Here is a 144,179-nt window from a genome sequence, read left to right as displayed (position 1 = left end):
ATCACTTCCATGACTTCAAAAAGGATCTACTGACGAAACCGAAGATCTACTATTAAAGTGACTACGTACAACTTGTAAGCTTTAGTGGTAAGGGTTTTGCATAGTGTGACGTTCGACATGTCTCACACAGACAGAATCAGTTATTAAAATTTCAATCGCCCCATCGTCAATATAAGAGATACTTTATTATTTGAATTTCTTACTAGTCATCTAAACATTCAAATTCTATTTCCCAAAACCATCCAGTTGCAGCTGATTCGTGGTCCTGCCTTAGGCAGTTGGAACTAACCCATAGCGACATTCAAGAGTCTTCCTTGCGGAGATAACATACTACCTTGAGTGTACAACGTCCCTAAACATTAGACACTTGGGCTTCGTCCTTGGTCGATCTCTAAAGACTACATTCCCTAGAACTGCGACACTACGACTACGCTCTCGAGAGTATCGGAGTCAATAAAACGCCCCTTAGTAAGTGCAACCTAAATGCTGCATTATCAGAGAGCCTGCGACACTGAGATACTTCGCTTCCCAGTAGCAGCGTGAAAATCGTTTTTTTATGTTTTATAACGATGATAAATTTAAAATTTAAAATATTTTATTCAACACCACGTCATATAAACGCAAAAAATATTAGTTTTTTTTTATCTTTAACTTTAAATTATATTTTCAAGATTAATAAAAATAACTATGTGTTTAATTTAAAAAAAAAAGATTTTGCGATGGAATTATGTTTTTTTAATTAAAATAATATCTGATTTTCAGGGTTCACAGCATTATTTTCATTTACAATTCAATAAACTTAGACAAATATATTACACGTTAAAGTAAGAGATAATAAAAATAATAGTGATATATGTATGTATTTATATAATAATAAAAAAGTAACATATAAAATTTATGATTAAAACATATTTTTTTATAATGAACTTATACTATTATTCATGTTTTAATGCGATTTTTCATTGTTGTAATATATTGCGATAAACATCATTTTAAAAACAGTTATTTTTTATTATAAAGTAAGCCAATAAAAAGCATTGCGTTTTATTTGAAACAAGTATTAAATAATAAAATTATGCCAATTTTTATTTATGTATGTTTTTTACTTAGCATCGAAAACAATATTGATAAATATATAAAACATCTTTAATAATAATATATTTAATATATACGCGATTATTATAATATTGCTTAGAATTAATAACAATATATTGTAATTAATTCCAGGCACACGTCTTACCAGTGTTAATGACACGAAAATGTGGGAGTAGAATACAAAATATATGTACATATTTGCCGCACGTATTCTATCATAAAAATGGTATCCGATGCGCAAAGATAGAATGCCTATATTATTAAGTGAATAATGAATACCATCATAGGATAGTTGAGAGAATAAAATCATAACTTCAATACATGCTATAGCGATTAATCACTATACTGAATTAAACATTATACTAAAATTTCAGTAGAATTATTTACAATTCTACTGAAATTTTAATAAAGAGATGCCATCGCATTTTATGATCTTTTTCGCATACATTAAAGAATGCGAATACATAAAGTAGACAACAGCTTGTCTGAAGTGAAGGGACAAGGTTGGCCCGAACGAGGCTTATTAAGCTTCTCGCAGACGTTCTGAATTTCCTTTCTATTCTATTTTATCTAGCTTAAGTAACGAGAAGTAATAACTTTTAAGGCGGGTTCCTGTTAGAGTGACATCTATATGACATTCGTAAGTCCTTCACAGTTTCCATTGAAATTATCATTACACTTAAGTGAACGTATTACATAGTGATATACTTATATAATTTGATTTATGTACCCGTACATTAATTCAGTGTTATAGTAGACACATATATTTATATAATTGTAGTAGCAAAAAAGGGTACTTTTGATGATGTAAAATATTAAAAATTGTACAATAAAATTCTAATTAAGTAATAATTATTTTTACCACCCACTTATATAGGCAAAATCTTTTAACCATATCGAATGTTAAAAGTTACACAATAAATCATAAATAAATAACGAAGTAAAAACAAAACTGTCTCAATTTTATTTGCCTTCTTTATTTTTTTAAACTATAGTACGTATTTATAGTAACTTAAATTATTTTAAATTTAAATTAAGAAAAATATTGACATGACAAATCAATGCGTCAAGATGGTAAAAAAAGTATACATTGTATTTTTACAATACACACAAAAAAATATAAAATAATAATTCATAGTAAGAAAGAGAAAAAAAATCATAAAATATTAAAAATATATGATACTGTACCAGCTCCTTGTAGCTGACCTTAAATATATTAATGTACAATCCCAGCCTATTAGGGAGCCGGATGGCAACAGCCATTGGTGATTCGGAGAGTGCGGACGTTCTTGCTCTAACGGAAATCAAAAGAGGACACAAGAACAGTCCAAAGTGTTTCCATCGAAGTTCATAACTTTCAGCTTCGACTGAGCTGCGCTCTTAGTGTAAATTAATTTTCAAATCGCTCTAGAATCATTTATAATTTGTTCTTGGCAACTTTGGTACTTTTATTGTTTATTTGTACTATATTTGTCAATTTGTACAGGATTAAAATATTTTTGTTATAATATTTATTTTCTTATTTAAAGTTAATTTTAATTTAATTATTATATTAATAATAATTATTTATTATATATGGTTCAAAAGAAAGATGAAAGCAAATTACTAAATTAAAAACGTGTCACTAACACATTGATTAGATATAAGCATTCTTCAAAATAATATATTACACTCTCGTCATATGCCGAGTATATATGATCAATTTCTGAAAATTTCGGAATGCTTAGATCACTCTAGTTTCATAGAAGCAATTATATTTATACTGCACACTTACGCCTACTCGAATATATGAACAGCGCTATAAATATCATTTTACTAACCGAGTGAAGGTGCGCATACAAGGATACGTTCTATTTTATTTTTTAAGAAAAGCCAGGAAACTATTTGCACTAAACCGTCATCCGGTTTAAAAGAGCGCAATAAAGTACGGTGGCAAGACACACAGGCTCCAGACTTTTTTATGCGTCCAAAAGTGATAAAGCTAAAATATGATCTTATTACTTTTGCACGCAAACTGTTGTTGCTATTTCTATTTTTTATTCGTGAATTTCGACGAGAATTAATGAAACGTGAAAATGAAAACGTCGAGGAGAAAAAAAAACTTTAGCCGCGAGCTGAAAGCTCAAAAATCCCATTGTAAAATATGTAACGAACGAGCCAAACGAACGGAACATTTTTTTAATACCAACTAATTGAAAAGAGCTTTGGAAATGGTCGCTCTTTGCTATGGAGCATCACTGCACGAATTACTCGAACGATTCCATTGTACACAACCTTAGTGATCGAAATATATTTACATCTTGTTTTTGTCAGCTAATATAAAATATTCAATAGTAAAATAACAGCAAGTTAAATATAGAATTTTTTTCCTATCAAAGTAATAAATAATATTAAGTTCTCCAAGTATATTTATTATTATTGAAAGTTTCATATTTATGTATTTATTTGAAATCTGTTCATCATCACCTAAGGGTCTATCCAATGCGTCACAATAATATAAGTAAATAAAAAAAAATAAACATACATAGTACATTTATGTATTTTCATATTTTATCTATTATTTATCTATTATTGTGTGTATATATCAATAATAGAAGTAGAATATACAAGGCGTTTTAAAAATAAATGTAATTTTTCAACACTTTTCATTAGCACTTATAGGTTGTGTTCAAAATAACCGAATCAACTCTGAACAAGAAGAACCAGCTGCAGAATTCATTGCTTAATGAGTTTTATTTAAATAAATAGCGTTATATACAGTAATATAAGATGTCATGAATTAAAAGCAAGATGTATTGATGTTCATAGTGAGAGAGGAAGTAGAAGCTTATCTTTTTTTGCTGAAGAACTCATTCAAAATAAGAAGCAAAAAAATATTTTATTTATTAAAACAGTTTTGAGACTAAAATGGTTATCAAACAACTCTGCGTGCGTCGGTTGTCTACAAAGAGAGTATCGCAAAATTTCTATGATGTTGCAAACAAAAAACAGGATCAATAAATTCAATAATATTCATGGTGTCTTAAATTAAAAAGTGAACAAAGGGGTGTTTTATAGATATATTACGTCAATACTTTTTTGTACATTTTATAAGAAAGGTGATTTGTTTGCATTATTTAGCAATTAGATTTAAGGAGCATGCTGAAGCGTACTAAACTCTAAATGATTATAAAAATCCCACCGATCTCGTATGCTCCTTAATTGATAAGTGTATCGCAAGACAAAACATCTAAGATGTTTTATTACATTCTGTTTTGTTATTTTCTATATCCTGATGAAGTCTCTAGTCCTCTTGAAATAGAACACCCAAACTAGTTACGACTTATGTGCAATAAAGCACAGTGTTATCAATTTCATTAATTAAATTAAGTGTTATTTTTTAATAGGACATGCCAGATTTTTATGCTAAATGATAGTTTTAGTTTTTTAAACAGCAAATTTAAGTTTTCTACAATTCTTATCCTCAACTAAAAGTAAGTAAGATCCAAAATAATAAATAACTTTAATAACATATTTTATATACAGAAGAAACATTAATGGGTATTGTATTTAGATACTTGTGTAGCCCATTCGAAACAGATTGACGACGATCTTAAAAGTATGACTAAAAAAATACAATAGTTTTGAGGAAAATCTCAAGCTTATCTATTTTTAGAATTAAGACATGTACAAATTTGTCAAAAGCTTTTTTTAAGTCAGTATAATATGTACATACAAAATGTTGTACAGAAATATCATAATATGATAGCGGGTACGCCTTAAAAACACTTAAACCAGCTCCTCGAATCTATTGCCGAAAACATATGATATATGTATGTATTGTTAAAGAGAATTTAAGAAATTGCTATACTAAAGTACACGCTACTTGCGAATACGGTAAATATTACTAAAACACTCCAAACAAGAAGGTGTACGTGAAAAAATCAGCTTCGTTTAAAAACCTTTTCGATTTAATTTTGCCATCCTGTGTTTCTGCGATACGATAGTTGTTTGCTAACATTTACTTCAGCCCTCTCACGTCCGACGCCCAACTTAAACGAAGCGATGATAAGCACGTACAATCATAACCATAGTAAACAGATAAACATGACAAATATTTCATTTGATAATAAATATAAAATAAATGCTTAGAAGACTTCTGGAGAATTACTATTTTTTTGCGCTATGTAAAACGATCGATTTAGGAAATAAACGCGTGATAATACATTTACATTATAAATTATATACACACATATATGATATCATACATTAAACGAATTAAGACGTATAATTTTTCATTAGTTATTGTTCATTTTAATAATGAAAACAGGTCCACAGTCTTCTATTTTATGTTAATTCTAATAACAAAAGTTATACATTACAGACAGTCTTAAAAATGCGCTGACTTTGACGTAATATGTTTTGACGCGCGCTAGTTTAATAATAACTGTTTAAAAACTCAAATATATGTAAATATACAGACGTGGCCAAAATAATAAGGCATTTTAAGAAACATGTTTCTGTCCTGGTTTAAAGCTTCATAATTGTAATAAACATAATTATTATTCATAATTTTTCATGTAAATAATAATAATAAAGGACCATCTACTAAAAGAAAATTTATGTTTAAAACCTGTGATAAAACTGGATAGACCAGTCACATATTTAAAACAACTTTGAGGTTATTGAAATGAGCATTTCAAACTTATAAAAAGTAAATAAAAGTAAATTATTGGAGATTATGGGACTACCTGTCTGTCAGCATATCTGCTAACCACTAGAGTCTCCAATTACTCGAACCATCAACTACTCGAGTATCGAATATTAAAATTTTAAAATACTCGAGTACTCGAGTACTTTCGAGTATTTACCAAATGTACCAAAATAGCTATTATTCAAATTCGTGCACATATAAATAAATAAATAAAATACTTAGTATGTTAATTTTTACAATTATTTTAACTTCACGAACATACTTTTTAAAAAAAATAATGCAAAAAGTGTCTCGAATTTAATATTACTGCTAACCTTTGGTTTTATTATTCCCGTTATGGAAAAAACCCTTTCCGTTGCTGTTTATGTTGGTCTTATTGTCATTAACGCGTTGGATAAGGCTTCTAATTTATATCTGTTCGCTTTTTATAGATATCAAATTTTTTGAACTCTCTTTTTATGTTCTCTTCTTTCATTCCCTTCTTTGCTTTTCTCTTATTTCCTTCGACTATTGACAAAATAGCATTTTGTAATTCTTCTTGAATAGATTTTTTTCTTAACAATGTACAATATTCTACTCCTTCTGATTAATGCGAAGAATTTAAATCTATATCCTTCGAAGATGTATTTGGGTGAATCTCTTTCACTCTAGAGCTAAACGGTTCGCAAAGAACTGACTTTACTTTAAACGCCTTTAAAACACACAATTGTTTTGATTTATATTTTAAGCTGAGGGATCAGTATAAACAATTTACAACACTTTACGCTACAACTGCATAGTCATAAAACCTAAAAAAAATTTTTGTTGATATTTCATATTGTTCATTGCCATGAATTAGATAAGTCGGGACTGTCGAACAGAAAACACAAAAGAAATTTCTCCGTCGTACCCACTAACATAGCCGACGACCGGAACTATGCAACTATGGAACTATGAAAAAATTATACCTGATAGTAACCGCTCTAACTCGGGACTTCGGGCATAAACGCCAAATAAAAGCAAGACGTTAACCTTTACCGGACCGAGTTAAAGTTATTTTTGTTTCTGAAATATTTCAAAATTTTTTAATTTCGAGTATTAATCGAGTAATTTTCAAAATACTCGATTATCAAGTACTTGAAAAATAGACAAAAATACTCGAGTATCGAGTACTCGATTACTCGAATTGGAGACTCTACTAACCACTCATAAGCACTAGAAAAACTACCCTTTTTGCATGCGGATGCAATAGACAATGCGTCTACTGGCATAAAAACCGTTAATGTACTCAACCCTTTACGTTAACAATTTCAAAATGTTATCTTGTCGTCTTAATTTAAAACACGTGAACATATTTTGTTGGTTGAATATGCAAGCGATGCAATTCCCCCACCAACATCCGCATCTGTAAATCGTCAGAGACGTCTCGAATTAAGAGTATAAAATATATGACATTTTGTCACATAGGCAGACGATCCAGTGATTCGAGACGACACGATCAAGCGACACGAGACGAGAGACATTTACTCGTTTCGAGACAAAGCAATCAAGCGATTTGAGATAGCAGACAACCAAACGACCTTAGTAGATATTTTGACACGAGAGACATCAGCGAATCGAACATAGAATATTACTTCTCCAACAGTATTTCTCTATATTAGTAAACAATATGTTACTCTACTAAGCACGCTGGTTACTCTGCTACAAAGTTTTAAAAACATTTTTATTTATTTAAAGCATTTGTATTGTTTTTTTATATGATTATATTATATTAAGTTGTTTCATATATAAAAAATAAAAAATTGTAGCAAGTGTTATCAATTTTTTGAGCTATCAAAAAGCTTATCTATGTCTTAAATATAAGAATAAATAAAAACATCGATATACATACATATGTATAATATATAGCAATATTAAAACGTTTCAGCTATAAAGCGACTTAAAAAAACACGAGTTTAAAATTAAAATATGCTATAATTTAATACATGTGCATTTTTACACGTGAGTCTCATCTGAAATTCAATTGCTGCTTAAAAATACTTTGCTATGGTAACTTTACTATTAAATTGTAATGTCTATCATGTACATGTAGATATACAAATTGAATTATTTGAATTGCAGTGTGTTTTTGCTTGAAAGGAAAAATGAATAATGATAAGCTAATCTATACAGTTTCCATTTGTGAACAAATATTTATATAAAGAAAAGAAACAAGCCCAAACGCTTAAGATTAATCGATAGCCACTTATCATCGCTAATGAAGGTGACATGCACACCAAAAGTATTACGTTGCAAGGAAAATAATTGCGGTTTATAAATTTTACCTTCAATTTTTAATGAAAATGTCATTTCATCGTGTTCTTATTTCATTTTAACGTGCATTTTTTGTCCATATTTAGTATTTTTTTGTTGTTGTTGTTTTTTTATTAATTATGTTTCTAGTTAGGATATTGAATTAAAGATGAAAGAAAAGCAAATAAAATCATTTTGTATGAGTTAAAATATAGTTGTAAAGCAACAGAAACTGCTAATAAACTAAACAATGATTTCGGTAATGGTACTATTAAGAACGGTGTGGTGCAATATTAGTTCTAAAAAAACTCATGTTAGAGAAGAGATTCGTGAAGATGAATAAAGTTGTGGTTGTCCTTATTCAGTTGAGAATGATCAACAACATTATTTGAATCAGAACTACACACAACAATCAGGAAACTTTCACTCAATTAGGCATTAGTAATCCAATAGTTATTATACCGTACCATTTAAAGTAGTCAGGAAAATCAGAAATGCTCTATAAATGGGTTCCGCACTAACCGTATGAAATGCAAAAATTCTCCAATACAAAGTTTTTTTGTGCTTGTGTTCCGTTTACGCCAAAACATAATCTCAGCTTTCTTAATTTGAACAAAATTTTATTACTTAAAAATTATAATTATATATTTATACTGGTGACTAATATCCGAAAGACCTGTGTACAAATCTCATATGAAACCTAGTGGAGTTTTTTATTTCTATTTTGTCTGAAAGATAGTATAAATATAATTACGATCGATTGTCACAGATTATTTTTTCATTGATTTCCTAAATCTTACGGATAAATATTGTGATGAATATTTACAATAAAATTTAGCTTGGTCGTGCATAATGACATCTACTAATTATAATCTGTAATATTGGTTTATAATGATTTAAATAGATGTCAATAATTACAGACAGATTACAGTGTGATGTCTCCCTACTACCTATTGTAATGCATTAAGCTAACGTCTATTATGTTACAACGGGCGAGTTATAATGAATAAATTATAGGGAGCAATTTATTTGGTTGACCATGCGCCCTATAGTGGCACACTGGCAATACTTGACCTAGAGGAGGCAAAAGCAAACACATTTGGGGACCACGACGGGGAGTACAAAGACCGGTGGCGCCTCGTCCGCCGATCTCATTCACAACATTCAATAACTATGTTACTATGATACATTAATAAAAAAAATACTACAGCGGCCCAATATGTCTCGAATTGCTACCTGTCACCATCCATCCGCCAAAAAAAATAATAATAATATTGGACCTCTCTGAGGTGCGATTTTACACCCTGCTTCGGAATACAAAACTATCCTTGGTATTTCTGGCGTCTAACTGTTATAAGTGGTTACTTTTATACTTGGATGACTCACGTTTTTTTGTAAGGCAGTTCTCAGAAGCACTTTGGCGTGCATATGTGGTCGGTCGCCAGAGATCCTTTTCGTCGCACATTCACTTCCGTTGCACATACACTTCCGTCGCACATTCACTTCCGTGGCACATACACTTTCGTCGCACAATCCTCACTTTTCGTTGCACATACACTTTCGTCGCACAATCCTCACTTTTCGTCGCACATACACTTTCGTCGCACAATTCTCACTTTTCGTCGCACATACTCTTTCGTAGCACAATCCTCACTTTTCGTCGCACATTCCTCAACACAATTGCGGAATGTGCGACGAAAAATTGAACCTTTACGACAACATAAAGCGAACTGTACAATAGTTAAACAAAACTAGAGCCCTTAAACTTTTCACTAAAGCAAAATAACAAAAGAAAATTATGGTGATAATTTGAATTTTTAAAAACAATTGAAATAAATACACTAAAAAAGTTAAATCATGGCAATACCGTCACAACAAAGAGTTATTATTACAAAATCGACTAAAATTTACCAAGCAGCTATGAAATTTACCGTGGCACATAAAGGGTTAAACCGTGTAAGCAATATTTGTATGAGCAATCGCCTTGTGAGCGATTGATTTGTGACCAATATTCGTGTGAGCAATACTACGCATGAGCAATCTTCCTGTGACCAATGTTTGAGTGACCAGCTTCCATGTGAGCAATAGTCCATTCATCTAAAAAAGGTATATAAATAGAATTTATTTTATTTTAAGACTAGTGACATCTCTTGGAATTTATAATAACTAAAGAGAAAAGAAAATCATCATTTTAATATTAAAAAAATAAAAGAAAATTTATTATAATCTTTAATGAACAATAATATCACCATAGATATTTTCAATACTTTTGCAATTACATATATATTTTTTATTTACTATATTTATTATTATTAAATATTGCAGAAATTATACGTCATTCATGAAATAATTTCCAATAATAAAATTATATTATCAAATAAATTTTACAATATGTATTAAATTTTATTACCAATTATTTTGATGTGAAAAAAATTCCTACAATTACCATAGCAACATTACTTCACAACTTGTATACAGAGCAGACGATAACAGAAAACGGTATAGCCACTCAATAACATTGATTATATATATTCTTATTAATACATACGTTACTCTTTTAGATACTTTAATTATACACTACTCAATTAACAAGAAAATCAACTATGTATGATGAGTCAATTGACGTATTAGATGCGACCGAGGTGAAAAGTCCTTTGAATTCCGATGACGATGTTGAAATCAATAACAGGCCAATGGCCAGCACTCAAAGACGACCATCAGCCAGACGTACGAAACCGATGGATTTGTATGATTTGAGTGATTCAGATACACCGGAGCCTGAACGGTTTATAAATGACTTAAAACAGCAAAGAAACGTGAGCAATAATCAACATATTTCAATCTAACATATACAATATATCTTCATGAAGTCTCCAGATCGGTCGCACGTCACAAGAATGACTGAAAGAAGGCATCCGGTATCGCATCAAACGTCGAGGGAATCTAGAGAAAAGATTGAAACGTTAAAGAGTTCCAAGAATGTGACTGATTCTTCTGAAAATTCTGGTAATAAATAATAAAATCTTATATAACTAACATATTTTTGGTATTAACACAATTGATGGATTATAGAATCTGATTCAAATGATATTGACGACGTCACTGGAGGAAGGAACAAGGCTAAGTCTAGAGGAGGCGGTGTCGTTATACCGGTTGAGGGCTCGTACGATCCTCAACAATTTGCCGACCTGCAAGTCAATCCGGAGATGACTGATTTGTTTCAATATATCTTAAGGTTTTTATCTTTATATGTCATATAATATAATAAATGAAGTTGGATCATATGAAAACCTTGAATACTTCACAATTTGTGCATTCAATTGCTTCACAATACTAAAGACTTTCATTCGTCGATGAACTTCAATAAGTTTCACCTATTTTATTGTAAGTTGCGATTGCTGTGGCTTCATTCTTTATTTTGCATTCCAGTGTACTACAAAATATGACAATATAATTTGAGGTTATGTCATGCATTCCCTTCGTACAAATATTATTAGCATTTTCTAGTAAATTATGATCTTACTATTGTTGAAATACCTCAACTTACCATCAATCAGAAGAAAACACATAAATTATTAAGCTATGGTTTTGGAATTAACCAAAAATTATTTGAAAAAGATAAAAATACTTTACCTAAAACAGCATTTTCACCCACAAACTGAAATTAGACTCTGCCAAGATAAGTTTACTGTAATAAAAGTATTATTTATCCCTGAATGGATTTAATAAACAAATATCACTAAGCAATTTTCAAAACAATTTGCTGGAATGGTATTTGCAAATGAATGGTTATCTCTTATGTTTCTTGATAATATTAAATATATTTTAATTTATGAACAGATATGCACCTCAAAGGATAGACATTGATTATAAACTAAAACCTTTCTTACCGGATTATATACCAGCCGTTGGAGATATAGATGCATTTATAAAAGTTGTGACTCCAGAAAGTAACTTGAAAGGTGAAAAACTCAGACAGAAGTCAATAGAAAAGATTGCAGAGCTAGGTACATATTTATATATACATTGATAAATATAAAACTAGTTCAGGTTAATTTATAACACTGTATTACAACCAAAACACTTTTTTTGTACTAAAAATGAATAATTCAGTTTGAGCGTTATACAAATTCTTTTCAAATCCAATACAATTTTAGTGCAATAATTCATCCCATAAGTGACTTAAGCTAATTTGATCTTTACTAACGCGTATTTTTACTCAACCGTATGTTTTTTTAAGGTTTGATTGTTCTTGACGAACCTTCGCCGAATCAAAGCGATCCGGCTTTATTACATTTGCAACTAAGAGCTGCTTCAAAATCAAATTCTGCAAAACAAACTATGGTAATGATATAGATAATACATGAAACAGTGCATATATAATCATTAATCTGTCAATAGGTTGTGAAGACAATAGAAAATGCTGAGAAGAACGTCAAAGCAATCGAACGTTGGATCAAAGACATAAGCGATCTGCATCAATCTAAACCGTTGCCTAATGTGCACTATACCAAGTATATATAATATATATTTAATAATAAACATATGTCATCCTTAGAAGCAACTTTTGGACATATATTCAATTGATGTTAATCCATATATAAAATAGAAAAGAATCAAAACAATGAAACTTTATAAAGTAATAGTTGATCGGTTAAACGAACACTTGACTCTGATTAGTTGTTTTTATTTTTCTCAGTTTTAATTCAAGAAATCTTTTCTTAGAACAAGCCTGCATTTCAAATAAAGTACAGTTGTAAAATGATTTTATAAATATAAAATAAATAAAATATATTTTTTTTAAAACTTCATAGTAAATGAAAATGTCTGATATTGCTTCTAGACAACACATATTATTATAGTTGCTGACAAAAATACCTAATTATGATTTTCAGGCCCATGCCAGATATTGATTCTCTTATGCAAGAGTGGCCGGAGAAGATGGAAATAAAGTTGAATGAGATTGGCTTTCCACCGGCTACTTTGGATTGCTCTTTGAGTCAATATGTTGATATCATATGCAACCTTTTTGATATACCCGTGCAACCTGGAGCTGATCTCAACGATAGAATGCAAGCTTTACATGTGTTGTTTACTTTGTACTCGGCTATTAAAAACTCTCAAATCTATGTCGATAACCAAAAAGATGTTAAGTAGAAATGTTTTGTTAAAACATAATTTATTAAATATGACTTAATAAATAAATATATAATATTTTAATTTGGTTCTATAAAATATACTTTTTTAGAAGCATAATGATATAATAATTAACCAGACTTATGATATTAGTGGTGAATTTAATAATGGGTTTAATCTAAACTAAATTTACTTACCAATTATTTAATTACGTTTATAAAATAATGGGTGCTAGTAGACACGTTCAAGCCATTTTATATTTGAGCACTTTTATCGAATTGCAAGATACTGTTTACAAAGCACGGTATCCGGGGGGCGCAGACCACCGGCGACGCGCTATCTAGAGTTGTGGTGTGCAAGGCGCTCTGGTGTCGTCATTCTTTGGAGGAAAAAATAACGCAGACTCTTAGCTGGCTTTTCATAGCTGCTATAAATGCTGCAGGCAGTAGTGCTTATGGAGGCGCTTTTCCAAACGAATTTTAAACAGGGGCATACTGACCAAAGACAAAAGCTTGGTGAATGCAGCCCGCAGTTGTGCTGGTCTACCTTCCACAAAGGTCCCAGCGTCGAGTCCAAAGGCTTAGGCCCTCGTTCTCTAGTGCATGGTCGAGAATATTCAGCACCCTGAGCTATAAAAAAAAGTTGTTATGGAAATTTTTGTTTATATATATTGATATTTTTGGAAATGTTTGTTCAAGGAGAACAATCAAGGACAAGGGAGGGGAACATTTTTGAGGAAGACGTCCGTATACCTTAACTTATATAAACTTTCAACACCATGGTAAATATAATCAAATAGCGCCCCCATTCGGAGTACTTGGTGCCTTTTTTGGGGCTAGATCTACGCGGGAACGACTCAAACTCTACTGCTTGGGGTGTGGCTCAAGACCGTTGATATCCCCGGCGCTTAGCGGAGGGTGTGGGTATCTCGGAATTAAAATCTCCCCGATTTGTTTTCAATAAGCTGCGGTTTTTATCTTTCTTGAAAAGCAATTTTAATCCATAGATACAACAATATTATTTTTCTGTTTTAATAAGATAAATTATTATTTTTGAACGCCACATACATATACGTATATAAGTTTTAATTTTTAGCAGCTATCCATAATCGTCGAGATGCAGTAAATTTATTCTGGTATAAGAACCTTTTTACGGATAATCAACGCTTAAACCAGATTTATTGTGAACGATTAAAATAATTTAATAATATTTTGACTAAATATATCAGACCATTATGCAAACACAACATACAACACCAAAAAGGGGCCAGTAACTTATGAATTATATTTTTGTCGGATTTATACAACACCAGACGCAATGCACATGTCAAACAGATTATAATGAGATATTATCAGATAAATATTGTGATTCCAGATTCGCCTGAAATTATCAAGGAAGAGAAGATTCGTCGATCTTTTCACACATCTCTAAACGAATTCAAGAGGAAGCGCTGAAATAAAATATGCACTTTCACTGGAACTATAATATTACCAGCAATTTCCAAGTATCGCTTGGACATACACAAAAGCTTAGCCTTGAACTCTCATCCATGGAAGCTTACGACACATTGACACAGACGACACCTTTAAAGTCCAGAAAAAAGGACTTGCCAAGAGTTTAAGCGGATCTTCGAAAACCACTCAAAAATATATATTTTTATATGCTTACACCTATTACATACATTTATTTCACAAAATCGTGCAACCGTATCATTGTTACTCAAAATATTTTTTAAGCTTTTGTAATTATACGAAGCTTTGGACATTGAATTTTAGCGTCTCTTAAGCTTTGTGTTCAAAATGTGAAAGTTTTAAATTAGCTATCTTATTTATTACTTTTACATATGTATGTTTTAAAGAAACATATGTATATAAAAATCCAGAGCTATATACATAACATTGAAACATGTTTTTGTATCAGGATACTTAGATTATGGAAAGTTATTTCTAAATGAAGGATACGAAATAATAATTGGGGTAGTAAAGTGTGTAAAAATAATAAAATACCTTATTTTTAAATTGATTTAAAATTAAAATAATATTATACTGAGGGAATTTATAAAATAGACAATATTATAAAACTTTGGACTAATTTATACTAATTTTACCTACTCTACGTACTGTTACGTATTTTACGTTGACTTTTTAACAAATGTATACTAGTAATAATAATTATGTTAATTCTAGATCTCACGACCTACCGGTTAGTAAACAATGATAGTTACCATTACTTTTTACAGCGTATCATATTTTGTTATTTTTTATTTTATTGCTAATGCGTCACACGTTATTAATTTTATTTGCCTTTCAATTTGTACATTAAATTTACGCAACATTACTGGGTGATACAAATTATCTTGTAAATTTAATGTGCTATAATGATAATTTTGATAATATAAAAAAATACACGAACGATTTAACTTAGCATGTTTATATTATATTATGTATCACGGAAAAATAATATTATGTACTAAGTATTGCAATCATTGAAATTTTAACACTATCAGTTTACGACGTATGTTTTACATTATTGACCTTTAGCATGTTTGAGTTAAGATGAAACGATTTTGGCGTTTGTCAATCATTTCTAAAGAATTTTTGGATGTCGCCTGTAGACAAACAAAAAATATCAAAAGAGTAAATACGGACGATGAATGGATAACCAGAAATTAGCACCGCGTCACAAAAACTCTAAACACAAAAGAAAGAAAAAAGAAAAACAAAGCCCTCGGAGTAATTATCGGAAGGAAAAACCGACATTTCCATTCTGTCGACTTCTTTTCAGTGGGATTTTCACTATAATAAGAAAAATAACAAATTCACATCACGTCCGACAGTAATGGCGTTTTGAACTCGACATATTTGCATAAAAAAAGTGTTTATTTGGTACTACTTTTTTGCTTTAGAAAAAATTAGCATCAACGAGAGAAAAAAATTCTTGAAGACCAAGTTTAAAATAATAATATTATTTACAAGATAATTTTTGTACACCGTGTACTTACATTGTACAAAAAAGGGTTTCGCAACGTGGCCGAGTGCATCAGTTTATGATTTATATCGAAAAATATTGAGGCGCATGTAGTACGATGTTTAAAAAGTATATTTATTAGTAAACAATATTTTTATTTAATCTCAATATATTATACCTCCTACACATACATACGTATATGAAATGATTAATTTAATTACATATTTAATATCGTGTTTTCTGTAGCTTTTTCACTGAACAAATAAATATTTAATGGTATTTAATTTGCTTTTAAACTCTCGTGTTTTTTTAAAAACGTAACAAATTAACACGTATTGAGAAATTTAGAAAGCAAGCGAACATTTACATTGGTTTCAGTTTCGGCAAAAACAGGTCAAAAGCAAGCAAGAGGATAACTAGATGAAGCAATGGAAGAATTTGTAATTCCATACAAACTCGTCAAACTTGTCAAATTAAAAATGAAGAAAGTGGAATTTTGGATATGTATACAAAAATAACTCTCGGATGATTTTAATACTTTTAACTCTCACACGTGTTTATGGAGTTATAACAAGTATTACAAATTGACTAGGATATTTTAGTGCATCCATCATATATTTCGGACCTTGCTCTTTTATAATAAAATGTATTTATGATTTTGCAGATATTTATTAATAATTTAAACTCCAGTCGAAACCACTTATAGCATTTTTCGCTAATAAGTCAGCAGCGAAAAATATAGTAGAAGATCTTCGATTAAAACCTTTGCAAAGTACTATGTTTTGACTTCGAATCAGCTGAAACTTTTAATTTCAGCAAACAATAAATAAAGACACTTTCAAAATAATGTATATATAGCGTCCTATCATGAACGTAAATAAATTATTAATATAATACAATACTATACAAAACGTAAAATTACTTTTTAACCACTCTATTCGCGTGAACTCCAATAAACGTTCGCCTTGATTTTAGAGTTCAGTTGTGTTACAGCCGTCGACCGTGTAGTTTTGCTCGATCGTTGTGTATTGTAAAATTTGTGGTTTAAAATAATGATAGTTACATAATTTTTATTTTAAACATTAGACAAAAAGTCATTGGTTTTCCCAAAAAAACACAAATTGAGTTCGCTATAATTTTTCATTCATATTTTAAAGCGTGAGTATTTACCTAGTGTGATGTAGTGTCTACCTATCTATTGTATCTATAAAAATATAAAATATCGTTTGTTATACTAACTTCTTATGAGGGGAAAAATCGATTGCGTTAAATTGAAATTCCATACACGTTCAATTGACTTGTTCGAGAAATAAATCCTTGATAGAAAATTAAATGTCAAGTTGAATAGCGCAGATCAATTGACAATGATTGCTTATTAAATGATTTTAGCAAACAGTAGTTTAAGGTCAATTTGTACATTTTTATGCAGTTTCATTTTACTAGGCAAATTATTGTTACTAAAGAAAAATATTTAATTAATTGCGGAGTGCAATTTCCAAGAATAATATATCATAATTATTTTTATAAACAGTTCATATTATAATATGTATTACATACAAAATTTTGAATAACTTTAAAATTTTAGTAAAAATTTATTTATTTTTAATGCGTATTTAAAAAATTAAAAATTGTTTTGAAAATATTATTTAAGTCCTTATGACAATCGCTTTGGTAAATTTAAAGTGGTTGAAAAACTTACCAATTAGATTTTTTGTATAAAATTAAGATTATTATAATAATTTTTGATAAGTATATTTCATAAAGCATTTATTTATCGTAATGGTTTATAATTCAATGTCATTATTTTTTCCTGTGGTTAATTAATTTAAAAAAACCTATATTTCCTTTTAGGATTCATAAAGGTCGAACTGATTAATTTACTACAGATCATCAATGTATATGTTAGATGGTTTCCTATATATTACATTTAAAAATTAGGGTTTTAATAATCATGCTTTATAGTCAATCTAGAAAACAAGATAAAAATAATATAAAAAAACACCCAGATCCGCGTTTTGATTACATTGAATGTGTATTATTAGTTAAATTATATTTTCACGTGCGTTTCAATAAAATCATATCCGACTACGTTTTTATCGGTAGAATTATATTTCTAATAGCGAAAGTATATTTATACTGACAGGCGCTAGTGAAATTATATGCTGCTCTAAACTATCGTTAAATCTCTATTTTACAGTCCATTTGTTCAAACCGAAATCTAACGAATTAAGCAAACTCAACTTGGCGTAATAAAAGTTTTATACCTACATATGTATATTGAAAAATAATAACTTAATCAAATAATTATATTTTTCAATGGTAATAAATATTGAAATATTTTTATAATTCATACTAATTTTATAAATTTACAGTTGATTTTTCAACGATTTCAATAGTAATAAATAAATATGTATGGACGGGAAGGTAAAGCCATAGTCATTATTATTCATAATCCCCAAGGGCAGCGTCTGACACGAATCTATCCCCTCAGCCCAGTCATGGTCCTTGGAATGGTCTTCTAAATCTTGATTATCACCTAAGTAATATCTTAAGCAATAGGTTGACCTCAATTCTATCTAAATGCACTGCCCACTTCAGCTTTCGATCTTTGGCAAATGTCGATAGAGGAACATCTTCATGCGTATTTTTTACGTAATTTTCCCTCTTGAGATTTTACTATTCTTAACCTACGTCAATATTATTGCTAGTGAGCATTTTTAAAGTGCTAGGCTTAAGAAATATATAATAAATTCTTATATGTTTCTAAAGGAAATATTACATCTTTTATCTTAATTCCTTTCATCTTTGACAAATCTCGATAAAGGAACATGTTGAGACACTTTGTTGTGATACAACAAAACTTTTTGGTTTCAAATACAACTAGACTATCATGACTTTCCGACTTAAATAACATGACTTATTTCAGCCCTTTATGAAGGATTTTTAATGCGAACTTTTGCGACGTCCATCTTCACTGAATCAAGATTGTCTTCCCATTTGACATGAAACTCAATTTCGTCTCGAATCGAGTTACTATTTTTTTAAAACGAATTCATCTTCAGTAATTGACTTTCTGTTCTTAGCGAGTATAAGTATATAATGCCACTTATTAGAGTGCACAAAAGAGTGATTTTCAAGTAATTCCATAACCCAACTTAATAAGCGTACCCAATGAACTTTTGGTAATCAATCTCTCCTTTGATTCAGCATTTTCAATTACTCTTTTCTGCCGAATGTTATTAAAGCTTGGCATACTTTATTCTATCGCAATAGAGAACTTTCACACGCAGAAAACATGTGAACCAAAATTTCCAATAAATTTCACTAAACTTAAGAAGCACCCATGCACCTAATATTCGTCGAAGCTGATTCTGGTGAGTTATACCTCACATATAAAGATACCCTACAAGTTTTAAATTAGATATTAATTTTTATGATTCCCAGTGTTTTTGATGACATAGTAGCAATATGAACTATTGTTTTTGTTGTCCTAAATAAGGGTAGTTCCCTAATACTATTTATGTTTCGTAATGCTTTACTTTCGCCGATTTAATTTCGCTGATTGTTCTCAATGCATATTTATGTTGTATATTCATACATATATAAATCATTTTTTTTATAGAAAGGATTAAGTATCCTCGGAACCACTCTCTCAGATACTATTATTATATTATATTTATCATCACATCTACATACGTCAGCATGACGTCTCTAAAATGTTCCATATCCTTGACTTGATTTTTTCTTTACTCCTTCCAGTGCAATATTGATCAAAATAAGAATAATTATGATGATTGACTTCGACTCTTATGGAATTTTTTCATCTTTACATGTCCAATAGCTTTCATTGTTAACAATTATGGTATTCAGGCAATTCATGATTTTATCTTACACATTTGCGCACGCGTGGGAAATCCTGTTTTAAAACAAGGCAATCTGTACAAGGTTCTGCAAAATTGAAACCGTAACTTATGCAAATCTGCGTTACAGTCATGGTAAATGAAATTCGAACCACATTAGCATTTTTCCTTATCATTTTGGCGGTTTATTTGCAACAGCCTACTGCTCGTTGTTGTCAGTACTTGTGTTTTCCATTAGTCAGTCCACGGCCAAAGAAGACACGAGGTCGTTATCAGTGAACATCCATTGTCAACGTCGATTGCGACCTTCGTTGGGTGTGATGACATGACATCCTTTGGAAGTTAAATCTAAAATAAAAATATGTGTAAGATAGACAGTGACACAAAGACTACCATGGTTTATAAAAACATTTGCGGTGAGATAGTTTATTCGACGAAAGACAACGCTCAAATATGTTAAAAAATATTTTGAAGCACGACTCATAATATAATATAAACCAAGGATTTTCCTTCCATGAAAAGATATGTCTAAGGTTGTCAGTGTCAATTGCGTAGATATCTAAGAAACGTTTATCTTGTTCTACATCATATAATTAATAACCTTTGTGTGTATTCAGTGTTAAGCAGAAGTAAATATGTTTTGAATTTAAAAAAAAATGAAGGTTAGGCTTATTTTTATATAAGAAAAAATTTTAATTTTAATTTAGATAATATTTTTAAATCAACCTATTTTGAGACCTTTTATGTTAACCAAATCACAACGCACCTTAGTGAATCTAGTTAGTCTAGTTAGTCTACATTCTATGCACCCAACGAAATTCTCGACATTTTGCCACACAGAAAGAATTAATTAGATCAGTCCGCTTTATCTTGTATTCGATCGAATCATCCCTTTATCTGTTTTATAAATTATGAACTTCAATGTATTTGTTGAGAAATCGAGTTGTGATCGTTTAAGTCTTTATCGGCATATAATGCACAGGTTTCCAATATTTTTATTTCTTCAATATCTTTGATGTAATCAACACAGTTTTATACACTATTGAATGAGATATTTATGGAACCTAGTTGGCTTCACCTTGCAGATTTACTACCATGACCAGAACGAAAAATCTGGTTCTGATTGTATCTCGTCAGTTGTTTTGTGGTTCTGTGCTCTTCAGCAGGTCAGATCAGAGAAAAGCCAAATATTGTTTGATTTTTGGGTCGATTGGGTAGCGAGTTCTAACTGTGAATCCTGACTTATAATGAGCCTTATATCTCAAAATTTTAGATTTTGTCCAATCGACTTCAAATGAGTGTCCTCCTGATTTTACAACATAACGGTTGTATAACAAGGCGTCTTTGATACTATTATGTGTGGTGCTCGGTAGGGACGTCATTGGGGGGGGGGAGGGACAGGTAGGATCGTTTGCCCCCCCCCCTACTCCTTGAATTTGGCCAGTAAAGTACATGTCATTTAATGAAATACTATAAATTTTAATGAAATCTAAATAATAATAAATGACCATTGACTGGCGAACTTTTGCTCCCCCCCCCCCTTTAAAAAATGCTGAAATGACGTACCTGGAGCTCGGGTGTTCTTTTATATGTAATATGTATCTATTTTTGTATGTTTAACAGCCAGTTTCTCTTCTTAGAATGTAACACTTCTTGTTTTTGACCGAATATCTAAATTGTTTAGATCTGAAATAATAAATAAAGATACATTTTAGACAGAAATATTAAATATTTTATTTTATTTTTCATTTAAATGTAACTTCATTTTGTATTTTTCGATTATTTTTATTAAAAATATGTACATTCTTAAATTTAGCATTTATATTTTTTTAATAATAATTGCCTTATTAAATATTCCAAAAATTACTTTGTTATAAATCTTTGGTGTATGTAATAATATGGTGTCTGTTTTTTATAAAATACAACGGTAATAAATTTTAAAGTAGTTTAAAAATATGTATATATTAATCTAGTTATTCTTTTTAATTAAATTATGTATTAGCAATAAAATATATCATATCTTACAATGTGAATGATAATAAAAACTTAGGTATTTCTCGTTGATATTTACTAAACTCTATTTTTCACAAGTCAGTGGACAAACAACAACGCAGTATTTACGTAATCGCTAAGTACATTAATTAGAATATTTTTTTAAAAAACATAATAAATTTAGAAACAAATAAAATAATAAAAAAAACACGTAGTTAATCTACTAGAGAATAACAAACCAATTCCGCCTTGTGTACTTACACACACCGGTCCCTCCCACGGGGCAGAAAGTTAAGAGCATGTGATGATCACGCGTTGAACAAAGCTATTGCTGGCTTAAAAATAAATAGACTAGTGTAACATTAATTACTTATTTTATTTTCAGATAATTAAACTTCAACACATATAAAATACATATGTAAAATACCAGACGAAACAGAGCTTTAAAATGTATAAAAAGGCATTTATATTTCTTGTTATATATTTACAAACGATCAACTGTCAGATAGTCTTATTTCCTGATAACCGTGAAATATATCTTAATTCTGGGTTAGTATAATAAAATAATTTAATTTAATTTAAAAACATAAATTACCAACAATTTTATATTTTAGCGTCAATCCAAATATTAAACACTCACCAAATTCTGAAAGTTTTCATCCAAATTCATTATTAGATCTTTACAAAAATTATAACAGAATAGGCCGTGCTATTAATTCTTTCTCCGTTAATATCAACAAAGCAATATTAAACAGATTCGATGAAACGCCTACAGAAAATATAATAATATCTCCATTGAGTATTGTCGGTAAGTTTTCAATGATTTTAAATAATATTTTTTTTATTATATTTTTAATAATTATTACAGGTGCACTGTCACTTCTACTTCTGGGAAGCTCGGGTCAAACTTACACTGAATTAGCCAATGCTTTGCAGTTCTTTAACGGTCTTAAAAATAATTTATATTTAATTTACATTTAATATATTTATATAATTGTTATATATTTTTTTAGATTACTCAAACAGTCAAAATGTACACAGAGACTTTGGAATGTTATTGGAAAAATTGATAAAAAAAGACGAATCTAATGATAACTCTCGTAACATATCATATGCTAGTGCTGTTTTCTTGCAAAATGACTATCCGATTAATCAGCAATATGAAGACGTCGTTCGAAATGTCTATAAAAGTGAGATAAAACATGTTGACTACAAATACCGAGCCTCTAGAGCGCAATGGATTATTAATAAGTGTGTTTTTTATTTTATAACATAGTAAATAAAATTCTTACTAATTATATGTATATTTATTACAGATGGGTATCAGATAAGACGTACGGAAAGATACAAAATATATTGACAGCATTACCATCTTCTGATACACGTCTCATAATTGGAAGTGCTTTATATTTTAGAGCAGAATGGGAAAAGTATTTCTTAGATGGGCTAACTAAAAGGTATTAATATTATGTATTATTATAATAGATTCGAGAAACTCGTGTGTTTATATAACTCAAATTAAAAATAGTGACACTTCATAATGATTTGATTTAATTTGCTTAAAGGAGCCAGAGACAATAATTCGCATATATACACGTGCATTCGCAATTAAATTGTGACAATATTCTTATTAATAAATCTACATTTATACATATTTATAATTTTTAAAATAGGTCTACATTTACACCTGATAAACGCAATCCAGAAAACACGTTGAATGTGGATATGATGGCCAATGAAGGATACTTTCCTTTCCTTAGATCTATAGAACATGGTATGTCTTATAAAATAGTGTTTCTGATCTTTTAAAATATTTTATTAATTTAGACCTTTGTTTTAAGGATGCGTATTAGTCGGATTACCATACAAAGGCAACAAAACCATGTTATACGCCATAAAACCAATAGACTCAACGAAGAAGTCCTTAAAAGAACTAATGAATCAAATGAACGAAGAAACTCTTGAATATCTAATCAGAAATGCAAGAAAACAATCCACTATCGTCTTGTTCCCGAAAATGAAACTCTCTTCAGTTTATAACTTAAAAACTATATTAGAGGACTTGGGGGTAACGTCGGTGTTTTCTAAATTTGATGCGAATTTAGGTCAAATTTCTAATCAAGTAGCAACAGCACCACCGCCAACTGCTGATGGTGATAGACTTATATTTACACGGATAGGGTCAGATGTATCGGATGATAATTGCAGAGAAGTTTTTGATTTACGGAGTGTCTCGCAAATTAATTGTACAGCTACAGAAACCGTCAACGGAAGGAAAATTCTAGTTATATATAAAAGGATCGGCGATAAAGTTGGAAGAAGGATTGTTAAACGATACGTCAATAATAAAGATCGAACCAAGAGGCAGACCGCCGTTCAATCTGATAATCCAGGATTGTATGTCGACGAGGTGATTCATAAAGTAGACATAAGTTTTACAGGTAATTAGATTTTGATAAATATTTTTAGACTAAAACTTTGATATATTGAGCTTATGTAATTTTTAGAAACTGGAACTGAAGCCGCAGCAGCAACAATGGTTCTCATCAGTCGAGATGGAAGAAGACCAGTATTCGTTGCAGACGAACCATTTTTCTTTTTAATCAGAGATGAAGATTCTGGTATTCCTCTATTCTCCGGCTCTATCTATAAACCATTACCGAACTATACATAAACACTATTTATTTATATTAAATATAATAAAGTACCTCGTTTATCTAATTATATGTAAATTAAAGTCATAGGTGTTTAAGAAGTAGTTATAAAATAAAATAATATATTTTTTCATATTTATAAATTTTATTTTACATTTTAGGAATGTTTTCAATGCAATATGTGATATTTTTTATTAAATTATATTCATTTTAGCATTACAACATAAATCATATTTCACAGTTTACTATATGTTACATTTATAAACTATATATAATATAAAATAAAATATTGATTACATTCTTATCTATTATCCTGTGAAGTATTAATTCTTTTAGCGAGTTGTTGCCTCCATTCTTCTTCGGAAACGCTTTGTGCCCATTCAGGATACGCAGACGGAGGAAGAGTGAAGTTAGCCATTGCCGACATAACCTTATAAAAATATTTTAAAAGAATAATAACATAATATTGATACAAAACACGTTCCTATTGTCCCCATACTCTCTTAGTGCATTTTATACCTCATGTGCTCTTTGTTGATTCATCTCAATATTAACATCTCCTCTTGGCGTTGCCCAAACTTCTCTCGTAACTTCCCGTTCGACAGATTCAATATATGGAATATTACTTGCAGACTCTTCAGTCTCAATCCTAGGTTCGGGCAGATCTGCCGATGATTCTCCTTCCATCGGTTCAGGTTCAGCATTCTCGAGCTGAAATTCATTTTATTTATTTTTGAATCTTCCATTGTAACCTGACAGGTGTAAGCCCAATGCGTTAGAGTGTGGTAAATCTATATCTAATCTAATCCAACTGGGTAAGTCAATCAGACATAATGAATACCTACAAGTAAGTATTAACTACTAAACTGAAAGTCTGAGAATCGGTAACATCTACATTATTAATTATAAATTATTATGTGAAATATAATTTATAATCAACTAATGTCACTGCAGCTGAGGCTGGTTTTTAATAACATCCCATTTTTTTTATAAATAAAAATTGTGTGCCGCTGCCGGGGCTCGAACCTGCAACCTCAGTTACAAGTCTGAGATGTAACGAACTGCATTACTGTCCTTAAATGAAATAAATTTTATTGAATACTATTACAGAATTCTAGCAGAAATGAAAATGCTCAATCACTCAATCCAAGTTATATGAAAACGGCAATCGAGATAGAAAGAAAACAAATAAGTTTGATATGAAAACGTTTATTTTTCAAAATTTATATATGAGTTGTTTTTGGCTACTATTGGTAAAAAATAAATTCATCAAGTGGTGAATTTATTTTTTACCATGTTACCGTCAGACAAATGCTCTCTCGATAGATGTTTAACCTTTGCGAAACTAAACAAGGTACATTTGTATCTAAAATTCTTGTTATTTCATGCATTTGTTAAATATTAATAATGCCTATCTGATACTGGTTGTAGTCTATAAAGATATCCCAATGAATGGAACGCGAAAAAAATTAAGATATGTTAATAAATAATAATGATATCGAAGATTGAGATAAAAAATAATTTTGAATTTATTTCGTATATTTTTACGTCTGGGTATTTATATTTTATAATTAATTTTAGTTTGTAACTTTATTCGAATATTAAATATAAAAAAATTGTTATTATTTTGTGTGGGAACTTATCGAACACTCGCTAATTAATCGGCACATACTGGATGATGTACAAGACTGCGCCATTTGCTTCTGCTGCTTCCTTTGAGAGTATGGTTGGGGAATGCTATTTATAGTTAAATTCGATGGCAATAAAATGCATTTTAAACATGCTGAAAATGAAAATCCAAATTAATTTCATTATTGTATAAGCTTTTAGTTCATTAATACTCATTTGAATTTGGAGTTACTTTGTATCCCCAAATTCAAATGGCGATGTAAGTCAAAACATTGTTTCGACTTACATCGCCTGCTGTGGAACGAGATACAATACAATTTTATGGGATTACTGTATTGCGAAAGGAAAGTATGATCAATGACATAAATAGAAATGAGTCACTGAGAGCAACGAAGCAGCTAGAAAACGTGTTCTGCCCGGATATAATTGAGTCAACTAAAAAATATCAGGCTTAATGTTAGAAGCACTCAAATCATTTCGGAAGTTTTTGTTCATTTAGGAATGCTGCAGAAGATAATAAAGAACACCTCGGGCATTTTTGTTCAAGGGCAAAGAAAGACAAAAGGAGGACAATCTTCCTCAAAGAAGGACGTCTGGTCACCTTACAACAGTTATTACAGGTGATCCTTATAACTTATTAATATTGTATAAGATAACGTTGTTATACCTCTTCGTCCTCGCTGTCAGACATGAGATTAGAATTCCACATAGCCAAGTCATCCTCTACTGGACCTTGGGGCAAAGGCTCGTATCCTTCATAAAAATCTATTTCTTCATCGCTATCGTCCATGGTTGGTAAAGTGGGCTCGGGCGGAGGCCCTGGAGGTAGATCTCGCGTTCCTTCAGGTGGTTCAGGCGCTTCGTTACTTCGACACACCATTTTGGCTCAGCGAGAAACGTCACTTTGACGTCTATCAAGCAAATATAACCTACAAAGAATATAATTTGGAGCTGCAATACTAATTCAATAATAGACTTATTAAAAAATATTACTTATAATTAAAATAATCCTTATCACTAATTAAATTTTTAATTGCTGATAGCAATTATTATATATACAAAATAATATAAATAAAAATGAGGGGTAACATCGAACACGGGGTAGCATAAAACAAATTTTTATTTACAAAAAATATAGAATATTATGTTTTTCGTTTTTATTAAACCTTTTTTATTATTTTTACATTTTAAGGCACTCTACAAAAAATCATCCTCCTATAAAATTGATAAACAAAATAAAATAACAACAAAAATCTGTCTGTTTTATTTTTTTAGGCACAAAGAATATTTATGATAGTGGAATGCTTTTTTGGTGACGGGGATGGTGACGGCTGGCAGTTAGACAAAGATTGAGCCGCTGCAGTAATGTTTTTAAGCATGTAAACAACTCATATCGTTCATATGAATTGTTGACATGTTTATTTACAGAAGTACCTGGCCGGACGCTTGTCGCCCGTCCGAATCGCTTGAAGATTGCCAGTGGAGAGAATAACCGTCACGCCAGTGCTACTCAATTGCCGCCAAGTTTTAGCCATAACAAATCTAGTCCCACACTTTATTTATGTAGGTATTTATTTTTTGGCTGCACTGCAAAACTTGGCTGCACTCTGGTATCACTCAGGGCCAGCCCGAAGGGCAGGCAGTACGGGCGATCGCATGGGGTGCTAGATCTGGTAGGGCACCGTGATACAAAAGAAAGATTCAATATTCACTTAAAATTATCAACCAATATTGTTAAATAATATAATTTGATATTATCTAGCCTAAGAGATTTGCTGTAAAGCAATAAAAACATGCATATATTATTTATATTTGGTACAAATTCAAGAAGGTAGAGCCGCGAAGTCGGGCTGTTGAAAGATTAACAGTATGGAGAGAAGCTCATAGATTAAGTTCACTACTAAGCAATTAAACTTCATGTATACCAATCATTAATTGGCTACGTACGCTGTTCCATATTTCTTAACTTTATATAAATCGAGCATCATCAACCGTTCGCCGGTTAAGTTAGGTTCACTATCCCATTTTTTAAACTTCATACAAACCGAAGATTCACAGGTTAGAATCGTATTTTTCTTCCAACTTCCTTCCTGGAGTCTTCCAGCTCTGATGAAGGTGGAGACACTCTCTTCTTGGAAGAAGTTGTAGAGCTCCCGATTGTTTCGTATACGCCACTCGTTACTCTCGTATATAGCGTCATATATCCTGCGGAACACTTTCCTCTCGAATATGTCAAGCAGCCTTTCGTCAGCCCTGGTAAGTGTCCAGCTCTCTGAATCGTATGTCAGAACTGGTCTGATAAGCGTTTTGTAGAGCAATATTTTTGTACGATGAGATAGTATCCGCGATTTGATTTGTTTTATTAGGCTGAAATAGCATATATTTTCTGACACTTTTCGTCTCTTGATTTCCTTGCTGACATTGTTGTAGCTATTAACAGGTTTCCGAGGTATATTAAGTCACCGACACACTCAAAAGTGTACTCGTTCATTTTTAGATTTTCAGGATACTGGCTCTTCAAACTAGGCATAACCGACATGTATTTTGTTTTTGTTTCAATGATCTTCGACGCCCATTTTCCAGGCTGATGATTCAATGGAGTTAAAGGCTTCTATTAGTGCTCACTTGGCACTTGACATTTCTCATTGTGAGTTTCACGTTTCCAAGAAGATTAGTTTTTTGGTACACCTTACTGTACTTTATAGACTATTTCAGGGCTTACCCTAGGTTATTTGGCGCCCCAGGCAAAAACTAAATTTGCTCAATCCCCCCCCCTCCCCTAATAATACTTCAATAACTCATTACAGGAGCGCAAAAATATATTTTAAATTAAAGTAATTTAATATTATATTTGACACCATACTCTTTTTTGCGATTATGAGTATTTAAGAATTTGTAGTTTATTTTTCGTCGCAATTTTTTACGCGTGAAATAATCTAAAGAGTACACAGTAGTGTATACAAAAAAAATAATATCAGGTTATATTCTTTAATAATATTGTTTGATAATTTTAAGTGAATATTGCGCCTTTAATTGGTATCACCGCGCCCCACAAGATCTAGCGCCCTAGGCGACCGCCTATACTGCCTGCCCCTCAGGCCGGCCCTAGATTATTTCACACGTAAAAAATCGCGACGAAAAAAACTACAAATTCTTAGATATCCACAATAGCAAAAAGAGTATCGTGTCAAATATAAAATTAAATTACTTTAATTTGAATTATATTTTTAAGCTAATGTAATGAGTTGTTAAAATATTATTTGGCGGGATGGGTGCAAATTTAGTTTTTGCTTGGGGCGCAAAATAACCTAGGGCCGGCCCTGGTAATACTAACGTGACGTCGGCGGAGGGCAAACGTTCTTTTGGTAGACCTCGACGGAGAAACAGCTGCTGGTGTTGCTTCGTTTACCATTCACAAGTATATAAATAAAAAGTAAATAACATGTAAACTATATACTCTCAATAAATACTACTGCAGCGGCTCAATCTGTACAAAGTTGTCACCCGTCACCACCCGTTCACCAAAATAGCCTAAAAATAATAAATAAACTACAATTTATATAATTTTCTATTTATTTTAATTTAAATTTAAATTAGAAACAACGCTACATTGTAGTCTTAAAGATAGGAGAATAATCGCAGTATATCTTAATTAAAATTTATTAGTAATGACTCATAATTAACTTTATTAACCGAGATGTAATCGACTACCGCTAATGGGTAATGGCAAATTAACTACCGCTAAATGTTCAATAACGTTTCGTCGGACAATAGTACGCTTTGAAAAATATTTTTCGGGACATTACTTGCAACGACAAGCAGATACAAATGTAATTTTTTTGTGTGAAATCAACAAGAATTAACCAGCTTAGTTTGTCCGGGTGCAGAGAGTGCATATGATTATAACATTGTATTTATTGATGATATTATTTATTTAGGTATTATGAAAAAAATACCTCGATACGTTTCATGTTTTTAAGTAACTGCACGACTTTTGCTATGATCGAAGCTCCACATATCCGTGGGCCGTATCAAAACGTGCTGCGGGCCGGGGGTTGCTCACATGTGCTGTAAAGGGAAGGTAAATAAGGTAAACTTTTAAAATAATATATACACACCATTTAATGGGTGTTTATATAATAATGCGAATAAGAATTAATTATACGAAGAATGTGTTTTTGATGAAATATTCCGTTGCGGGTCGGGCGAGGGATCGGCCGGCAGATGGCGGGAAGCCGTTTTTTTTATATGGCAGCACCCGTCGATTGTGTGTGGCCGGTGTTGCGGCATGTGGCGTTGACACTTGACAGGCGCCCATGAAGACGAAGCCGGTGGGCTCGGGGGCGCCGCACGCCACCGCCCAGGCGCCGGCGTCGGCGTCAGCGGTCAGGAGGAGGCCACATCCGCTGGCGCCTTCGCCCTCGTCGTCTGCCTCCGCCTCGGCCGCCGCCGCCGCATCCTCGGCCTCCGACCATCAGCCGCCCCCGGAGAAGGTAATCGTTCACTCGGCGACCTATCCCCCCGAATTGAAAAATAACCCGTGTCAAAACAAACGGTCGCGTGTGAAAACAAACAATCAACCAGTGCTCGCAAACCGGTTCGCATACGTTTCGACATTCGCTAATTGTCACACGGTTGGATTCGAAGTGCGTGCTTTTTATCGTCCGATTGCGTCGATACGGCTAAACACGCGCACTGTCAATGTTGACGTTTTGGCCCAAATTTATTTGAATTTTTATTGATATGGTCGAATTTTTTGGTCTTAAAGCCAATATTCATGTGTTGAATCTGAATACTATGACGAATTAAGTTGGATAAAAAAATCGGTAATAAATCAAACTAGGAGAAAGGGCTAAAATGCTTTTTTTCTATTTAATGATACATTTCTCCGTAAATCAGTGCTACTCAAATGGTGGACTGCAAACTTCCAATAGTTTTTATCATTTAGATTACCAAATCAAGTCAAATGAGAAATATTAAGTAGTACACATAATATATAAATATATCCCATGTCGCTGCCTCCACTTTCTGATTTGCTTTTATGAAAATATATTTGTATATATAAATAATAAGTTGCACGTGAAGATAAACTGTCTTAGCTGTTCATTGAGAGTTACAAATATTTTCTTGGCAACTTTGTTACTTTTTTTGAACCAAAGTGAAACAGATTTCCTGGTTTTTGCACTTAACTCAATAACTTATCTTTGTGAGACTGGTTTCATCAAATCAACCATTTTTATCAGTTTAAAATATGTTTGTATTCTATTTTTTGGCGTATTTAAAATTACTTATTTATACGGTTATCAGGTTTTGAAAATATCAAAGGATGCCAACTCGAAAATTTTTATTCGAAGAAGATAAAGCGCTGTGGAAGCTAAAAAAAATAAAGTCATTATGGAGATTTTTGTTCGAGGAGGATAAAGGACAAATTGCTATGGGAGCTAAAAAAAGTCATTTTGGAAATTTTCCTTCGAAGACCATCTTGGAATTTTTTCGAAGAGGATAAAGTAGGACAGATTCTGAGAGCTAAAAAAAGGGTCATGTCGGAAAACTTTGTTTGAAGGCCATTTCAGAAAGTTTTGTTCAAGAAGGACAAATGAAAATTTTTTTGAGGAGTATGTCTGGTCACCTTATTATTTGTCAATTCAAAAATAAGTAAAAAATTGCTTGTGCCATTTTCTCGAAACGAGCGGAAAGAGATATAATCAAATTTTTAGAACACCTTCCACACACAATCTTTTTACATTTTGTACACCCTTTAAAAAAATATTAGTTGTTATGTTCCACTTGCCAATTTTAAAACTATGCGTTTATTTAAAGTTGTCCATGATCGGGTTTCAACTTTTCCCAAATAAGGAAAACCATTTAAAATATATTTTAAATCGACTGCCAACCAACATTTTATAGTAAATTTATACGGCTTATTCAACATATATTGGGTGAATTGGCATTTAGATTTCGTTGGGAATAATTGTTCATCAATAGAAATTGTGTGGCTTATAACTAGAGTTTTTTTTAAAAACCTATTCCACACGCACAGATATGTCTGACAGACACCAGGACAGATTTGTTCGAGCTTCGCCACATACAAACTGTCTGAACTCGGAAATCAGTCTTAATACTTATTAAAAAAAACGGTTGTCTGATGTCTTTTTTGAAACAGCAAAAACTTACTGTAATATGTGGTGATTTTATCTGTTTGGAAGAATTTCTTTAAGAATGGACAAATAAAAAGCGCACACGTGCAAACGTGGTGCTCGGATCTGCCTGTCCGTGTTCAATCTATTCGTTTTAAGCATGGACAGACAAATCTGTGTCTTTTCTCACCACACACCACTGGATTTGTCCGCCAGGCACCCGGGACGGGCAGATCCGTCGGATGTGCCCGTGCGTGTATGGCACCAGCTAATGACATTCTTTCTTCATTGCTTCACACAAATTGTCACACTATGATTATGTTGTTTCATACGTAACAATTTCACTAATGAGACAAATTCAATAGAGATATTAACCAAATCCGTCAGTTTGACGAGTGTCGGTAGAGATAGGTATATAGTGACCAGATTTTCAAAAATAAGAAGTTTCCGAAAATAAAAATAGTTAATATATTTGCATTGTTCAATTATAAAAAACCTAGAAAAAATACTGCTTATTTCAAAACAGACGGTATTTTTTATGCAGATATTTAGTATGCAGACAGATTTGCAAAGCAAATTGGAAACCCGTCAATTTGCTGGATGCCGTAAATCTAGTGTTAAGGAACAATGTAATTACATAATCTTAAATAATAGAAAAATAGGTGTATTATTTAGGATGAATATGTTGAGTATAAGTATTTCATTTTTGTAGTGTATATGTGTGTGTGCGTATATGTATTTGTATGTATTTTTAAACTTTTAATATATTTTATGCTTTTCGCCATAGTGACGCATAAGGTTAACCTGTCAGGTCATGATGGTCTTAATTTTAATAAATAAATAAATAATAAAAAATAATAATCTTCAACCACTTGACCGCGGATACCTATAGAAGCCACGAAGAAAATTATTGTCAGTATGCATTGGGCACCCAAAGGGGACATGAACCCTTGAGTCTTTGCAACAATTTTTGTTGAGTCTTCATAGAAACGTGAGGTCTGGCATTGTCATAGTGGAACACAATATTCTTTCTATTGGCCATCTCTAGCGACTTCCTGTCAATTGCTTCTTTCAGTTTGATCAATTGTGAGCAACACTTGGTGGAATCAAATGTTTATCTTTTGGGTGCAATCTAGCTTTTATGATGATCTAATTTTTTTTACTAGTATTGTACATATTTTCACTGGCAATACATATTTTAGAAGCCAGTCTGTTTTTCTTATTTAATGTATGAGCCACATCACCAGCAGCTAGCAAGTATCCACGTATTGTCTTTGAACAAATTTACCAAATACTATGCGACCATATTAAAATAAAATTTATTTCAGAATTCAAGTAAATGCAATGAAATTTGCATTTACCTAAATTCTGAAACTTTGAAATGCACTCATTATAGATCAATTGTAAACAACACATTTAATGCGGAGAATGCGGCTCTCATGTCCATTTAGTACTGTAAACATGTTATTGTCGTATTCGGTATCCAGAAAGTTCACCGATCAGTAAATTTGTCAAATGAAAAATTCACCTACCCGCAATTCGTAGAATGGAAAGTTCACTCATTCTACAATTGATCGCCGATGATTTATTTATTAAAAACCATGAAACGTCAGTTAACATATTTAATTTCTTTGCCATTTTATGTGTCAAATACATATAATTTTTTTTTAATATTTCCGTCACTATTGAGATTTAATATGGAGCGATAAAATAAGGTTCTAGGATGTTCATTTGCCGCTGTTTCTTTGCTGGGTGACTAATTATTTTTATTGTCGCCTTAAATTTTTTTTTGTTATTCCTAATTCTGTGAACTATTCTTGTTTTCTTTATTGTTTGAGCAAAGTTAAATTATCTAATTGCTTAGAAAATAAATTTCGTATGTATTTGACAGATAAAATGACGAACAAAGAAATTAAGTACGATTACTGACGTTTCATGGTTTTTAATTAATAAATCATCGGCTATCAATTGTAGAATCTGTAAACTTTCCGTTCGACAAATTACGGGTTGGAAAATTTTTCCATTTCCACAAATTTACTGGTCGGTGTACTTTCCTAGAACCACCGTATTGAATGTGTTAAGTAACTGTATTCTCTATCTTATTCATGTGGAGTTAGATAATATAAATGTAATCTTTGTAATTCAACTCTGTGAATAAATAGCGTTAATTTATTTTGTTGTCTGTGATATGATTTCTTATCTGAAACACGTAATGGACATTTTAACATTGTATGTACACAATGTCAAGATTAATTTATTTACAATAGACGTTTGCATCCTAATTTATGAATATGTGTATTTTTCAGGATATTTCCCATTCCAAGTATGCGGGGATAAGTCCGGAGTCGGTGCAATGCATGAGTGAGCAAATATCCATAGAAAACATTACCGAAGAGGCTTGTGCTGCGCTTGCCGAAGACTTGAGTTATAAATTGAGACAATTAATTCACGTAAGTTTTAGAATTTAAATTATAAATGTTCATGAACTTAAAATAACAAATTCAATGTAATATTTGTGTTGCAGAATGTAGCTTTGCACGCGAGGCATAAAAAGTCGCCACGCGTGGAAGTCGAAGATGTAAATATAGTACTTAAGTTAATGGATACAGAACCAATATTAGGCCCTTCACCTCCGCAATGGGTACCGATAGGTGAAACGGAAAATCTTTGCACAACCGTTGTAAGTATTTTGGATTATTGCTTTCCGGTTGTGAGTATTGCTATGTAAAATGCGGAATCTGATGAATTAAATTAATGAACATTGGTGTAGTTTTGTAGTTGCATTAATTAGCTGAATTGGTTCACAATCTTGTACAATTGAACTGAAAGTTTTTTATATTTACCATCTCAAAGAGAAAAGAGCTTTCGCGCATGGAGAAAGAAGGATAATATATTGTAGTTATCCTTTATGATTTACAAGTTGTGTTACTACTATTTACCAAAATTTAATGTTTTCAATTTTATAAGTTGGTTGTTAAGGATTAAGAAAAATACTACTTATATTCTCAAAATGAGAATACAATTATAAAGTGTAAAATTAGAACAAATGAAATTTTGTTAAATATTATAATACCTAATAATAATAAACCACTCATAAAAAAAATATTATTTCATTTGCAACCATCTTCGTGTTTTATACATGGATCTGAGTGCTTTTAATGTAAATATTGGCAAATTTTATGATTACAAAATGTAAGACAAATTTAATTGATTTTATGAGTCAGAATTTTCGTTGTGCTTTAGACGAAGCAATTTAAAGTTCTTTAGCCGTTAAGTGTGATGTTTTATGTATGTATCTGATATGTATCTAATCTTCTGATGGTTTACATTAATGTCTTATAGGATCCTGTCGTTGATCTCGTCGAATTAGCAACTCAATCTCAAACCTTAGTAACGCTACCGCCGCCTAGCTTATCAGTTTCCTGGGTGACCGACAATAAAAGCACATCGGGAAACAATACTCTAAGTTCCAATTTACAAAATTATTACCATAAAATAGCAAGAGGTAAAGTAGTATTCATTATCTATTCGATTTGTACAACTATTTGACTAATTTCGTTATATTTACAGCTCTCTTAAGTGGCAACCAGAAGTTGGTCAGGGTGGCGTTACGAGATTTGAGTACAAATACTCACATAGGGCCGATAATACCTAATTTAATAAATTTAACACTGTTAGTTTTGAGCGAGTCGTCATTAACGCCGATGTCGCATGAAATACTGCATAAACAAGCTTTAAATATATTGGATTCCTTGTTAATAAATCCGTGTTGTTACGACACTGACGTCTACTCTCAGGTGAGTCATAATGAGTTTTGTGTTTTTTTTTTTAAATTGCATAAATGTTAACGTTACTCGTTATTTGCAGTTGAACAGGTTGTTTCCAATACTAGTTTCAAACGTGTTGACTGAAAGTATCTTATCAGATCAAATTCTTAGGATAATACTGCTGCTTGTAACTATCTGGTCACAATATGCATTCTTAGGTATGGTTATGCGTTGAAGTTAATTAAATGGTAATCGATAAGTTATTATATGTAATTTATATTTTAGGAAGAAGTGCAGTATTAGATTATTTATCTAAAGGTGTTGAAGAACGGTTAACAGGACCATTAGTCGAGTGCCTCACTGCTTTAGGAAGAAAAGCTCTAGTAGACGGATTAACGTTTCATATGCCTCTGATTGAGGGGATGTCTAATAGGCTTAATGATAAAATCTATCGTCCTGGGTTATATGAAGCTATTTTGGTAAATATCTGCGTTGTATATATTAAGAGGTAGATAAGTTCATGGAACGTTAATGTCCACACGGACTAAATTTAGTAGTAGAATGTTAAGTGTTATGTCTATATAATGGGTTCCGGACATTTAGTCGAATAACATTTTTAATTGGTGAATTTATTTCTAATTTAAAAAAGGGATAAATCAAATAAAAATATCATTGCAGATAGTTACTTCATTATTAAAGAAAATATAAAAAAAATGTATTGGGCATTTTACTTGTATATTATTCTCCAAGTCTTTTATGTACATTCACAGCTCAAGGTGAATTTTTTTTTTTTAAATTATAAACGACTAAGACTTATTTTAATTTAACTGTAATGTTAAATTTAATTATTAATATTTATTCATACAAAAAAAGGGTAAATTATATCTCATGGTGAACGACCAATTTAAGAGCATATTATGATTACGCGTTAAACAATGTTATTGCATACTGATTTGAAAATAAATAGACTAGCAATGTGACACCCAGTCTTCTTTAACCGTTCATTTACTAATTTCAAGAAGTTGAATGGTTATAAATTTTTTTCTTTATTCCTTCCAGGGTGATATTGAATAAAATTCGCGACAGGGTATTTTCTTGTTGGATTAATTTTGTGATTTAAAATTTGAATACTCGCTCTTAGCTAAGTCGTAGACACATATCTAAAATATTTTAGTATATAACAAATAATTTTTGATTATCCTTATGTATACTAGTCAGAAATCAACTAAAACATTAAGGACAATATGACTATATTCCTAAGATTCTTGTATCAGTTGTAGATATGTTGTCTCCAAATACCAGAATATTATTTAGTAACACAACTAGAAAAACACACGAATTATCTACCTAACCTCATATAAAGTATTGTATATAACTCAAATTTATGAATTTAATTTTTTGCTTATAATTTTAGAATGCGTCATATGTATTTTTAAAAGTGTCAAATAAAAAGTACGATCCACAAAATGCGTTCATAGACGAGCACCTTTATGAAATATTAGGCGATGCTGTCATACCTAGGAGGATACAGTCTTCAATGTCAGGTATGATTTAAATTTGTTCTATACTTTGTAGTGATTCAAACAGTTGTGTTTTTATTAACGTAACTCATTCATATGACCAGCCATCTCTATAAGTACTGTGTCATTTTTCTGACTAAGAAATTCCCTTTATATAATTTCTATTTTAAATTACAGATGAATCGAGTAATCAAAGTTCTAGTGCTGAAAAATCACCATATGCAAATTTGAAGTCATCCAGATGGTGGCCCAGAACGAAGGTGCTCAAGTACTTCCCTAAGTGCAAGGACAACATGCATTACTACGACACCGGGTTTGATTATTCAAACCCAACGTTAGGGTATGGCCTTCTGCAGCCGCCCGTTCGGTTCAACGTGTCTGGCTTTCGACAGATGCAAGTGCACAAAAAGAAAAAGTATGTCGACGATTCGGCGTACAGGAACGTTTTCCAAAATGGCAATAGATATAGTTTAGACAAAAAACTCAGTGTGATAGTGGCAAACGGTGCGTTGTTACGATTTAAATATAAACTGCCTAACGAAAGGAGAGTATTTCCAAATTACAGTTTTTACACACTCTAACACACTTTGTATACGGTCGGGATGCTTCTGTGAAGAGAATTGATAAAAATGGTGATATCGTTAGTGCAAAGTAAAAGTGATAATCATTTATTAAAATTGTGCGTTAAATTATTTATTTTAGTTTAATACCGTAGCCGTAATGACACTTATTATTTATACGATACTTTGTTATTTTGTATGATATGAAAATAATATTTTTTTTAACAATTGCCTGTTCACGAATACTCTCGTGTGTTTGTTTTTATTTTTAATACTTTTGTATATACAATGTTAAGAGAGGTCTGTTTTTTATATGAATTATCTAATAAGTCCGATTAGGTAGATTTTAATCGTTATCGAAAAAAAGCTGATGTTTTTATGTACATATACGAGATTTGACTATTGAATACATTTCACTGTTAAAACAGTGATACAAGTCTATTTTTGATAGTACTTTGCCTTGGCACCCTCCGTCAATTAAAAAACCGTTTTCCCCTGTTCTTTAAATTTCATGCTCTTTTGCAGGTATTGAGATCCATTGGAAAATGAATCTACCTCAGCATTCTTTCTGCTGATTACCCTTTTCTAATACGTATAAGATTCATTTAATAATAAAATATTTAACGCTTTTTGGTTTATCTCCTAAACTAACAATCTTAACTATCCTATTCCGTTTTGTCTTTTCATAAGTTACATACATTAGTTATTTTTCGTATTAAAAATAATACTCATACAATTAACCTTTTTCAATAACTTTTTATATTATAATATATTTTTTTTGTATATAATGTACATTTATTAAATAAGTTTTTCACATTGTTAAAAATGCAAATTATATATTTTATAAAGCTATTTTTTCCTAATAGATAATATTGCTCTCACTGCCAACATATAAGATTTCATAGTATTAATCAATGTCTTGGATTGATAAAAACACAGCTTTATAATACATACGATTAAATGAAATACAAACACCTTGTCGGACTCATAAATAAATAATGGATGTAATAGTCGATTTTTTATATAAATAATATCTATGAAATATTATTTTAGTAAATTCATTAAATTTATTTCCTAAATAAATGTGCTTTTTCAAGCGTGTTCACCAGATAATAACTTATTTAATATTTAACAATTAAATAGCGATGAATTTTTTTATTATGAAATATTTATATGGAAACAGGTTATGTGAAAAAATCAGTATTGGTCTCTACATTAATTCAAAAATGCCTATACATTTTATTTTTACTGTGAAACTATAACAAAGGTAGCATTGTTAATTATTCTGATTGTGCCTATCAAACGATTCGTGTGATAAATCCATCAATGTCGTCTGATTATAGTAAAATTATTAATTTATTATTATTATTTACAACTAAAAATTTAATCAGATATAAAAATAGTTAAGACGTCATTGATGTGAATTTTGATTAATCCCACTTAACACTTTTTGTATGTTCCTAACTCCACTATAATTTCAATATTAAGCAGCTAAGTTTCAAATGATGTGATAAACTAAATGAACCTCTAGTTTATTGATTAAGCGTTTTATATAAAGGTGTTAAGTGGGATGCTCACTATAAATTTGACTTATTAACGTATATATATCACTGACCGAATGTCACCCTTTTTACTTTTATGAAGTAAAAACTAACATCGATTATATCAAATTATTTTTTTGAAAATAATAAAATGAACTGTTTATAAAGAATGCTATATTTTATTTTAATTACATGTATAGATAATTCTGAAATATGTTAAAAAGATATCTTTTTATGTGTTTTCATATGTCGTATCATATTAGACTTCTCAATGAAGCCTTTCTCGCATATTTTACAAGAGAATGGCTTTAAACTATTATGTATCATTTTATGTTTCTTCAAAGCACTAGAAGTCATGAATGAATTTGGACAAATATCGCATTTATAGGGTCGCTCTCCGGTGTGCTGTCTACTATGGTTCTTCAAATGATATTTGCTCTTATATCCTTTTCCGCATTCATTACAAATATGTGGCTTTACATCTGAATGCCATTTAGAATGCACGTCCAACTCTTTATGACTTCTAAACATTTTGCCGCATTCAGAACATTCAAATTCTTTTATACTATTCACCCGCAACATATGCTCTCTGAGACTTTCTTTATTTTTAAATAACTTATTGCAATGATTGCAAGGTATACTATCAGAATTTCCGTGTATTCGAGATAGATGATTCTGAAAACAAATTACATAATTAGCATCTTGGTACAATGATAAAATCAAATTAATACATACTGTCAATCCTGTTCTGAATTTAAATGTACTGCCACACATCTGACAAACGTATTGCTTGTTGTCAGAATGACACCTCATGTGTAATATCAGCGAACGATTGTAAGTAAAGCTGAAACATATTATTAAATGTGTTTCAGAAATCAAGTTAATCCTATTTGTTATTATTTACCATTTTCCACATAGCTTGCATTTATACGGCTTGATACCCATGTGTGTGAGTTTGTGCGTTGTCAAGTTTTTGTAGTTTAGAAATTGTTTCAAACATATTTTGCATAAACCGGGTGGTTTGTGCAGATGTTGTCCTCGTATGTGAAATTCTAAAGAATTGATACTGAAGAAAGAACGGTTGCAGTCTTGACATTTTATGCGAATTTGCCTCTGATGATTATATCTATGAGGAATAAGGGAAAACGTTTATCAAACATTATTATTATTAATAAAAAATATTTTAAATTTGACAAGATTGAAGGGACTTGATGCTGCAATAAGTTATAAGATGCGAGATTTAAGAAGAAACATGTAAAAGTCATTGAAGTATAATTTTTTCAATTTATGTATTCAGATGCTATTTTTCTGACTTAGTCTACAAGAGATTGTAGGGATATCAAGCATACACATAGAAATGTAGTATATTTATCAAGAAACATATGGTTTTCAGTCGTAAAGCAGTGTAAATTCTAATAGATTCATTACTATTTCCACATATGAATGTCTAGTTTGTTATCCGTTTAGTCTAACATTATACTTGCGGCAATCAATATGAGTCAATGAAATAAATTGATCAATTCAAAAGATGATAGCAGCTGCAGTATGTTCATTTTAATCAACTGACAACATAATGGACGAGGAAGAAGCTACCAGTTATCCAATTGAGATCTTATGTTCTCAATCTAAGCAGATTGTTGAAGCATCAACTGATTTTTAACCCTTGGCATTTATACATGCTATCACAAAGATTGACAGTATGCACTGGATGCCTAAAAGTACCATGTATCTTTGAGCCTCGTAATATGGTTATTTTGTATAAATCAAGACTAAAAATCACTATTTTATTGAACTATAATATTTAAGGAATTGATGGCATAAATAGGTGTGCACCAGATATTAGAAAAGTGTGAAATGGTGTGCAAAAATACCAGCCATAGTCAAAGGGTTGAGGTCTATTATGCTGCTAAGGAATTTACATCTGCTAAAATTGTGCAATGAAACATTGAACACATTCATACAAATATGATTACCATTGGTCTTGAGAATATATTTGAAGGGCAATATGTTTGTTCCCATAATTTCATTAATTCTTTGCTATTTGCATTTCGCTTCAATTGCAATTATCTGTAATAATAAGAAAAACAAATAACGGGAATTGATTTGTGAAATGAATGTTTTTCTCATGATTAATTTTAAGTTTTAAAGTTACAGGAGGTGCATCCAAAACACGATAAATAGTATGTTTATATACCTATGACAATAAAAATCCGCCCAATCTACTGCTATATAGTCGCACAGTTGACAAGAAAAAGTTTCTTGCGATTTGTGACTAATAAAGTGATCCTTGAGAAGCTCTTTCCGCTTAAACTTTTCTTTGCAAAGACCACAATGTAATTTTTTTTTGAAATTTTCATTTTTCTTACAATTTATTTTGTGTCTCTTTAATGTCGATAAGTACACTGAAAAAAATATATAATAATTAATATAATAGGCACAAAGATGAGGCACTAATGTTGCTATTAAAAGAAATGTGAATATCTTTTCTTTTTTACTGTTTCTATAACAAAATGATGTATGTATGTTGAATAAGAGTAGTGCAATTGTATTATTATCTAAAAGTCAATTTTGGTTCAGAGATTAAATATATTTAAAAGGGATCAAACTATGATGCTCCTAGCTGTGTGGACTATATGTAAATTGTAGAAATTTTTAATCCTTAGATTTCATCACATTAGTGACTGCAGCAGTAATCATCATAGCTTGTTACAAAAGGGTGTGATTTAATAAGAAATTATTTTAAGAGATATTGCATTTATGTAAGGTAAATCTTCAGAAAATGATTCGATGCAGAGTTCTGACCAATGCATGCTTGCACCCGTGGGCTGTATTATAATACACCATCTGTACCAATTCTGCGAGTACTAGTTATATCTCCAGTTCTAGTAGCACCATCTCTTGGTTGTGGTATGCATTTTGTAGGTCAAGGTTCTGACATTCATCACCAATTTTTTTTTTACATTAGCTTTTCAACCAGAATACCGAGCTTAAGACAGTTTGTCATTGTTGCATGATAATGCACTAGCACACAAAGCGAAGATTGTACGCAAATTCTTGGCAAATAATTCTCCGCATTTACCTTATTTGGCTATTATGACTTCTGACTGTCCCCAAAAATTAAGTTGGCGTTGAAGGTTTTGACATCATTAATGACGTCCAAAAGGGTTTGATAGAGGCCTTAAAGGCATTTCTAGAAAATTTCTACAAAAGATGTTTCAAAATTTTCTATGATCATGTTCAGCGCTGTACTGACTCAGAATGGATGTAATTTGAATAAATTAATATAATATTGCAGAATAACAAACGTCTTCTATTTATTTTTTGATTAGTCCTCACGTATTTGAGACAGACGGTATAAATGTTAGTCGCAATTGTGATTCTTATTCCTGTTTGTCGCAGCTATGAAGCCCTATAACTTAAGCCACCTAGCAACACAAAGGTGTTTTCGGCGATAGCTATGAAGAGCTGGTCTAATTTAAAACATATCACTACTCCTGCTTTTTATTTCTGGGGATATTGTAATCAAAAAGCATATATATCTAAGCAGTAATAACATGCTAATAACTGTTTCCATAAGAGCTATTATTAAAGCATTATCATGAACCTGAACTTTCTGATAAGATATATAAAACTAACTATTAAAAAAAAAATACAATTTTAAATTAAAATTGAAAAAAATGGAGATATTCATATATATATATTAGCAATACATGTGCCTTATTCTGTATATAATCAACACACAAAACTAGAATATTTTTGCTACAATTTTGATATACATGTTAGATTGTCATATAGTGTAAATAATGCAACATAATCAACTTACGAAAAGTTTTCATACATAATTGACAACTATATTTATGATTTTTATTTTTAACTTCTGCATTTTGGTCCTTAAGGCATTCACTTTTATCAATTGAACCTTCTTGACTATCTGAATTAGAATGTAAGTCAGCATTATTGTACAAGTCTGATAATTCATTCTTGACACTCTCTTTTATATCGGTCAATTTAGATTGTCTCTATTAACATAATAAAAAAAATTAAATCAAATAAAATTTTCACTGTAATATAAAACAAATAACTTACCCTCTCATTTGATAACAAAGACACAAAAACATTGTATGAAGTCTCACACTGCAATCTAAACTTATAAAACGACAACAAAGTTTTTGAGCAAACGTTGCAAAGCTTTTGAGGTAGTGAATCGTTTTTAGTTATCTGAAACGTTATTAGAATATAAATCTTATAAGATAAAAAAAGTTTAATCACAGTCATTATATTACGTTTATCTTAGTAAATTCAATATATAACTCAGCAAACGAGTGTGAAAATATATCTTCCATTCCATCAGCGTGAGACGACATGCAAGCTCGGCATATATCAGTGTTAATTTTATTATCCTGAATATTTAAAACTTCTATTTCTTCGCTCATTATAATATCTAATGATATAAACAACCAAGGTATATTTTGTAGGTTAACAATTAAAAGACGAGAGCTAATAGAAATATCAAAATATGTCAGTAATGATATAGTTTATCATTATATAAATTGTTTATAAACATTTTATATTTAAATAAACAAATTTCCCAGCATTTTACTCAAATAGTTTGACAGTTAATAATGGTAGTTTGACGTTTCATGTTTTGGCCATAACACCCATTCCTTTGCTGTTTTATTTAACGTAATTTCCCCTTTTGGAAAATAATTATAAAATTAATTTATTAATATAAAGTACATAACATGTAAAGTCTATATTTATAAAATGTGTTTTTAAATAGTTGCTTGTAGATACAGTAATAAAATCACTTAATAAATTATACACTTTGTATTAAATTATAATTTATTATTTATAAAAGCGTCAAAGTCGCGGTGTCTTATTAAAAGCAATGAAATCGCTGCTTCCATGATTTTCCTTTTTAAATCGAATTGATCAATATACAATACAATCAAATCTAAATTAAATAGAGTAAAGTAAACACGAACAAACAATTTTGATAACAATAAAAAAAATATATTTAAAACTAAAAATATAATAAAAATTTTAAGCCAGCTCTAGCTGTGGTGACATCTATTGGTTATAAATTATATTATAAATATTAAATAGATGTCATCGATTTCCAGAATTTTAGTCTGGTAGTTATTCATTATATGTAATTGATTTATTTTTGGTACATATTTACCCCATTGTAACGCATTACTCTTACGCATATAAGGTATTAATTATGGATACTGGGCTATAGACCTGAGTTATATAGCCATAGCTTACTGTTTTCCCATTACGAATTGATAATAGAACATTCTCTCATGGAAAGAATATAATAACATGCCTATTTTTTGCAGAGTTAGCATTTATGAAAATTCGAGTTAATGCAATGTATGCTGATTTTTGTTTTCAGGCGCGTCTTCTTGTTCTCCTCACAAGAGTAATTTCTAAGTAGCCAGAATGCGATTACCATTACCATTCCCCCATATTCTTATACCACTCACATATCTTATCCGTTTTCTTGAATTAATTATTGATGTTAAAGACCATCATTAGTTTCCCGCCAGCTTACTCGAGTGTGGCTGTCAGAAGCCAACGGAATAACACCGAGCGTGCGTTCGATTTGTCTCAAGCATATTAACCATACCAGTAGTTTTTTTGAGCACGTCCCAAATATATCAGAACAAGCTGCAAGAAGATATTCATGTCAAGACTATCCACAGTTGGATAAAATTAAGTTCTAAAGTACTTCTCGTAAATTCAATATAAAGACAAGCAAGGCGTATTTTTGTAGGCGCTGAAAAAACGGACTAGCCCCTTTAGTAGAAGAAAAAATTGGATCAGCCAGGCGCAACAAATTGGTTGTGATGGAAGTTTTACCAAAGCATCAACTGCGAATGCTCCTAATGTTTCACAAGATATCTTGTCACTATTCAGGGAATACAATTAAACTGACTTATGTAATAAAACTTATACCTCATACACATATAATAAAAAACGTGCAATGAGTAATGTCGGTTTTATTATATTTTTAAACAAAGCAAAACAAAATTATATATAACATGAAGGTTACGAAAAAAATATACTGTGGTTTAATTAAGATGCGTGGTTGTTTTTCCAGCAGCGAAGAAAATAATGTGATGTTCCGCGTTGTGACGTGTTCATTTACTGTAACGCGGTTTGAAAGCGTGCTAATTTTAGGAATCGCTTCTTATAGTTATTATTACTTTGTTTATTTATTTGTTTGCGTTTTTCTCAAGGTCCATTGATATTGAGCTGTAAACATATGGTGTATAAGCCCTGGCACTTTGGTTGATGATAAACCGTTGGTCAGCTATCAGATAAATCATCAGTGGCTGGTTGTGACAAAAAAGAGGTCGGTGCCAGTGATCCAAGCTTTTAAAACTAGCAATAGAAAATTATACTTGATTTGTAGATTATTATTATAATAAATATTGTCATGAGTTTTTGTCATACGTATTCCATAATAACTTACTTTTGAAATAAATAAAATACACCATTTTGCATGCAATGAGGCGCATTTTTGACATTTTGTACCGTATGCTTTATATATTATAAACCGACAGTAAAATTAGTTAAACTACTGGTGTTGCTGATCGTTTCTTTTGCAGGTGTAATACCGCAAAATGAAAAAGTAATGTTGAATTTGAAGTACCTCATTATTATTTTGTGGCTCTGAGTTATTTGATAGGACAGCTATCAACTATTGGATATGTGTTGTCCTTGTAGTGATAGATATTCCTGTCATGGTTTCTGTATGGGTAAATATCTGAATTTTATTGCGTGAATCGGAATCCCGAATATAATAAATGTCCTGGACGGGTTTATATTTATATTTGAAGGACTTTTTTGCATTACCATTAATTCTAGTTAAATATCACTTATATGATATTTGTTATATGACACATTATTGGTATAAAATAAAATACAATGTATTTGGCAATATATTTATTTGTTTATCAATCATTGATAAATGAGCATTGATGATAAAAAAACATACTTTGTAACACAAGACATAAAATGAATATTTCTATACTTCACGACATGCAACACTGAAAATTTAATTTTGATAAGTATGTATTAGATATTTTTTTATATATCTATATATAATATAATAACATATATTTATTGTTGTAGTACATATTTCAACATATATAAACATCTATTTATTTTTGCACGCAATATGGAAGTAACAAAACTTATTTAATGATATGTTTTCCTTTCTTTAGCTACCATTCGTTAAAACCCATACTTTTCATTCATATAAAACGTACGATCTTATCGTTCATACTATAAAATATATTTTTATTTTTACATTGATAAAATCCAAACAATTCCGCCATTATTATTTATATATAGCAAATAAAAAATATTTTTTGCCTATAACATAGAAGATGCGTAAAAACTTCGTTCTTTCATACAATATCGTTCCAACCCTGAGTCGTTTATAATTTTTAGATATGTACTTATCTTTAAGAATAATCGCTTTCTTTTTTAGTCGTTAACTATATAATGTATCGAGTTAATTAATCACGAATCTTCATATGAATATTCAGTGCAAGTTTCATTTTTTTACAATATATCCATATTTAATAATATAAAATCTAGCTTACACGTAGTCATAAGTTTCTTTTGGAACGAAGTCGCGAAAATTCAGTAGTATTAGTAATAGTAGTAATATGCCTTTAAAAAATATGTATGTATTTATATACACGCCAGAAATTAAATTCACTCGTACGCTAGCAAAAAATAGGAACAAAGAAACGAAAAGGATAAATTGTATGCCATTTCAGAAAAATTCTGACAGGACGCCATTTGATATTCTGCCCGCGTACTCAAGATAAAGAACAACACTTTTGCGAATTTAATACCTTTCCCTGATGATAATGTTCTTATTCAGCGTCTGTGCTAAATATGGATTGACACAATTTCAATGATCCTATCAATATTTAGTACATATTTATTTTAGTTATATTAATATATCTATTCAGTGAAAGCACCAATAATTTATTTGCACAAAAAATATTCTGATATTTATTATATTAATAGCAATGTTTAGAATATGTAAATAAAAGTATCTTATTTTTATTATAGTTTAAAACATTACTGTGGGCTTATTTAATGAATGGATAATCATATGGGTATTCGAAATATTATTTTTTCAGATATGAGTAGTAGCCAATTATTTTCTAAAACTGTTGAATTTTCAATAAAAATGGCATCATAACGAAATTACTGAAATAATTGCTCAATAATTTTAAATCATGATTTATTAGTTTCAAAGATTTATTCATTTTCATGGAAGTGCCTTTAAGAGCCAAGACCAAAATAGCATAATCGTTCGAATGTCATGTTTTTTGTTAATGTTATTTTATATTATAACGGTATAGTACAGTACGATTTTATCATATTTTCTTACAGTTTCAATCCATAGAAAACGACCAGAACTGCATTGAAACAACTTTTAGATTTTGCACCATGATAATGCACTGGCTTGAGTTTTTTACGACTATATATAAGATAAAGATAAAATCGCCCAGTTAGCTAAATATTTTACCAAATAATGCATTTCACAGATGTTTTGCGAATTATAAAAAACTATAAAATACATAAGTCCCTATCAGATATAATCCATAAGTATATTAATTCTGATATAGAAATTAATGTTTTTTTCCTAAAGATGAAAATTGTCGTTATTTTTTTTATCATACCTGTTCTGAATTTTATTATGTCAATTAAAATGTTTTTGTTTTGCTTTATATATTTACATAAGACTAAGAATAATACAAAGAAAAGCACATACACGTCGAGCCGAGTAAAGCGAATCGTCACAAGTTCTAACAGAGATAGCGCAGATGCACTTTATATTTTGGTTATGTAAATGATTTTGTAATTGTGAATTCCAAAAATTAAAAACGTGATTCTCGCAATTTATTATTTTGGTATAATGAATAATAATTAGACTAATTTAAAACATCAATCCTTTCAGCGAATAGATAAATATAAGAATATGTATTTTAAATATATATATATGTTTATTAAATATATATGTAATAATTACACATTGGCCAGTCAATTATATTAGATATAATAATATACATATAACAACGTTAATTATGCGTTAAACAGTCATCATACGTACGTTATGATATTATGATATGTTATGTCATAAGATTAATTTTAAATTTATATCTGTACAAAATATACCCTTGATATAATATTTTTTTTTTAACTTTTTAATTATTTAGATTTACACATAGTTAACACATATATACGTACGTTTATATAAGTGTCATATATCGACGTAAATAATAACATACAACATTCATTAGTAATTGAGAACGTAACGCGCTAGCTAGTGGATAGTTTACTAAGACGTATTTTGAAAAGCTATCATTCGCTCGTTATCAGTTCGTAGAGGATGTAGAATAATATGATACACTTGTAGTCGAATCCGATCGATGTGGAAGAAGACGAAGACATGTCGTTGTAGATTACTTCCGGCGTTGTGGTTTCCTGTTCCTCGGCTACCACATCCACTGCGAAAGAGAATAAGGCAAATTTAATACGACGTCGGTAAAAGGGGAAATTTGGGAGTGCGAATAAATTTTATGGCTTGATAGACAAGTTGATTAAAATAAAACAGAAGGATATTTTAAAAGTAAAATAGAAAATAGATTGTATTTATATCGAAATCTATGTCGAAAAAATGATAAATTACAACTGATCTGTAAATTAAAAAAAATAATAGTGCATTATCTAGGTATTATATTATTACATTTAAACATAACTTATTTCCTTATTGAAAGTAAGAATTATTTTTGTGCAATTTGAACCATCTGTGATCTGTAAAGGCTCAACTTTTTTATAACAGCATATGGTATGTAACCTGGACAAGATATTAAATTGTATAATACTTTACAATCCATAAAACATTTTAAAAGTATTTTATTTTCGGATTTAGTTATGATCTATTTTTAATGTATGTGTCATATATATATGTCTGTTAAAATTATAGATGACTTATTTATTTATAACATGAGTTATTTATTTTTTAAACTCATAACATTGTTTTCCCTTTTTAAAACGTCGTTGTTTTAAATTGAAGTCAGTAGGCCATTTATTTCAGCACCAAATTAAATCATTAATGAATTTCGCATTTACACTATTAATAAATAATTAACGCATAAAAATGTTTTATTTAATAATAACTCTATGTTTGTGTTGTATATTATTTTATGACTACGTTTGTGCCTAAATTTCGAATTGACGTTAATTATTGTATTCAGAGATAATAGTCACATCACTTTTATCATTAAATGATAATATATATTAGAACCAATTATAGCAGAAAGGCTATTAGTTTAAGTAATACCCGAAAGAAGTCTCATTTGTAATGAATACATTATTCATAAATTTGTTAATCTTTCACTTAGTCTTGTAAAGATTTATGTATTCCATTATAGATTACACATTTACTATATCTATATAATTTAAGTGAGAAATGTGATAATTTACATTAATATACTTAGCATTTATATTCATTATAAGAAAGATATTTTATAGGTTTTCGTTAATCTTAATTTAATTTGATAAATACTGCATTAATATTTAAATAGTACATAGTTGCTAATTCAATTTAATTGCTAAAGGATTATTTTATACTCATTCTACATTTAATAACATGTCATTTAAAAGACAACACCATTTATATATACTCAATAAGTTTTGTAATCAAAATTTTATCTTATATTTAATTCGAGTTTTTCGATATTTTTGCCAGAAAAAAAGTCTAACGCTTTGTCAAAACATATTGATCTCTATAAGTTGGAGCATATTTATAATTCTCGGTTCAGACGTTTACAAATATTATAACGGATTTGATCACACAAATGATATTACAAACATAAAGGAACTTATACACATATAGAATAAACTTGTGAAGGTATTATGGAGCGTTTTCGTGTTACACATTACACGGAAGATTTCACATCCGAAATATTTTCCAGGAACGATTCGATAGTTCTGCGCTGAATTCCTACATCAATAAATTCAATTTCCTATAGAAAACAGCCAGAGTGAAAATCTCTCTCTGACTACAAATCCTTTATGCGTATTATATCTTTGTACACATGTGTATATATTTTTTCGAATATAAATTATGAATTTTTACGTAAGCGGTAGTCGCGAGATCCAAACAAAACCCAAATCGGTTAAAGGGATTTCGTCGAGCTACGTCATAAATCATGGATTTTTCTCGTTTGCTTTAATGTCGGGAGTGAAAGGATATTCAAGATTAACGTATTTTGTTGTGTTATCCAGAGTACATGATAAAAGCTATCGATGGGAGATGGCACTACTTGCCGTTTTTTAATTTGTCTGCTAGAAGGTACCGTAAAGAAAGCAATAAATAATTAAAATAAACGGAAATGTTTCTTTACCGACACTTGGCAAAGTAAAGACGTGAAAGCAATGTAGCTCGCAATTTCTTGTGTAGTGAAAACTGCACAAAAGTGTTAATATGTATAATATAAGCAATTGCTAAGAAAAGTCAAGAAATATAGATCATTTGCAAAAAATGCAATATATATATGAATTAATAAATATTATTAAAAAAAATTAATGGCGTACTTAAAAAGAACATGTAAGACATTTTTTACGAGAATAACATAAATATATAATAATACATTTACTTACCAATAGCAGTATGATTTTTCATATCTGCATAGTATCCATTTGGACTTCGATAGGCAGGAATCGTGGCTAGGCATGTGAGAGCTAGTTTACCACCAGGGGCTAGACATAGTGCAGAAACTGCTACACTTAATCTAGTAGTTGAAGACGAAAGCATCTCCATGCTTCCCGGAATCCTATGATGATTTGATATCGTAGGTATGGTAAGGCTCTCGTCTACCTGTAATTAGAAAATGTATTTTAAAATACGTATCAATTTTTTTATCAATTTATCATGTAAAAATATATTATTTTTTATAATGTGAAAATAGTGCAATATAAAAAAATATGCAATTAATATTTATAATAATTTTTTTCGAAGGTACCTTTATAGGCTTTACGATGAAAAGAAAGATGACATAAAACTTGCTTCTTCAAATGGTGCGTCACTGTACCTGTCCGTGGCATCACGGACAGGTAATTTAATTACTACTAAGAGTAATCAAGCTTATATTTGTATAGCCTTTAATATATATTTTTTAGGAAGAAGTGCTGCGATAAAAATGTAAACAACACTAATTTAGCTCTTTAGCTTCTGTAGCGATTCATAAATATTAGTCAAATATATAAAGTCCCGTAAAGTACGCCCGCATTCTTACGATATTTCCAACGTACGTGGTGGGGATACGGCGTACTCGCACGACGGTGCTTATAATCTGGCACAAAACCGAACTAGGCCTCGAAGCTCAGACTACTACTTTGCTCAAAAGACTGCTTCGACCACGGACGTGTATTACCTCCAGGACAAGCGTTTGAGAACAAGTACCAAAAACGTCAAAAAACTACCAACGCTACCAAATATCTACTATCGAAGCGACTACATACAACGTGTACGTTTCAAACCTTATTAAATATTTTATTGTATGATTGCAGATAAGCTAAGATAACCCAATGGTATATCTGAACGACCTGGATTAGAATTCCATATAGATCCTAGTGTTTTTAAATTATTAATTTTTCAATAAAGGTGATCGGAGTTAGTGTTTATCATATACTTATAATTACGATCATCATATATTCAATTTTCCAAGATTTTCCTTATATAAAGGATAAATATTGTGGTAGTTATTTAAAATATAATCAAGTTCATTCGTACATTGTGACCTATGTAGTAAATGTAATAATAGTTATATATTGAAATAGATATCACTGATTTACAGCTTTTGATTTCAGACTGGTGTCTCACTACTTGGTAGTTGTTGATTGTGTTGATCCAGTTGTAAGGTCATTTTGCAACCGGAGATTTACTATAAATAAATAAAGGTGTAAGTTTTTTTGATACAGTTAATTTCATATTTTTTGACGCGTAGTTATATAAAATAAAATAAACTAATATTTTTAACTAAACGTTATATATAATTGAAAAAAAATGAATTAGCTGTATATCTTGCTGTAGTGTTAAATTACATATCAACTCTTATAAAAATATTTATTTTGTTATTTATACAAAATAATAAAAGCCACACTAATAGATTTAATAAAAGTTTCACATAATTTTCACAATATTTTTTATGAAAAACATTAGTTACTAATGTTATTTTCTGATCATAAATTCAGGGAAGTTTTCAAATAATATATTATATTTATAAACAATTTCCACAAATTCTAACTTATGTCGAAAAGTTTTAATTGAACGGAAATCGTAACAAACTTGATTAATATAATACTTAATATATTTAACTTATATGTTACAAAATAATGTATACTTGTGAGCGATAAATTTATAATAATGAATCTTTTTATAAAATATAGAAAATAGCGTTTTTTAAGTAAATTTATAGTTTGTAAAACTAAAGAGAAAATATATGTGATATATATTTTGATAATTTATTTTCAATATATTTTCTGTACAGCATAGTGATTCTTAAATAGCCATTTAAATATAGCGCCTGTTCTATTTTTTGGCACCCAACGCGTGCGAAATTTTCGATCACAAAAAATAAGCTGGCGATAAATTTCAGCTATAGTCTTTTCTATCGAATATTAAATTCACTCGTTAATATTTAGGATAAAAGGCGTTCAAAATATAGTAATAAAACATATTCTAGCGTTTTTACTTCGAAAAAGCATATTTCACTTACTTTCAAGATAAAAACTACAAATGATACCAGAGATAATATTCTACTGATTAATGTTATATGAAATCTATTCAATTTCCATTTTTGCAATTTTATTTGATTGCATTTTTACTCGTTTATAAATTTCTGATATTTCAAAGTACTGCTAAATTGCTTTTCGACATGAGAGTATGAGGATTTCTTAGTATTTTATCACTATATAGCTCGTTCTCAAGATAAAAGGGGTGACTTATCGACGATTCGCATTTATGAATTTTAGGGTTAGGAACTAATTCGAGCCATGGTCGGGTAGTCACAGTTATTTTTAATAGAAGACTAACCCTGCAGATAGCCAGAGTCTGCGGCTTTACTCTTGGTTGGTCTTCAAAGACTGCAGACATAGAGCTGCATACAGTGAGAATGGGTTATCTTAGAAGCTAGATTACACACCAAGAACCAGCACTATTACGTCTTCTAGACGATGGACGACGCCAGAGCGCACCTTGGTAACAACAGCCTCGGATGCCAGAGAGGTTGCGCCCTCGGATACTGTGATGTTATTATTAAAAAAATATTAATACTCATTTGTTTAACTTTGTTTTTTACTTTAGACTAAAGTATATGCCTTATCAATATAAGAAAGATGTAGCGATTATGTTAAAACCCCCCCAGAAAAAAAGTTAAAGCAAATTTTACTTGCTTCTTAACGCCATAAGCCACATTTTAAGAACAAGCAGATAATTTCGTGATATAAGTTTGCCTTTTGGGGAAAAATACTCAACCACAAGTTTTTGAAATACATTTAAAAATAGTGTAACACATTAAACACGAATTCACAAGGAATAAGCTTCCAACTAAACCATATATAATAGATTGTTGTTAAGCAAATAGACAGAGTTAAGCAATAAGTAACATTTACATCCATAATAAAAATATCAACTTAAGTACTCGAAGTGTGCTGAGATCAATATACTGTCAGCAATTTACATGCGCTATTTTGCTGATGATATGGTTATCATCTTAAATATAAATTTAGCTATAAACCACAATACGCTATTGAAAAATCAGCACGTCGACTAAGATGTTTGTAGTTAAATTTAAAGGTTATTTATGGTCTTATATTTTCATACAAAATAGCAGATATTTGTGAGGAAAGTGATGACCGATACAGATGCTTAATTCAACATTTAAATATTCAGGCTAATTGTCTCTTATCTAATGCAACCAAGCAACTATCCGTCGTTCATTCATAATGTATGTAGTATATAGTAGTGTGATAAAAAAATTATAGATAGAGATGTGTCGGTGTATGAAAGAAAAAAACATTACAATGTGCATTTAAACGTGAGCAAATAGTTTAAAAACAGAGTGTGCCATAAAAATGTGCTATATTTTGAATAGATTCAGCGAGAGTCCAAATTTATATATTGCACTTGGATACCTTATGTTTTGAGTATTTTGCTAAATCGTACCCCCTTTCCGAATGGGTCGTGTGTGATGATGTTTTGGTATTATAGTAGTCGTAGTCTCTTTCGTTCTTTGTGTGTGTTGTTTTTATTTTGTTGTTGTCTAATATTGAGTTTTGTGAGCTAGCACCAATGTTGGTTATTTTGAACGTGCTCGCTTTGTGTTCTTCATTTGGCTCGATGTCCACCTGTTGAAATCGTTGAATAATTAATTGCGTCATGCTGAAACAATGCGATTTCGCCCCTCGACCACCATCTTCTGGGAGAGCTTTTAAAAGCTCTCCCAAATGAGCCGCGGACGTCGTGCATTATTCATCGGATTCTAAATTACGCTTTTCGGCGGGCGAAAGAGCGTAGACGAGCTGCGTGGGAGCTTTGGTGGTACCTTTTCCCCGTTGACAAGCCACGTTATATGTGGAGGTGGATAGGCAGGACTTGTAGTGCAGGTGGCTTCTAAGGTGTCATCTATGGTGTACATCGGGGCGCCGAAGGTTATTTTTGGAGAGTGACTCTGTGGTTCTGTAAATAAAATATTTTTTTTTAATTCTCTTAAATTATTTTATAACCGTTTTGGGTGTTTTATTTCAGGGTATATAAATTCTGCATACTATTTGTTTTCAGTTGTTACAAGTCGAATAAATATTTTTTTCTTCACATTGGTACCACTATAACTTGTCAGTTATAAGAGCGCATTGTTTATATTTGACAGCCATGTTTTTTTTTTTTTTTGTTCACGTTTTTTTATTTACAAATTTATTTATTACCACAAGGTATTTTATTACGCTCGGCAATTCCTTAATGTTTATGATAGGTGAACTAATAAATTGCATTCAAAATATATTTATGTGCAACGAAGTGGCGAAAAAATAAAATAAAGCTTTTGGTGACATAGTACAAACGTTTACAACAGTCTCAAAGATATCAACAAAATGAAGGATGTTGTGCTTAGTATATAAAAAATCACCATTAGGAAGATTACTAAATAAGTTGGTATCTTGAAAGTTCAGGCGAAGCAATTTCAGACATAAAACGAGTAGACGAAAAAAATATTCTAAAACTGTTACAAGCAATTAATGGAAGATGTTAATGACGACCTAGACTTGTTCCAACACATCATAACATGTGACGAATCATGAATATATTTACACATTATATTTAAAATAAATCTAATAGTTTTAATGAAAGCACCCCGAAGAGTTGAGATTAAAAAAGCACGTCAAGTTTGGTCGAATGTCAAAGTTATCATTACTATTTTTTTAAAGGATAACGTTGCAATTTAGATTGTACGGCCAATAAAAAGTATAAAATTGTAGTTTAGCGCCTGTTATATAAGTATATTTCAAGAAAACGACAAAAACTGTGGGTAAGCAACTCTTGAATTTTGCAAAACAATAACGCATTAGAAGAAAAATAAATATTATAGATCAATTAGAATCGAACATATGAATATATTTCTTATAAAATGGATTCATATTCCAATATAATATTAATTCAGTTAAGTAATACTCTTTGGAGAACCTGAACAAGGAGGACATTACCGAATTAATAAATTATAAAAAAGAATTAGATGAGACAGAGCTAGTAACAAGTTCTTAATAAACATCATTCCCTAGTAACATTTATACTTAATAACTTTAGCTCTGATAACTCAGTACTCTTTGATTTGCTTAAAATATATTTAAAATGTTTTTTTTACCACATTGCATATATTATAAATTTAGAACCTTCGTATATATATCATTTTAAAATTTTACTCATTCTGAATTCGACGCACACAAAAATACCCTCACTTGATTTTTTCACTCGCCGAATTTTTAGATACATTAGCCCCGGGCGTAGCGCGTTTCGTAAAAGCGGTTATGAAATAATAAAGGTATATTAACAACAACCTCCCACCGTCACCGCTTTACCCTCGTACTCATTCCACGATTCAGGATATATTTTACCTGGGGCCACAAACGGGACAAAATAAGGCCTCCAGGATAAGAGTAAACAGTCAGAGTCGGGCACGTGTAACCAACCGATAACCCGCGGACAGTATCCGGCCCACGTATGTTGCTCTGACGCCCCCAGGGGGTGGAAGAAAAAATTTCCTCTCGCACATGTGCCCTATTGCGGGGGTGTATTTGCCTCGTAATTTCAGCGCGGCGCGTCACGGAATCGGAAATAATAAAAAGCGGCGTGCGAGAGTTGCGAAGACATGTCGTTCCTTGGTGAAAAGTCACATGTCATTTGGCGCGATTGTGGTTGTAATGATATGCGCTTGCGCATATCATAAAACTTCTCATAAATATGACACAGATTGAATATACGTGAATTCTTAGAAAACACATTTTTTCATAAAATAACCAGCAGTGTTTATATGTTATTTAAAAATAGAGGTTTATCTTGGCGAAATTTATTTACAAATTTAGTCACTTAAACAACAATTGTAAACTAACGAAATAAAAATACTAACTCGCCACATTTAAACTCTAGCAATAAAGGAGATATTTTAATGCTTAGCAATTCGTAATGATTAGAAGATTTCACATGTATATATAATGTCAAACATTTTGTATATATAATGAGCGATAAACAATGTGTATACTCTACGCAAAAGACGCTATTGTCATCTACACCTTGAATTAATGATCTTCAAAAATTTCATCTTGCAGTTTCATTTCAATGTGTAAACATATTTTGTTGGTGGAATTATCAAGCGATGCAATTGGCCCACCAACATCCGCATCTGTGATTTATTAAAGCTGTCTCGAATCAAGAATATCAATTATGTGACTTTTTGTCATATCGACAGAACAGAAACGGCGAGACAAATAGTCAGACAAACCGAGAGAGACCCGGAATAATACGTGAAACATCAGTGGAACATCCAGAAAACATCACGACTACAATCCCAGATATTCTATTAAGCACTTAGCTGATGAGTAGAGTCTCCAATTCGAGTAATCGAGTACTCGATACTCGAGTATTTTTGTCTATTTTTCAAGTACTTGATAATCGAGTATTTTGAAAATTACTCGATTAATACTCGAAATTCAAAATTTTTTAAATATTTCAGAAACAAAAATAGCTTTAACTCGGTCCGGTAAAGGTTAACGTCTTGCTTTTATTTGGCGTTTATGCCCGAAGTCCCGAGTTAGAGCGGTTACTATCAGGTATAATTTTTTCATAGTTCCATAGTTGCATAGTTCCGGTCGTCGGCTATGTTAGTGGGTACGACGGAGAAATTTCTTTTGTGTTTTCTGTTCGACAGTCCCGACTTATCTAATTTATGGCAATGAACAATATGAAATATCAACAAAAATTTTTTTTTAGGTTTTATGACTATGCAGTTGTAGCGTAAAGTGTTGTAAATTGTTTATACTGATCCCTCAGCTTAAAATATAAATCAAAACAATTGTGTGTTTTAAAGGCATTTAAAGTAAAGTCAGTTCTTTGCGAACCGTTTAGCTCTAGAGTGAAAGGGATTCACCCAAATACATCTTCGAAGGATATAGATTTAAATTCTTCGCATTAATCAGAAGGAGTAGAATATTGTATATTGTTAAGAAAAAAAATCTATTCAAGAAGAATTACAAAATGCTATTTTGTTGAGAAGGGAATGAAAGAAGAGAACATAAAAAGAGAGTTCAAAAAATTTTATATCTATAAAAAGCGAACAGATATAAATTAGAAGCCTTATCCAACGCGTAAATGACAATAAGACCAACATCAACAGCAACGGAATGGGTTTTTTCCATAACGGGAATAATAAAACCAAAGGTTAGCAGTAATATTAAATTCGAGACACTTTTTGCATTATTGTTTTTAAAAAGTATGTTCGTGAAGTTAAAATAATTGTAAAAATTAACATACTAAGTATTTTATTTATTTATTTATTTATATGTGCACGAATTTAAATAATAGCTATTTTGGTACATTTGGTAAATACTCGAAAGTACTCGAGTACTCGAGTATTTTAAAATTTTAATATTCGATACTCGAGTAGTTGATGGTTCGAGTAATTGGAGACTCTACTGATGAGATACAACTCGAGACGCTAACGAAGACTTCTTGACTTCCAAAAGCTGTATTCGTGATTCGACATTTAGATAATATATTTTGAAATAATAGACATAATTTTATAGCAACATAGGTGTAAGAACTTGTGGCGAATCAAAACAAAAGTTACGATCAGCTGATTATCGTTATCTCTAGAATTGTTTTCGATTCTATTCTTACATTTATATACCCTTATTATATTCGCATATGGCCGGTAGCACACAATATAATTTATTATATTTGGTGAGATTTAAGCTCGTTTGTTATGAGTTTTACCAAGCGCGTTTATCACGTGGGTGAGATGTGAGGCGTTTATTAATATCGTAACCATAAATTTTATAAACATTATGAACACATATTTGCAAAGGATAATGTATGTGTAAAACTTTCCTGTAAACGACTGTTTATTATTACGATAACATCATTATTTTTTAATGCGAATTTATCACACAATATAAATGTTGACGAGGCGACCATATTGCACAAGTCGTCTTGGATACTTTGACTTTAAGGTGTTGAGCTTTCATTAAATAAACCTTTAAGATTTAAATACGGTGATATGAAATTTTGTAAATTCAACCGAAAACCTGTAATATGAGATAAGCTTGTAATTATGAAATTTTATACTCACTAGGATAATAAGAGAAAACTCGACCTTTTATATATTTAAATGTATAATTTAAGTTATTATCACAAAAGCATACTCTAAAATTTAAACACGGTAAAGTAAAACTAATTATTAAATTTAACTCAAACTCAAAGGTTTATTGTTTGCTTGTTAAACATCGTCCAATGCAGGTTTAGATGTTTGAGATTGTTAAACATAATTAAATGAGATTTGTGTGTGTTTTGTACAAGTAACTGAAAAAAATATGGTAATTTTTAATATGACCATTCTAAGTTGTATTATATTACATATGTAAAATTAAAAAAATTGAATATATTGTTTTTCAATTTTTTTTTTTAAATTGTTTTAAAAATATTATCAGTTTTGTTTTTGAAATAATTACATTAGGCCCTATTTTTTTGACTAAAAAGTAGGGTCTAAACTCTCTAAATTATAATTAAATAAGTGGTTGAAACCTTCACAATTTATTGATCTATTTTTTATCTTTGGCATTATATGCGTCTATAGAAATTAAATCATTGTCATTGACAATAAAAGATAGTCGCTTTCCATCTCAAATCATCGCACTGGCTAGACGATCGAGAACTAAAAAGACAAAGCACTTCCGTCAAAAACTTTCACCAGAGACTTCAGGTAGTGCTTGACACGTTTATTAATTCATTTCTGACTGCCAAGAATGAACCATTATGACCGTTAGAAAACCGAGAAAACAGCCGCTTTCCACTTCCACGTCAGACCAGTTATTACTAAGAAGCAACCAAAATAATTAGAGTTTAACTTGATATTCAAGACAACTTAAAGACTACGTGGCGCAGATTACGGCAATAGCAAACCGTCACGTCATTATCTATGTAAGTAAATGTACGCATATCACTAGCGACTGAAATGCATTTAATGATCGTAGTTTTCTTAGAATTTGGTAACTGTTTCATCAAGAACAAGAAACATGGAAAATTGAAAAGTAGCTGTTTTATTAAGAACATTAATTAAAAATTGCTGGCTTCAATTATTATTATATGGAGATTAAAAGTAAATTTTGATGCCTAGCAAACTGCTTCCATAAATATTGGTCTTTTTATTTTAGTCCTTGTTCTTTCAAGCATATTATTTTATTTTTCCTTATGCGAGTTGGCGCCTATGATGTGGCGGCAAAAAAACGTAATTTGTCCAGGGCTTTATAAGCAATTTTATGTTTGTCGCGACACTTGTCGCGTATACCGGCGTGTGTGCGTAGCCATTGAGTCATTCTATGGACGTCGCGCATTTGCGAAATTATCTCCACACACAGTGGAAGTGGAAAGAAGGTAGAAGGAAGCAAAATACATGGCAAACTCTCAGGAGTTTGTCCCGCAAACAACGACATTATTGAATTGCGAAATTTCCGGGCCGAATCCGGCGGAGGCACAAAAGCGCGAAATATTTTATTCATGGCGCGCACTTGTATTTACATAGGCTGGGTGGGCGGCAAGGGTTTGGGGTTATTATTGAAGGTGTCTCAGTCGGGGGTGAGTGTCCCGACTTGGCCACCCGCCGGTAAGACGTTGTAATATGGCGAGTAACTTACGGATGACTTGAAGATCTCTGTACAGCGACGACTTCGTGAAGATGGGGGAGTCCATGGATACTTCACAGGAGTAACTGCCAGAAGCTGAAAAGTCGAGATCTTGAAGAACGATGGAACCCCGGGTTGCCAGTGTCATCTAAAAAAAAAACAAATGGTGTTAAAATAAGCAACAATTGAAAGTGTATTTTGTTGCTAGGAAATTTTAAAAATCAGAATTTAATACAATTTGTATATAAAATTACATTTTTATTTGAAACAGACATTTATATAATATCATATATTTTATTTTAGTTGAAACATACTTATTGTAGATATACTATCATGGCAATAAGTAGAACCATTATTAATTAAACGACAATTTATATTTTTTAAATAAATACTTTAGTAGTCAACAATATTCTTCCATTACTCGGAATATATCACAAATATTGATTTCGCTTAAAAATACTTATTAATATATTTATGATATTATAGCTTGTTTTACGTGTCGTATTTTACAGAGCTTATGAATTCTCTATAGTATCTTAGTTATGTTATATCCAGTACAGAAATATCAAAAATCGATGCATACAATGTGTTACCATTTTCGAAGTAAGACATTATAAATACACGTTTTTAACAGCTGTCAAAGCGCACAGACAGAAAATTGTTTCGTGGCTGAAAATATAACTCATACATTTGTAATGAACCTCTTGAAAAATGGTACGCGAACCCATGTAATAAAAAGTAACATGGAATGTTTGACGGTATAAATAAATTCACGACGCAAAACAATTGCTTTATAGTCGCAAATTCGTTAATGCTCTTCTGGAATGCGGAATTAATTCAGTATTAAAGAACAAAACTTTTAGTGCGCTGCTTTAATTTTTTTACGCTTTTTGTTGAGTGTCTTTTCAGAGGCGGAACAATGGACCGCATCTAGAATTGAAAGGCTTTTAATACGATAAAATACATAATCGAGTGCCCAGATGTGATCGAAAAGTAGTCCCCAGGCGAAAGACGAGGTCTTCGTTAAAAATAGACGAGTTAATCGGAACAGAGTATGAAGAGGGGGGAAATAATTCAGTTTGTAATGGATTGTTTTTTAGTTAAGCACTAGTACAGTTAAAATATTATATACATAAAACTATATTATTTTTCGTAATTTTATTTAATTATATTGTAAGAGGTAACCGAAAAAACTCAAAAATATTATCTATTTTTTCTAATATCAATTAGGTTAGGACCTTAAATAACTAAAAGGGTTTGGTAATGGCGTACAACAATTTAGAATGGATTTTTATACAAAAAAACAGGAAAAATGGAAATTTTATTGCATGCTTCTGCATTTCATAATCATATAATCATGCCTGATTATAATAATTATTATATATTTTTCACACCTGTCGTCATTGAAAAGAAATTATTCACAAGGACTTTCTAAAAACTTATAAAACTAATTGTTTTATTTGTATTCTTCGGACTTTCTAAAAACATGGTTTTACAGACATATTGCGTTTTAGAGTATACATCCATTAACAGATTTAAAGCATTTTCATATAAAACAGGAATATTTGAAGCCTTTAAAATTGTAAATCTGTTTGTTCAAAAAGCAAAATATTTTTTTAAAAAACAAATTTATGTGATTGATAATTATGATATTTATGATAATGTTGTATTAGTAATACGATTGATACGACTAAATTAGAAAAAGGAGATACAGTAAGCTTTAATGAAAGTTAAAAGTAAAAAGGCTCGAGATCTAAATATATATATTATAGCTATTTAAATTTATGTTTATTGTAATCTAATGTTGAATTCATGCTCCAATAACTCTTATTGCTTATTCAGTTAACGAGAGATGAAAATAGGTTCTCACGTGCACTAAATTTACTCACAAATAGATATGAAGTTTCATAGGTTCCAAATCCATTTTGATGCCACAGTTCTATTTTATTGATAGCGATTGAAAAAATAATTTCTCGCTCGATTTCCGAATAAATATTTCTTTGGAACGAAAACATTTTGCCACGGATAATATATATTCGTTTCGAGAATTTCCAAACGGAAATTTCACTGAAATATAGCACCGCCTCCGTTGCCAAGAAATCTATTGAGCAACTACACAACCATAATAATTTCTTATTTTTCGACCCCCGGGAGGAAGTGGGGATCCAGAAAATATTTATAACCTTCGTATGTGAGGCATTCCATTTCGTACGTGTATCCTATTTTAATTTGGTCATTTATATTCCATCTACGAGTGACATGTGTTATCAAAGACAAATTCTAAATAAAACGAAACTCTATATAATATATTCGTGCTAATAATAGTTTATTAAACGCAAGTAACGGATGTATGATATGAAAGTTTCAGTTTAACTAACAAATGGAGAGAAATTTTGATATGAAAAAGTTTACTGAGAATCTGTCGGATTTCTCATTACTCAGGGGTAAAATAACATACTATAATATAAGGCAATTATATCATTAAGGTAGATCTATTTCTATTATAATTTATGACAATAATAATAACGTTTGAAATCAATTACCCGAATCAAAATAAATAATTTTAAATACATTTTGATAGTTAATAATTAACCTTTCTATTAAAATTATATTTTATAGTATGATTTTGCTATATAGATCAGATGATTTAATTTAAATGTAAAATTACATGTTGATATACAGCTGTTCCATATGATTTATGTAGGCTTCTTAATTTTATAATTTTCCATTTAACGTTATTTCCCTCTTCATTTAGGAGAAGTGGTAGCAAAGTTTATCTACGTTTTGTAAAAATAATTGTTTCTGTTTTAATTCAGTTGATTTTAATTTTCCGCCTCTCAAAATATTTATTTAGGACTTCAAAAGATTTTTGTAATTTATTCACAATTAGTTAAGACCATGAGTACAAGTAAAAATAGATGTATCGTTAGCATACGTAGATAAACACGTATTTTTTATTTTTACGATATCGTTCGTATAGAAAAAGAGAAACGGCCCGAGCAAACTTCCCTGAGGAACTCCAGTTGGAATTTTACGTGAATTCTGGCGTTTATTATTTAGTGAAAAAACATAGCTTTTAACTTTTCAGCATAGCAGATAGTCAAGGGATTTGTTTTTGTATAGTTTATGAATCAAACCGTCATGCCATACAGTGTCGAAACTATTTTCTATATCTAACATTAAAAGTCCTGTATTATTTTTTATATTAAAATTAGCGCATGTGTTCCGTTAAACTATTAAGCTGATGTGTTGTCTAGTGATTTTCGCGAAAGTCAAACTATTTTTTAATAATTTTTTTCTCCAAAAAATATTTTAAACGCATAAGGATTATTTTTACTAAATGTCGGTTATAAACTGATAATACGGTAACTAATCGGATTTGTAGGATCCTCGTTGGATTTTATTATTGTATGCATTTTAGCGGTTGGGAAATATCCAGAAGATAGGCAGGCGTTAAATATGCTAGTTCAGTAATATATGCAAATTCCAAGAAGGTGTTTAATTAACGTGTTATCTAATCTATAAATTCCAGGATTTTTTAAAGTTTTTAATAACATTTTAAATTTTCCATGAGCTAATTTTGTGAATTATCTACCATAAATGATTATATCTTATTGCTCTATTTACTTCGTTTTCAGCTTAGAGTGTTTAAATTTTTTAGTAAGTTCGTACAGTACAGAAAAAGCTCACAAAGAATATCTGTGTATTTATTTTTAATCGATTTAGTTACTTTTCATTACTACGTTTCGTGATGTGGATATCTGAAAAAGGCGACTGAAGAGGACTAAGCCCTTCGATTACTCTAGTTATCATTAGTGATTGTGTAGTGTAGAAAAAAAAAATTTGGGTGGCAATGGGTGAACATAGTGCTTAAAGATTTATAGATACTTGTCAGATGTTACACGAGGACCATCCATTAAGAAAGCAAAATGCTTGAAAACTCAGAAATGAAAACATTAATTACAGAAAATTTCACCGACCAGCGTTTTGTAATGTTAAAAATATAATAATAATAATTGTAATTTAAAAGCTTATCGCTGACACAGAGAGTGAATTTAACTCTGATTCCGGTCTGTTTCTTTAGCTTTTCTGATTACTTCGAAAGTGGATCACGAGCCAAAGATTGTAAACCACGTTTCTAGTATATAAAGATCTTCATGAGATACGCTTGTACCTAATTAAGGAGCTTCAAACACACAAGCGTGTGCTCAATCAATCTCGGAGACGTAGCGCAGTCACCGAAAGCGGAAAATTACGACTTTGTCCCAAATTGCCAGCCCTGGGGGAGAGGTATTACGGTCAAGTCGGCGGTTGACAATCGATGGATAACTTTGAATTTGTGCGCAAGGGACCAAGGGCCAGATTAACGTTTCTTAAGGGACGGTTTGCCCTCAGGCCCCTCGCAATCCAGAGACCCTCTCCGCCGCGGACAATTAACCGTTCTGCCCTGGCTACCTTTTGGCTTGGTCCCTTTTCAAATCTTATTTACCTTTGTAATCCGCGTCATGCGCGTCATCTAAACGGATTTGACTGGACGAAAATAACACAGGCAGGACGAAAATGAGAATGAAAATGAAAAAAATATTTGAATAGGTCTTGTGGAGAAATTCCCCCCCTTTCGATGAATTTACACAAAAGCTTTCGCGTGACGCAAAACGCAAGATTTATACGCGTGTGTGTTTTAATGTCAGTATTATGTATTATATCAAGCGTGGGTGGGTTTTATTTTTATTAATTATACGCTTACAAAAGATCAACGTTGAAAATTCGCTAAAAATGTTACCATAATTCGCATTATTTATTATTTTATTTGATATATTTCTTGGTTTGTGAAAATACGAGTATTATTGCGAGCGTTTTTGATTCTGCCCACTTGCACTTATAAAATAAACAGAAGATAAGATAAAGAACATTTAATTTGATGGAAAAACAATCCACGTAAATATAATAAAATAATGGCATTTAAGAAGTAGCGATACGAAAATAATCACTACAAAATACATCTATTTATAACGATATAAATTATCATTTTAGGTATGATTCACGCAAAAAAATTGTATAATTGTTATAATTGACGATCAATTCTCATTAATCCATACAGAAAAAAATGACGGGATTGCTAAATAATCTCATTTATTATATTGTATGATATATACAAATATAACTCATATATTTTTTAGCACAAAATGGATTATATATTATGATTTTTTTTATATATATTGTATTAAAAATAAAGGGTGATCCAACTTCAGTTTCCCAACTTTTATATTTCGAGCGGTTCTCGGCTATAACTTGGTGATTTTTGGTGTTGATTTAGGTGCTCCAACATTAAAAATTTGTCGGCGTAGACACAATTCTTAGCGTAACTACTTGAACATAAAATCCAACGACATTAAAATGCATGATCTTGGCGGCCAGTTAACATCACCAAAACGTGAAATAATGCGACCTGTGAACGTTGCACCCGATGTGTGGAAAGTCGCGCCATCTTGTTGAAACCATATGTTTTCCACATCAATATCTTTGAGTTCGTAGCAAAACCATCGGTTATTATGCCCTACGTTACAGTCCAACCTTCATCGTTTTAAAAAAAGTAAGTATAAAAGTATATATATATATTGTATATAGATATACACAAATATATTTGATTATTTTACTCCACTTCCAAAGTCTTACCCGCTGAGCCATTACGGGTCTTGTTTAATATTATTTATGTACAAAAAACTCAATTCGCCCCCAGGCTACATTATTATTTATTATAGAAATTCCTCAAAGCGAACAACACCCCAGCATAATTTATTTGTAAAGTTTGCCGACAAATTGTGCTGCGATAAACGCTCCGCAACGTGTTGCTCTATCTATAAAATTTAAACGTACTATACCTGATTATGATAGATAGAGAGACGGATGGATGGCGATGTAACGAGATTACGTCTGAAAACACTGACGATGATTAGCTAAAATCGGGGCTTAATCCGATTGTGAAATAACTACCCCGGGGGCGCCGAAAAGCGACCCGAAAAGTTATAAAAGCAACCCTTAGGAGAAAGTTTAGTAGGCCTATACAACACGTTGGTTGTATTGCGATTCACAAGTCGAGGATGACGTTTAAAAGGGTTCCTATTCGAGCGAGGAATTAAGGTATGCTATATTTGGTAAAATAATATGACAAAGTCGTATTGTAGAATATAACAAATGTGGCAGTACAATTACTGTTTTGAAGTTATGATTTGATATTATTGAATCGACTCCATTCGTTCATAATTCTTTATTTGTAGATGCTATATTTCTAAATGGTTTTTGCTTTATAATGTTTATATTTAATTTGTTTAAGACTGTTCTGCTCAAAACTTTTGACTAAAAAGATCGAATGGTATTCAATAATTGATAAATAAATAAATTGATCCAAATTCTATATTTAAATATTTGGTTTTAATATCTATATGATGCATAATTTATATTACTAATACTAATTAGTGCCCTTAAAAATTGTATAATTCAAAGATATAACTTTTATAAATAGCTATAGTTAATGTGATTCAGTTTTATATATCATAGCTTACATACACTAAATACAATTTAAACTTGATGAGTAGACTAGTGGTGTTTTTGCAAAAGTTTGAACAGCATTTTAAAAAATTAGGTGATTCAAATCTTAGTATTTTTATTTGGAATATGTTTTTTATTTATTTTACAGAAACGAAAGCAGTAATTTTTTATTATAATATAATAATACCGCAAATAATAATTAAAGTAAGGTGTAGTAAATTAATATAAAATCGAATGAAATTTAAATAATAAGTGTTTTAATTGCTAGTTTAAATAAATTTAAAATAATTTATCAGTTTTATTGTTATTATATACAAATTAATAAACTCGATGAAAATATCTTTATTTTTACAAAAAACTAATCTATAAAATAAATAATAAATTATTTTAGCATGTAAATGCTTTTATAAATATAAAAAAGTCAATCAATTTAATGAGAATTTATTAGAAATGAATGATTTTATGGTCAATTTTATGATTCATTCTCAATTAATAATTAAATCATTAAATAATCAATTCTCATTAAATGGATTCAAAAAGTCAATCAATTCAATGAAAATTGATTACATAAATTAATGGTTTATCTTTAAAAATATCGCTTGCAAAGTAAAGTCCGAAAGTAAGTTTTTAAAACTCTCGTTTAAAATAATTTCTTAATGAGTTGAAAAAAATGTTAATTTAAGAACTAAATATGTTCGAATAAATTTTATATTACTACTAAAAATAATTAGGAAAAACTGAAATTCGTTGTCAGTGGATATTTTCTGAAGAAGGGAAAATTTTTATGCGTATTTTTTACAAGCCATTGAGCTGTGAATTGCGATTATGTACGTAGAATTGGGGCAAATAAAGAAAATAAAGAAAATTAAGCACAGTGCTGTGAATAAAATTTTCAATAAACAAAGCAAGATCTTTGAAAAATTAAGATTATTAATAAATTCTAAGAGATACTACATAAATCCACGTTATAAATCGTTTTTTAATTCGCTTTGTAAATAAAGCCTCAAGAGGAATCGTAATTATACAAACATAAACATAAACAAAAAATACATATTAATTATCGTGATCAAAAGTTTTAGTACGTTTCGAAGGCTGTATAAGCACTTAAAAATCAACTAGATATTAGACTTTTTTATGGTTTACCACCCTATAGAAATACACACGCGTCAGATATATAAAGAAATACTCCAAGTTGTGTGAATTGATCATATGGCCTAATTGGGAAATATACACCCGTTCACCATTGATCAAAGCCGCTTGAACCAAACATAAGAAACTCGAAGTTTTTCACGATGTCATTATGCATTTGATACTTTACTTCTTAATTTTAGCTTGACGATTTATTATACCACTACGATTAATCCGAACTTTACTTCACTCACATAATAAAGTCTGACGTCATGATTTTGGCGATATCTGGAAAAAATGTGTGTAATGGTGCTGATCTATTTTAGATGTGCACCACAAATTTTTTATATTTTTTCAAGTATTTGATTGTATAATTATTTTAAGTTTATTGTCCATCATGACGCATTAAAGAAATCTAAGAGTTATAGTAAAAAAATAAAAATTATATTTTTATATTAATATTGAAAATATACGTTCTAACAATTAAAACAATGAGCCTTTTTAGGTAATATCTCAATATAGAAATTATTATTGTATGTTATTCGTTACAACTATAAATACAGAGTACAATAATTACACTGTTATACAATACTTCGGCGTTCGCAAGTAGTAGTTACAAAGCTCCGAGTAATAAATCCAATTTGGGTCATCGATGTGTCTGGTTAGGGTCACGTTTTTGGAATCGTCCGAACGTATGGAGTATTCAAATTATAATATAGTAGGGAAATGGTGAATTGTTGCGGATAGTTACATAGTAAATGCCAGGTCAGGACACTTAGGTGAACAGGGGATCGTTTCGCACGCAACAATGAACGTTTATACTGTACATGTCACGTGCCAAGAGTGTTCTGTGCAAACGCTATGCGAAATATGGAATTTCGCGTCCGTATATTGTATCGTGACAAAATGTTGTACGAGGGTGAATGGGATTATTTTTGTGTTTGTTTTAGCGGTTAAGAGCGAAACAAAAGGTTCCGTTGTTAGGTTAGCCGCAATTGGGATTTGCGTTATGTAGTAGCCGAATGAAATGGGCTTAAAATATTACTGAATATGTTAAAAGTAACAAATATAATCGGAATTACATTTTAATAGCTATTAACACATTTAACTAAAATACTTACTAAGTCAAATACAATAATTAGGTTTAAATATAACCTTAATAATATCATTTATGTATTATATACTAAATCGCTTTTACTACAATATTGATTAACATGTTTTGCAAAACAAATAGTAGAATATATTTAAATTATTTATTCTATAATACATTATATTTCTCACTGATATTTCGTAAAAACACTTTATTATATGTATGTATATTTAAAAGTACATATAATTTTAAAAATAAACTTTGTTAAAGAGTAAAATCTAAGCTCAGTTCATAAACTATTTGACGACACAATAGAAAAGGAAGCTCACATTTAAACGGCATCCGTGGACTGTGTGGGTAATAAAGGGCGGCCTCCTCTCCCTTATGTACTGGACGATCTTCTTTCCGGCTTTCCTCCATTCCACTTTATATAGTTCATCCGGTTGCAGGTTGTGGTTACAGTATAGAGTAATCGAGGAGCCTCTAAAGGTAAAATTGGGCATATCCAGCACGACTATCGGATCGGTGGCTTCACCTGTGGACAATAAAAAATATTTATTTTTTATCTCGCATATTAAGCAATTGATATAGATTCTTTTTAAAATAAATTAAACATGATAAATACAAGGTGTTAGCTGTCCCTCATATATAATATTTTTACTGACTAGGAAAAATCGTTATTGTTAGTAATACTTTATTTAATTGTTAGACAACTGACGATAATGACCATACTTTAATTATTCAAGAAATATGATAAAAGCTATTATTTATAAAAAATCATAAATAGTTCCTTGTAGATATCGCCAAAAACATATTTGTGTAGAATAAATATATCTTAACTTTTGACTTTATAATTATAAACGTATTTATAAAATTACACTTTAAATAGCAATGTTTTACATATTGAAAAAAAACACGGTCAAAAACATTTTTATTTGAAGCCTTATAGTACATCATAGTACATCACAAATATAATAAATTATTTTTTTAATTATTACGCTGGTTCTGGTAATTTTCACTAAAGTACAATAAGCTGATAAATCGGATATTGAAAATCACAGAGTTATATATGTTGTTATAAAAAACTTTCACCAAATTAAGGAACTCAAATGTATTATGTTATTTAAAAGTAATTATATAATTATAAAAAAATCATAAATAAAAAAATAATTATTAGAGTTAAGGAGATATGGAATATTAATATAATCATAGCTGAAGTTCAGTCAAAAAGTGTTTTTATTTATTATTTATGTTATATAGCTTTTTAACTTGATTAAATAATATACATTATTATTGTAATATTTTTGTAATATATTAATTTTAAATTTTGTTGTGATTTTTTTACGAAATTAAATACATTTATTTTTATTACGCTTTAATAATTTTAGAAATTAATTTTATAAACTAACCTAGCCTAACTCGAAATGTTATTGATAAATAATATGTAAAAATATATATTTAGGTAAACGTGTTAAACTTTCGGTAGTTCATTTAATTTTTAAAATTCATTGACACATTTCTAAAAACAAAATCAAAAACACAAAAAAATAAATTTTGCAAAATAACTACATTTAAGATATTAAAAATTATTCACCATTATTATATTTTATATTCTCAAATGCTTATGGTAATTTTTCTTAAAAAATGAAAAAAAATATATGGATGCATGATTTTTAAATTTTTATAATGGTCACTCTTAGAATAAATATACTATAAATAAAGTAATTTATTTAACGTATTTATTTAAATTATGTATTGTCTTTTATTATAAAAATTAAATAAAAATATTTTTTAAATTTTACTATGATTATTTGAAAAATTACCTTTATTTATATATATTATATTGTACCAAAAATTTTATATGTATAGAAATATTATATATAAAAATAAAGGGTTGGGTTAAATTATATTTTATGCCTAAATTTATTAATTAAGATACACGTGTATTTTATTTTATTAAGTAGATTAGTTAGGTTTTGCATAATGTTAGCAAAATTAAGTTAGGCTAACTTAGGCTACGCTTATTGTACCCTAACCTAGCTAAGCTCTTAAAATTTAAAAACTTGAAAGTTGTAAATTTGAGTTAAATAGTTAGTAATTAATAAGCCAAACTTATTTTAAGTTTATATTATATTAAGAATATTTAAAATTCATATCAAAATAAAATTTATTTTAAGGTTGAAAAAAATATTTTGAATAAATCTTGAAATTTTATTAAAATATTTATAAAATATTTAAATTAGTGCTATACAGTTTTGCGTATTTTTCCTTTAAAGGCGTCACTAAGAAAATTTTTTGCAACACTATGTGTTTAGTATTTGGTTGATAATGAATAGTACGTATTTTGAAACTTTGCCCCCTTTTGTTAGAAATATTTTTTGAAGCGAAATTAAAAAAATTCTCTAAAAACGATCTAGGTGATTTTTTCCTGCAATAATCGTCTTAATTTATTTTGCCGGAACCAAGCTTCTTCTGCTAAATAACTGACTGAATCACAATCATTGTTACGCGTATCCCCAAATACAAATATATAAAAAAATACGTTTTATTTGCATTTATACGGCTTGATCGACATTAACCTCAATCTTCATACGTACTTAGTATATATTACATATTCACGTTTAAAACATACCTAGTTTAGTCAAATCTAACGTGTATGTGCATTAAATCAGAAGCAATGATAATGTTTATGTATTATAAAAAAAACTCACTTTTCCGCCTCGGAGCCCGTCGCCGGGAATTCAAAATTTTAAGATTTTATTAGATTATTTTATGATTGTTTATCTTGTTTCATTAACGTATTCTTCTAATCTTCAATACATTATGTATTTATTTATTTTCATAGTTATAACACACCTAGTTAATTTGTAATCCGATTATTTATATTGTCAAATGGAACAATGCACATGACTGTTGTCACGTTACTGTCAGCCATCTTGTTTTATATTTCAATGCTTATTTTTCATTGGTCGAAACAACAGAATGCATTACCGGAATGCAAACGAAGCAAATTCAATTTTTATTTTTATTATTATAATTGAATATAATTCCTTTGTTTACGTTTATTAATAAATACCATTCATACAAACCGATACGATTTACAAAGTAGAAGATTAAGCATATTAAGTTTAATTTTTAAGCGTGTGCGTCCGGATGCGGATTAGAACAATTACATATATAATAATAATAGCTTCATATTCGATATAAAAATAAACCATTAGGTAAGGAAACGTTTATTTTTTAAATTTTATCTAAATATAATATTAGTTCAAGTTATTAGTAAATTTAACACCAATCATTTATAATACAGAGTAAACAAATCAGTCGTCACGAAGACCTACACAAAAACGGCAGGGTTAGTAGTATTTCTTTTACTTAAACATTTATGGTTCTAGTTAGTCTTTTAATAATATCAATATGTACAGATATATTCACATACATACAAAAAATATATTAATAATATAAAAATGTAGTATATTGATTATTATTATTAGATCCTAATTATAATCAACATTGTATCTATAATTTCACAATATTATTTGTAATATATATAAATCTACAAGTAAAAATATCAGTGATATCAAAAGTAATAATATCCTCATAGCTAGTGTATAAAAGAATAAGAAAAATAGCGAATGGATTGTGTAATGCTTCAGTATATTTTTCAAAAGGGGTAGATCGATTTTCAATCACTTTGAAAATGTATCTTTTGTGCACAGAGAATTTTTTCATAATTAACAAAATGCGCCACGGGCGTTTTTCCGGTGGTTTTCCCTCTCGTTAATGTCGTTTTTCCGTTAGAATTAAGACTAGGGGCGAATGATCCCCAGCACAAAGGGCCGAGCGAAATATAAATAACAGGCAAATGCGGGGGCGGGTTCGAAACGCGTGAGAGCTCTTAACGAGCCCAATAACGCCACGCGTTAATTTATATATAACGTAAATTTCGTTATTACGCAAATTTAACGTGAAAAATCGACCCAGCGAATAAAATTGAAAGCACTTTAGTTATTAATCTGGGTACGTACATTTTCAACTGACATTAAAAAAATCACATCAAACTGCTTTCTGTTTTTTTTTTATTTTTTTTTTAATAAATCGATGTATGCACCTAAATAATTTGCAACCATATTAAATGCTTGCCATAATTTTGTTTAAGTTATTATCGTAAGGGCTAGTATGTCGTATGCTAGTGGTGTAATTATTTTTAAGTTTCTGGAAAACAAGGTTCTTTTGCTTTAAACTGCCTTTTACCATAAGAAAAATGTCAAAACACAATTATCCATACAACGTTAATACTTAGAATATTGTGCTCATAAATAATACTGAGAAATAATTAAGATGTCAGATGTTTTTTAAGGAGAACATATTTATTGCGCTGCGTGTAAAAGTTTTTTAAATTTAATTTATAAATGAAAATTAAATATATATGAAAATTTGCTAATAATTTGATAATAAATCGCTTCTTTTTCTAAAAATCATTTTAGCATTACACTATTTTTTTAATTATGCATGTTAACATTTAACGGTTGTATTATTTTCTTTCGTTAACTAAAAATATTTATTTATACAATAAATTTAATTTTTACTCATGTATAATTAATAATATTGATTCTAATTAACAACCTTCAGGTACTTTTTGATAAGTATTTATTCTGCTAAAATTGATTTATTTTATTTTTATCTTTCGTTTGTCACGTAATAAGAATTGTTTGATCCCATATACGAATCCAATTTCTACACCCACGATATTTAATGAAATAAATTTATTCCTAGAATTCAGTTTCAGTCTGATGGTATTGATTGATTCAAAATTATAATTAACTTTCTTTTTGGAAAGAAAATTGCATATTTTATTACTTTTTTACCTGAATATCTAGACGATTGTTAAATTAAATTAAAATTAATTTTAATTGTGTTCATCATTATTATTATTATTTGATTATATATATTAACGTCCTAATTCAGAATCTTTAGACACTTCTGGATTAATATGGTATTTTACAGAAATGAATGTTTTGTTGAATAATTCTTTGATCTCATTCAATCGATCTACCTTAAATTAAATTCACTGATTCTTGACATAAGTTTTAGTCTGGTGTTTTGAGCACATTGATTTTGTAAATATGTCTTAAAATAGGTATATAATAGTCAGATCCTAGTAGTGTAACATAATTAGTGATGTATATATCATAGGTATTAAATATTAGCAATATTTTAAATTAATATGATAAAGAACAGTTTTCCACACTAACGCTTATCTGTTTTATGTATACAAATATTTTTGTCAAAATTAGAATATTTTATTAGTTTTTTTTATTGAGTTTGATATTTCAACAACGATTTAAATAAAAAAAATATAAATAATCTTAAGTCGATTTTTTTATAAAATAGTAAACGCGCTAGTCAACAAACAAATTACAACAGTATCTATTTAAAAATGGTCTTAGTCTTATTTAAAAAAAATGAACTAAAGCTAGATTCTGATAAACATAGATTTATTTTTGTATATTTATAAAAAAGAAACTTACTGTAGCTTATTATCACCGTTAATTTTACAAAATATATTTAACTGTAAAATATTATTAATAACTTATTTTTGATGCCATTTACTATGCTTATATTTAGGTTTCTGTTGCGTACTATAGGTGAAATATGAACGTTTTGAACATAGCCTTTCATAATTTTCACGACATAAAAAATGTTTACCTAGGAAGTGATTATAGCGTTCTAAGGTTCCAAATATCTGGCACCTTGTTGCTTAGAGTATATTGATAATAATATCATAAAAATAACTTAAGATCATGTTATAGGTTTTAGTAAAATGTATACCGGATAAAATAGTGACTAAAAATTGTTCAATCCACTGAAAATAAAATAAATATTATAGATCATAAATTTTTACTGTCGGATCATTTATTTTTTCCAAATGACAGATATTTCAAGGTTATGGAATAGTCGCTAAGAAAAAATGACATTAATTCATGTTCAGAAAAATTGTCTGGATGAGATTTATAAAAGAAAAAACTTACAAAATGTTTTAAAAAAATACCAATGAAAAGAAATGGAGAAAAAAATAAAAAATAAATAAAACAATATGATTTTCGTACCCAATATACCATAAATATTTTAAGACAAGAAATACAATGATATGATTATCACCCTATATTACATTAATATTTTAAAACAATAAATAAAAATAAGATTAAATATTCATTATAGTTCATATAAATCGTTTTAATAGAATAGTTTAGTTTTTTATAATCTTAAAAGGTTTCAATAAAAAAACTGTTTACTTAAGTTTTTCTCTTAATCGTTATATGTTTACTTGTTATCACTAACTATTTAATAATTAATCTATTCTATTTTTAATGTGAATTCGTAGCGTTTGGTTTAGGTAAAAAAATTAAAAAGCGTTTAAATAATCTCCCTTTTTTAACTATGTACGCGAACCGCGGTTAAAATTACTCGAAAGCGGAAGAAAGTTGTTGCGAACGCTTAACAGCAATTTGTGTTATTAAAATCTCAACACGCGATTACGTTTCTTGCATTTTTAATTCGCAGATAAAAATACTTATATATAATTATGGCATACTTCATATCTCGTTAAATAGTCTATAGAATATAAATACAATTTTTTTGCATATTTCACATTTTGTTTAATATTATCTTGACAAAATGAATTTCTACTGGGTTATTTGAATTGTAAAGCAGTTAAATTTTTAACCACACACAATTACACAGTCGAGATCTCAACTTTATCACTAAAGAGACATTGTCGGCGGTTTTCTGTATGAACTTTGAAAATTCCCTTGTATGCAATTATAATGCAGCCATCTTTGCTGCGGGGTCCAAAAGACCATTCAAGCACAAATAATTGCACCCAAAGCGGTCTTCTTCCTTTAAGGTACCTTTGTACCCTGAGTACCCGCTTCGAGATATTAAGACTACGACGTCGTCGTTATTTCTATCATTCTTATTCTGTTCTTATTAAGTTCTGCAACTACAGATCCCAGAAGCGTGATAAAAAAGCATTAAAATACATATAAAGCTTTTTTAATAGAGAATAATCGTTTAAAAATGTTTTATATTGTCAGAATAACTTCTATATTCATATCTCTAAAAAGTGCAAATAGGGTGAGTTATATGTATGTTAACTCTTAACATTTTTATGCAATGTATATTTTTTACGACTCATTTTTAAAAGTTGTCTTTAATTAATTAATAGTTATTGAAAACTAAAGTTGGTAACGCATCTTATTTCTCGTATAATATTGTATTTGGTAAAAAGATTATTCTCTTCTCAAGCTAATATACAAATAACTAAAAAATTAACTGTAGTTTGTTTATATGTTTATGTTTTATTTGACCGATGTATATAGTAACTATTATCGCTCGGTTAAAGACAAATAATATGAAATCATCTACATATCGTAAATTTAAAAATATTAAGCACCTGACGAAAGGCTTTTACCTGCTTTTATATTATTGGTTCAAATGTATTATTAATACAAGATTTCTTATGCACCTATCTAATTTATTTTCAGTATACTCTATATTTAAGTATATCTATATTATGCTCATGTGTTTGCGTGCGGTAAAACAGAGAAAATCTATGAGGCCGTTGTCTCCATTTGCTCGTAACGGTAAATATACGTTTGCCTCTTGCAAGATTGATAGTTGCGTCGTACTCGTGGGCCAATCCAAAGGGCTAAGGTACTCATTCGTTCTTCGGAAAAGGAAAGTAGTTTATGTATGGGTCAGAGTGATTGTGGGGTCCCGAGAAAAGCTGAAAGCGGATGGGCGTACTATTCCAAAAATAAAAAGCTCTATATCCAAATTCCACAGGTATTGTGTTATCGTAGGTCGTGAAGAAAGTTTGTTTAAATCGATTGGGTAATTTTTGCGATATCGCAAACATAACACATGGTAAAGCTTTTCAAAATGTCATAAAGACATGCCCCATGATTATATTATAAGCATGGGGCATGTATATTTGTAGCAATTTATTATTATTACATAATATAATTGCAATATCTAAGATGCTTATTGCTCGACACAGTGTAATTATATCTAAGAAAATGTTTTTTTATAATAAAAAAAACACTTTCAAAGGATATTATTTCAAAGAAATTTATCCTCGTTGTTTTTATGAAACTCGAATTACTTATCTACGTTAACGTCGAGCACTCTAAATGTTTTTTTCTCTTATCCTTTGAATCGTCCTAACCATCAAAGATAACCAGTTTTTTGCTAAATCCAATTTCAATTGCATGGAACGGTCCAGAGCGTTGCGGTCAGATTCGTATTTAGTTACCGGTCTGTTGATTCAACGATCTGTAATTATCAGTACGTTGGTATGTATTTAGGGAATAGCATAATGGTTACATAATGCATATTTGATATTCCTGTAGGAATGCTCGTGGACATTATCGGCGAAATGTCTGTGCAAAGTAATGCTCGTGCGGATTACGAAATTGCATTCGAATATGATTTATGAGCGTCCATTGTTAAAGTTTGTAAAAGGTTGGATGCAAAATGCATACTGTAAAGTTTCAGGTGAGCTTGGAAATAAGAGAAAAAAACAATAGTGAGTTTTATACTTGGGAAAATTGTAAACGTCGCGTGGATTTGTTCAGATGATAAATAGCGACTGGTTTGTGGTTTCGAAATATTATATAATACCATTTGCTGTGATGCAAAGTTTTACTTAACAGGCATTGTAAAAGAAATTCTAAGGCAATAAGGGATGCAAAGTTTTGTTGAACATAAATAAAACACAATTATTTTATTAGGACTAAGAAATGTAAAGAAAAGTTGATGTTTCTTTTTTATTATATAATACAATTTAAAAAAACTACTGCAAAAAATTTCTGAAAATATCAGTCCTTAATCTTTTATATTTTGCCATTAATTTAATAAAAAATCATGTATAGAAAACAATGATAAACGACTACAGCTACCTGTTAAAAAAACTTGAATATTTCAGTGTAATTGGCACAAAGTATTTTATTTCAATCAAATAATTTACAAACAGATAAGTTTGAGTTTATATTTAGGCGCAAAAGAGCTGCACTGAATTTAAACTTTGGAAAATGAACCATAAGTCAAAGAAAAGATGATGGTTTAATATATTTTGTAGTAGTAACGTTGAATAAAAAATATTTAGGGGAAAACCTTAATTTGTGGTTATTTAGGAGCAATCTAGACACCTTTTATTTTTATCTATAGCTAATATAGTTATATTATATGAATATTGTATAGATCTACGTTATATATAATAATGTAATAATAGCTTACGTCCTTTTAATATGATTAAAATCGTGTAAAAAAATACTGTAATTATCCTAATATTTAATATATTTTAAAAAATAATCTTGATCTTTTTTAACAAATACAAAAGATGTTGCCTCTTTTCTTCATTGTAATTTTATTAGCCTGGCAAATAAAAGTCTCTTCTTAAAAGTAGCTGTTCTTTATTTTTATACAAACTCTATATATACATTTATATATATATATATATATATACATAGACATTCCATGTTCTCCGAGGTAAAATGTAATTAAAGTGTGGCAAAAATCGGGTCACGTATACAACGCCATCATTAACAAAAGCTTATAAAAACTAATTTCTTTGTTCGCTAACAAAGCTTTTCACTCTTTGAGAAAACGCTTCATTTTTTTTCGGTACGCATTTTTCCCACCAGTAATGAACGAAGCATTAAGGATTCTCTGCTTTATCTGCTTTTTCTTGTATAAAAATAAACAGAAGAAAAAAAAGCGGCGTGTTAATAATAATCGAAAAATGGCAGTCTTTGAGCATACCACCATTGGCTTAAAACCGAAGTGTTTATAAAATATTCAATAACATAATAAGAGATATTTTTAAAATTATTTATAGTAGTGATTTAAAAAATAAGGATTTTATTCAGATTTGAGAAGGAAAAGGTACATGTTTCTGTAATACACCAATGTTAGAAAATAAATGGCGTCAAGGGAAGATTAAAGACCTTTAGTTTAATTTATTTTGCTTACTAAATATTACATAAATATATACTATAAAATTTGTATATTTATTGTATCATAGAAATTAAAGTTTTAGCATATTTTTGTTTATTTTTCTTATAAATTAAAAGATTTTTATATGTAATTCAAGAAGTAACATAGTTAAATATCTAACTTTTTTTAAAAGCTTTTCAAAATTATATTATTATCAAAAAGTTATATTATTTTAATACATTGAAAGGTCAGTAATTACATTATCAGATATTATAGAATCGTCGTTACTGTTTTAGTAGCAATTTTCATTGAGTGAGGACCTCATTTTGTAATCAAAATATCAATGTAAGCTTTTGTTGTTTTTATTATCTAATAATTAGATAATATAAATAGTGTTACAATAAAAAAAATGTTATCCCTTACTATTGTGATATCCTGTTCCAAAATGTCAATAACTCTTTATTATAGTTATTTTGATTATTTTAAATATAAATATAATAGCAATAACTATTTAATATAATGTATTGTTATACATTTTGATAATTAAGTAAATGACAACAAATCGGATTTCGTGTTTTAAAAATAACTGCAATACAAATATTTCAATACCGAATATATTCGCTCGTTTTTTTAACTATTTGTAAAATATCCGTACATATTTGTAGTCAATATATATATTTTTTTTTTTTATAAAACAACACAAGCTAATTAAATTTAAAAGCACGTTTGTGTACAATCTTTTAATCAGGCAAATTTTCTGTGATTTAATACTATCAACAAGCAAATTTTGCCCCTCCTTTTTTTGCCGAAATATAATTTATATTATTTATAAAAGTAATCGCCATTACGCATAATGCCGACAAATTAAATAAAAACAAAAATAACATTTTAAATTTACTTTTCAATAATAATAATTACATTTTGATTGCCGAAATTACAAAAAATACTCATACTTTTGAGATATTATTGTGCAGCTGTAGATTTTATCAATGACTGTTAATAAATTAAATCTTTTAAATCAATAAGAATAATATTTAATTAAAACACTTTATATATTATTTTTTATAGTAATATTTTGATTGTTCTCGGATGGAAAAATAATTAAAATATGACTTCATTATAATTTTTATTTTTAACATTAAAATTTATGGTTTTAATGCTTTTTACATTTAATTCGTAATAAATATGATTTTTACTTTATCATGTAGTAATTTATAAGATTTTATTGGGATTAAATAATAAAATTGTATTCTTACATTTACAGAAATTAATTAACAACATTATAAAAAAACTTATTGTATGAGTGTCGCATAGAAAATATAGTTATAACATTTTTTTTAAATATAAAAGTGCATATATTTTCATTATATTTACAGAGATTGTAACACAGATACATAGTTATTTTTTCTACACAATCGTTGTTCAGATCGTTGCACTTTTGTAGGCATGGCACAAGCTTTTGTATATCAGTGTTGAAGAACTCACGCTCCACTTTTTTAAGACGTTTTTCAACCATATATTTTTTATATTTATATAGAAATACCTATGTAGTATCAATATAATAGCCAGTTAATGCTAAGAAGTCCGGCAGTTAATGCTAAGAAAAAACAGCCGCACGATCGATCAGTTGATGAAAACTTGACAGGCTTTGCTAAAACATTCGGGGACAAGTTCGTTTCAAGAATAGCCATTTTGTATTTAAAGATTAACCACTAAGTTATTATTCGGACTAAGTTATAATTATGACAATTAAGGTCGAGAAAAGAGTTTAGCGGTCAACGAGCGCATGGTCGGAATCGGCGCTATCTTTTTCCAACCATCTAATAAGTCCTTAAATGACGCTTTCTACCTCGTAAGTACTAAGTTAGTTAAATGATGTTAAATCAAAGTAAATAATTTTAGAGAGAATTTGTCAAACAATGCTACTGTCTCCATTCGTAACAATATAAAAGGATTTTCTGCATTAGCTGATGATTAATTAAAATATAAAACCTGTTTAATAATGAAAAAATAATACCAAGTTTAATCGATACCATGAAAATTTAGTTTATCAGTTTTTAAATGATAACATATTTTTCCTTTTTAAAAATGGGCCTGAATTATTTCATGAAATTATTATTTTATTAACATAAAATTTGGAAACCACTGTCTTATACAATGAAAATACTTCCACAGCGAAGTTAATTAATTAGTTATTTTCACCGTTTAGTTAGACAGCATCAAATCAAAATTGATTTGAAAGCTTTTATAAGGCCATAATGCGAGCACGGAGGCATTTGCATGCAACGCAAGTACGGCAAGAGAGCGCCCTGTTGAGACTAATGTAAAGTAATGTTACAAAGCCCTACGTTAACATAATGTTTACCTGACTGCGCTGCCACGCAAATTGCATTACGTGGCAGCTACCTGAACTGGAGACAAAAAGGAAAACCATGACCGAGAGGGAGCGAGGCAATATAGCGAAATGAACGCAGGAATAACTACACTGGTATTGGTTACCGATTGGACTATTTTGTATATGTGAATCTATTTTTATACATTTGAAAAAATATTGTTAGGTAGTATGAACAGAAATACATACTGCTGCAGAAAAATACACTGTAATAAAGTTAAATTTAATTTATCTTATTTCATATACTTATAATACAATTTTACGGTTAAATTGTCATATTTTAAATTAAATTATTAACGAGGCACTATATATTTTTTTTAATATAAAGTGAAAGTATTTGTATTTTTCGTTAAATATTTAACAATAAATTTATTAATAAATGATTAGGAAAAATAGATTGGCTCGGAATTCTTAGAAAGAGTCAAAGGGCGACAAAACAATTTTACACTTCTTAACCTCAGACTCTTGATTAATAAATATTTTATTTATACATACCTACATTAATAATATCTTAAAAATATACACTTGTATTCAAATTTAACTGATTATAGCTCATACAGATCAAATCAAATTCAAGTTGAACTCTAGGTTCATATACATCCTTTAATACTGACTCTTTTAAACAATTTCTGCAACGCGAAAACACTGTATTACCTGATTTTAATTCAAACCCAATATATATTAATAGGTTTAAATAATACATTTAATTATATAGAGAATGTCCCTGGCTTAAAATATTATTTAATAAGTCGAATAGATATCGTAAATTATCCAATTACAAAAGGCAAAAAATAGCATTTAATTATCTGACCTTGATCTTAATATATCTCAAGTTGATGTTAAGTTTGCTATTAATATCCTCAACGCCTTGTATAGTAATATATGTTTTAATCATGTGTATGGATATAATTTTCTTTAGCAAAAGTATAATTTTTCGAGCTGAATATTCAGCACAACGAAGAGTAAAATAAAGGAGAAGAGCGCAGATCGTAAAGAGTGGATTCAGGCTTTATGTATGGACACACAGGCAAAATGTATAGACAGTAAAAGCCGGCCAGATGTTTTTGTACGCACAACGCCCTATTTAGGCGGCCCCCAGGGTGACCCGAGTCCTTTTCGGACGCCCAAATTGTTATTGTGGACACGCACCTCACGGCCCATGGGGACAAATTCAAATGATGCCTATTCTGGAGAGACAGGACGAACAAAGACGACCAAAGTTGAAGTGATGATCGCTAATTGGTAATAAACGGGGACGTCCTGAAAATATAAACTACACGAAACAAATTTACGGTAAGAGCGAGAAACCTTGTTTAGGGAAATATGGTTTAAAATATAATAAAGTGATATTTTACAAGAAAGTGACGTACATAACTATATACATATATATACAGTTACGTGAAAGATAACTATACTATATTTTGAAGTTACAATCTGATAATTTTTCGGTGTAAATGTTTTGTTGTTTGTCAATAATGTAAGCTATATCAAACAAGTTATACTTGACTTATATAAAAATTCATTACTGCATTCTTAACTAGCCTCAATCAATGTCAAATTATAGATTTTATAACACTTGCGATACAATTTAATACAAATAATATATATAAAGTCTTTTTTATAACTTTTTGGACACGCAATATGAGCTTCAATCACCACTGCGTCTTATTAAATGAAACGTCAATTTCATGTATTTATTTTTATATATTTTGAGTTGTTTTTTGTCATGTCAAAAATAATAATTTAAGTGCAAACATATTTATTTACCTGAATAGTGAGGTTACGGTTATTTTTATGAAATAATGTGGGTTTTTTGGTGACAAAAATTAATTTCCAATGTACCTCAGTCTCAAAAGTGTCCGATCACTCATTGATTCACGAGCGTCGGTGATTCATGAGCTGGTGACGGTTTTATTGCCTATGTTGTATTTTAACAAGTAAAGCTCTCTCGTGACATTTATCTTCTTTTTAATATAAATAATATTAAAAATAAAGTAAATAAAAAATAATATTAAGAAATAATAATACCGTTCCAAATATGATTAGATAATGTATGTATATACAATAAATTCAATGAATTTATGTATCTAAAATGTTCCCCTTATTTCTCTAAGCAATTTAATTCAATCTTAGCTGATCTTAATTCGGGTGATTTGAAAAATCTGAAATGACGCCCCTGATCAAAAAGTGTGTAATAATAAATTAATCATTTTCATTTTGACGCTCTCCCTGATCGGCAATTCGCACAAAATTGTGCTTTGCATTTTAAATAAAATTAAAAAAGTTTAACGATTATCAAAGTAATAAATGATTAAATAAAATCATTGTTATTTTTTAATTAAATATATGATTTTACAGGAAATTACTTGATTTTTTGCACTAATTGGTTAAAATAATTATTAACAGTAAAAACCGAGAAAACGATTACGAATATGTCCAATTATTCGAATACTTCATCCATTTATTATTGAATATCCAAACAGAGTAGTAAAAGTTAAGCCATATTTGAAATACTTACATCAAAATTTTCGAAAATATGATGTGCCATAATTTGTAATTGACTCGTAAATATTATGTTCTATAATTGGTAATAATTTGTAATCGTCGAATCAGTTGTAAAATTTAAAGGTAAAATCATTTTTATTACCTACAATCTAAAGAAACCCTTAAAATACTAATAGGTACTTTACTAATTTAGATCTTTTAAGATTGTTATATATATATAAAATTATATGATATTTTAATTAAGTAATTTGTTGAATTTTAATATGTTGAAATTAGAATAAATGCAATGTCCATAATTATGTATGTTTTTTAAAAATTCTGTGAGAAATATTATTTTTTAAAATACCGTCGAAATATTAGTTTTAATAAAATATAATATATTAAATTAAAATTATTATATATCACCATTCGACGTCACCATCTTAAATCTTGTTACAGTGTTTTAATCATCATGTGAATCTGAATGGAAAACCACATTTTCTATCTTTTCTCAAGTCATTGGTCTTAAACATTTTGTTGACCCCATACAAAAGCGTGCTGCCAGTGATCGGCAACTTAAAAGTGATTTTGTACTATAAAGGTCAGTAAAAAAAACATTTGAGTGAAAATACGAATCACTTAAAGAGCAAGTGGAGATTCTCTCTAAACGTAAATGACGTCTCCAAAAAATCTTTCAAGATGTTCGAGTTTGTTATGTGAGATGTGTATTACTTTGACATCAGTTATTTGTGTTCTCTATGATAAATTCTCTAAAAAAGTATAGAAAAGGTTCTTTAAATATCTTTATCAGAGGGTATATGGTTATTATCCGTTCTTGTATTAAGTGTTAAGATACAATTCGCTAAACTTTCGCAGAAAGTTGTATGTCATTTACCATTTTTTTTCAAATTACTGAAAAGTTTTGTTGACAAACAAACTTTTAATTCAAGGTTTGGGTTTCGGAATGTCTTCAAAAATCACTTATTAGAGCCAGGACAAATTTATGATATATAATGTCTACTAGGATCTAGTTCTGTTCCTATCATTTAATAACAACATTTTATGATTTTTTCCCTTTTTTAATATGCATTAATTGTTTTGTGTATTGTAAAAATAAAGTGTATTGTTGTTTTTGACCATTGTAACGCATTGGGCCGACCTGTTAGGTCACGATGGTCTTATTTATTTAAAGTATATAAATATAATTAATCTTTTTATTAAATTTGTTATCCATTTTGCCCTTAGAGTCTGGGTTAAAAAGTTTTAGTTTTTTTATATTTATAGAATTTTTTACTAAATTATAATAAAGATAGCAAGCATAATTTGCATTTAAAAAAACTTTCTAAGAAATTCATACTATGCATTTTAAGATTCAAATCTCACCAGATGTATAATAAAATTTAATTAAAGTCACTATTTGAGCATATGTATCATCATTTACATAAAACGCGTGCATAATAAATTCTTAAGATATTTTCTATATATGGTTAGTTCATACTAAAACACACGTTCAAAAGAGTTTTAACCATGAATTACAATTCTATCATATTTTTGCGACCTTAATTTTACTTATTTTAATTAGCGGTATTGCTTCACAGAGGATAAAAAGCTGTTAAAACTTTTTAGCGTACCAAACGAACCGCGCCCGATAGATTGCGAATACCGGTTAGGAGTGCCAGGGGAAATTCATTTAAAATTTAAGTCGGAAAAGCTATTTTTGCTAATCTGCCCACAGGAACGGAATCTCGCTATCGCCATGTCGACTTGATAAAATAAATTTTAGAGAAAAGTTGGATCATTAATTTCAGAAAAGCTCAAATTCGGACGGATCCTGCCGACAATTGGCGAGAAACGAGAAAGCAAATTATTAAAATTTATTATTGCCTGATTAAAAACGAGAAATGAATCGTTATTCATGTTTGAGAGAAACTCAATTTTAATTTATTAATTTTAATTGTTTTGCTCGTGTCTGAGCGTAGTGGTTGTTTTTTAGACAGTACTCACAATGTGTCATAATTCCTCTCAATTTTAGACCATGTTGAGTGCTAAATTAAATAGTTAGATATATTTACATGCGAGTAGAGAAATCTCTATTTTATAACACGGTCGTCATATATGAATAAATCAATATTGAATTTAATTTATTAGTATTATTTTTGTCACTGTGTATATATTGTATTTATACATATATTCTAGTATACTCGTATATTGATATTTATTAAATACTCCCAAATCCATTCTCAATTTCATAAACGTTGCGGTTGGCTTGAAATTGAACTGTTGCCCAAAAATGGGTAAAATTATTTTAACTAACAAGTTACAAACAATCGTGGCAGGTGAAATGAAATTATACGTCCCAGGTAATAACGTTTCGCCTAAAAATATCATGTTATATAATAGTTTAATATTATTTTTTTAAATGTAAAAATTCTCTTTTTATATCATAATTGTATTTATAAGCGTTATTTAGATAATTCCAGGAATATTATGGGAATAACTTATGTGGTTGTTCAAACAGCAAATTGATGTGGGGTAATAAAGCACTTTATGTGCAGAGAATGCGCTGGGTGGTGCATCTAACTTTATTATGTGGAACGTTGTATTGTGAGAAATGACCGGAAATACATTTATCTTGATTAATACTTAGTAGACTATGCTAAGGCTTATGTTTGCATATAGATGCAAAAAATAAATAAACAGAGTTTTGGAGAAAGCAAATTTTTGAACAACCAAAACAACGTGTAGGGTAGAGATGCAACTACATTATGACTTACTCAATGCAGATTTTGAAAATTTTAATAACTTTAAGAATAATAACTATTTTAAGAATAATCATATTAATGTAGTTTACTACAAATTGACATTAAAGCATTGGTGAAGTGACAAATAAATTAAAAGTTCAGGACTGGTCTAACAAGAGTCTTAGAATAAAATGTTTTGAAAATAAAAAACATGTACTTATTTTTTGGTTGAATTATTTCCTTGAATTGCATATATTAAAAAATAAAAATAAAAATTATATAGTAATAAGAAAGATTTTTTTATATTTTTGTTGAGACTATTGGATTTATATGGTCTCACGTAGTATTTTTCAATCAATAGTATCAAAAATCTACTATGATATTTTTATGGTAAGTATAGAACATAGTGTTATATTATATATTAATTTTATAGCTTTATATTAAATGACTTCATTAAACTTCAGTGGGCTTACTTATTTTCTGCAGCATGTTAACATCTGAAATATTCCAAAGCGAAGGTACGTAATTCAGGTGGAAGGCTGGGTTATTTTATCAGTATTTTATGATTAGTGTTATTTAACGTTAGATTTTTGCGTATCCAAAAGCTTTTTTGAGATTAATTTTTGAACAATTGCACAAGATATTTATTATTTTTTTTAAGTGGTGCTTCTTCATTTTTTCAGGTTTTTCGTTTGGCTTTCAACTGATTAACAGTTGTAGTTTGGTTGGCTTCCATAGTTTTTAAGTGGTTTGCTTTTATAGTTTTTTAGTGGTGGTTGGGGTCTATGGGTCTTTCTCAGATTTTTGCTGGTTTACTTATTAAATATTCTGTATGTTAGTGAGTTGCTTTTTTATGTCTTGTATTCATTCATTTAATTTTCTTACTATTTTTTTGTATCTAGTTATTATGTATCAAGTAGGGCACGTGTACTATGCCGTTTCTTTCTTGCTCTCAATTTTTACGGACAAGTAAATAATTTTTTTTAGATAGTTTATTCCGTGTAGTTTTCTTCTAATTATTGAAGATTTCTCCATGCGGCTGCCTGAATATCGTTTACGATGATTTTTTAAGTTCGCAGGCAATTTGTTCTTTAGCTTGCATTGGTGATTCTAAATCGATTTTATTTGCAATATTTATTTTAAAGCTCATCTAATCCTCTCTCTTGTTGACTAAGATTAGGTTGTATTATATAATGATGCTTTCGCTTATGGTCAGGGGGATGTGTGTATGATTTCAGCTCAAGTCATAATTTTATTCTACTGTAATAGTTTTCTGATATGTTCTTTAGAACAAAGAACTCTGTTAGATCAGGTTTTTGTATTGAAGTTGAGTTGTTCTGTTTCCTTATGTAGCATTATATATTTATGTGAATCTGCAAAAACTTGAGATAAAATATGAGATAATAACTAATTTGTCTAAGTATACATATGTATATGCATATTTTTTGCTAAGTGAAAAGTATGTTATACATTATGTAAAACACACTCGTATTTTTTACCCAAGCATCTCAAACTCGGAAATTTTCTTATCACTTACGACGTGAAAACGGTTTGTTATCAGTGTCGTGTATCAAAAGCGCCCTTGTGAGACCTTCCCTTAAGAGATTCCCCTAAGCAAAATTTTACCTAATATTCCAAAATTAAAGTATCACATACGCAAAAAATCACAAACGAAGCGCACTCGCACGCCCTCGAGATAAATCTTTTGAAAACTTTTCCGCGATTAAATTATTCAAAAGATTTAACGTTTCAAAGATAAATTTTGCTCTGAAAGTTTATCGAGCCCGAAAATTTTGCATTTTCGGGCATTGTTCAACTTCCGTACCGGTGTTTTCCTGTAACGAACAATAAGGTAGAACTTTGGTGGAGAAAGCTCGCGATACAAAAGTGTCCGAGTCGCCGGAGCGGAAAGCTCCAGGGAAACTCTTTCGCGTTCCGGCGCGACCAAATCTTATGAATCATAATGTAGACGTGGCTTTATAGTAGCGTGTGAACGCATCGTCGAGCAAAGGTCTAATTTTCGCGTGTCAAAAAGCTCAACGTTGAGCTTATTCCCGTGTTGCGGAATCGTTCGCTTTTGGAATTTGAAGATTTTTTGCGGAATTTGCAGACGAGGGTACCACGAGGGAAATTTTTCATCAAAATTGTGATGAATAAATGATGTTGGCAGCTAATGTGAAAAAACGAATTTCACATAACGTAAAATCGCAATGAATAAGCTTTATGTAAGCTCTGAATATATATATATATATATATATATATATATATATTTATACATATATATATATATAAAATTTATATATATATATATATATATATATATATATATATATATATATATATATATATATATATATATATATATATATATTTATATATATATATATATATATATATATATATATATATATATATATATATTTAAAAAAAATTATTTACGTGTTTTTTCGTGTTCATCTGGTTCTTTTGAATGAGTCTCTATATTTCGCCTAAGATTGTCCCAGCATCATCAGGGGTTTTCAGATTTTTTAGAGTGCACGTTTTTTACATCGCGCAGGGAAAGATTTTTTATTCGCACTATTTTTATTGGTTTTAATGTTAAAAACACGTTAGTTTGAATATTATTACCCTCACTGCTCCGCGGATAGGAGCATACTGAAAAAAGTTTTATCGATCGTTTGTCGTATTGTTACAAATGTTCGACCGTTGAAAACAATATACAGCACGTTACTGTTATTATTATTAAATTGTTTATATTTTACGCAATATTATATTATTAAAAAAATATTTACGTCTTTTTTTCGCGTTTATCTTGTTTTTTGAATGGGTCTCTATATTTCGCCGAAGATTGTCTCAGCATCATCAGGAGTTTTTACATTTTTTAGAGTACCTATTTTAAAAAAACTGTTCTTAGATTTTCCAGCGTATATTTTGGTGCAAAGTTCAAAAATATAAATAAAATAAAACATGGGTAAAAGCCTGGGAATCAAGGCAAACGAGCAAAAATATGAAACTTAACATAAAAAAGAAAATATGTCATTTCGTGTAAATAAAAAGCAAGCTAAACACAGGCAGTTTGTGCAAAATATTAAGGGACGCAAATGAGTAAAATATTGACATTTAGAAAGCATATATGCTTGAAAAATAAAGAGTAAGTCATACATATGTATCATATATTTATATATATTAAGTTTATACTTTAAGAGAAACGCTATTTATTTTTCCCACATAGAAAGAAAACTTGATGAAATAACACCAATTTGAATTTCGAAGAGTTTCGGATCAAACTTTGAAAATCACCGCTGTGGATTTTTTCCTTTCCCTCGGACCCCAAAACTCGAATGTCACCATTTGCATATTTATAAAATTTCATCACTTTTACTTTTAGTTTGAACTTTTGCGACGGTCCGCGTTGTGAAACGTTGCATGCATAATTAAACACATCAATATATGTACATCTTCCGCTATATAAATGTAAATGTATGTTACATATGTATGTGTATTATATAGAATAAATATGAACTGAAACGCTGTAATAACTCAATTGAGAAAATTACACAGCCGGCGTGCAAATTTTACGGAAGTTACAATTTTAGTCGAGTTTCGCCAGAAAAAAGTTTTTCCGGCGTGAAAAAGTAGGGTCATGCGTAAGCCGTAAAAATTCTATATGAAAATCGTAACGCGTGTAACACACGTGATATATATCAACCGTAACCGCAAGAAAAAGTTCACAAACAAGTATGAACATCTATAGCTGGCAATAAACATGATTTTTTAATGTTATCTTTATTAAAGAAATATTTTTTGCCAATGTATTACGTCATTTAAGAATTGCCATGTATGTATTTAATTAGATCATATATGCCATGCGTATCCGCTGGCACAGCCCTTGTGCCACATTTACGTTTCCCTTTGAATATTTATCTTATTATTTATCTTCTTAACAACCCTTTTCATTCAAATTGTTTTTAATACATTTTAAAACAAGTTTTCGTCATCTGGTGAAGTATAACAGTGTAACCGCGTGGTCAGTGTAGTGTAAATATTAAAATATGAATTTATGGTTCGGTGATCATTGCTCACATGGCAACTGGTCACACGAATTTTTAATTAATAAATATTCATACACTATTTTTAAAATAGTTTTATTATTTTCCAATGATATACATATATTCTAAAAATTAAAATAATACAAATTTAATTAAAGGTAATGAGTATTTGTTAACATTAACAAATTTATACAAAATTTTAAATATATTTATATGTATTTCGTTTTGACAAAATTCGTCAGCCCCTCATAAATATCTTAATAATTTTATACACAATGAATTAAATCCCTGTCTTTAAAAAACGTATCTTTCCTTAAACTGTATGAGTGATGTTGCGTGTGAGAAATATTCGTTTGAGTAATCGCCTTGTGAGCGATTGATTTGTGACCGATTTTTGTGTGAGCAAGTTGCTTTGTGACTAATGTTCGAATGACCAGTTGCCTTTAATTGGTGTGAATTTAAACATATATATATATTTTATTTGCTGTATACTTTTAGAACAACAAAAACAGTCAAATTAAGATTACTTTACTTGTATTTGCCCACTGATGAGAATTAAAAATATATAACGTGTTATACGTATTACTTAAGTCAAATCTAATAACTAAATATAATAGTCACACTATGTATAAAACGGTCGTACTAGCAGAGATATATCGATTAAAGTTATATTAAAACCACCGCAATTATATATGAAACAACATAAAAACAATCTCAGATTTATGGATTTTTCACTGATTTTCAGACGTTTCAGTTTGAGTATATGAATAATTTATTCGCATTGGCCTTACACCCGTCAAGTTTAGCGGTAGATTTATAAAATATAATAGAAATATATTTCTTCTCTATGTTATACTACTTTAAATAATTAAACTTTATTCCAAGTACACCGTGTATAATATAAATACACCATTTCACCCCCCAACAAACTAAACACAGGGCATAAACTGTGTAATTTTTGGGGTTGTTTGACAAAATTTGCGCCTTTATATGTTTATGTGTGCGTAACACATCGTGTGTACTACGTGTATTTATATTGAACATTTGTTACGTCGAGGTTTAATACGTGTTTTACGTTTTTACGTCGTCGTCTTCGAACGTCTTAATTGAAGTAATAACGTTTTGCGTGCATTATACCGTCAAACGACAATAACGTAAAACGGGTTGATAGCTACGGATTTTTCACGCGTATATACTTAATAAGAACACAAGGTGTTTTTTTTAACGGTGCCTTTATATTAGTGTAGTAAAAGTGCTATTATTTATATGAAATTTACTTCTAGTCGTCCAATTTCTTAACAAAAGCTTTATGGATCATATATCACAGGTTTCAATCGAAGACTACAAAATGTAACACCACTGTGAGAAACCTTTTTGCGGATTAAGTCACAAAGTACTCATTATGAATCAATAAATATTAGGAATATCTATCGCAGTGTCTTGAAAAAAGATAGCGCGTGCATTTGAGATTTACATCAGAATAATCAATCGATTACGTTCGGATGAAAAAATATCATTGACTGCTGGAGCAGATTACTGATCTAGCAGGCAACGAGATTTATTTGCATTTTGTTGTAATTTACCATCTCACCGAGCAAATAAACTATCTGATAATGTCATACGTTCTACGCAACTCCTTCAATTAATTGTATTTTTAGCAGTTATATATTATAGATATAAGCCTGTAAATTAAATTTGGCATGAAGGGAAAACTTTTTTAAGCGGATTTGCACACTCGAGCATTATCGTACACGATTCTACCATTATTGGGGTGTGCTTCAGCCAGTGTTCGAACACGAACAGTTTGATTAGTTCGGACTAGATAAACTTTTGTTTGGACAATGACGTGAATGGGTTTTGATTGAAATGATAGAATAGTCAGGTCACTTTGCCGGTACGAAAATAAATCAAATGGTAATCTACGATACATATAACACATCATTACACTTATATATTTGTTACTTGATTTATGTTTATTTGTTGTATAATACGTTTTGCTTACACAACATTACCATAACCTTTATTAAATATATTTTTTAATATATTGTCTATATTATTTTCAAAGATATTCGAAAAAATCACTTGAATAATCAGAATAATATATCTTTTGTATAATTAGGATTTTCACCAAGGATTTGTACGTGTTATAAATTCACAGCGTAGGTTGATTTTTGTCCTTTTTGTTATCACGTATGTCGCGTTGAAATTTCATTCGAAAGGCATCACAGGAAGAATGGCAGCTTAATCAGGGGTCGACCATGTGTGTTTGATGAGCGCATTGTGTCCGGGCAGCGGCCCCGGGCGGCCCTTTTGCGGCTTGAGGAACAATACGGCCCCGCTATAATATCCTGCGGGGATTACGCTTAGATTGGATGGGATTCCCAGAAACAATGCCTGCCGGGATGATTTGATTTTATAGCCGGCTCATTTGTCGACCGCTGGAAAACTAGCGGTAACGTCATCACGCTCGTTTCCTGCGAGGAGTCCTTCGTTTTTCCAGGATTGATCTGATTGCGGGAAATTCAATTTTTGCAGGCCTCTGATACAAAACCGGTTTACGTTAGGCGTGAAAGACATAGACGAAGTATATATTATATTGTAGAATATTCATAACAATTCAACGTTTCCCTAAGGGTTTGTCGGTCGCAAAATGTATGATAGAGATGGGATGTATTATACAACAAATTTGCCACAAACATATCTTTATTACATGTGAATTGATTTGTTGTTTTTTTATGTTGTAATGTATTTTAATTATCTATTCAATCAAATAAATATAATAAAATATTAATGTTAATTATCTAAAATTATTTATAGTATATATTTTTTTTATTTATTTAAACATGAATTCTCACAGTAAAGAAAATATTTTTTATAATATGATTACCGATAACACGCATGTTAATTTTATGTTTAAAATATTTATAGTAAAGATAATAAATGTTATATTAAGTTTTTTACAATCATTAGTCGGTAATTTGTTAAATTCGATTTTTAATGGCTACTTATGACGAGTAGCTCTTTTTATTTTGATCACGAAGATTAAATTAATATAAATTTAACAAAAATAAATATACATATATGTACGTACAATTATTAAATAGGACTGTATAAATAATATAATGAAATGCTAAATGTATTAAAAATCCTCAATGTATATAGAGATATATTATGTATTATACATATACTACTCATATTAGCAATGATATTATACAATGGTTTTCTAACAAATAATTTATATTAGTCGTATATGTTTAAAAATAAGAACTAGTAAATTTAACAGTAAATCATTAAATTATTAAGCTTTTTTTAAAGGTAAATAAATAAATATATAAGCCTTGATTTATAATTGTTATAATTAAAAAAAATCTGAAATCAGAAGGTTTTTAGAATCGAAAGCATATGAATACTTGAATATTTAAATTAAAAAATATAAATATTTATATATGAAATATTATTTCTATTCTTATAAAATATTGTATAGATATTTTATAATGATTTAAGAAAAATGCTTTATGAGTTATACTATATAAAAAAAATATTTTTTTTCGGAAAAAAAGTTCTGATATGTTTTTCTTTTATAAAATATAAAACAATGATCACAATTAAGAACATAAACCTCAGTTTTAATTAATAAAATATATTATAAATTTAAGATCATTATAATTATTTAAAAATGTATTTTTAAAAATATTTTCTTGAAAAAAATTAAAAAATACAAATAAATACAAGGAATATTACATTTCAATAATTGTTTTTCTTACAAGAAAATAATTAAAAAAATAAAATTTTAATTATTTAGCAAAAAATGGTCATAAATGACAAAATATGTAAATTATTTGCATTTGAGAACAAGATTTTGGTTTTAGCAGCAGCGTCGTAATTGCTAGTTTTCAACTATATTTGTTAACTTCGATTTATCTAACCTTTTATGAATATTTATAGCAATAAAAATATTTAAAAATGTTTACATTTATATTACTATTTTTTTTATTATAAAGTACTATATATTTTACCATTTTTTTTTTTTTTGATGAATTTAATTAAAAATAACACTGAAAAATAAAATGTTATAGGCAACGCTCGTTTAAAATTCTAAAAAATGCTTGAATCCATTTTATCCCGACCCACTAATGGATTATTGGCATTTCAGCGGATTCGTCGTTGCCATTTCAAAAAGGTCAAGCGAGCTTTTAACACTTTCACCGTGAGAATATTAAAAGGTAGTGCAGGCGAACTTTTTACGAGTCAAAAGTCATTTAGTTTTAACCTAAATTTTATTAAACAACTCGCCAGAGTGTTCGCTTTTCCGAAATAATAATGCTCAAACTCCCCTTTCATGTTTGTAACTTTATTAATTTAGTAAACGTGTCATTGTTAATGTATTTAATAAATCTGTAAAGAAAAGCTGGGTACTAAATAAATTTAAGTTACTTTATGAAAAGATAAAAAATATTTTAAGAGCAGTGATGGTTTGAAACATATACAGAATCAAATATGTTTAGATTGTATGTGACATAGTAGTTAAATTAATCAATTCACAAAAAGTTCAGCCAAAATTTAACTTTTAAATCTAGTTATTAAAAACATCAAACAAACTTTAAGCCTACAAAAAATATATAAGGTGTGAATATACCAAAAACTGTTTGTGTGTGTACCAAAAAGTTGCTGCACAGCCGATGCTATATCTAATGAACCCAGCTTTCTATACATTAGAAACTTTTGCCCCGACACGAATCCGCTCTTCCGAGTTTATAATGCGTGAGTGTATGGTAACATAATTTTCAACTTTAGAAATTAAACGCAACCCGATAGCCGGTATTAAGCCGTATTACAACATGGTTAAATATTCGTTTTGCCGGACTGTGCTTTTACTTTATCTAATAGCACCTGAGCATTTCCAGACAGGGGATAATTGTTTATATACGAGAGATGGTTATTGCGAGCCCCTCGTTTATTTTCATTTATCGCGTGGATTAATTGTTGTTCATGATGCGGCATTTTATTGCTTTATTGTTTAGGATTAAATTTAACGGATTATTATTTTATATAAAATATAGCTTTCCAAATTAAAATAATATAGATAAAATTATTTATTTATACTTTAAGAATATAAAATCATTTTATATTTAAATATGTAAAACTGTTCTACACAAACATATTGTAATTTTAATAAAACATTATATATTTCAACTCAAATTTAAGTACAATATATTATAGAAAAAAACAACTTTAATTAATTGAAATGTATACGGTTGTTAAGAAAATAATTATGGATTTTTAATTTTTTTTCTTTAAGCTATTATATCTGTTACAAGATTTAGGATAAATAAAAACATTTTTAAAAGCTTAAAATATAAAAACTCATCAATAATTAAACAATATTTTTTACAAATATTAAAAATACATTTTTTACAAGAGTGAACTAAAATATTAAATAGATCCAATTTAAATAAATATATATATATAAAAAAAAAAAAATTATTTCAATTATTAGATAACTATTATACAAGGATACTAAACATTTATTTTTGCCACTAAAGCAAAATGTGTTTCGGCATTTCATGTGTGTACTTAATTTTAAGTTTGGTATTATCATAGTCACCAATTTTGGAGATTGCTTGTATGATCTCTCGTATTATCTTATAGTATTTTTCGGTATATTAATTGCGATGTTTTTGAATTTATTGTATTAAATTTTTTCTTTTTAATTCAATAAAATTTTTAAGATTTATGTAATCTTATTGCAATTCATTTAAGACTGTAAAAACTAGTAATGGTAACTGTGTCGTCAGCGTATAGAATTATTATTTTAAAAATAGAATTGTCATTAATATATAGAACGAAGAGTAACGGACCGAGCAAACTACTCGTATCGAAAGTTTATTATTTTACGAAGCAACATAGCTTCGACCTTTCAGATATAAACGTATTTTATGTATAAGACAATCAAGAGCTTTATGTTTCAATATGATAATTTATAGGTAAATCCATCATGCCCGAATCGAATACCTTTTCTATGTCTAACATTAATAATCTTGATTTTTTATATCAAAAATGGACATAATTTTTCTATTAACTGATAATTTTTAATGAAATAATATTATATTGAGACATATAGATTTGTTTTATTCAATAAATTATTTAATTATTAATAATATTTTTAAAATTTATTTTTGACTATGCTACAAAAAGTTACTGATCGTCTTATTTCAAGGTTACTCACATTTATCAATAAAAAATTGTTTGTTTAATTTCTTAAGAAACCTAATTGTTTGTTTATGATTTTACTACTAAGTGATTATGTAAAGCGTAATCAAATTATTTTAAAAGTATTATGCTAATGTGAAAATAATTGATTAAAATCTGTTTTTCAATATTTTTATATTCAGATTTATTTTACTCGTTTTACAGATATTAGAGAAATACCTGAAGAAATAGTAAGTCTACCATATAATACTACTATATAATAAAAGCATTTAACATACAAAAATGAAGCTCTGTTTTGTGGTATGTGCTTGGTAAAATTTACTACACTTTTTTCGGCAAAACCATTAAAACTGGGACTAGAAAAAAAATTGCGACTTGCAATGTACGACTTCACGTCAAACGATTAACTCTCTAAAAGGTTAATTAGTTAGTCAATTGATTCTTATTTAATATATAGACACCAGACATATGGCGAAAAGATTATGATTTATTTAAGCATTTTGGCAGCTTCTTAGTTGACTTAAGTATCCAAACTCTAGGTATATTTCAGTGTAAAAACTCTGGTATTTTACACTGGCAGAATATAAATCTAAAAAATGATGGATGCTGATGGTACTTATTTTGAATAATAAAATGAGGAATAAGCTAAAAAAATGCACTTAAATTTTAGGGTTATTATAAAATTTAGTCGCAATTACTTTCTTAAAAATCTATTAAATAAGGTAAGTTCTTTCTACAAGCGTTATATTTATTAATTTATTCACCATCATTTTATTTTGTGTTTGATTTTGGAACAATATTATTTTTTGTGTGACTGCGTCTATTTTGAAAATATAAGTTAAAATTTATTTCATTATGGTTAAAGTCAGAAGATTATTTTTTTAATTATGATTCGAAGCAGTAATCATCTTTTAAACGGCGGTCATAATTCAAACAGAAATTGTAATTTTGTCCTATAAATCCTACACCACTTGGTATTGTAAGCAAGCACAACTTTAATACACCCCGTGGAGTTTCGTAATTCGTTTACCAACACTCATTTGGGGTACTTTGAAGCTCTTATACGCTCCTTAAGTCCTCATAAATAGGCGTGATTTCAGCGAATCTTTTGTGCTGTCTTTCGGCAAACCGCCAGCGTAGCTTGTAATTTATTTGATGTGATTAATCCGACTCTGTCATATGATGCTTTATTACAAGATGTAATTAAGGCGAACGCTCAAAATGTTTGTTGCATAGGTGGTTTTGCAAAAACCATAACAAGGGCGTGTTGAATTCCGACCACGCCTATCCGTGTTACTCAAAAGATTAGCCATAATAATGAACAATGAGTTAATAATATCGTCGTATATTCGATTTCGAACGTTTTTCGAGAATCGTAAGACTGATGCTAATTGGAATTAGAGGTTATTTGCAGGAGAGTATCGAATTACTCGTTAATTTTAGAAATGAGGTTATCCATCGTTAGAGCTGTGTGTATTTATAGATCTGACATTTCATACCAGCAAATAATACTATATCTAACAGCTTTACGCTAATAAGCCTTAAATGAAATATATATTTTTATCAAATATAAATAAAAATAGATAAAATAAAATAATATATTATTAGTTGAAGATCAATTAAAAAGCTCTTGATCTCTCTGTATATAATAAAAAATCTTTGTACCTACTGTATTCAATAATCTGCTTTTGCAGAAATGGGATAAAAGAGTATGTTCCGTAGCGAAATGGGATTTGTCAAGGATAAATGGACAATGTGTGATGATTATCAGTACTTTGTAGAATATTTTATTACATATACAAGTACATGTGAATTTTTTTTTGATCGGTTAATTCTTATTTATACTCGATGTATTACATAACGTTTAAGGGACAGTTAATGTATATCTTTGAGTATTTATAACAAGCTTAGCTCGATATTAATGTAGGCGGATGGTAGGATCAAAGGTTTATTACAAGCACGTCATATCTTTTCTCGGTGAAAAGCTTGTTTGTCTCATTGGATCTGGCTGTCTTATTAGCAGGCTGGATAAACATGTTTTTTTTTATTATGTAACGAAAATGTGCCATGTCTGTTTTGCCTCTCATTAAGTAAACGGCGATAAGAAAATCCGCCGGCAAATATAACAGGTCGACAGGTGTCGGGTTGCCGTGGCAACCGCAGGAGGAGAAGGAGGGGTATGGGGTAATTCTGGGGTGGAAAAGTAGAGTTGTTGACTTACTATCAGCGGATGTGTAATATACTATTATATCTTAGCGTGAGAGAGGCAAATTGTGAGATTGATTTAAATTTATGGGTGAATATTCATAAAGGCTATAATCTAGGGCTTCTTTCCAGGAAATTTTCGACTAAAATACCATCCCTGCTTCTTAAAATATATTCATACCTTTATCTTAAAATACTAATACAACCTAGAATAATAAAGAAAAGCGTTGTTAAAAATGTGTTTTAGTTGGAAATTTAATTTTTCAATAAACCTTATCAAAATAATAATCAGTACTGAAATACACTTCTAAACTAATGATTTATGAATTTATATATTATTAATTGTTCAGTTTATATATATTAAAATTAAATAGTTTTATAATCTGTTTCTAAATATATATATAAATTAAAATAATAAAAGCATTATTACGTAATTAGAAAAGTTGTGCCAGCACAATAGACCAGTAGTATAAGTCGGTAACTAAAAAATAAATATAATTTTTAATACTTAGTGACTTAAAAATATAATAAAAAGAATCTTCTGTGTTCTATATTATAGTTAGGTTTTGCTTAATTATTTATTAAATTTTACAGCAATAAAAAAACTTTTTATGGATTAACCGTTTTCCAACTTACTGAACAATTACAATATGACCTTAAAAATAAAATTAATATTATAAACATTGATTAAGCTAAAAATTTATTGAAATATTAGCATCATATTGTTTTAAATCTTGATAATATATACTGAGAAATAAAATTGTTAAAAAGAAAAGTCTCCCAAGTCAATTCATGTCACATTAAATAACTGTCCAAGTGACTTATTTATTGTCATTGTAAATCGAATATCGATTTGAAGCTGCTTGAAGCGAAACGACAAATCAATTGAGATCGCTATATTGAACCCTAGTTCCTAAGTATCAAACTAGGGTTCATAATATTAATGGTTTGGTAATTGACATTCCTTGTTCAAATTATTTTCTTATGAATTTAAAAAAATTAATATGCTGCAACTAGCATTATTTTAATTATTAGTAGTATTGCTAATTTTCAAGCTACATGTAAAAAATATAGAAGAAAAATATTTTTGTGGAGGTTTAAACCACAATTTGTTCTAAGTAAAAGATCATTTTGACGAGCATTTTGAACAAATCTAAACACGTCTCGATAGTGAAGCCACGCACAGTATTTTTAACAGAAATGGAAGAGAAATATTGTGACCATATTGTACCGAAAAAACTACTCTTTGTTTGGATAGGACGAGCGCTAGACAATACATTCTTTCATGTGCATAATAAATTTGTGTTTTTACTCTTTGGTTACCAATCGCCGTAGTGACTATCAAGACCGTTTATATTTTGAATCGTGAACACATTTTGTAGGTACAAGAAGCAATGCAATTAACAAAATTTGGCAAAGCTGTCTTGAACCAACGTTATAAAACATGTGACAGTTGGTCACAGATAAGGAATTCAGACGCCACGGAAGCAGAGCAGCAGATACGAGATAAAAGAATACATCAACACGATCAGAGGATAAGCATAAGCAAAAGCTTACTTATAATTTACATTAATTTTTGTCGTAATCACCGATTCTTGAAATTAGTGGATTTGGATGATTTTTAATAGTAGGAATTAAATATCTAGTGTGGGATTTTTTTATGTGTATTAAATATTATTTTTATAGCTCTATTTTGGATAACTTTAAGTTCATTAAAATTAATATTACTCGCGTTACTTCACACTGATCAAGCTTATAATAGATCTGATATAGGTTTAAGATCATAAGAACTAGTAAAGATTACAATATGCATTTGTATGTTTTAAGACTAAAATATCATTAGTACATAGAATGAAGAGCAATGACCCAAGTATATTATTATTATAGTATATTATTATTATTATTACAAAAATATATTATTTAGTGAAACAGTATAGCTTTTATTCTTCTGGTATTTTTTTAAGTTTTTAAGAGATTTTTGTAGTGTAACTACAATAGATGTAAGAACATATGAACTAATTAGGATTGTAGTTTCATCAGCGTACATTGATAACTTATTATTTTTAAATTAAAACGAAAGACCGATAAATCTAGGATAACAGGTAAATCTAGATCATTTTAAAAAACGTGTTAATCTTTTATACAAAGAAAAAAAATACCCATATGTAGTGCAATTACCATCAAAGCACGATAAATTAGTAAACATGAGCTATCAGTCATTAAAAGTTTCAAAGTACAAGATAAAGTAATTTTATTAAGCAATATTCAGAAGTGATTTTCTTAGGAAATATTGAAGACACTAATAAAAATCTATAGCGCTGCAGATAATTAGAAAATGCAGTTTATTTGCTTAAAGGATTATTAAATTATTAAATTAATCATGAGACGCGATTGATTCCTGCCTTAAATTATATTTAGGAGCTTCGAGATATAATTGTAGAAGATCCTCAAAAACATAAAACAAGTATGACAAGGTATACCCGAGTCAGCTGTTGCCTTCTATTATATATAAATTTATTTATTAAATATCTTCCGTTGTAACCTAACAAGCGTTAACCCAATGTGTTACAATAGTGAGACACCAGACTAAAATAAAAGTCTAAAAATTAGTCACATCTATTTTTAATTATGAAAATAGGTATATTAAATATATATTTTTTTATAAAATTTAACTACAAATAGCGATGAACATCTGTGAGATAAGGAAAATCTCGGAAAACCTAATTTTTGATGATCATTTGGAGTCAAATGGCAACTGTTTATACTTAACACACCCTCAATATAAATCATTACAACCGCATTTTGTGACTTTATTATACATTTTACAATAAATATGAAATGCACATTTTCTATAATATTCCCATTATATAACACTAACATTTTATATAAAATCTGCTCTAACCAATATTGTTTTTCGCAAAAAGTCTTGGAAACAAGGTTGTTAAAGTGGTACGTGAGCACATCGTCGGCGGTACATAAAAGCGGCCATTAATGCTTGAGTGCGAGTGTCCTCGACAATATTGCAGAAGAAGTTAATTGCAGTTGGATTTGCGCCAAGCCTCCTTATCGGGATGCCGAGCGCATCCAAAAAATGTGCAACAGGTCACACGAACACTTTTCCGGCCATTTGTTGGGGGGGCAAACTGTTGATTCGGAGGGTGTAGGGTCGCTTATGCTTGTTTGGATGTACCTATACTGCGAAATAAATATATTTTATTTCTGTGATGTTCAACAATATAAATGGTTGTGTGGTTGAATCGCGTTTCATAGGAATGACACGTAAAGCGGAGATTTACATTTGATATGTGACGTAACACTACATGGTTTAAGTTTTATGGCATTGTGAGGATAACGAAAATCTCTCAGAAGTCTTTTGAATATATCGCATTAGAATACTTATTCCACCTATTTCATTTATTATTGAATATTTTTATTACTCAAGTAAACAATTTTTAAATGGAATTTTATCGCTTATCAGAAAAAATTGAAAATGAAAACTCATACTTCACCGCAGGGAAGTATGAGTTGGGCTTTACTAACCAAAGAACACAATATAAAAGATTCATTCTTTAGTTGCCATTGAGGCGCAAAAGATGCAGCCAGAGACATCAACCCCCAGGGAACGTATTCCTAAAAAATATGCTCTCATTATCGCGTTAAATTTGTACGATTGATAAATAATTAGTTTTGAACAAATTAGGTCGCAATGGAAGCGTTTCACAAAAACGGTTCAATCATCAAATAATTTATAACCAAATAATGTCACCGGATTACTGATAACTAATAAGCATCATCATAATACTAATTACTAATTAATCTTGACTCAATTTCGTAATTACTAATGTGTATAGTCAATATAACAACAAGGGATGTAATATTTACCCAATAAACATTTTGCAATCAGACAAATTTTACTTAAGATACCATTTTGAAATACCTATTTTAAAAACTTATTTGTCGTTAAAATACCGTGAAAAATTAAAATAAAATTATAGATTTTACAAATATAAGACAATATAAGGTTAATATTTTCAAATAAATATAAGTATATAGAAAACTACCCCTTCTCTTTATATACTGACTAGAAATAAACAAAACGCCTACTTGTTTTCAAAGAAATACTCGTTCAAGTTACTAAGGTAAATAATATGTATGTTGCAGTGAATATGTATTTTGCGATGCAATCATATTTAAATACATTTTCACTGGTAGATATATATTTTTTACTAGTAAAAATAAAATTAAAGAGATGGGCGCTAGTGAAATTATATGCTGCTCTAAAATATTTATAAAACTCGAGTTGAACGTTTATTTGCTATTCAAACACAAACCCAGTTGAAAAACTATATTTAGTTTAAGAACTCTCATTAGCTCAAGTTGGATTTGGTCAATGCTTTAAGGTCAGGCTTGGGTTTAAACAGCAAATGAACGTTTCGCAACCGTTACAGTGTATAAAAGTATCAAACAGTTGATTTTTAATTTCACTGGTCATTTTCAATGAAACTGTATTAATTCACTGTTCGAATAATCCGGTACACAAACTTTCTGAACATTTTGTACACAGCTAGTTATGAGTAGCCCTACATTATTTTTTGAAACTAAAAATCACTAGTGACATATAATATTAGACAACTGTCAGTTTAAGACCACCATTTACGCTGCTTTTTTTACACATTTTATGTCAGGATAAAATATAAATATTGAAAGCGTAAATTTTGAATTTTATATGTAATATGATAATGAGTTGTGATTATTAGTAACATTTAGTAATACTATACCAGTAAAGTTCAGTTCAGTAGCTATCGTAAATATATGAAAAAAGTATGTAATATTTTTCAGCTAGGTATATATAAATGAAATATATATTAAAAAAGAATCTCTTAAAATAGACACACAAAATATTTTTGTAAGTTCGTTAAGAGTTTTCCTTTCAAGGCAACAATTCGGAGAACCCTCGGGTTAAAATTCCAAAGAAATAAGAATCTAACCCCTCCTTCTGTTTGCTTTTATTTATCATACTTAAGCGTGTGGTATATAAACGATGTGCCGTGATCACGCAAAGAGTATAACTTACAATAAGCCATATTCTTCCGTTGCATCTAAAAAGGATTTCTCGGATATCTTTCTATCCTTGATTTCTCGAAGCGGCTTGGACGTTGAATACAAAGTCGTTGCTCCTTTTCCGGAATGTCGCAGCTTGAATTCCAAAGGAGACCCCTTTGCTTTTGCGTTTGTCTTTTATCACATTACATATTTCAAATCCTTTGCGTATATGTGTATTTATGAGATCGTGCTCATATAGATATACACGTTTAACGTTCACTGACGTGAAAAATAGTTTATATTCTCACATATAGCAACAAGTCCACATAGAAAGAGACGTAAATATAACGTGGCAATAAATTGCAATGAAGTTAGTCCAAATATTACTTTAGTATATTTAAAAACCAATTCCAAAGATTGACAAATACATATCTTATTGATTTTCAGAATTTATATACCGATATTATTTATTTATTTTATTTTATTAATTTATTTAGCTTAATAGCTAATCTTTACATCTAACAAATTTAGTAAACATATATAAAAATATATAAAAAATACATAACAGAAAGAAAAAATATACAATAATAAAGACTTAATATTATAATATTTTATTTCTATATGTACGAAGGTGTTTTTTTATTCCATTTATAAAACCCGTTATATTTTTGCTGTTTCGGATTTCTCTTGGAAGACTATTATATAAATTAAAACCTCCGTACATAATTCCCCTACTTAGCTTATGCTTAGCTTTTTGAAAAATTTTATTCCTAATTATTAAAATAAGAATACTTTTAGCATGGTTATGTCACAATATTACAGGTAAAAATAATTAAATAAAAATATATCAAAATCTATTTTTTAATAATTTTATTTTGAGTAATAATATGTGATTTAATTGGGGACAACAAATAGTTTATATTAACAGTGAAAACTATTTCTATTTTATAAATATTTATAAAAAAATAATCTTAAAAACATTAGGTTTGCTGAAAATTGAAAAATTATATTTATCTGCTAACCAAAAAAAAGTGTTCCTTTATAATTGATATCGACATATTTCGTGTCGCTGTCTTTACTAATTTAAAGTGTCCCTCAAAGTCTACATAAATGTGTATTCTCTACTCGATATTTTCGTTTTAATATGAAAAATATGTTGGGTAAATATTTTTTTCTTAAATTGGGACTCGTGCGGGATGTTCCAAAAATAACACGTTGAAAATACGTAACACGCACGTTTATATTGTAGACCTATATAGTACAAAATTATCCCTAACTTATTAACTATGCATGTGATATTTAAATGTTATGCCAACATGTAAACGGCAAAGTTGTCGGCTGAATGTTGATTTGAATTAATTTACAAACTTCTGCATTATTACGAAGTTTGTTCATAAAAATAAAATAAACTAGTACATTTACGTGAAGCATATTTAGAAATAATGCTGCCAAAATTATATTACATAGTTTTTTTTAAACATACAATATAATTAGTGTTTTTAGTAAATCTATACAAACTTTAAAAAATCTCGAGGATTTTATTACTTGGCTAACATAATTTATTAAGCCTCATGCGTTGTGTTAAGATCGGTCTAGTAATTTAAAATCACAGTGATCTATTTTTTATATTTAAGGTTGGTGAATTTTATATACGCTGTCAAAGTGTTGAAACTGTGGATTGCAAAAAACAATGCCTTACATTTAAATAAATAACTAGTTGTGATTGTTATTAATAAAATAATATATTTAAATTGCATATACCAAAATATTTTCTGGACTATATATATATATTCACTACAGATCTAAACACACTTCAAATAAAGCTATTGAGTTAAGTTTGTGAGTTATCTTACAAAAATAAAATAAACCTTAATGAAAACAGTAGACTGTATACATAATAGTAAGCGAATATATGTACTTATAATATAATATGTCAATAACAGTAAATATGTCAGCGAATAAATCTAAAGACAAATTTTCGATAAATTTGTATGATAAAAATGTACTCAATTTAACACTTACAAATGTATTGCGTTCATTGATTAAAAAATAAATAATAATAATTAATGTTTAAGTTACGCGAGAAAATTAAACAGAAGTTTGAAAACATATAAAAAAAGTGGTTAAAATTTTCATGATTAAATCGAATTTATAAAAGGATGCTGCGAGCGTTTATGGTTCTTGTGTGGGTGAAAATAAAAATATTATTGGGTTAATATTGAACTGGCTCCGGAGCGATTGATGTGCGAGTTCGTAAAATTTTAATTTAACTTTTACGGTTTTTTTAGGTTTGAATGGCGTAAATAAAAAAATAAGCTTTGTGTTTTTAATTAATTGTTAGAATATCCAACATAAATATCATAATATAGAAAAAATATCGTCTATAACATGAATTTATAAGTGCGTTTGTCATACAATTAAACCAAAGTGATATTTGACATTTAAAATTTATAATTATTAATATGTCTTAATTGTAATGACAAGCTTTGTTTAAATATGATTAATTTGAAATAATAAGACTTATTAATATTTTACTAATTGTTTTAATATTAAAAAGTACTTATGTAATTTTAAAAACAACAATTACACTACTTCGTTGCTTTTAAAATATAAATATCCTAATCTGCTCGTTATTGTAAATATTTAATAAAAACAGGATATTTGTTAATAAATTGTCACAAAATATTGTTACTAAATTATAAACGCTTAAAATGCGTTAAATTTAGAACTTAGAACATGGTAACTAAATTTTATAAGAAAAATAGTTGTGTCACCCAAATCCAACTTGAAATATTTTTATTTTGCTAAAATAAATTAAAAATGTAATACAATGCACATTTTAAGAGCAATAATTTTATTTTATATTCAACTGACACGTGTACGCACATAATTTTTAATAACTATGTCGTAAAAAAATAAAGCATAAAAATACAATTTAAAATAATATTGCCTTTTACTCTCACGTTGCACTTAAAAATTGCTAGCGAAATATTTGTAACTTTTTATGTTACATGACGTTTTACAGTGATAAACTGTAGTTAAATAATAGTAATAAAAAATTAATAGCAAACGTGTATATAGAGGGAAAACATAGAGATAAAAGTTAAATAAATAAAGTTCGTGTTATTTATTATAAAAAAATATAGCACGTAATGCATGTTTTTTAACGTTAACGCTTCAGCGCAACGTTGTAACGTGATCTTTTTTTCTTTGTCGGATTTATCGACTTGGCGAACGTGCTCGGCGTTTTCGCGTTGAAGTTCTTAACTACCGAATGCACTTACATTTTATATAGGAAAAGGGTCAAAAGCCTAACTTTAGAGTTGAACATTTGCATTTAGAGCCGGCTTTAAATTTATCGTCGCAAATTGGAGTTTGATTTTCGTGATACTCGTTAAATTAGAATGCTTCTGTTTGCTCCCTCGTGTGTATTTGATTCATCAATCAAACTATAAATAGATCAAGAAAATAGACTTGAAATGTTGACAGTTTTAGTAGATTTGCTTAAGTAATACCCAGGGGATGTATACAATCCGTTGTCATAGTGATTAGTTGAATTTTAAATAAGGGTGATATATGCGTTGAATTATTGATGATTTACCCTTACAAGTAAATTAATGGGGCTTTCCCTTATCTTGATTACTATTTTATTTTATAAAATATATTTTAAATATCATAATAAAATTTTAATTACTGATATCAAACAAATATAATTTTATAATGTTACTATTCTTAACTTTTTCATTGAGATTTTGTTACAAACTAATGATTTTAAATTTTAGAAAATCAAGACCACTGTGATAAATAAGACTCAAACAAATGTATTTGGTAAAAAACATACAGGATTAAATACTAATTAACATAAAAATATGTATAAATAAAATAAACTCCTTTTCGTTGTAACTCTTAATTTAATAAAAAAATACAGCTTTTTTAATTGCATTTTATTGCACTTACAAAAATCCTATTTTGTTTAAGAATTAAAAAATAAAATAACTTTTGCTTTTAATTATAGCTATGTATTACTATCAAGTAACAATACGGTTTTTACATAATACGTTTTTGTTAATTAAGTTTATATTTGACGAGGTTATAAAATCGTCGCTTAACAAATTACATAAAAACTTTTTCTAAGATCCTATATTTCAGACAAATTTAAATCTCAGAGGAAGTAGCTCGTTTATTTATTATTAAAAATCGTTAAATTTTAATCTACTATTAACTTGGCTCATGGAAACACAATTATCTCTGCGGGTTTTCGGTCGACGAGAGCTTTCGCCCGAAGGGTATGACTTGTTTACGTGAAAGCTCTTTTTTGTTGATGCCGTAAAACATTTACGTCTTTTTCGGTTGTGTAACGACATTTATCAAACTAAATTTGAGAAAACAGTAAAAACGTCTACAAGGGACCATGTTCTTTTTCTTGTAATTTTCATGCTAGTCGGAATCATAATAATTCTCTTTGTTATTATATATTATCAAGTTTAACACTGTTGTTCATATAATATAAACTAATTTTTAATATTTTATAAATATATTATAAAAATAAAAATTAGATAACTTTAAAAATACACACTAATTGATACCTACTTTATTTATTATTAATAATTTATTAAATAAAATAAATGTGTATATACTTGAAATTAAAGTGCATACAAGAAATAAAATTTAATCGAGAGCAAACGTAAAACTCAGATGAGTTTACAGTTGCAGAACAGTTCTTTGTAATCTTTTTTCACCTACTGCAGACATTACTAGCACAAGCCAAATATTTTTTAAAGAAAAGAGATATTTACAAATAAATATGTGCATTCACATAATTTTGAATTAATAAGGAAATCAATATTATATCCTTTGGGTATATTTCTGGTAACAGTTTATTATTATGTTGTAAAATTTACAGAAGCAAAATTTTGTCACGCGTTTTTTTTTAATTTTTTTGCCATATTTGGTAATTCATGATAAAAACAAATTCTTGAATAATTAACTTTCGTACGTATTTATGATATTTACTGCTAAGCATTTTTTTTGACTGGGAATATGTAGCAAAAATCTATTATGTTACTTGATACTTAAAAAAATCTAGTTTAATGATGCTAATAATAATAGAGAACAATTTGAACATCTGACGTTTTGTTGTTATCATACATTGACATACATTTATAAAAAAAATAGTAAGCAAAGCATTAATTAAAAAAATATTGCAAATTACTTTAACCTTTTTTATAGACAATAAGAACCTTTGTTATAATGTGACAACTGCTTAAAAAAATAAACGCCGGGATGTCTTTCAATCAATAATTACACAATTTATTATATTCACAATGCCATAATTTCATTGAAGCTGGTATGATTAAATAAATGCAAGATCCTATTCTACATTCGCTATTATTTGTTTTCAATCTTAATTTTAACAACAAACACCATTAAAATTGTGGACATATATAAATAATTATTTATTTGCTAATATAACAATGAGTAAACATTAAAATATAATAATATGTTCTTTAAATGTGCGTGGGTTATATTATTAAAGTTGAAATAACCTATTAAATGTCGACCTTTTCAGTACATTTTTAAATAAAATCCCTATCAAGTAATAATGTAATACATTATAAGCTTTTTGAAACAGTCTCTTCAATATTTTAAAAACAAATAGAGAATATTTATATTTTGCTTATTTAACAAGGCATTGTTCTTGTTAGCGCCATATAACATTTACGACTCTTTCGTCGACGTAGCAGCATTTAATAAACAAAACGCGAAAAAGCCTCCACATTTTTAGCCCCAGACTAATGGCAAAAGAGGATGATGATAAGGGCACGTATCTCAGGTGATAAAGTCAGAGGAGGATGCGACCGTTGTATAATATATATAAATATTACCTACACACCTAAGTATGCATGCTTTATGGTTATTTCTAGACTGAGAATTTTCCACAACAAAAGCTCTCTTTGTATTTTTATGGAGCTTTTGTACATATACATGCATGTACATATGTGTTTTCACAATAAGCTATGGGAAAGTCGGCGAGTGTACATATTTCAATATAAATATTCATAAAGTTGAATATATCGTTTTATATAGCGTTGTTTGGGTCGCTATAAATGCGCTATTAAAAGTCAGTTAAAAATCATAAAAAAATACGATAAAAAACATTCAATAAAATAATACAAAGTTCTTGAACAAAATTATGTTGTTAAAAAATAAAGCGTGTCTTTTTAAGCGCGCAACAGTTGGTATGAAAAGTTTTTGAAAGATTATTTGCATACAAGTTTCAATGTTTTTTTAATCGTAATTTATGATAAATAAGAATTGTCGTATAAATTAAAAGTAACAACCACAAACATATAAAGTAAATAAGTTTTCTTATAAAAAGTCTACAAGATCTTTATATAATTCATGACAGGTGAGACTTTTACATAAATATATTGAAAAATATTGCCTCAAGAGTTAGTAAATACAACAATTATTTACGAGAAGTAATTAAGCAAAATTAAAAAAATATTCCTAAATAATTATATTATAAATGTTTTTATTTTTCCAATTACTAATAAATAAAAAAACTATAAGTATATAGTAAAACTTCTAGTCTCACGAGTGCTTATATCTTTGTTTTAAAAAATATATTAAAAAACCGTTTTAAAAAATATGTATTATTTATAAAGTTCATCGATCGCAGTTAAATTTAAACTAGTTTTTGAAGTGTAAAAGTCGAGACAATTTAAGGCAAGTCATTATAATTTAAAAGAAAAAAACTACAAAAAAATTATAATAAAAAAACTAGTACATAATTAAAATAAAGTAAAGACATTGGTACAGGTAAGGAACTTGTCAAATGAATAATAAAATTGTAAATAGCAAATATTTATATATGCCATTAAAACTAAACATTATTCTTTCATTATCAGGAAAATAAAACCTCGTGACATACAATTAAATTCAAGTAAATATCTAGAACGATGAAGTAGTCACATATGCTATCAAAAAATATTTAAACAATATTTGTATCCAAAATATTTAGCAGTATTATTAATTATCCGAACAATACATTCTTTTCAACTGACTGTTAACTTCAAATTAATAGAGATCTATATATAATATGCGTACAGTCATGTTATACATTTTATTATAATAGCTAAAAAAATCATTTTCTCTAATCTGGTTTTCATACTTTAATATTGCAAATTTAGATTTATAAATAAAAAAATCTTCTTTGAAAATAAGATAGATCATCCATCTCTCTTTGCTACAAAAATATTTTTTACCACTCCTTATTCCCGTTGTACGACTCAAAGGATAAAAAATTACATCGTCACATCCCATTAATCTTTCATGCGTATTTTTTCTCCCTACAAAAACGACTTATACTGCATTCTCTTGAATTTATTTAAGCGATGCATCACTTTTGCCAGACGTAGCATTGTTTTACTATGCCGACTTTGCATTGCGCATAATGCAACACGTTATTTCCGCATATATTTATTTCATTTCACCCTGAGTACAAAGCAGTGTCTGTCCTTTATGTTTAAACTTTTTACAATGAACGACCTCTTTCGAACGCTTTGTCCGCATTATGCAACTGCGTCTGTAATAGCGGACAACTGCGCCGAGCAATTTACGCCATTCGCTATGAAATATTCGCCTAAAGCGGAAATCTATGGACACTTGTCCCCATGTGACCAATCGCTTTTATTTCCATGGATACAATGCGCTGCTTTATAGTCGTCACAGGTGAAACATGCTATTATTATGTATTGAACCCCTGAGAAAAAGCAGGGTGAAATTTCCACATATGAACCTAAGTAAAACTTGCACCGTATTTAGGTTCCAATTAACAAAAAAGAACATTTTCAGTGACAGCCAACTAAAGATCAGTATTTAAAATCTGGGCTTACATTTAAAAAATACTACAATAAAACTATGTAATCCCAAAAGGAATGTGGTCTTTTAATAATTTAACTTTTAACAGTCAGTCGTGCTTTGGCCGTTGATATCCGAGTACTTATTTTGTTATATTTTTATTGGTTTACGCCTGGACTCTAGATTACGGTAATAAAAAAATAGGCTCTAAAAGTTACATTGATAGAATATTTAGTGAAAATTTTATTTAAAATTGCATGTTATATGAATTGATTAAAAAAATCAGCAACTTCAGCAAATAAAAGATTTGTGAAGTAGTAGGCAATTCATTGGATATACGTCAATATCAAAGATGGTTTATTACTTTTGAATGAGAAATTACATTAAAAAAATAGAACTAGATGTAGGAAACAATCAAAGATAGACGACGATATTCAAACTATCCATCAGTTGACTAGGAAACTAAAACATTCAGAATAAACAGTCGAAAAGATATCGGTACGTATCTGCATATTCTAAGAATTTCTGGATCTTAAACTGAATCAAATTTTTAATCATTTGATAATCGGAGATAAGAAATAGGTGATGTACAAAAACAATTGTCATAGATGATAGTGGTTTAAGATAGAATAAAAAAAAATTTTGATATGTGAAAAGGTGGCTTTTGGAATATTTTGATTCAAAGCATCGGATATTTTATGTTAAATTAATTAAAAAATTGCCAAAAAGGTGTGAAAAGAATACGAAAATGGTATTTAGTATCAATAAAATAAATTAAATTCACGTTTTTTATTTGCACAAAGAATGAAAGCGTGAATTTAATCTTGAATTTCTGAAGAATTTAAAAATACATTTTCCAAGATTTACGAACCAAAGATTATTAAAGGAAAACATAAAAACATGAATTTTTCATTTGAAACATACAAAGGTATCTATTATTTTTTTTGTATATTAAATAATAAAACACTAAGCACAGAAATACCAAAAAAATATTAAAGATCGTTAATCCAAAAAACTGTTTTTGGATATTAAGAGATATATATATATATATATTTTTATTTTAAGCTTACTGACAAAATTCCCTATGCGTTTAAGTAGCTCATTGTTAGAGAATTTTAAATATCAAATAAGGAGAATAGCATGTCAGCTTTTCAATATTCAGGAATAAAGTTCGGTCTTTTGGATCTACGCTTAAAGCTTCCCAAAACCATTCTTTATTTCGGTTATTATATAATGAATTAATATAAAACACAAACGTCCACTTTACTTATGAACTATATAAGCTAATATATAACGTACCTATACTCAAATATTATTACAATGTCATTTTTAATTTTGTACATAAAGACTATTGCATCTAGCCAATTAGACGTTGACATTTTTATAATTAGATATCTATATGTATTATTAAATATACTCATAGATTGCGTGTTAGCTAACTGCTACATACATATTTAATTTTGTTTGTTTTACTTGATGTATTATTTTTGTATATTTGAATCGATGATTTTATTTCTATGTTTGTATATATTAGATCAAGAAGATAAAATATTTTTCTCTTCTAATTGTATTACGCATTTCCTTTGATATACAGAGATAATATTTTTATTTTTTTTGCATTATGTCCCTAAGCGAATTTGATATCTCATGTGAATTCATATTTTGTAGATATTACTTAATTATATAAATAAATAAATATTTTTGTACCGTATATCCAACAAATTATCATGTTCGTGGGCGTACTATCGTGATCGGTTTTTCTATTGTTGTTGTTGTATTTTTTGAAAGATTTCACATACGATAAAAAATCGGTGTAAACCACGTCAAGGCCGTGTTTTTCCTTTTGAATTATTCAACAGTGGAGAGAAAGAAAGGGCCGTCGAAAAAACGGGACAAAAATACCCCCGCGGGAGGTTTACGAGTATGAAAAGAAATGACATAAAAGGTTTCGGAAGAAAAACAAAATTAATGTGAGACGTCGAAGTAGAGGTTGCGAGGCCCTGGAAAATTTTCGCAAAAATGAAACGATCTATTGAATTTTCCGAAGTTTTTTACTGGCACAGGTGTAACTAGTGTTTTTTGTTTCGCTTCGCAAAATAAAAAAAAACGTAAACTCGTTAACGAATTATTATGTATTTATTGGTGCTTTCGTTGAAATGCTTTATAAATAAGATGATAATTTAAATTATATTTATTTATTCGACTTGATTCTAAGTAACAATAAAATAAATTTTATTGACAAATTGTTAATTTGGAGTTTAATTAACATTATTGAAATATTTCAATAAAAAAATCTCATTAACGTACTTTTAGTATATTTTCTTTTTACTGTTGAATTCTTGTTAAGAAATTACGTTTGAAAATCACATTCTATTTATAACATATTTTTAATTAAACACAAATTTGAATTGCTAATTTAATAATAAAATAATATGCAAAATATATTGAACTCGACAAAATTGCGGGGCTGAATATACCTGCCGAAAAATTAAAACTGTCATTTCTTCAATGTAGGATATTTCCCAGAGGAAAAGTGGCAAATGTTCCACCATTCGCCTTATCTTTCCCTATAGCGTTAATGTTATTTCGTAATAAAGGTCTCGCCCTTTGACCGATAGCCGAAAAGATAAAAGAACAAGAAATAACAATGGATTGTATAAAATGAAGTGCTTTAATTTATTAAATAACTTATATAGTTAATTAATAATAAATAAAATTCTCATTATAAAAATAACTTATATACTACACATCATTATTTTTATTATCGTTGTAGCATAACCCGTAGTCATACTTATAACGTAGTTAATATACAATATTTTTTAATTTACTAAGGAGGTTTGAGACACAATAAGTAGGCGGCGTTATTGCGAAGGCTTTATGAAGCAAAGAGCAGGCTTCGACTAGTACTCGTATACGATTGTGGGTGTTAAATGTTAGTAGGGGGGTAAAATGTCGATGTGATCTGTATTTGAGATAGGGGGAGGTTGGGTGGTCCGCCTTATACTATGATCACATGCTTCTAAGACTGTAATTATTTTTCTGATACAAGTAACTCATAAACATGTGATAATTTGTATTTAATCAAACGTGATACAAGTCGTACTTTTTTTTTGTTTTTCACAAATCCAACCAAGTTGCAAGTTTTCTCCAATACGTTATGATGGTCTTTATATAAACGCTAATTATATAAATATAAACAGTTATAGTGCACACCTAAAATAGATGAGTACCATCCTACAAAAAAAATTAACCACTTTAGCTATCGCCGAAACATCCTTGTGTTTGACAAGCTCGTTGAGAAACTGGAAGGTTCATGCAAGAGGAGTTTTTCAAGCACTGAAGAATATGGGACGTGATCGCGATTCTCTAGAGCACTTTAAAGTTTGCATCTGAAAGTTGCCGAGCATTGCCAAAATGTCGACACAGCTAGTGTTCCATCTCTCATTTTCACAAAAATTCTCAATTATCGAGAAATTTTATAAAGCATTTTTATAAAATATATTTTTTTACGAATATTATTAAAAGGTTATAACCACTTCTATTTTTATAACGATGCATAACTAAACGCGGGTTTATTAAGGTTTTAATAAGGATCTGGGAATGACAAACAATTGCTTATACATTTTTAACACATAATTTTGTCTAAGTAATAAAATATGACACTCAGATAAAAATCCTTTCCAAAGGTGCTCGTACCAGATGTTTAAAAATATGCCTACTTTCTCGTAAGATCAAAAGTATTTGATTAACCTACATTTTTTTGCGATTTTTTTATTACTCTAACCGGCCGGCGGTTTGTCTTTACTTTTATGACCTAAGAACCCACCCCGATAAGAAAAACTCGGCAGAATGCAACACGATTAAAGGCTATTTTTCTTTTTCGATTATCCAAAAACATTTTTTTATATTGTTTTTGTAAAGTAGCAACAGCTGTTTTTATCAATTGTCCCACGATTATTATTGAAAAACTTAGGAGTCTCAAAATTTTTGTTGAAACAATTGGAAAATATAAATTTTGAACTAAGCTCAAAATTTCAACTTAAAATTAAAGAGAAATTATGTAATCAAACCAGACTTTGATGTCAATAATTAAATATTTGGAAAATCCAGAATCTTTCTCCAGTAAAAAAAGAATTAATTCTTTAGTTGTTCATCAAAATCAGAAGTATGTAAAATGGGAAAAGAAATTATTTTTAGATTATTTAATGGCTCGACAAATTCTAAGGACCCTCGTGGCTTATTAAATCTTTAGATTTTATTAAAGCAATTTAAAATCTATCATTGGCGTCACAATTAAAAATTTTATTATTTTTCAGCCTTACAAACTTAAGAACAAATAATTTACACTGCCTATTTTAAGCCTTCTTGTCAATTAAACCAACAGCAATAATAAAAATGAGAATTTTTTTTAGCAACAAAAAAAATTAGGATGTTTGATTCTACTTTAGATGGCATGTGTTTTTTTTTAAAAGGTTATTTTAAAAATAATATGTAATAATGAACCTGAAATATTTTACTGTATTACATACAGTTTTTCATTTATCAAAATTTCTAGAAATTCTTGAGAAATTTGAGAAGTAAAGTCGAAAATTATAGACACCGCATATTGGCAAATTTATAAAGTGCTTCATTGAATAGAAGCTAGGCCGAAAATGCAATTAATTGTATTCATATGTATATATGAACACGACCAGTACTCCTTCTTGTAAAGATATCCCACATTTTTTTAGAATTATCTCCATCAACAAGAAGTACTCTTATAGACAATGGAGCCATATTCGAGGACGCTACGAACTAGCATATCGTACAGAACGCGAATCGCGAATAAATTATTGAAGTGACACGTGCTCCGCATAACAAAGCCAAGCATCCTTAACGTTAATATTTATACACAATCATTACTCCTTTTCAATCGTTACTCTTAAGTCATTAACGGAGGTATATATGCTTAAGATATTCTGCAAAATCTTCAAAGAATTCCGTCGGAAAAGATGATAGAGAAAATGTGAAGACGTAACACTTGGCGATGGTAAATAGTAGTCGATTGTCGATCGATGTTGTTTAAAAGAACAAAAAGAGCAAATTACCCAGATTGGATCCTTTTGGTACTCCAGATGAGCGAAATACTCATCAGAGTGATGATTGCCAAAGATTACATACTTACGGCGAACTATTAATAAAATAATTAAAATTACAAACTGTAGTTCATTATATGCTATTTTTTCGCCCAAGTAATAATTTCAAGTCTTACTTTTAGGCCGGTTTCACACGTGCCAGATGGATTCACCCGGCACCGGGCCGGCGCCGTTTACAAAGCTTTCACACGTGGCCAGTCTCTGGCCGGTTTCTGGCTGGTTTCTTCCCAACCCGACCTATACCCCGTCAACTGGTGCCAGTAATTTAGGATTAACGGCTTCATATAAGCCCTTCCACACATTTCGCGTTATTTTTTTATTTTTGTATGTATTCTACTAAGATAATTAAAAGAGATTACATTAATATAATTAAAATTTCGAGGTCTATTTCTTCCGCTATTGCCTAAACACGAGGAATATATATTATATTTTATTACAAGATACCACAATCACTGTCAACGGCCCGGTTCATGTTTGAGTTTTACCCCCACCACACTCAACTCGGTACCCGGCGCCGGACAGTTTAGTGAGCGCGGCCGGCGACAACCCGGCAGTCAGCGTCGGGCCGGCGCCGGGTAGATTTGTCCGGCACGTCTGAAATGATAGGTACTAGCCCATACAACACCATCCCCACTACACGGCGCCGGCCCGGTGCCGGGCAAATCCACCCGGCACGTGTGAAACCGGCCTTACAGTATGGATTATATGTGTTAGTTTTCAATAAACAAGCACGAAAGACAAGTGATATATGTAGCTGACGACTGACCTAAAGACCTTGCCTTGAATCCCATATGGAATGTAGTGTTTTTTAATTTTGTGTCTGGAAGATCGGAATTAATAATTATTATATAATTATAATTTTGATCGATCATCACAGATTTTATTTTCCTAGCTTTTAATAATCTTACGCATAAATATTATGATATTTTTTAAAGTAAGAATCGAGCTAGAACAGTAGTAATATTTTTATTTTTTAAAGATACTGATAAAAAAATCTTTAAATTAAAACATGCTTTAGTTTATTAAGGCAGTAAATAAACTTATACTTGAGCTTAAATGCGTTAAAGGTATATTTTAAAAATCAATGTAATGAATTAGTCTGAATAATAAATAAGCACTTAAGAAAGCTTCTCGGCATTTAGAACGAAAACTAGGTTGTTTATTTTTGTCATAGTGAAATTGTAGCTACAAATAGGCGACCTAGTCTAGGCAGTCATAAAATTAGAACAATGCAACTTCTAACTAAATTCGGTCCGACAACCAAGGATGTGTTTTCGCCTACTCTACAGTACTTCGACGGCATTCACAGTTCCGATATAATCCACACACACCAACAATACATCTAAAATATTAATTTTCGAGTTTCTCTTGTATCTGAGTTAGCTGTAGTTGAGCGGAGCGACAGGTCTCCGAGAGAAACTTGGTTTGGAAGCAAGTTGGTAGGTTGCAGAGCACCAAGATTGGCTGCAACGGGCAGGCGTTTCAAACTTAAATGCGTTTATAATAGCTTTAATACTAAAGCAAAACTCTTTCCGAACTAATACAAATCTTATTCGTAGCCGAGTGCACTGCTATGCTATAACTTATAATGAATTGCTCGTCTGGAGTCGAGAAAATTAACAGAATTTCTGTGTTATTTCATACTTTGGATGACGGCGTGCGGTTGGCATGCTCAATACTTATTGTTTTATTTGCTGTATTAATATAACTTATTATGTTGCTGCAGAGAAACTTTGAAGGGGTAGTAAAAATTCACACTAATTTATTTATTTATTTAAAATATTTAGCTTAAGTTAAAGTAGTTCGCTATAAATTCAGTTTATCGTTTGCAAAATAATCCGTAGATTAGTGTCTTATAACAGATATTTCACTACAATAATTTAATTAATTTTAATGTAAAATTATACATTGATAGACAATTTGCCAATATTGTATTTTTAGAGATTCGTCATTTTTCATTACATTTTCTTTGGCAACATACACAAAAATTATCTTTAATTACACTTTAAGTATTAGTATCGTAACAGTTGTATAATCAATATAAAATATATAAAAAAAGAGTTATTAAACCAAAGTTTTTTAATGTATAACAAATTTAAATTTAAAATCTAGTTGTTAATATTTTTATTAAACTTATTAAATATTTTTTAAAATTAAGACAGATTGTTCAAAATTAACCAAATCGCTTATGATAATTGAAAATAATATTGTTGTATTTTATGAAATTCAAAAATTTTCATATATATATATATATACTTAATAAACCTATGATCCCTTAGAAAATAATAGTACGTTGCATTTATGTGTAGAATTACTTAGCTGAGCTAATGAAAATTAAAAGAATTTTCAGTACCCAATGGGTGTCATCTAGTTTACAGTTTCGGCTGTATGGAATAGTTTTGAATTTCTTTTGCATCATTTTGAAGAAACATTATAGGAAACACTTATGATAAAATAGATTAAAGATAGAATCATTCTATTGACCCAAATACATTTATACAAAAAAGGTTATCCTTGAAAAAATAATATTTGGAGAAGTGGAAATTATAATCTTGTCAATCAGACTGTAACTAAATAAAATATAAATGATTCGAGGAGTCCGTAAATACATTCTCGAAGAATGTATTTACGGACATATTTGGAAAAACTGTGACATTTGATACGGACTCTGAATACTATTTTCTTTTATTTAAGTGTATGTGAACGCAGGTTTTGCAAATTAGGCTAATTGTCACTTCAACAAGAACTTTGTTAAACACTAAGACAATTTCAGCACTCTTGTTCATCAAACTTGTCGGACGACCTCTTAAACTTTACAATCCTTCAAAGTACGTTGATCTGTGGTTACTCTAAGGACAAAATTCATCCATAAATATAAACCGCAAGGAAAGGAGTTGAAAAGATCTATCGGACGAGAATGAGACAAAACTTTGGACTACACCACACACATTTGACTTGTATGCAATGTATTAAATTTATGTTGAGAACTGAATATATAATTATTTTTTATACAATATAAATATGTGAGTTTCGGCACCTGATTTTTTTTTACAAAATACACTTTATTTAAAAACTAAACAATATTTCAATAATTAGTATTTTAATTAATTCCGCTTCAATAATTTTGCTCACAAAAACCTTAATAAATATTTTACTTAGTTTTTTTATTACTGAATATTTTGTTAGAAAAAATGATTTAACGTTTTAAAATTCTGATCAAAAAATTTGTACAAAAAATAATAGACATTAGACAAATATCTAAAAAACATATTTTTATACATGTGTTTATATTAATAATCTTATATATGATTTTTTTAATAATAAAGTAATACAAATTTTACGAATTAATAAACTATAGAAATTATAAAAAAAATATGTAATAAAAAATAGCAATACTATATTATGTAAAAATATATTTTTATTAATTTTTTAATATTTATCATTAAACTATTACAATTATAATAACATATGCAACGTTGAATCAAACTATTTATAACTACTGGTTTGGATATTAATTAACAACTCTCATTTAGATATGAATAATCTGCACTAATGGCGGGTCAGTTTACAAAATCTGATAATATTAACACATTGTGCTAGTTTCGTAGACCGCGATCGTCGGTTTCAAGTAGCTGCCCCAAATGCAAGGAGAGTCTAGTAACTACCGCATAAATACAAAGCTCGTCCGGTTAGTTGGCGTAAGTGAGGAAGTAAACTGTACACTATGATATACTATACACTTCTACATTTTATGAATACAATTACATACATATATATGTAGTATATTATAAACACATACATATGTATTTGTGTACTGCTATTATACGTAGAACAAACGTTGACGAGCACTATGCAACTAGGCGACAAGCGTTAGTCGTTTAGAGTGTGCTTACATCATAGATTCTGCCGCTTTTGAACAAAATTCGATAACATCCGTGTACCAAGAGAATTTTCTGTTTGTAACAGCTCTTTTAGTTGCTAGTAGCTTTTGTGTTAGTTTAAAGTGAAGCGGAAGCTTTTGTATCAAAGCTGTGTAACAAGCATAAATTTTATTTTAAATCTTAGAATGGAGATTCGCAATGTAAATATACAAGACAAGGAAATATGAAAGCCAATTTATTTTTATTTGGTTAGAAAGACTGTTGTTTTTCTATAGTCTGATCCATAATCAGTTTATTTTGCGCAAAAATAGGTTTATACTAACATTCATATCAAAATTTCAATTGAATTTCATCTGCGCGCGTTGGGTGCCAAAAAATACATCGGGTACGAGTCTTTTATAGCGTTGGAATGAAAAAAATCGTATACAAAGTGTGTTCAATTATCCAATTTTAAAAGAACTGGCTAAAATCTTTTTCTGGACTTTTTTTCTAGATCGTAAAAACCCTCGATCGCTTTCAGGCAGACGTAATAGTCAAACTTGAAAACTTTGTACTTCAAATTGATTGTATGTGTTGTTAAAAAAATATATATCAACCCAGTAGTATAATAATTAATTTATTAAACTAAGAAGTTCAATAATTTATTTATTTTAATAATACAATTGTATATTTCAATGCTAAAAAGATTATTGTCAATACCATAAACATAAACATTAGCGGCTTAAGCAGTATCACCGTACATGTACGGCAGTTGAACTTTTACTGTTTTAAAGTACCCCAAATAGTTATATATTTACATACATAACTAAAGAAATAATAAATAAAAAACAATATTTAATAATTTTTGTAATTTGATTTAAAACAAATAAATTAAATGGTACAATAAAAAAATTATAATAATGACATAAAAAATATTAATTGTCTCTGAATTGATAATAAAAATACACAAAAACCGAAAAAATATGTAAAATAAATAATCGAAATTTAATAATAGAAAAGTATTTAAAGAAATTTTTAAAACACACTTATACGAAAAGGTAGTACAATAAATCAAAGCAATTAAACGTTGACAGTCACTGATTTTTTAAATGCAATATAAAATAATAATAAATAAATAACAACAGATAATTTTAGAAAATTACTAATTTCTAGCGGTATACTAACAAATTAAAAATGTGTGTAAATTAACTTTTTACTCAAAAGGTTAATGACCAGTGACTAACCAGTGAGTCACTTGTTAAATATGTTTTTTAAACAAGTTTATTTAAAAAAAACAGTTACCAATTTATTTACATTTTTTTTAATATTAGATTATTGCGCTAAAGAGATACTGACGCGTGAAGAGAAATAACAGGTTAATCACTAAAAAGTCGTTGGTGTTTAAAGGGTTAACCTTTTATTCGAAACATTAAAGATATTTATCTCTGTAAATGTTTTATTTAGGATTCGGATAAATCTCGCCATAGACAAGTTTGATAGCGTGCCAAAGGTAAAACCTTTTAAAATAAAGATAAATATATGAAGTTGTTAAAATAAAAATTTAGAGCAACAATATAAAATAGTTGCATAGCTTAAAAAGGTACTTGTTTTATATAATATAAGTAAGGTTTAAATATTTTACTCTATTTGAAGAACTATCTTTGGTCTAAAGAATGCAACCGAAAAATTAATGAAATTTAAAAGAATAGCTCTTATGAACTAATCACTAATAAAAAATATACAACTGTTAAATATTTTAACTGCGGGGTTTTAACAATGACATTTAGAAATCTGTACGTGATAATGGTCAAACTGACAATAATAACCATTAAAATTTGACAAAAATTTAATTATTAAAAAGTAAATTACTATATAAACTAGATACATCTCCTTCATAAGTTTTAAAACTTGTCTAAAAAACACTAATGCAGTCGCATCACATAAGCATTATTTAAACTATTTAATGAACTTATCAGACTCATCCAATGCTCCGCTTTGAAAAGATAAACTTATATAATGGGAATGATTTTAGTACTGAATTTAGACCCTAATATGATTACATATCAAATGGTTTCAGCTCCTCTTCCAGACTGCTTTAAAGAAGCATTATAAAATATGCGATACTACATCCCACAGATCACAAGTCAAGAATTTGATGGACGGCACTCACTTATCACTGCCCGATACTGAAATCTACATTTTTTTATATATGTTGTGTGATAAACTGTGGTATTAATGGCTGCAAAAGTCACACCATTTTAAACCATGATTTGATTACTCATTTTTCTGATTAAGTTTGTATAATATAGATTTAATTTATATTTTTATATTAGAATCTCAGTATTTTATTGACGTAATGATCTCTCAAAGAAATTGTAAGATAATGAAGTAAAAAATATTCACCTTCATTATTCCAACGAAATTATCTTAAGTGCTGCAATTAAAACGCAGATTTGAAACCAAGAAATTGCGCATAATTGTATGAAATCATTCTACTGTAATATTATACATTTTACGCGCAAACGCTGCTGAAAATCGTACATTAAACGATGCTTTATATGAGCAATGAAAATTAAACATGACTAGCAAACAATCAAACAATTGGTAATAATTGCTTATCTGCTGAAATGTTATACATAGTCATGAATCAATTATATGAATAATTTGACAAAATGGTGAAAATATAATTTATATCTCATATCATTTATTAAATTTATTATATTATTTTTTACTAAATTTTAATTGTTATCTAAATAAAGAGAATAGTGATAGATTTACATAAAATTTTATCAGACTATCCCGAAGATATGTAAAACATATAGAGGTCTAATGAGAAGCATTATAGATTTTGGATAACAGGTTTGTTATTGCCGAATTTATTGATCAAGTTTAAGATAAAAATTGATACACAAATATATAATACTTATATATAGTACACTATGTACACGAAAAGTACATACACGATGTACTTTTATATAAAGCTGACATTATCGTTTTCGAAACGCTTAACAAGTAGGAGTAAATGCATATGTTATATTATTCTACTCCCGATGAATCCATAAACATATACGTTCACACTTTACGACCAAACTTCATCTCATAATAACGAAGAAGTAGAAGTAAAAATTTACATACCTGTCATGGAATCGTAAAAGAGCAGCAAAACGAGCAGTAGCGCTGCACATCCATGCGCAGAGACTCTCCGAGCCATTTCGCCTGTCTCCCACTGTCTTAACCCTTAGCACTCGAGACCTTCAACGACGAGGTGCTCCATCGATTCAATTATCACTTTAGTTCATTTCAACACTGCTATTTCAAACGAACAATAAATTATTTCCGATGCTTTTTAGGGTGAAGTGAGTCTTCGCGCGTGCGTGCCAAGGGGCGAATAATCAATTGATGACACTTGTTGAGGCAAAGGCGAGGCATGGTTGTATTTTGGGGATGTTTTCGAGGGATGACATGTGTTTGAATATAAGATGGGTATTTTCAAGAACAAAGCTTTGTATTTAATGTTTTTTATACATACAAAAATTAGGTAAAATATTTAGGTTATTAAGAGACATAGTTTTGATTAGATTATTTTAATATGAAAAAAATATAGGATATCAATATAAATATATAAGAATATCTTAAGTATTTGAAAATATACTTAAGGAATTTAGTATATGTATAATTCAGAATACTATTTATTTAATTGGGTAAGATTTAAATAGTAAGAAAGTATTTTTTTAAATATTTTTTTTCCAAAATGTAACTGAAAAACAAATGTAATATTATTATTATATACTCTGATCTGTTTTAAACCATTTTAGATATAATTTTTTAAATGTACTGAGAGTAAAGATAATATGTCTATAATATATATATTTTGCCAATTATAAATAACCTCAATATTTTAAATCTTAATAAAAAAAAATTAATTGCCTAATTAAATAGATGACTAGAAGTTTTTTTTGAAATTTATAACTGTCTAATTTTTTCACAAAGTAATTTACAAAAATATATTGTTATCCAGGAATCTAGGAAACCCCAAGATAAAGCTCAATATCCTCTAAAGCTCTTAAATAAGCACAATTACTTAAAATAATAAACTTTCATTAGTACTAGAAATTTTAAAATTTAATTTAATATTTGTTAAAATAAATAAAATTAAAAAAGTTCAAATAGCAATAAATTAAATTCGTAGCATAAAAAAATACAGATCTATTAATTTATGCCATTTTCCAAAATACTGTAGAATAAATAACGTTTAATAAAAATGAATGGGAAAATCTGTACGGATTTTTTTTTTTAATAAAATCTATGTAATTAGTTTACAAATATTATAATACATAACCTAAATTATTAATTGTCATATGAGCAATATTACCACGCTTTAGATGAACGCCTGCCAGATTCAAAATAATAATATGTCTAAAACGAATTGAGACTAATGACGGAATATGAGTAAGAAAAGGAGTAGTTATTATAATAAAAGCAAAACTTTAGTTCTTAAATATATATTAATAATGCTCTCTCATTGCATAAGGTGATATTAAAATATTTAGTTACCTAAAAATTTAGGTAATGCTTTTTAAATGTGGAATGAGCTTGATTTTTTTTAAATTTAAAAATATTTAGAAGTATGGTAAATGTATTTTTTCGTGTCATTTATACATTATTATTTTCAGACAAAGTACAGTAAATTAGGTTATTATTTTTTAACGACACTCTAATAGCACGTTTCCAAAACTCATTTTCCGTAATATCAAAAAATTGATCCATTATATACATTGAAGCAATTTGTATATATTATATATCGTGTTTTATTTTGTTGTCATAATATGTATAAGACTTATTATTAATTTAAATAAGGGTCAGAAAGAATAAAATAGATTGTGAGTTTTTAAAATAGTAGAATTAAATTTTAGGAAAAAAATCAAATTATTTCTACATATAAACAAAACTAACCTAACTTTTGAGTTGAACAAGAAATTAAACCTAACCTTAAGCAATGCAATATTATAATATTTTAATTGTGTTTTAGAAATATATTTTTTTAATGTATAATATACTTCCAATCGTTTTAGATTATATAATCATTTTTAAGCTGGCAGGCGTGACACTATTGTTTTATAATTTTAAGAACAAGCTTTTGTATATTAAAATATAATTTAGATATAGGTATTATTAACACTTTAATATGGGCCAATACTGCTATAAATACAGCTTTTATTATAATTAATTTTTTTTTAATTTAAATAACATATCTAGGGATTATAAAAAAATGTTTTTTACAATTCACAAAAATAAAATAAAATATATACAAATATTTAATCATTAAAATATGCATTTATAGTAATAACTATTTAAATCACATTATATAAACAACTCAAAAGCATATATTATAATATTAAAAAAAAATTATCAGTATTATTTTTTTTAGATCTTCAGTTAATGAAAATATATTCAAGATATACAATAACACTTACACATACATCTGTTAAGTAGGGCTATTAAAGCTATTAAAAATTTAAGCATTCATTTCAACTGGATATTAAGGTAAATATATAATGAAAAAAAATATAACTTGTATAATATGTAAGAGCAATTATTACTTGTATATAGGTCACACAGAATTATGAAAGTTTCTAATTAATAAATTATTTAAATATATATTTATTATTATATTGATTAAAAATATACTGTAATATAATATATGTATGTAAATGTCAACGGAAAAAATATTGAGTAGTAAGATCCGTGTTTACTGACACAAAATGAAATGCATCAACTTCACTAAAATATGGGTCAGATAAGATTATGAAAGTTTCTTGAGGCATATTTAGATTTGGTGATATTCAATGGTTAATTTTTATAACCGCAAAATATAATTCATAAAACAACATTGTAAATACACTATCATCACTTGAATATATGCCAGACACGGTTATGAAAGGAGCTACATATATAAACACACCCCAATGACAGATATAGTATGTATAGTGACGTGTAATATGGTCGTCCGATATATAGTTAAGTGGCGTCCTATCGAGAGGCGCAACAATGTAGGGGTGGTCGGGTCACCACTTGTTGGAGGGTAGAGCAACAACCTGACACCCCCTCGGCCGGGGTGGCTTCGTAGGGTGGCACAACCCTCCCATGACCGGTCCGGCGCGCGCGGCGGTTGGAAAGCGACTGGGGCGGCGTCGCACGTGCACGACCCTTGCGCCCCCGCCCTTACGTCGTCATTCCATAATTATTTCCCATTATTTTTTCAGCCCAGTCAGCTAAATTAGGAGTGCTCGGAAAAATGACATAGGCAGAGACTGCAACGGGTGCATTGTATTAAATAATGTTTTTATATACAATTATTTTTAAATGTAAGAAGTGTGAACACGGAAACTACTTGCTTAACCCTTTATCCACCATGTTAAAAAACAGGTACAAAAAAAAAATCAAATTTACTCAATATGGTTAAACGTCAAATTTTTTTCATTCGCTGATGTTAGGAAGAGACTTATACCTAAATTGACATATTAATGTAAATTTTCGTTATTATTAAAAATATGTTTAGCATAGTTAATGCATTAAAAAAATCAATTTATTATTTTATATATTTTTACTAACTTGATACTGAAATCTAGCATTTATAAAAAATATATAATTTCACGCTTGAATCAACTATGTTTAACTACTTAAATAAAATCCGCAGCTTTTAAAAAATTGTCAACAGTCGTAAAAGTTATAAACTTGATTAAAAGCAGTTCTCTGAATCAAAGAAGTATATTACATTTTAAGTGCTTTTCTGTTGCTCAGAGATACGCTGGCTTTCAAGAAAACAATTCGTAAAGCGCTTGTTAAAACTAAGGAAATAAGTTAACTTTATGCTGGAAGAAAGAAATACCCTACACATTGAACATTTTAACTGGAAAATACTTTTCACCATATAAACGAGATGTATTCATTCAACGTGTAAAAACCACCTTTACTGATGCAACTGAAATATCATATTATAGGATTAATTGTATTAGTAACCAATATTAAAGAACAAAAATCATCATCAAAATGATAATGTTTTAAGAGGTCAAGCTTAACCAAAATGAAGTTTAAATGCAAAATTCTTGGTTAAGTTTTTTAAAGAGATGTCAGAAATATACATATTTAAAAAAATAATTAAAAATTTATTTCTGTTGGGATGAGATAAATACTAAGTCAATAAATTGCAATAATTTTATTTATGTTATAAACTGTACTATTAAACTACAATTAAAATGTAATCCAAAGAGTCTTGGATAATTATTTTATTGGAGTTTTTCTGAAGTATAATAAATATTCATATTGTATAGCTAGCTTTGAAAGCTTTAATTTTGTTTACAACAATCTATCTAGGCAAATAGGGGTTGTAACACTTGAAACAATAATTAAAAAGTATTGAAATCGATTAAATATATAGCATGACACTCATCTTGAATTTTCGAATTTTACATCACAGTTTATCATTTATATTAAGTAGAAGCTCTAATATTGATATTTGAGAAGGAGTCCATTGTTTGTATCTAACTGGCAGAGATTCATAGAACCAAAAAGGTTAGGAAACCTTGCTCAGAATATAAAGCAAGGTTTCCTAACCTTTTCTCATCTAAAGTTTATATTAAAACTGAGAGTACAATGTAGAAACATAATTACTGATCGAAAGAGCAAGGAAAATATTGACCCTAGTGAAGAAAATAATTTTTTTTTTCAAAATAAGAACATTTCGACAAAAAATTGTAAGTTAAAAATATAAGTAGTTAGTGTAACAACATAAATTAGGATATAACAAATAAATTAAAGGTTGAAAATATTAGTTTTACAATTCCATAATCTTACATAATTTTATATAGCAGATAGTTTAAATATTAATTATTGAGTAGTTAATATAAGTAATTACATAAGTTTATAGTTATAAACATAGATAATTATTCAGATAGTCGAAATATATGCAACCTTTCAGGGTTTGATGAACACTCAAATACTTATTAGTATATGTATTATCTCTGCCTAAAATTTTTGTTTTGCTAGAAATGCTGTAACTAATTTAAAATATGACAAAATATTATCAAAAATACTCCGAAAAATAAAATTGAGAAAAAAGTTTTCCTAAATAATATTAGAAATTTAACTACAGAACAAAAAAACTTGCTTATAAACTTAATACATATTTTATCTCAATTAAAACATTCCTTATTGATAAAAAACTCAAATTATTAGATCCATTTATTTTCAGCAAATAAATTATAAAAATGTATAAGATATACTTATAAATTAAAAAAAAGCTCAGCCCTTGGTACTGACGGCATAACAGTTAAAACAATTAAATCTATTATCAGTCTCATTGCTCATATTTTAATAAAATTATTTAATACATTTATAAAAAAGTAAATATTCTTCCATTGCCTAAAACTTGCCAATATAACTGATTTATACCATGTTTTATTAGTTCTATAAAATATTTTTGAGTTAATTCATGCATATACAAGTGTTTAAAGGTTAATATAAAAGGGCTTGTTACATATCATTTTTATTGTTTATTTTATTAACTGTAAGTTGACCTTTTTTCAACTTACAGGTTTTACTACATATTGAGCAAATTTCACCAGCTGTTAATATAAAATAAACATAATAAAAATGTACTTCTTTTGTAAAATATCGGTTTTAGGATCGTATTGTCAACATGTCTATGAGACCTGAGTTTGTTAGATTTCAGCTTGTATTCAAAATGATTAAGATATTTGATGTATCGGCGTATGAGAAATGTAATGTAAGGTGCTCTGCGTTTTTTGTCCTTCTATACGGAATAGAAGCGTGAAAACTCAAAGGGGAGATCATGCAAATGTAAGCTTTTGAAATGTGAATCTATAAAAGCATACACTATTATTTAGCTAAACAATGGTTAAAAAAATAAGGTTAAAAAAATAATTGTCAACGATCGATAACGATAAATAAGGATCAGGTTCTTATGGAAGAAAGGTTATTAAAGTAATCTTTATTAAAGACATATTATACGCTACTCATAATGTAAGATTATTTCATAATCTGTACAAGAAAAATAAACACATATTCTCTCTTAATATTTTTGGGATTATTGGTTGGTAATTATTTTATTGAAGTATTTTTCAATTAAAAATAGCTTTAATTTTTTCATTGCCTTAAAAACTAATTAAACAATGTTTCCTTATTTTAAATATTAGCAATAAAATATTTCCATATAAGAATTACCTATTATTATTAATATTAAATCCGGTTGATCAAAAAAATTATTTTCAGTTTTTGCTAAAGAAATGGCATTCTTATTGGGCTTCCTTTTCCCAACTCTCTTTTCGACGATTCGAGCTTTGATTAAAAACAACAAAAGGTCTCGAAGTCAGTACACCAACATTTTTTTATCATACTGGTGTTACATGCAGTTATTTTATTAATATTAAACAAAGTTGATTTCATTATTTTGCGCAGCTGAAATTTTTAGGGTGTGTACGGTCTTTTATACTTAATAATTTATAGGGTCTGAATATCATAGTCCGTAAAGTACTGGACCAAGTTTGATTCTCGTAGCAGAATTTGTCTTGAATTTTTATTTTTACTAGCTGCATAATAGTTTATAATTATTAAATTTCAATAATAGTTTATAAAAAAAAAATGAAATAATAGTTTATACTAATTAAAATTATCATCACCGATTTCTTGTTTTCAGTTTTAGTTTGGTACGAGCGTATGTCAAAAATGAATGGTTAAAGTTGCATATGAGTTAAAAAAATATTGTCTTTGATAGTTTTAAGTGTATATTAAAAAATAGTTTTTACGATTGAAGTGATTGTTTTTAATATTAAAAATATTATAATAAAAGTAACATGAAAAAAGCATAAAATAAGGAAATATTGTCCATGTAATTCTACGCTTAACAGTCATCGAGTAGTTTTGTATGGGGTTTGAGATTTAAAAATTTTAGAACTGTTTCATAATAGTATTTAAAAAATATCTCTCATTTTATAAGCTTCTAGTGTTATATAGTCGAGTCGACTTTTAATATGTTATTCTATGATGCTTAATAAGTATAATTATAAATTGATAATAAATGCCACCCTTTTAAGTTAGCTTTGAGCATTCTTAACACCTTACATATTATATTCATAAATTATATTAGTCGAGTGGCATATACAAACTTAAATATACAATGTAGTGTTGGGACGCATAGATGGGATTGCTGTTCTATTACAGCTCCTCTTTCCGCTTTATCTAGTGATTTCCGGAAGCAATGTGCGACACTTTGAACTGGAAACAATTCCAAGAGAAAAGATATATTTGAACATTTGCAGATTTTTAATATTATATTATTAAAAAATATATGTATTTATTATGCAAAGATGCGACAAAAAGGCCTGCTAATTAAGTTGTAATAAATGGCATACTTTTTTATTTACTCATATCGTTAGCAACGCTATTTTTATTAGCAGGTTAAGAAGATGTTTAGGGATAAAAATGATTATTTAAAAAAAAGTTTTTTATGAATTAATAATTATTTATAAGTAATCAATTGCAACATATTTTATCTCTACTTTCTAAAATCCTTTGATTGTATTGTTATTAAGTTATATAAATTTATAAGCGTAATATTAATTTAAAATTTGATGGGCGAGCTTTATATTTTTTACGTACCACAATTTGAGCAGTTCATTTATACATAAGTAAAACAAGGATCTCGTTAAAATTCCATTTCCTTCGTTGCCACGCGGCAAGAATATGAAATGTATATATGAATAGTAGTAGCTTCCTGAGTAAATATACAATATTCTTCTATGCTTGCAATACGTTCATATTTATATTTGAGATGCTGCTCAATTGGATTGAACATATTTGATATGTGTTTCAATATGAGTATCTGTGTACAAATTTTGTAAGAAATACAGGGTGGGCCAACAATGAATGAAGTATATAAAATTGCTTCATATAATTTAAGCACTGTATCAAGGGTAGCTAAGACTTATGATTAACTGATGTCAAATGGTCCACTATAAAGCATTTTAAAAAGATAAACGCTAAAATACAACACGTGAAAATACTTCATTTTGCAAATAATCATTTTGCTAAAATAAGTATTATTAAAAATATATTTATCTTAAAGTATAAATCTCCAAAAACGATTAGAACTACGTATATTTCGACAAATGTTAAGGCGATGGAGATCATATTGAGGTGAAATATTAAACCATCTGTGAGATAATTTAAAAACATCGAAGTATTAATCAATATTTTTATATATTGCACATAGATTACGATTTGATTATATTAAAACTTTGAAATTAATTTAGTCAACTTTGAGGTTCAATAGTTTTGTGAATTTCATCAAACTTATAAGCCGACGACTTGGAATGGCTCCATAATTGCTGCCTTAACCATTCTTGAGGTATAACCATAGATTTAGACGAGGGAAAGTTTGTATATAAGTTACGAATTAGTGTAGCAAAGTACAGTTATGATTGTGGCGATTGAAAGTATTGTCGCTAGATGTCAACTCTAACCAGGTGTGATTTTATGCATAAATAAGGAGATGCAGTTGTTGCAAGATGGTAGCGCCTCTTAATGAGTGTACCATTATCGTTGTGACATTTATATGGGCAATAAAATCTCTAAGAAAAAACGCGAACTAAATCACGTATTTATAATATTTAAAGCGTATAAAATAAAGATTTTATAATATAAACAGTTTACGTGCTGTATATAATTTAACGATCGAATAAAAAAATATTGTGACAATTCAACACAACGATCGAATATTTTTAGTACGCTCCTCTCCGCGGAGCAGATGGGGCAAGTGTTTAAAACTTTATATGTGCGATGTAAAAAAAATGTGTATATAAAAAATAAAAATTTCCTGATGATGCCAAAAATATTTTGGTGAAAAATATCCATACTGAGACTTCAAGGAAAAACGCAATATATTATCAATATTGGCTACGGATGCCATCACGATCTTACTTGTATGTGCGCGTCTGAAGTTTCGAAGAGTCGGTCACTCTTCATCCTCGGAGACTAACTGTCGCTATTGTCCTCCATCTGGTCATGTGGGGGCTCACCGGTGTTGTCACTTTTTTTGAAATATCACTATTATTATTTTTATCAATTGTATTGTGTATTATGTTAGAACTAGTGTTAATTTGTGTTTTTTTGTTTACCGGTTTCACTCTGCTCTCTTTTGTTTAAGGAAGATGCTTTGTTGATTGATATCTGAACCGCTTCCTGTTTAGTCCGAACTAAAGAATTTTTTATTTTGTCCAAAGTCCTGATGAAAGAGAAGTTGATTATGTGGTCATCACTAAACGCATGTTCGGCTATTGCCGAATTCGCATCGCCTATTTTTACCGCTTTTTTGTGTTCAGAGATTATTTTATTCAAATTTGTCTGAAATTAAAAATATAAAGAATAATATAAAATTCACACTATGTGACAATTATTAGAATATAAAATATAAATTATTTTTCAACCCGTCACACCATAAATGTGTTTATAATTATAGCGACTATCACATAGATGACACTACACTTTGCGTTTTGAAAAAGAAATAAACTTTACTATTGTTCCGACACGGTTCCCGCGCGAATAAATTATTAGCATCGAAGCAGGTATAGAACGTCTTAACCTGAGATAAAAGAGGAAATTAGTCCAAAAAGAAAAAAGCAGTCTCCGAGGATGTAGAGTGACTGACTCTTCGAAACGTCAGACGCGCATATATAAGTAAGATCGCAATGGAATCCGTAGCCAATATTGATAAAAATTTATAACTTGCGATAAAAAATTAAAATCTAATATATATATTTAAAATTTCATATGGGTCAGATGGGCCGCATGCGCTACCCAAATTAAAGAAACGATAAAATAGCTTGAACATTTTTTGTACTATTTAAAGCACATTTCTTGTGTTGAAAATGCGTTATTTTTACTTTATTCTATCAACACTGCAACGCATGAATCCAACTGTAACATCCTTTAAAATATCGTGTTTTTTTTAAGAAGCTATAAAGATTCGGATCATAAAAACGTAAGTGCCAATAAAATAATAAGTTCTCAAGTATCTTCCACATAATCCAAATCTTTCGCTATTATTAAAATGCCAGAAATGAAAAGAAAATTACTTCTTAGATTTATCAGTAGACAAAATAATTTTACACAATTTTTAATTTGTAGCAATATGATACAATTGAAACATAGCATGCAATGCTATACATAGGAGTAAACATAACCAACAACTATTAAAAAAGTAGTGAAAAACCTGACTGAAATCAAAGTCTATAAATCAGTGACACCTATTTTTATTATTAAAAACTATTATTACAGCTTTTAATTATTATATGTAAATATGAATGACCTAAGCTAGTTTTATTAAAATTATTAATTAGAATTCATATCTGTGATATAGGGAAAATCTGTAGAAAAATAATTTGTAATAGTTAATTAGAATTTTAATTATAAATGCATACTAATTGTAATTTTTCAGACAAGATAAAAATTAAACAATACGATTCATATGATAATTGATTTCAGGTGTTGCAAGTATTAGTCATGTACTTCTAGCACTGGTCTATCTTGGGGTTAATATACATTCTTAAATGTAATATAAACAACAGTATAAAACATGTTTTTTTAAAATTTAGACGATTTCACTGAAACAGGTAGCCAATTTTAGAACACCCTATATAATCTATTAAATTGAATACATTGCGGAAAGCATAACAAATAGCAGCGCCTGTCCTTTGTGGCATCGTCTATGCGACAGTAACAAAGTGCCAAAGGACTTCGAGACGGAAAACTAATAAGCGCGTTCGTGATACTCATTATTCCTCATTTCGGTACGTTTTTGGAATAACGTCGGGGACAACCTTTGTAATATTAAGGTCCGTTTCCGTGTGCGTCTCGTGGCAAAAGTTCTCGGAGCGATCGTAACGTTGGCACTCCTTCCTACTTGGAACATTTATCAGCTGCCACATGGTCCCCGGAGCATGCCGTTTGCAGCCCATGTCCATTCGTCATCCTGACTTTTGGACTACTTGAATGCTGATCGATTTTAAATGCTTGAATAGCCAACCCATACGGATGTGGAATTCCGACATATATACAGAAAGTTCGAATACAAAACAGATCAACGATACTTTGAATGCTAATATCTTATGAGCCGTAAATCCATTTACATACATGTTATAAATCATATGTACATGTTTTAATAAATATTTTTTAATTTAAAATATGACTTACGTTTACTTCACCTTGTATAATAATAATATACTAAACTAACAAATGAAATATAATCATACGTATAGTTTGTTTCTATGGTAAACATTTAATTTAAAAACAAAACAAATTATACGTAAAACAACAAACAAAAAAACATACCACATTTAAATGAAAAACATAATATTGTGATTTAATTTTTATACAAGTTTAAATAAGTATATCAAACGTATATCCATATTATGTGCTTTAAAGCTAGTAGGGTCAAACCCAAACTTGCCATCTCTTTCTCAATTATGAATAATGATGAAATGGATAGCTCTCGAACTGACTGAATAGGACTTTATAGCGGAAAACAAATTCAAGTGATTTTGACCAAAGGTATTTTTTGTAAATTAACACTATTTTGCAAAGCTCTAAAATAAATATAATCAGAAGTTGCAAGGTCCGGACTAAATAATAAATGCCCTACATCTTTTGTAGGTAAGTTACCACAATTTTTGCCAAGTTTTCATAACAACGTTTTGAGATTGTCATTATAAAACGAAATACCCTTTCTTTTGACCAATTCTGGTATTTTCTGTACAATCAAATGTGTGCAGTACTTAGCGAAATCTATAATTTGATTTTGCTAGCAGTAGCCTGTAGTATGCGATACCCTTCTAATTTCCCCAAATATACAACTTCTTTGGGTGTAATTTTGCCTTTGTTATGATCTGTGCAAGATCCCATCGTTATTAATTACTACAAAAATACCTTCTTCAAATCTCAGACACCACTTTTTGATAGTAAAATCATCAACACTAGTTTTATATGAAGCACACATATTTTTTAAAAGTTGCAACGCGTTTTTGCTTTGTTCCAAAAACAATCTATATTAGACCTGGCAAATAAGTCGATTGCAATCGACCAGTCAATCGCTGGCTATATCACACAATGTATTCACAATTGGTTTTGAGACCGAAAAAGTTTGATCTTACAGTAACAATTATTAGCATATATAAAGAGAAATGTAGATCAGCCGCTATTAGGCAGTGGAGTTGAAATGACAGGTTTTGAAACTCGTAGAGTCTTCGTTGGTGTGTCGAGTTGTATTATTGTCGGCTGTGATTGTGATCAATCTGCTGATGTCTCTCGTGTCTATGTAGTCTCCTAGCTTGTCTTTGCTGCTGTTATTCTTTAAGGTCTCTCCAGGGCCTCCATCATGCGTCTCTCACCGCGTCTCTCCCATGTTTTATCAAGTATCACATATTTTATAACGCTAGCTCTTGAGAATCGCAGATGAGGATGTTTAGATAGTCACTTCATCAATCGATAACTAAATAGTGGAATAGAAATATTATTATGCGCGGGGTATAACATAGAGTCTAGCGCGCGACCTTTCCAAACAAAGAGTATTTTTCACTTATGGGTGATTATCATCTTGAGACAAAGGTGCAATATTAACAATTATTACTGTAGTTGTATAGTTACAAGATCTTTCTTTAAGCTTTTTTTATATATATTTTATTCAAGATATATTATGATATGTAATGAAATACAAAATACTGATTTATAAAAATTTTCTTGCTTACAAATAAGTTATATTACTAAGTAAATACAATAGTTTTTTTTAATTTATACTGAAGTTCAGGAATAATTAAAAACCATTTGCAAGTAAAGGGGCAAAGAAAAGAAAAATAATATTAATAAAAAAATACTTATTACAATTTTAAGTTGGTAAAGCTATACATAATTAAAAATACTAGGTCAAATTAATCAGCGAACTGAAACTATTCTTGTTTGAGTTTAAATTTCCTAAAGCAAGATATTGTTTGAGTTTGAATGTCCTACAGCATTTTGTGTATATATTTAAATAATATATACTATATATTAGTGGGCTAGTATGTTCTTGCAAAATGTTTTGATAATATAATATTTACCCGTGTGATAATATTAATGTGCTTTTATTTTATATTTTTTATGCTTTATATTGAATTACGTTTAATTTATCAAAGTTACTATTATTCGTGTTGCTTCATTCCGATCTGATTACTTGTAAATAAAAAAAATAATTTTGGTTGTTAGCGCGCTTTTTCTATTACATATTGTTTGTTCTTTTTGTGTTTGCTAAATTTAAGCTTGGAGTCGATGTGAATTCCCGTGTATTTAACGCCTTTTCTCTATACTATAAGAGTGCCTTTCTTACTTTTGAGAAGTAGATGTAAAAGTTGTCGGCTACTTCGGTTTTGTTTTTGTTGATTTTAATTTTCTATTTTTTGAAGTAGTATTTATAATTTTGATTTTTGTAATTCGGTTGAAATTTTCAGAGCATGGAACTAGTGAGAAATAGGTTTTGTTGCGGATGACAATGTCATTTGTGTACAGTATGAATAGAAACGGCCAGAGCAAACTTCCCTGGGGTATTCAGGTTGGTAATTTACGTCGTGACAATATTTCATTGTTTAGTAAAACAAAATAGCTTCTATCTTTCAGAAGAAACTGAACTTTTCATTTTATAGTTTTTTTAAGCAATTATTTAAGTTTTATCAGTATTATTTTTTCAAAAAAGGCATAATAATAAATGTATCGTATTTCATCTAACTTACAATTAGACGAATCAACGAGTTAAGTACAATTTATATTTATTATAATATAATGATCTTTTTAGAGAAGAACTGTTAGGGACGATTTCATTGCAAATTTAAGAAATATGTTTATATATAGTTGCCATTAAATAAATTTGTCTCAATCGAAGTCATGTTAATGAATTTATTGTCTCATATTAGAATGGCTTTTTAGATATATAAAAAAATATAATATATATTGCTATTTAAAATAAAATCATTCATATTTTTTTAAAAAGATACGATGATCTTCAAAACATTCTTAATAAAAATTGGCTGCGTGACTTAGCATTCTAGACTAATTTCACAGAAATATTACATTTGTTAAATTTAGATTTACAATGTAAAAGCAGCACCATCTATGATTTGATCAGGTCATGCTTTAGTTATGAACTAAGATTTTACGGATAAACCTTTTGATAGATTTCAAACATTATGACTATTTACAAAAAAATACTGTCATTATTTCAACGCAGAAAAATATATGTCTAAAATCCAGCAAGATTTTGAAAAAAAGTTTAACGAGTTAAGAAAATATTTAATTATGGTTTTATTTATTATTAGTCTATTTAATGATGGGGTGAATATTCAATCAGATGCAAATACATTTGCATAGAAATATAATTTTGTATTTAAAGCGCTGAAAATTGAAATTATTACTTTACAATGTGTTATTTCTTTGAAAGCCAGTTCTTTGGACAAATATATTTGTAACGAAAAATACCCAAATTTATGAAGATGCTGTGAATAATTAAAATCGTATTTTGGACCTACCTACTTATGTAAATCAGTATATTTATATCTTAAAATAATAAAACATGAAAATCAGGTAAATTTCATGAAATTATTTATTTTTATGATTTTCTTGTTTTGCCGGAAAAAATATAAATAAAATGCATTAAATACATATAAAAAATTAAATATAAATCTCCAGTTTTTATGAAGAAAGATGATTGATTTCAAGTACTTAAAAAAAATGCTATGAATCAGAATCTCTAGTGAATATTATTGCAATTACCTATTTCGCGAAACTCACGACCAAGTTTTATAAATCTTTTAATATTATTATTAGTTTTATTTTCTTATTGATAATTTATATTTCTATTAATTTTATTTATTTATTGTTTATGATGCTTACATATTAATACAATTTTTTCTTCATTACATTAATCTTAACTGATATATACGAAAATACAATAATTTGGTAATTAATGGCAACTATGTATAATTAATAATAATTAAAATTGAATATGTTAAATTTTAAAATCATAGATAGTGAATTTCTAGATTGTAAATTAAATATTTTTTATCTTACATTTAATACACTCTGCATATTTTTAAAACGATAATAAAACTCAATTTGAGTACTAAAAATAAAGTGAGAGTAGGATATTAAAATAACATAACAGTGGAGATGGTGTAAAAGTGGGTTTAATTAAATATGTGGGAGTAGAAATGGACGTGGGTTCTCTATTTTATGTGGGAGCAAAAAGAAAGGCGTAGGAGCACAATATCTGCGATTCATATAATATTATATTTAACAATTTTGCTTTTATTGATGCTTCGCACTATTTTCAAACGATATACTCGCGCGTAGTCGTGCACTACAGATATTTTTAGACAACCCTGATATTTATATTATTTTTATTTAGTATGAATGAAAAAAATTATTTCAGTCACCACTTTACTCCCATTTCTATTATATTTTCAATGGGCATTTTAAAAAGTATTCTATAGTAGTCATGTTCTTTTTTATAAATTTGGTCTTATCGCACTACGTTTAAGATAGATACATTTAATATAGTCTAAATATTTAAATACTGATTTAATAATCTTATATTAAATAATTACATTTATTATTCTAATTTTAATACTATCAAGCATTCAAATCACAGTCGTCCACTCAAACAAATTAAGTTTGTCCCTCGGAACAGCAAGTAGAAATAGAAGCAGCAGCGGCACAGTGTACACAAAATCAATTTCCAAGTTTCCAATTTCAAACACGAAAATAATCGAGTCATCTCGGTACGACTGGGACAATTGGACACTTGTTGTTATTCCCGTAACGCAGACACGCTCCAGCGTAAATTTAATATTGCGCATCCGGAAATAAAGTGTGCATGCGCCTTATGGCGAATGCTAAAATCAAAACGTTTCGAACCAGTTCCTATTCTATTTTTTTGCAATCCTGCCACCAATGGCTTCCATGCACGTACTCTCATTTTATCTTGTTTTTTTTTTACTTCATCTTCATGGAATAACTCACATCTACCGTTATTTTTCCTTTAGGGTAGATTTTTCCATAGTTTTATTCTCAACCTAAATCATACAAACAATGGGAAATCTGCCAATATGAAATGTCTATGTGCTTGTTTTGAATAGGGTAATATATTAACAAGGTTTATAATTTTAATTTTATGAAGAGCTGCGGATAAAATGCCTGTTTATGCAGATAATGCCGAAGAATCTGTATTGTAAAAAAATTGTGCAGAGATACGACATAAAAAAACAGTGAACCTCATTGTCAGGCTTAAAAATATTTTCATCATTGCCTATTTGTTGGTTCTAAATATGTGAAAATCACTAGAAGCAAATATTTAAAGTGCTTGAGTTACAGTTTTAATACCATTGCAACTATTTTGTGTGCTTTAAGTACTTAGATAAAATATTAAATTTATGCTTATCATTTATATTTTTCCCAATTATCCGGAACAGCAAAAACTTAGTAAAGGAGATAACATACCAATTCACTATCGCACATTCGGTTTACTACCGTCATTTAGTAAATTATTTGAAAAAATCATATTATCTCGAATAAAGGAATCTCTTAATAGCAAAATAATTCATGAACAATTTGGTTTCAGTGAACATCATTCGACTACGCATCAATTAAAGAGACTGACAGAGCACATATCTGGCAATTTTAATATGAAAAAAGTTTTTATCTTTTATTGCTAGATATAGAAAAGGCCTTTGATATAGTATGCCATGACAGATTAATGTATAAACTTCTAAAATATGGAACTCTAGTAGACTTACTAATGTGGAAGAAAATAATCCACTACATAACTCACGCAATACAAAAGTTAACAGACATGCATCACCAAACTTAACTTTCAGTCACCTGTCAAACGTTTTGTAAACCATTAGTAATCTTATCAAGCTTTTTAGATTTTCATTTGAATCACCCTTTTATATAGCAGCAATAAATATAAAACAAGTCTAAATAAAAAATCCAAAAAAATCAATATATCTATCTAAATCCGATGTTTTCTATATTTAGAGGTTTTATATTCATAGAATAATACTGAACATACATGGTAGTGTGACGTTTGAAGTGTAAGTTTTGTATTTCTCTGATTATTTAGAGCAGAAAAACATATTCTATGTATTATAGGTTAATTTCTTGTGCTTCAAACGTCACACTGTTATGTGTGAGTAATATTCTTCTATGAATATGAAACTTAAACTGTTCTAATAAGTAAGTATAAAAATGTTTAAGGATAATATACTTTCTCTGTAGCAATAACAGTTATAGAATAATATATAATATTTATTATTGTTATTTATGAAACACCTAATTGAATTTTATTACCTTCCCACCTTGAAGATATAAATAATTGTAATGAATAAAAATGATAGTCAAATAAAATGCCACTTAATGAACAGACAAACAAACAACCACGTTATTTTATTGTTAGAAAATGTTGATTTTTATTATATGTTACAAATAAATATTATTTTTTGGTATGTTAGGGAAAAATGTTAAATCAAGATAAACTTTAATTTGAGAAATAGGTAATAATTAAATAACTACTAAAACTAATCATCTAGTATTTGTTATATATAATACAGTGAATGTGTATTACCGCTGAAAATACATTTTCACTGACATTTTAATGTGATAATGTAGGAATGCATTTTTACTAGTAGACATATATTTCTACTATTGATTATTAAATTATTGAATTTATCTGACAAATGCTATTGGAATTATATGTTGCACTCAAATGTCTATGATCGCGTCTCTTTGATGTACTCCCATTATAAAAGATTTTAAAAGTGTTACCTATGTCTGGATTCTGTTTAATAAAAAAGATGCGTATATCTTGGTGAGATTATAAGCATTTTATGATTATAAATATCATATATCCTAATTTATTTATTAATTTATAACCATGTACATAAAATATTAAATTAATTATTTTTATTTTTTAAAAACCATTTCAAAGATTTTGGTATTTTTCAAAGTATTTTTTAATATCAAAAATATTTGATTGTCGATTAAATAAAAATATTAAAAAATGCACTGTATCACTTAATATATACTTTGAGTGAATTTATCTGTGTTAACAAATAAAAATGCCATAGGTTTAATGTTTATATATTGTATCATACACCCTTGTATGAAAATAAAAAAATGTTTTATATGCTGTTATTAAGTTAATCAGACAGATTTAACTAAAATTTAATTGCAGAATTATTTTATTTTTTTACGAATAAAATGAATTATAATATTTTAATTACGTTTCGAGTTATAAATATATGATTTATTAATTTAGTAAGTTTTAATTACTAAAGTAAATGTAATTATACATAAAAAATATGTTTTTAAGATTAAAATATTAATTTTAAATTAGCCGTTACATGCGAAAGCATATATTACTAATTTATTATACGACGAATAGTATTTTTTCTAAAAAAATAATTACTGAATAATATTTGGATATAATAATTAAAAAATCCAGCTATTTATATAAAATTAATTAGAATTTGCGGTTTTACTTTGTATATTTATTAACTAAATATGTAATGCAAATTTACATACACACGTGATTGACTCTTAATTAAGTATATCAAAATTAAATTAAATTTTATCATGTTAAAATTAATTTATTTTGATTTTTTAACATAAGTGAAAGGTATTTTTAATTTAAAAAGAAATAACTTTATTTAAAATATATATTTTTTAAAATAGCTCTAATTTTTAATTAAAGTTATAAGATTGTACATTTATCTATATCTATTAACATTTTTTATATAAATATTATATTAAATATTCTATTGTCGGTTAGGTTAGATAAGTTAATCATATTTTTTTACTATACGGTAAATTTAAAATAATTTGTAATTAAATTTGTAATGTGTACTTAAAAATAAAATACATAAGGTTTACGATACGTCAATACAATTTAACTTGAATACAAAATAAAAAAGCCCATCAGGGTTTAAACCCTTGATACCTTTCGCACAAATGAAATTTACATACATAC

At 29.0% G+C, this 144,179-nt stretch overlaps 7 protein-coding genes across 8 annotated transcripts in view; 3 read left to right on the top strand and 4 right to left on the bottom strand.

Moving 5' to 3' along the window:
- Nucleotides 1-301, bottom strand: part of LOC148232141 (otoancorin-like) — a 5,915-nt gene extending 5,614 nt beyond the window's left edge. Inside the window, exon 1 of the mRNA XM_088191218.1 lies at nucleotides 204-301. Within this exon, the coding sequence (XP_088047344.1) occupies nucleotides 204-301 (98 nt within the window). The remainder of the gene's footprint in view (nucleotides 1-203) is intronic.
- Nucleotides 302-10,583: 10,282 nt separating this feature from the next.
- On the top strand, nucleotides 10,584-13,255 carry IFT46 (intraflagellar transport 46). The gene is made up of 7 exons (XM_088192009.1): nucleotides 10,584-10,875; nucleotides 10,930-11,065; nucleotides 11,132-11,294; nucleotides 11,900-12,066; nucleotides 12,300-12,403; nucleotides 12,461-12,573; nucleotides 12,955-13,255. The coding sequence occupies exons 1-7, from the start codon at nucleotides 10,663-10,665 to the stop codon at nucleotides 13,214-13,216; spliced, it is 1,158 nt and encodes a 385-aa protein (XP_088048135.1). The 5' UTR covers nucleotides 10,584-10,662; the 3' UTR covers nucleotides 13,217-13,255.
- A 3,903-nt stretch (nucleotides 13,256-17,158) lies between these two features.
- On the top strand, nucleotides 17,159-24,692 carry Spn28Dc (Serpin 28Dc). The gene is made up of 9 exons (XM_088193081.1): nucleotides 17,159-17,320; nucleotides 22,400-22,563; nucleotides 22,629-22,822; nucleotides 22,883-22,960; nucleotides 23,028-23,265; nucleotides 23,331-23,471; nucleotides 23,688-23,788; nucleotides 23,856-24,455; nucleotides 24,522-24,692. The coding sequence occupies exons 2-9, from the start codon at nucleotides 22,463-22,465 to the stop codon at nucleotides 24,686-24,688; spliced, it is 1,620 nt and encodes a 539-aa protein (XP_088049207.1). The 5' UTR covers nucleotides 17,159-17,320; nucleotides 22,400-22,462; the 3' UTR covers nucleotides 24,689-24,692.
- Nucleotides 24,693-24,793: 101 nt separating this feature from the next.
- On the bottom strand, nucleotides 24,794-27,311 carry LOC148232138 (uncharacterized). Of its 2 annotated transcripts, none has more exons than XM_088193082.1 (3): nucleotides 26,965-27,270; nucleotides 25,188-25,379; nucleotides 24,794-25,098 (listed from the first exon to the last, which is right to left on the bottom strand). In XM_088193082.1, exons 1-3 carry the CDS (start codon nucleotides 27,175-27,177, stop codon nucleotides 24,970-24,972), a joined length of 534 nt encoding a protein of 177 aa, XP_088049208.1. In that variant the 5' UTR covers nucleotides 27,178-27,270; the 3' UTR covers nucleotides 24,794-24,969. The 2 variants fall into 2 exon arrangements, with proteins under 2 accessions (XP_088049208.1, XP_088049209.1); XM_088193083.1 differs by lacking the exons at nucleotides 24,794-25,098; nucleotides 25,188-25,379 and adding exons at nucleotides 25,862-26,451; nucleotides 27,291-27,311 and having other exon boundaries at nucleotides 26,965-27,226.
- Nucleotides 27,312-30,534: 3,223 nt separating this feature from the next.
- On the top strand, nucleotides 30,535-38,524 carry LOC148232137 (uncharacterized). Its single transcript, XM_088192471.1, has 9 exons — nucleotides 30,535-30,790; nucleotides 34,741-34,884; nucleotides 34,959-35,114; nucleotides 35,777-35,939; nucleotides 36,005-36,231; nucleotides 36,302-36,419; nucleotides 36,487-36,680; nucleotides 37,616-37,745; nucleotides 37,899-38,524. The coding sequence occupies exons 1-9, from the start codon at nucleotides 30,614-30,616 to the stop codon at nucleotides 38,300-38,302; spliced, it is 1,713 nt and encodes a 570-aa protein (XP_088048597.1). The 5' UTR covers nucleotides 30,535-30,613; the 3' UTR covers nucleotides 38,303-38,524.
- A 1,455-nt stretch (nucleotides 38,525-39,979) lies between these two features.
- LOC148232136 (uncharacterized) lies at nucleotides 39,980-44,493 on the bottom strand. Its single transcript, XM_088192472.1, has 7 exons — nucleotides 44,106-44,493; nucleotides 43,909-44,040; nucleotides 43,646-43,841; nucleotides 42,017-42,224; nucleotides 40,727-40,948; nucleotides 40,558-40,666; nucleotides 39,980-40,497 (listed from the first exon to the last, which is right to left on the bottom strand). The coding sequence occupies exons 1-7, from the start codon at nucleotides 44,253-44,255 to the stop codon at nucleotides 40,039-40,041; spliced, it is 1,476 nt and encodes a 491-aa protein (XP_088048598.1). The 5' UTR covers nucleotides 44,256-44,493; the 3' UTR covers nucleotides 39,980-40,038.
- A 4,555-nt stretch (nucleotides 44,494-49,048) lies between these two features.
- Nucleotides 49,049-125,355, bottom strand: LOC148232135 (uncharacterized). Its single transcript, XM_088192346.1, has 6 exons — nucleotides 125,192-125,355; nucleotides 70,405-70,610; nucleotides 61,321-61,456; nucleotides 55,470-55,603; nucleotides 51,526-51,742; nucleotides 49,049-49,367 (listed from the first exon to the last, which is right to left on the bottom strand). Exons 1-6 carry the CDS (start codon nucleotides 125,265-125,267, stop codon nucleotides 49,222-49,224), a joined length of 915 nt encoding a protein of 304 aa, XP_088048472.1. The 5' UTR covers nucleotides 125,268-125,355; the 3' UTR covers nucleotides 49,049-49,221.
- Between the last annotated feature and the right edge of the window lie 18,824 nt (nucleotides 125,356-144,179).

The sequence above is a fragment of the Plectrocnemia conspersa genome, unplaced genomic scaffold, assembly GCF_051122295.1.
Source record: "Plectrocnemia conspersa isolate PC_06_02 unplaced genomic scaffold, ASM5112229v1 ptg000009l, whole genome shotgun sequence".
NCBI classification, from domain to species: domain Eukaryota; kingdom Metazoa; phylum Arthropoda; class Insecta; order Trichoptera; family Polycentropodidae; genus Plectrocnemia; species Plectrocnemia conspersa.
Note: the sequence above shows the minus strand (reverse complement) of the source record. Positions and strands in the feature narration are given on the sequence as shown.

Excerpts from the sequence above, each read along its gene's own strand:
- IFT46 (XM_088192009.1), top strand. The coding sequence starts at position 10,663 with ATGTATGATGAGTCAATTGACGTATTAGATGCGACCGAGGTGAAAAGT. Across the intron at positions 11,295-11,899 it reads TTGTTTCAATATATCTTAAG|ATATGCACCTCAAAGGATAG; the intron begins GTTTTTATCTTT and ends ATTTATGAACAG. Across the intron at positions 12,067-12,299 it reads AGAAAAGATTGCAGAGCTAG|GTTTGATTGTTCTTGACGAA; the intron begins GTACATATTTAT and ends TGTTTTTTTAAG.
- Spn28Dc (XM_088193081.1), top strand. The coding sequence starts at position 22,463 with ATGTATAAAAAGGCATTTATATTTCTTGTTATATATTTACAAACGATC. Across the intron at positions 22,564-22,628 it reads GAAATATATCTTAATTCTGG|CGTCAATCCAAATATTAAAC; the intron begins GTTAGTATAATA and ends TTTATATTTTAG. Across the intron at positions 24,456-24,521 it reads AGTAGACATAAGTTTTACAG|AAACTGGAACTGAAGCCGCA; the intron begins GTAATTAGATTT and ends TGTAATTTTTAG.
- LOC148232138 (XM_088193082.1), bottom strand. The coding sequence starts at position 27,177 with ATGGTGTGTCGAAGTAACGAAGCGCCTGAACCACCTGAAGGAACGCGA. Across the intron at positions 25,380-26,964 it reads CTGACAGCGAGGACGAAGAG|CTCGAGAATGCTGAACCTGA; the intron begins GTATAACAACGT and ends AATGAATTTCAG. Across the intron at positions 25,099-25,187 it reads ATCAACAAAGAGCACATGAG|GTTATGTCGGCAATGGCTAA; the intron begins GTATAAAATGCA and ends TATTTTTATAAG.
- LOC148232137 (XM_088192471.1), top strand. The coding sequence starts at position 30,614 with ATGAAGACGAAGCCGGTGGGCTCGGGGGCGCCGCACGCCACCGCCCAG. Across the intron at positions 30,791-34,740 it reads ATCAGCCGCCCCCGGAGAAG|GATATTTCCCATTCCAAGTA; the intron begins GTAATCGTTCAC and ends TGTATTTTTCAG. Across the intron at positions 37,746-37,898 it reads GATACAGTCTTCAATGTCAG|ATGAATCGAGTAATCAAAGT; the intron begins GTATGATTTAAA and ends TTTAAATTACAG.
- LOC148232136 (XM_088192472.1), bottom strand. The coding sequence starts at position 44,255 with ATGAGCGAAGAAATAGAAGTTTTAAATATTCAGGATAATAAAATTAAC. Across the intron at positions 40,949-42,016 it reads GCGGATTTTTATTGTCATAG|ATATAATCATCAGAGGCAAA; the intron begins GTATATAAACAT and ends TATTCCTCATAG. Across the intron at positions 40,498-40,557 it reads AATTCAGAACAGGATTGACA|AATCATCTATCTCGAATACA; the intron begins GTATGTATTAAT and ends ATTTGTTTTCAG.
- LOC148232135 (XM_088192346.1), bottom strand. The coding sequence starts at position 125,267 with ATGGCTCGGAGAGTCTCTGCGCATGGATGTGCAGCGCTACTGCTCGTT. Across the intron at positions 55,604-61,320 it reads CAGAGATCTTCAAGTCATCC|AACCACAGAGTCACTCTCCA; the intron begins GTAAGTTACTCG and ends TTTTATTTACAG. Across the intron at positions 49,368-51,525 it reads GAAAAATCATACTGCTATTG|TGGATGTGGTAGCCGAGGAA; the intron begins GTAAGTAAATGT and ends TCTCTTTCGCAG.